General features: G+C 44.6%; 1 protein-coding gene and 1 pseudogene across 1 annotated transcript; both read left to right on the plus strand.

Moving 5' to 3' along the window:
• Positions 1 to 20,230: 20,230 nt before the first annotated feature.
• LOC125403546 (U6 spliceosomal RNA) lies at positions 20,231 to 20,331 on the plus strand (annotated as a pseudogene).
• A 3,388-nt stretch (positions 20,332 to 23,719) lies between these two features.
• Positions 23,720 to 103,818, plus strand: Gldc (glycine decarboxylase). The gene is made up of 25 exons (XM_085693779.2): positions 23,720 to 24,191; positions 24,688 to 24,766; positions 42,629 to 42,764; positions 49,747 to 49,911; positions 54,961 to 55,038; positions 56,419 to 56,566; positions 56,889 to 57,085; positions 58,526 to 58,622; positions 61,139 to 61,244; positions 63,464 to 63,603; positions 64,152 to 64,232; positions 67,496 to 67,593; positions 68,031 to 68,115; positions 68,276 to 68,317; positions 70,432 to 70,574; positions 77,998 to 78,073; positions 83,310 to 83,435; positions 85,349 to 85,498; positions 87,050 to 87,162; positions 88,465 to 88,606; positions 91,370 to 91,481; positions 98,469 to 98,564; positions 101,210 to 101,382; positions 102,409 to 102,489; positions 103,170 to 103,818. Exons 1-25 carry the CDS (start codon positions 23,931 to 23,933, stop codon positions 103,311 to 103,313), a joined length of 3,069 nt encoding a protein of 1,022 aa, XP_085549905.2. The 5' UTR covers positions 23,720 to 23,930; the 3' UTR covers positions 103,314 to 103,818.
• The last annotated feature ends 5,937 nt before the right edge of the window (positions 103,819 to 109,755 follow it).

Raw genomic sequence — 109,755 nt, forward strand, 5'->3', positions numbered from 1 at the left:
TGCCCAGAAGAAACAAGACTTGCCATGTGAAGGTACCACTGGGGACTTGCTCCTAGCCTCTTAGATGAGCATGGGATGTTACAGGGTTCAATTAAGGATGTCAGGAATGGCTAAAGAGGGGTTAAAGATTTGAGGGTAAAGAAGTCTACTCACAAGTTCCTTCTATCCATAAATCTTTATTCCTTTCTCTTCAATCCATCATTTCTCATTGTTCCTTCTTGCTCTCCCTTGTTCTACATTGTTCTTAGTTCTATATCATTCCCCCTTGTCCTCTTCATTACAAATGTTCCTGGTCATGTATACCCTTAAAACCAGCAATAACCCAGCCTTAGCAGGTTCCAGGACCAGAATTCTTTTGCCCCATAGAAAATCAGATAAGAGTTTTCACATACATGCAAAGATCCAAAGGAATGGCTAGAACATGTCTGGTGAGCTCCTTAATGGAGAAAGTTAGTTAAGAAAGGAAATAAATCATCAGGGGATTCTAGAGGGGAAGATTAGTGTGCTACACTACTTTTTTAGGTGGTTAGTAAGAGCTAAAAGGTTTATTTTCAGTAAAACTATGAATAGGGCACGGATTGAATTTTAAATCAGAACACACCGCTTTTTTTCTCCCAATATGCATAGAAGATACCAGGTAACTAGACAACAGTCAGGTAGAAACTGATGGCTCTTGATCAGATAACACATACACCAGATGCTGCAGTTCCTATGGACCTAGGTCTGGAGTTAGATTTACTGCTCTAAACAAAGAAGAGACCCAGCTCTCTAAATTATCAGTTCCGGGCTTTATCAGCTGTTCAAATCGTCTTTATCAGCCTTTCTGATTGTGGGGGTTGTGGATCTTCCTTTGAGTTGCAGTTAATTATCCCTTCTGCTGTCCTTGGGAGTCCTGAACTAAAATCATCAGTAAACTGAGGTGAAAGTGAGCATAAGGGGTTAGGAATCTGTTGAGTGGGGTAAAAGCAAAGCAGCAGCTTGGGCAGGTAGTCATTCTAGGTCCTTAGAGAAATGCGAATATCATAAATGAGATGTTTTTGCCTAAATTCTGACCAAATGCCTGCTGATAAACTTAACTGCAGGAAGGCAGATCTCTGTGCTCACCTAACCTAGGAGAGAGCAACAAGGCCTGGCCAGTTCTGGACTGTGTGAATACATTCCCAAATATGTAACAGAAAGGGAACTAGCTACAGTGAAAACTCTACAGCAAAAGACAGCCACTTTACTCACAAAGCAATAATGCTCCCAAAGACTTGCCTTTTGGTTTAGCCTTTACCAGATCTCTTGGCTCTGATAAGTTGCTTGTGAAAAAAGGGCTGGGAAATTACTGTATAATGTTGCGGCTTGTATCAGGTATGAGACTGCAATCAGGTTCACAACCATTCACTGATCAGCTTCTGAGTGACAGGTCTTGACAGACACTAGAGCCGGGAACTGTCAAGAGTGATGAGTATCCTTATGCTCAAAGAGATGACTGTAACAGAGTCCGGAGAAATCAGGAAGGCGAATGCATGTGAGGCAAGTTCCCATGACAACAGTTACATGAAACAGTGTCTGAGACAGTTTGTGGAGGTGTGTGGAGATGGGAACAGACTCTCCAAGCAAGTCACAACTGGCTAAAGAAATGTGGGTCGGGTCAGATGACCACCAGAACAGCAATGTTTTGGGTTGGTCCTGCCATGTGAACAAGGGTGACATTCCCAAAAGGCTCTTGGCAACCTTCCCTGTCTAGAGTCTAATAGCAAATGTTCTGGGTTCACATGCCCTCTGTCCACTACTTGACTCTGGCTTCCTTGTGAGACAGCCAAGGACAGCACATGCGTGACTGGGCATTGCCTGCTCCACTGAAACAACATCTGTGGACACTGAAATAGGAATTTCATACAAAGAGCTCCACCCTGATGACTCTATTCAACACTGCTTCCAAAACCCTAGCTAACACTGTCCAAAGACAAAGTAGCAATTACACTGGTGTTCAACCTGAAGAACCAATTGGTTTACTGGGATTCTTTACAGGAGTACGGCTGAGGCTTTACTACAGGAGCGTGGATGGCTCAAGGCAGCTGCGTCACTAAAGAGAGCACCCCTGGCATAGGTGGAGTGCTCTTCTTGCAGACTGCTGGCCAGGTCAGGGAGTCTCATCCCTCTCAGCAGTCCTTGCTGCTTATATGACCTGGGGGTAGGGACTTGTGGAGCTTGTAAGTTTTATGGACTTCCTGAAACCTGCCAGTTATTTATTTCCTGATCATAAGAGCCTCCCTCCTTGAAAGGTAATGTTTAAATTTAGAGTGCATTGCTACGCAGCCCATGTGCAGCTTGGTGCACAAGCTGCAGCATGCACACCCTGTCTGGGATGGTCAGATGGTGGGGGATAGCAAATTTTAAAGAAAGCAGCCAAAGACATGCCCAGAGAGGAACCCATGCTGTGAAACCAAAGATTCTGTGTCTCTATGAAGTGGCACCTGGAGTATCACAGCCCATGGTGATTCTGGGCTGTGGGTGACTCTCAGGGAGTTCTCTAGAAACTGAACTATGATCCGGCATCTGGGACTGCTTGCCCTTCTGCTCAGAAACTTGAGTGAATGCCTTCTCCTCTTTGGGCCATTGTTTTCTCCTTGGCAAAAGGAGACACTTGGGGAAATAATCTTCAACTCTCCCAGCTGTGGAGTATCGAGACAGGTTTCAACAGGCACCCCAGCAAGGGATCTGACTTTCAGCACCATGGACAGGATGTGGCATGCCCCCAGGGGAGTTCACCTGACTTGACTCAGCAGTCACAACTGGTCATCACTGAGAACACCCATATGTTCCCCCAATCCTGGGGCTCCCTGTGAGCCTGTAGAGACACTGCCTCTTAAGGACTCAGTGCTCCTGGCTTCTGAGGCATAGCTGGATGGGGCTTTCTTGGTTCACACCCTCTGCCCTTTCCTGTCACCTTTCACTGTCTATCAGTGTTTTTATTTCTATGCTGTTGGTACAAGCATTCACTTATTACAAGAGTACAGAGAGGCTAAATGTCCCTTGTCATCAATATGAAGACCCTATGGTTTACTGAGCCCCTATATGAGGTCAAGCCCTGTGCTCTGGGAAATCAGGGACCTAGAAGTGACAACTCAGTTACTGAGGTTATTTTTTACTTTCAAGTTAAGTCCTTTTCCAAGCAAGCAAATGTTTTCTTTCTAGAGTAGCTAATTTGAATGAATCTCTGGACCTATCAATATTTATACTGTATTACTATACGTTCTTTGTCTCTTGCCCTGCTGAGTCCTCAGATTCTTTCTTTTATTAAAAGTGAAAAAAGAGCGTGGTACATTCCTTTAGCCTTCACACTTGGGAAGTAGAGGCAGATGGATCCTCATGAGTTCAAAGCCAACTTTGTCTCTATAATATATTGAGATCAATCTGGACTAGTAAGATTCTGTCTCAAAAGAAAACGAAAGTTTTTTCTTCAGGCCCAGCTTTCCCAGGTGTCCTGTTGGAGAGCTCCCAGTGGTGGTTAGCCATCACTGAGATGACTTGCACAGGTCCGAAATGCCATCTTCCAGCTAGATTAATTACCCACCATGCAGCCGGCAGAGTCAGCCATTACAACACACAACTCCACATGATGAGTTTCCTGTTGTCATGATGGAGCAAGAAGAACAACAAATTGTTCCCTTTAACTCGGGATTGCATCGAGTCATCACCCACTAGGTGTGGGGAACTCACAGCAAATCCAGAGAGCTCTAGTTTCCATGTCAGGCTCTAACAGAGAAAAGCCAGAGTCAGTCTTGTTCCCCTTGGTTGTTGACTCCTCCAACTAACCACCAGCAATGCTAGATTAGGCATTGTGTCCAAACATTACATATAGCCTGATATTTAGAGGAGCAGTAAACATATGCCATACATGTTATTGAAAATAATACTGCATCAGGGCTGGAGAGATGGCTCAGTGTCTAACAGCACTGGCTGCTCTTCCTGAGGACTCAGGTTCAATTCCCAGCACCCATATGGAGGCTAACCACCACCTGTAATGACGGTTCCGGTGTCACTGTGTCAGCTTCCCTCATTTTTCTCTTTTCATTTCTTTCTCCTTTTTAGTTAGAAGACACTTGTATATGAAAGAATCACTCCTATTTGCTTTTCTTGCTCTCAGTACAGAACAGGGAGGAAGAAAAAATGTCATATTCTCTATACTCTATATTAGAGAGACTTAAAAATTGCAACTAATGGCCCAGAATGTTTCTTACAAAAACAAAACACTTAGCAATGGAAGAGAAGAGGAGAATGGAAAAAATCCACAGGGCTGTGTGTTATTAGCTTCCCTTTGAAGGCTGTTGTGTAGAAGCCCAGAAACGATGCTGAATGGCCCTGGCAGAATCACATCACTATTCCACTGATTTCCCTTCCACTTAAGATGCAGCCTCCAGTCCACTGGTAGAAGCAGATACAGTTGCTAGGCAACCTTCTCCTGGAGGTTGGGAATAGAGGCCGATGTTAGAGGAAACAGGGTAGAATATAACCTGTAACGCAGCGCAGTGTGACTGGGACAGACAACATTTGCAGGCTTCACACATGTATTTAATCCCTGACAAAAAGATTTGCATGTAACTGGGACTTATTTGCCAGCTTGACTACTGATGGGAGAAGATGAGGATGGCTGTGGAGGGCTGGGGTGGGGGAAGGGCAGACAGGCCTTTCAGAGTCCTTCTACTCCCACAATGAATAATTCATTCAATATCTTACACAGACAAAAATTGGGTTGGAGAAGTCAATGTAAGTGACTTACTGTAGAAAGGAGGGGCACAGGGGATGTGGTCAGCTTTAATAAGGACCAAAATATGGCCATTGCTTTTTACTTTTCTCTTTTGCTTTTAAAATGTTAGGTTTCTCAGATTTTATACCACTTCCCTGAAGACACATTCAGAGGAGAAATTGCAAAACAACGTTTGCAGTCAGTCAGGCCCCTTGAACCTGTCCCTTGTCACTTCCCAGCCTAGACTTCTCCAAGCTGTGAAGGGGAGACCGAGTACCAGGGCCTTAAGGTGAGCAGCACCGATGTTCCTGAATCTGTCACCTCTACTGGTTGGATCTTCATGGCTGCCGTGTAAGCACTGGCCAGATTCATCCCATGTGCTGTAACAGAATGTGCAGCAAAGCCTGGGAACACAAGAAAAAGAGAGAGAAAGAAAAATCACCAAGTATCTCAAATTAGAGAAAGCCTCCTAACATGCCAATGACACAAATTAGGTGCCACATGTTTTTACTGAAGCTGACACCCAGTGTCTTGAAATCTGCTATGTCAGTGCTGTTATTGCAAAACAATGTCCCAAAGAGGAGTTTCCATTTAAATCCCCAAATACTTTCCTAAAGATTGATGTGGGATTCCCCTCTGTATGCTGTGATTAACGTTAGTGGATAAAGAAACTGCTTTGGACCTATAGCGGGGAAAACTAAACTGAATGCTGGGAGGAAGAAGACAGAGTCAAGGAGAAGCCATGTAGCCCCGCCGGACACAGACGCTGGAACTTTACCCAGTAAGCTATAGCCTCATGGTGATGCACAAATTACTACAAATGGGTTGAATTAAGTTATGAGTTAGTCAATAAGAAGCTAGAGCTAATGGGTCAAGCAGAGATTTAATTAACACAGTTTCTGTGTGGTTATTTTGGGTCTGAGTGGTCTTAATATAACAAAAGATGTCAGAATGTCCTCCCCTATCCCAGAGCACTAACGACAGCCTGTGCCTCTTCTAGCCTTGTCTTAGATGTAGCGTATGGAAAGCATCTTTAGAAGCACAAGGCCAGAAGTTGAAGTCTAGGACTCCAGTGCATGCATCACAGCCTCAGGGATACTCCTGGCTGAACCAGGACAGACAGAAGACAATGACAGACACATCCCAGCGCTCCCCAGGTCAAGACAACTGTACCAACACTTGCTGGGATCACTGCTGTGAATGATTTAGTGAGGATCAAAAACTCCGGAAGGAAAATGATCAGCACCTGCCCTGTGCTCACATGGCTTGTAATGACCAATAGCATTAGCACACGGAGAAGCAAATTTCTAGTACCCACAGTACATAACTGACAAACTGGGACATGGCTTCAACTGAAGAAATCAAGGGGAAGAGTCTCAGGATTACAGACTACTCTGTAGTCTAAAGACCTATTGGATTTAGTTTGGGGAATTTCAGTGCTGGGTTGAACACAGGTCCTCGTACATGTTTGGCAGCTGCTCTATCACTGAACAACATACCCAGTCCCTGTATTAATTTTTTATTAGGGGAGGAAGGGGAGGTATAGAGCATCGAACCCAGGGCCTCATACATGCCAGGCCAGCACTCTCCCTCTGAATTGCAGCCCACGGGATTTTGAGGCGAGGTGGATGGACGATGCTGTGCTGCAAACCCAGCTCTTACCCCACTTCAGTGTCCTTAAATCTTAAATCGGGTATCCAAAAATAAAACGGTATTAAAATGATCCTTGCTGTGTATGTATGGTTTGGGAAAGTGAACACCAGATGGCAGCATTTAGGCAGGATGTTCTGGAATGCTCCCTCAGGTCACCGCATAGGCCCACAAACTCTCTGGTCATCGGGATTGCTTCAGTTGGAACCTCAATTGAGGGAAAGTATTTGTAAATGCAATTGCTAAATTATGAAAGAGAGGAGGGTAAAAATGAAACGTTTTTGGCATTTTTTTCTGTCCAACACTTACTGTTTTAAGCACTTCTTTTTCAAAGGCCAAATAAGGGCTTTGGGGACCCAATAGGACCCAGATGGACACACCTAGAAGTATCCTTATATAAATACTTACACATATACATACACATATGTATTTTAATGATAAAAGTAAACAAAATATGATTTTATCTTCACCGTAGGGAAAGGGTCATATACTTTTAAACTCATTTCTTTTCTGTTAATCTCATTTATGATGGCAACAACTACTTCTTTTTTTTAATTTTATTTTAGATTTATTTATATTATTGTATAGATGTGAGTTATTGTCTAAATGCATGTCTGTGACCTACCTGTGTGCCTGGTGCCCACAAGTCCAGCAGAGGATGTTGGATCCCTTGGGACTGGAGTTATAAATGGTTGTTAACAATTATATGGGGGTTGTGAATCAAACTCAGGTCCTCTGCAAAAGCAGCCAGTGATCTAAACTGCTGAGCCATATCTCCAAACCCCCCAAAACTAATTTTTTTCAAGGCAGGGTTTCTGTGGAGCCAGTACTGGAACTTGCTCTATAAACCAGGCTGGCCATGAACTCAGAGATCTGCCTGCCTCTGCCTCCCAAGTGTTGGGATTAAAGGTAAGCGCCACCACCACCCGGCTTTAACAACAATTTAAGTGACTATTTAAGTACGCTGTGGTCAAGGTGAGGTCAAGGTCAAGGTATTAAGTGTGGGTCACGTTGTCTCCAAACCAAAAACCAGTTCCAGCCAGAATATGGCTAATGTCCCTCATACTCTAAAAGCCCTTGCTGTTGTTTGAAGCAAGGAATGGAAAGTGAGGGAAAGGGGCTTGCTTAGGAGCCTGGGGACCTGAGTTTGATCCCTGGAATCCATATAATGGGAGGAGAGAATCAACTCCCACAAACTGTTCTCAGACCTGAATATAAACAGCCATATATGTCAGGGGATCTCAGTGAGTTCCACGCCAGCCTATGCTACATAGTGAGTTCCAGGCCAGCCAGGGCCACATAATGAGATCTTGTCTCAAAAGAAAACAAAAACAAAAGAAAAAGAAAAAGAAAAGAAAAGAGGGAGGAAAAGCGGAGGGGGAGGGAGGGAAGGAAGGAAAAATAACACAGCCAGGCACTATGATGTGGTCAGTGCCTGTAATTAATTTCAACTTCTCTAAAAGAAGACCATGAGTTTAAAACCAACCTGGGCAGTGTAGGGAGACCTCATCTTTTCTCCCTCAAGATAAAATAGATTTATTTTCCAGATAGACAATGTTATATGTGCATTACAATATGGTAGAGTTTTGTTTTTTTAAAAAAAAAAATCTCCTGAGCCAGATGTGGAAGCATGAGTCTGCACCTCCAGTACTCCACAGCTGAGACAGGATGCAGCAGTTCAAGGTTAGCCCGGGCTATGTTAGAGATACCGTCTCATAAGTAAACAAACAACAAAACATGCCTTTACAAATCTGAGATTATTGCATTTTAACCGAAAGCTTCCAACACAGAGACACGAAGCTCTGCCTCCAGGCTTGCCCTTGGCCTTGGGCAAAGCCTCTCTCACATCAAGAAGCAGCCTTTCACCTCTCCAGCTTTTCGGATGCTTCTTCACCCAGTGAATTGATCTTTTCATTCTGCCAAGACAGGTAGACCAAATCTCCCCCATAAGAAAAATCTTTGGGCCTCTTGTACTCAGCAGCTAACCGCAAGCTCTGCTTCTAAGACTGGGGTTCTCCAAGAAGTAAGGAGAGAATTTGGGATTACCTGCATAACTAAAATTCTGTCTCATTTTTGCTCATTTATCCCTCCCAGATCTATCTAATGGCATTTGACAACTTAAGTTACTGTTAACTTACTACTTCATCCATGACATTAAATAAGGTTTCCTGCTAAAATACAGACAGGTGTGCCTCTTTCACAGGACTAACAGGTTTCAGTTGTGTCTACAGAGGTTCAGAGTTTCCAGTTTCCTTTACCTTTGAACCTAAAGCCATAGCCTTTTGCTATGATACCAAGATGTAAATCTGTTCCAGTTTTCTTACAGGTTCCTGGAAAACTTCTACTGCTGTATCAAAATCAGGTCGGGTAAAACAAACAAGCAAACAAAAACTAACAGTCTCCAGAGCCTTTTGCTAACCCCAGCCAGTTTTAGGCATATTTTACAGGTTACTCCTGCTGCTTGGGCCAAGACCAACCTATAAAGTGCTCCCCAGACAACACCAAAAGACCTGCACCAGCTCCTGGGACTTCACCATTGGTACCAACTCTCCTGAATTAAGAACACCTGCCAACTAAAATCTGGTTTTAGAAGCCCAGGTTTATCTACTATTGCGTTCCATCCCATAGCTAGCCCCATTTCATAGGGTCAATAATTACAATATTTTTTTCTCCTAGCCACCTGCCTTCTCATACTCCAGGATGACATCAAACCAGGTGCCGCTCCAGCCACACCTCTCGCTGAGCGTGAGCCCAACTCCTAGCTCCCCCTACTCCCACATGGCCCCATGCCCACAGGAAGTAGCCAGACTAGAGCCGACGTTCTTATATCCAAGGACTCTGGAATGTTTGATTGAAAGTGAGACTCAAGCCCTCTAACACCCCTATATCCAAGGAGTCTGGAATGAATGATTGGAAGCATCACTCCAACCCTTGGCCTGGGAGCTATGTTGGTCTGGACTCCAACTCCCCACCTGCCAAGCACTGACCCCTCCCAAGGGAGGGTCAGGAACACTCCCACAGGCTATTTAGGCTCAAGCTGGAAAAAGAAACGGTGGGTCCCCAGGGTTTGCGTGGGCTCCTCTCCCTGCCATGCTGTCTCAGTCCACCCGAGAGAGTGCTGCATTGGCATTTTAATTTGGCCTAATCTGGCCTAATTAGAGTTATTTGTGTCGGCAGAGCGGCTTTTCTTCAGATGATTAAATCAAACATTGCCCTCACCAGGCTCAGTGAACTCTAGATGGCCTGCTAGTCACTTTCACTCAGACTAGAAGTAAAAGACTTGGTCTGATGAGCCTAAGAGCCTGTGGTGGGCACAAGAATAACTTCCATGTTACATGACGAACTCTGCCATGATGGATGCAAACAGTCCATCTTAGGTCTGTCGTGATAGGTGCATATGCCTAACCACATCCTCTCTGTCTCTCTGTCTATATCAATAAACTGTTTGGCTCATTAGCCAGTGTAGTATGGAGAGCGGGTCCTTTTGGTTCCGTCCCGCCCAGCTAGCTTATACCCCGAAATAACAACACACAAATTGTATTCATTTAAACGCTGCCTGGCCCATTAGTTCTAACCTCTTACTGGCTAACTCTTACATATTCATTTAACCCATCTCCACTAATGTGTATCTACCGGCATGAGTCTAACCAGCATCCATCTTGAGCAGGAGAAGCATGGCGTCTGCAACACTTCCCTTCTTCCCAGCATTCTGTTCTGTCTACTACGCCCACCTAAGGGCTGCCCTATCAAAAGGCCAAGGCAGTCTCTTTATTAACCAATGAAAGCAACCCAAATACAGAAGGACCTCCTACACCAAGCCAGCTAAAAGCTGGGAGAGTTAGCACACAAGTGTACCACCGCGGCTTGAGCAATGGAGACCCCTAGTCCCCAAGGCTTGAAGCTGTATGCTGTATTCTTTTTATAAAATTTTTATTCAAAAGATTTTTTTTTTCATTTTACATACCAACCACAGTTCCTCCTCCCACTCCCCCCACCTTACCCCCACCCAACTCCCCATCCATTCCAAGTGTCTGGCCCTTTCTTTGAAACTCTTTCTTGGTAGAACTGTTCCTGCATGCTAAAACTGCTGTAACTAAAAAAATAAAATAAAAAGCTTGCACTAGCACAAATTCCCAGAGCTGGCAGGAGTGGGGGGGCAGCTTTTCTGCCACACAGTGACTGCCATAGCAGCATCTCAGATTCCAATCCCCTGAAGGACACACTCCACCCTTAAGTCACCCTTTGAATTACAAACTGGTCCCATGGACCTCCCTACATGCCCCCAACAGTCTATCCACAACTTTCTTCATTGGAAAACATCACTGTTCACCAGAAGCAAGGCTGGAGCTAATGAAGGCAGATATTTGCATCTGTGCTCGAAGTGTGCCAGAATATAATATAGTATGTCCCTCTGGCGTGCAGATTCTTTAAGGCCACTGGGAACAAGCCATCCTGAAACAGTGAGTCAAACAAACACAGGAAAAAGCTTATTACCCTGTGACTCATTTAGGTTTGGGTTATATACACCGCCTTCTCAATAATACACTTGACGGTCTAGTTCCTTTCCCTAAACACACTAATACCCACATACGTCCCTCTCCAAAAACTACACTGACCACACATGCCTCTCCGAACAATGGGGTAAATTTCCCCTCTGAGGGTAATCAAGCTAAATAACTTCTATTCAAATACATTCCCAGTGTATCTAACCAAGCGGAATAGAAAAGCAGGTCTGGTCTGAACTAATTTAGGATACATGCACAGTAAGGCAAATTGCTCTCCAAGCAAACTTTCAAGAATTCCCCTGCCCATCATGTTATACCTATGCACAATCAGGCATGCGTAAAATCAGATGCATTATGGGGAGAGACATGTGCAGCAGGAAAAGTGGTTACATGGTTGATTCTGTCAATTAAAGCAGAGAACTACCCTCGTGATGCCCCTTAGTAACCAAACTCCTCCTTCTCTCAAACCCCATAAAAGGAAAACCCAAACAGTAATAGAATCCTTGACTATCCTCCTTATGTGGCCAGTTGTCAATCTGAAAAGCAAGTCCTCTAGTCAGTACTAGTGCGTCTTTTCCAACCTGGGTGAGCCTTTGTTTTCAATGCTTTGTATAAGAAGGGAAGAATCTGGAAACCCAGAGCACTGGTGACACCAAGGCTGAGGTTTTTCTTCTGTTATGAAGATTTATCTTTATAAATGAGATTAGCATTTGTAAAAGATATCTCAGGCTCCCTCTTAAGGCATGTCAGTAGGGAAGGCTGCAACTTAAACCTGCATCACAGACCTTTCTAAACAATCCCCTCCCCGACTTCCCAATTGCTTGCTTCCCCAGACCCCTTAGTTTTAGCACAGGATACTTGAGAAACCCGCAATTCATTACACCTGGGTCTTCCCAAGTGTTCCTGTGAGGGGCTGGTGTTATTGAACCAGTTTGTTGTTGCTGCCTTATGTGACTCCTGCTGAAGATCCTAAAACCAATGGAGGAAAAAATTGTTTCTCCTATAGTTGTCCTCAATCTTGGCTGTACCTAGCTTCCCCATCATTAAATTGAAAATTATCTGGGTTCCATGCCCACACGGGGTTGAACTGTCATCATCTTATAAAGAATTTAAATCCATGCCAGTGAGAAGGCTCAGCAGGAAAAGGCACTGGCCACCAAGGCTGCATTTGAGCCCCAGGGTCCACATGGTGATAGAGAACTGATTCTCTCACATTGTCCCCTGACTACTAAAAGCAAACTATAGCACGCACATGCGCGCACACACACACACACACACACACACACACATCCTAAAGCAACAGAACTTCTACTTTTATTTTTATAAAAATAAGATGAAGTCTCTAAATCCTATGTGCCTGAATTCTGAAACTTTGCAGAAGAGACCTGTGTGCTCTTCCAGAGGTCGTTTATGCGGAAATCATGGGCCGCCCTTGTGTTATTTGCTCTTTTCACAAGCTGGCCACAGAGTGACCTTTGGAGTTGACTCCCTGGGACCTGTTGGTGTGAAGCTCTGACCAGAGAGTACGGAATGAGTTATGTCACAGGTCAGCAGTAGCCAGGATACCTCATGTGGGGATGAGATGGGATAGAGAGGAGAAGTTAGGGGACATGGGAAGGGGCCCTCACTCCAGAGTTCTGATGAAGCCTCCCATACAGTTAACAAAATTTAACTCCATTGGTTCCGATTTGAGACTGCAACTAAAACGTGAGAGACCACTGTGTGGTGGTGGCACATGCCTTTAATTCCAACACTCAGGAGGAAGAGGCAGGCAGATCTCTGTGAGTTCAAAGCCAGCCTGGTCTGCAGAGCAAGTGCCAAGACAACCAGGGCTACACAAAGAAACTCTGTCCCAGGAAAAGAAGAAGGAGAAGGAGGAGGAAAAGGTTTGGAGGATGGAGAGATAGCTCTGGGCTTAAGGACACTTGCTGTTCTTGCAAGGACCCAAGTCCAATTCCCAGCACCCACAAGATGGCTCACAACCATCTGTAACGCCAGTGCCAGGGGCTTTGACACCCTCTTCTGGCAGGCACACATGTGGTATGGAGGCAAAAACCCATACATATGAGAGACCATCCACAAACTTGATTAGAGGTCGTCCATCTTTATCACAATGGAAAGCATGAGCAATAATCATGTTCCACCAACAAACTTCTGAGCTTTCCAATCTTCACCTCTTAAGACGCACACCTCTGTGCATCCGAAAAATCTGTTTCTCTGCACCAGTCACCCCAGGGTCCCAGCACACACTAAGTCCTAAAGTCCCTTCTTTCTTCCCTCCCTTCTATCCATCGTCTTGTCTTTTTCCTACAGTTTTTCCTTGTAGCACAGGCTAGCCTCACATTCAAGGTCCTTCTGCCTCAGGCTTCTGCAGATGTGAATGACAGACTTGTCCCACCATGCCTGGCTTTATACCTGCTTCTTATTCTGATTTTAAGGGATCTTAAAGTCTCAGCATCCTTCTCATTGGCCTGATTCTAAATATCCAGGCAGGGAGAAGAGGTTTCCATGACATGCAGATGTAGTTGTGCAATGTAGCCCTGACCAGGTCAGCCAAGACGCACCTATAGGTGACAGTTTAAATGTACGATTCCTCAGTTTCTTAACCCAAATCCTATATTTCCTTTTTTGTATTTGTATTTTATTTTTGCATTTCAAGTTATTAATAAAAATGTTTTAATACACATTTAAGCACAGGCATTGGAGAAGAGAGAGACCTTTTGGGGAAAGGACATTGTTAAATACTTTATATCATGTGTGGTCTTCTCAAGAAATGGAGTCTCATGGTTCCTGCATTTTTCCTGTTAATAAACAGAATAATTTCCCCTAAGGAGATATACATCACAACCATATTCTCAGCCTAAACCCACACCCAGGTAGAAGTTTTTTGTGGGCAACCTGCACCTACTCACCTCCATGAATTTTGTGGGATGGGTGTAACTAAGCAAGAGTCCTGAGGTACAGAAGCCTGGAGAGAGCAGTTACCAGGGCTGAAGGGAAGTGAAGAGCAAATACTCACTTCCCCTCTAGATTGATGTAATCATTTTAAAGCAAGATGGAGATACACAGTGTCGCGACATTACAGGCATGCTGGATGTAGCAAAATTGTTCTAAAATATTAAGGACTAATTTAAAAAGCTACATGCCAATGAAGTTTTTCATTCCTACACCCAGTATTTCTTCTTTCATTTTTGATTTCAAGATATTGACTGGCAAATGAACTGCCTCATTTCCGAGCCAAGAGAAAAGGAAAGATGTCATGAAAATGCTTTCATTATGTCCATGGAAGATAGGAAACACCTAAGTGAAGGAGATAGTCTTGACAGAAACAGAAGCTCACATGTATGGAACCTTTCAGCTCTTGAAACAGAATCCCCAGGTAGTGTTCTGGCTTACGCAGTTCTGAAAAGGAGAGTCAGCAAGCCACCCGGGGAAATGACTTCAGGGGTCACTTTCATTGATTTTCGCTATTGGCACTGTTCTGAACTGTTCCTCAGCCTCGAAGGGCGGGATGACTTCCAACAAAAGACCTTTCTTTTTTTTTAATGCAGGGTTTCTTGTGTAGCCCTGGCTGCCGTGGAACTCAGAGATCCACCTGCAGCTGCTTCCTGAGTGCTGGGATTAAAAGTATGACCCGATGCACCCTGGTCAAAAGCACATTTTTAAACAAATTTCTCCATGTCAAAAGGGAGGTCCAGATAGAGCTGGCATGTTGTCTTTTCTCCCCATAGCTGGCCCAGAACCCTAATCTCTGACACATCCAGAGTTGGGACACGCAGTAGAGCCTGTTAGAGACACAGAATCCACAGAAGTTAACAAACCGGATTAGTTTGCTTGGGTTTTGTTCATTTCTTAAACGAGGTTAGCGCTCTGACTTGTTCTTTTACGCTTCTATGGAGGGAGTAAAACAAGTTGAGTTCAAGCTAATATTTAAGTGCTTATTTACTCAGCGGATTAGGTAAGAGGGGCTTTGCTGCTGGCTCATCCTGCTGGTTCAAGTCCTAGGATTGGTGCCCAGGGCAGAACCACAGCAGTCCACTCCCATTTTGGATATTACAAGATGACTTTAGGGGGATTTTTACATCTTGTTTCATACTGAAATGACTAGCCATCAAATCCTCACTACAGTTGCCCTTCCATGAGCGGCAGTAATGAAAATATGCACTGGGGTTTGGAGGTCAGGAAAGTATTCAAGTGGCACCCATTATCCTGTACCTGACACTGCTCAGGCTTGCCATAGCCCCAGGTCTTTGGAATAACGTGACTTTCGCCATTCTGCATCCTGTGGTACTTATGGCAAGATCTGAGCCCAACAAATGAGGTCTTGTTCTAATTGCATCATGTTGAGCCACCCAAGTTAGGAAAGTGTGCTGAAAGTAAATAGAAATAGTAGCCTGTTCAAATATTTGGCATCATGAAGCTTAACGCGTTGGTAGTACAAGAAAAAGAAGGGTAATGAAAATTTATTTGTAACTCAATGTTATTCTTCAATTAGCATGTATTAATGATACATAGGTTTATTTGGATACTTTACTGTGTTGATGTATTTTGATAACATCCACCTCATTACTTTCTCTCATCCCCTCCCACTTGGTGGTTCTCCTCCTCTTTCCAACTAGTCTGTCTTCCACTTCCATGGTTTATTATTTATTTTGTGTGTGTGTGTGTGTGTGTGTGTGTGTATCAAGGGGTGGTACCCATGTCACAGCTCCTTATGGAGGCCAGAGGACAACTTTGTGCCCTCAGATCTTTTCCATTCACCTTCATGTAAGTTCCAGGGAATGAACTCGTCACTGGCTTTCATGGCAAGGATCTTTATGCAGGCTCATCTTGCTGACCCTTCACTTCCCCTTTTAAAGATCCACTGGGTTTAATTAAAATTGCTTGATTGAGTATGGGTGAGAAAACATGGGCTAGCTACCCCACTGAAGACGCTGTCTTCCCCTTCTCTCAGCAGGCCTCACCAATGGGTCTGCAGGGAGGAGTGGGGTCTCAGGAGTCCCTCTCTCGTCTGTGATATGAAGTGATGGATTCCATCTTGTGCGGGTAATCACAGCTCCTGTGAGCTCCTGGGTGCTGTGGGAGACGGTGTCCCACCTTCTTCCACCTTTCCTTCTCCGTCTTACACTCGTCTGTCCCCTCTTTGGCAATGTTCTCCTAGTGTAAGGCATCTACCAGAGAAAACCATTAGGACACGGGTTTAAGCCACCAGAAAGTCTTTATTACTGGGCCAGCGACTACACTGGGTGTTTAGGATCCCAGTGTAGCCCCAAGCTTTTCTTGGGGTGAGGTTTTTAGCACAGAACCCATTCTGGGTTGACACACTTCAGTTCACAAGAACACTTATCCAGAAGCAGAACTACAGAAGCAGGAAAGCCAGGTGAGTATATTTAGAGCCTGTCCCAGAGCTATGGACTTTGATGGACTGGGTCTTTGTTTTCATTTTGGCTAGCCGTGCTGTCTACATGCTGAGTTTTGCGTGTGTGCTGTGGGATTAGTGCGACAGTCAGAGGGTGACTCCTGGGAGTCAGCTCTCACTTGCCCCTCTATGGGGGGTCCCAGGGTTAGAAACTCAGGTTGTCAAGAACACATGCAAACACTTCTATCCGCAAAGCTATCTCACGGGCCACATGTATTTGATTTTTAAAAGTTACTGTTTCTGTGTGTATAGGTACTTTGTCTGCATGTATGTCTGCAGAACATGTGTGCCTCATGTCTGTGGAAGCTACAAGAGGGAACTTGATTCCCTGGAACAGAAGTCCCAGACAGTTGTGAGCTTCCCTGTGGGTGCTGGGAATCAAACCCAGGTCCTCTGGGAGGGTGGTCAGTGAGTGCTCTTAACCACTGAGCCATTGTTCCAATCCTGTATTCCATTTTTTTGTTTCTTTCACAACTGACTCCCCGAAAAGAATTTATTCTTAGTAGCAGGCTATGGATAATTCACATAATTCTGGAAATTGATGACAATTTTCAAATAGAGAAAAGCTGTTTTCAGCTGTTCAGACTGCCAGGTCAAGGTCAAGAGGGCGCCCTTGAGCAGAGGACATAGTCCAGCCCACGAGGTGTGTGGTGTGTGGTGGATCGAACGAGCCGGCCTCATTTGTGTGCTTGTCTGCCCATTAGTAGGAGTAGGTGTGGCCTTGCTGGAGGTGGTGTGTCGTCAGTGGGGGTGGGTTTTGGAGGAGGTGTGTCACTGGGGGCGGGTTTTAAGATTAACTTAGTTTTCTCTCTCTCTCTGCACAGCACTTGCAGAACAGAAGTAAACTCTCAACTACTGCTCCATCACCGAGCCTGTTTGGTGTCTTAAGAGCTGGGACTAAAGACACCAAAAATATATTTTTATAAAGGCACCTATTTATAACATATATGTACACATAGTGTTTTATATTTATATATCATACGCACTACACACGCATATGTCATACAAATATACACACGTGCTATTGCCTCCTGAGTGCTGGGACTAATGATGACAACGGAAGACAGAAACTGCCTGCTTATTTCAGGGTAAAAAGACCCCAAAGAAAAGTAACCAGTTTATCTCTAAACTACAGCTGGATATGTCTTTGGACCTCTTATTCTCGTGAATGCTTAATATATACATCATTAATATATTAATGTATATATACTAAGGACATATAAAAATCAGATTAAGAACTTATTTTCACTTTGCTGGGAAGTTAGGCTGTGTTTAATTTTCTATGGGTAAAGATGACAAGTGTCTCAATTTCTTCTAATGATCTTGTTTCTTTTTTTTAAATCTCCTTTGATATTCTGAAAGTTTTTTTCCAGAGAGTCTATCCAGAATATCCAACAGCTGCCATTATTGGAACCTTATTGGACTTGTGGTAATTTGGGGGGACAGTGAGCGTCCTATATGCTCTGATCATGTCGGTACCTTCACAGGCCTCGGTCTTGGGCTGTGACATGTTTCTGTGTGATACAACATCTCTACCCTCCTTTTCCTTTGTTGCCCGTTAATTTTTCCTAAGTTCTTACCCATGTTGATCGTGTCCTTTATTCTGCTATACCCGAAGAAGATTGGAAGAGGATTCCATTCCTTGATTTGAATAAAATTCCGGCAAGGTCCTTTCTTTGGGAGGGCAGACTTTAGTTCTGAAGAAAGCTCTAGGTAAACTGCATGTGGGGATGCAGGGCTGAGATTCTAGTGTCTGACCGCTGAGGCAGGAGGACCAGGAGTTCAAGGCTATTCTCAGGTACACACAAAATTTGAGGACAGCTTGGGTTACACGACAACCTATCCCAAAAGGACAAAAAGAAAGGGGGAGAGAAAGGGATAGGAAGGAAGAGGAGAGGAGAGAAGAAAGAATAGAAGGAAATATAAGAGAGAAGAGGGAAAAGAGGAAGTAGAGATGAAAAAGAGGGGAGGAGAGGAAAGGGAGGGAAAAGGAAGAGAGGAAAACGGAGTAGCGGGCCCATACATGTTTCACAGGTCCATGCCTGGTTCTCTTTCATTTTCTCCTATTTAACAGAGGGGTATTTCTCAAGTCTTAACCTGAAACCTGAAACTTGATGTGGTCCCTGGAAGTTAAGCCTTATAAATGTGGGAGTCTCCTCAACTCAAGAGCACTCCTTTCAAATCAGATCAGCAATTCAGCAAAAGTATCTTTTATGCATTTTTACATGTTTGTAGCTCCAAAAGTTTCTATTTCAGTTAAGTGGATCTTGCTGAGTTTCTTTGGATTGACCTTGTTTTTGTAGAAATTGAAGTGTATTTTTCTCTGGAATCTAAGTTTATGTATATATAAACTTATATATACATATGTATAATATAATAGTAATTTTATATATATATATATATATATATATATATATATATATATATATAAAATAGCAATTGGTTTTTTAGGCTACCATGATGCCTCATCCAGTAAAGTTACTTGCTGTGCAAGTCTGACAAATCAAGTTCCATCCCTGGAAGATGGAAGGAGAGAATTGTCTCCACAAGGTTGCCCTCTGACCTCCCAACACATGCTGTAACATCTGAGCACACACACAAATAGACTTTTTGAGACAGGTCATCATCACTATGTAGCCCTGGTTGGCTTGAAATTCACTGTGGAGACCAAGGAGGCCTGTAACTCACAGAGATCCCCCTGCCTCTGCCTCCTGAGTGCTGGAGCTAAATGGTGATGTCTGGAGGCAAACAAAGGCGGTGGTGGGTGGTGACACATCTTTAATCCCAGTACTCGGGGGCAAGGCAAGTGGGTCTCGGTGAGTTCAAAGCCAGCCTGGTCTGCAGAGTGAGTTCCAGGACAGCCAGGGCTACACAGAGAAATGCTGCCTTGAAAATCTTCCCCCATACCCCCCGCTCTCCCCAAGAATAAAGAAAAGGAAAAGAAAAAAGAAATTGGCTACTCAGATCAAAAAGACTCCAAAGAAAAGTAACAAGTTTTTTTCTAAGCTAAAGCCAGAAATATCTTTGGGCCCCTAGGCAGACTTATCTTTACCAGAGGCCAACAATGCCAAAAAATATTTGGGGGCTCTGACCTCTTAACTGATTCCTAAATGACTTTAGGGGGGGAAGGCTAGAGTAGAAAAACTTGTCACAAGAATGGTCTCTCTGGCCTGGGTGGAGAGCTAACATTCCAGTTGGTTGTGGGAAGGTGTACTCACTCACCTTAAGCCATGCTAAGGAGATAAGCAGAACCATTGCTCCTTTAATGATGTGCTGGACTTTTCTTTCCCAGAATCCCTACCGCCCTAATATAGTAGCTTGTGGACCACAGCCACAAAAAGTTGTGGCTTTCCTTTTCCTTCTTCCCCATCTCTAAGCAAGTTTTCCTTGGCATCTTGGTCTTTCTTGCTCTCTCCCTAAAGCATCCTACCTGCCAAGTGGTTGCTTTGTCAGTCCTGTGTCTGATCTCCATGCCAGCTTAGACTGTGTGGCTTTTCTTTCCTCTTCTCCATCCTCCTCCAGGCAGCTGCTGGGGTTTTATAGCTGCCTGACCTGAGGTTTTAAGCGCTAACAATACTTCCTTTTGTGCTTCCATTTGATTCATTCCTAAATTCTAAGAACCCTCTAAGAACCCCAAGGGGGGCACAAATTTTACTCACATAAAGATATGTGTCACCATACCAGGCAATTACTAAAACTTATTTTTATTTTATGTGTATGGGTGTTTTGCCTGCATGTATGTCTGTGTACCATGTGCATGCCTGGTGCCATGTGAGGCCAGAAAAGGGCACCAGCTCCCCTGTAACTGGAGTTATAGGTGATTGTGGGTGTTGGGAACCGAAGCTGGATCCTCTGGAAGAGCAGCCAGTGTTTTCGCTGCTAAGTCATATCTCCAGCCCACAATTAAAAAAAAATAAATATGTGCTCACATCAGGACATATACTAAAATTTGAAAGATAAAGAGGTTAGCATAGTCTCTGCACAAGGATGACACGCAAATTCACAAAACATTCCATATTTTGGGACCCACAAGTACTCCGACATCACAGGGTCTATGATGTTGTCCTATGCAGTCACCTTGGAGGTCAGCAATTACATCTCTGCTGCTGTCATTTCATAAAAACTAATTAATTAATTAACAGATTAAGAAAAAAAAGCATGCCTAGTCTTTTCTTATTGTAAGGATGAACATAATGACCTAATGCCCCTTATAAACTGGGATTAAAGCAGTAAGCCACCATCTCCATTGGTAAGCTGTCTTTCATAGCTCACTGTGGACTGTGGTCTGTTTCTGTAGATATTCAGGGCTTTGTATCATCCTAGAACCAGTTAATATAATCCACTCAGAGTCTAGATACTTTCGTTTCTTCAGTAAGGGGCCACAAGTCTGCTGGTGGAGAACAGGAGCCCGGTGTATAGTATATCTGTAGCAGAATGCTTTTATCCTTTTTCAATACCTCTTCACGAACAAAGCACCCATGAACTGGGTTGTAGTTCAAATGAGGACTCTTTGTTTTAGTGACTTTTCAAGTTTTAGTTTATCCGATCAAGTAAAATGTTAGCAGGTCGTCCAACCCTATAGACTACCTGGGTCTCTGCCTGGTAGACGTCCCCCACCTTTCTGGCAGCGAGAGTTGTCACTGGTTTCTACCACTCTGGGATCCCACAGTTGCTACTATAATACAGGAGCCTATTTCGTCAATGCCACCTTACAGCCTCAGCACACCTGCAGAGGACAGCAGGTACAACCCTTCCAACACCGCTGGTGCCCCTCTTCCCCATGGACGCCCCAAAGCTTTGGTGGAAGGACCATCTTCTGGAAGCCTGGGCTGTATATGAGACTTCTTCTGTTATGCTCCTTTAACAAGGCTTAGGATCCTTCCTTCTCAACTACACCAACCATTAGGTATGCTAGCCCAATTTACAGAGGAGATCATTGTGTTCCTCAGCTTAGCAGGCTGAGGGTCACTCCTGGTTGAGCTTATATACTGCCTTTTTATTCTTTCCTTGTTGCTGTCATGAAGTGCTCTGACAGGAGAAACGTAGGGGAGAAAGGGGTTCTCGGGCTCACAGTTCCAGGTTTCAGTGGTGGGAAAGTTAGGGAATCAAGAGTTTGAAGCAGTCGGTCACATCACGTCTACGGTCAGAAGAGAGCAACCAAACAGATGCAGGCTTGTGCTCCACTCGCTCACTTGCTCCATTTTATACAGTCCAGGACAACAGCCCTGGAAACAGGAGCGACTCACAGTAGAAGGATCGTCCCACCTCAATTAAACAAGATTCCCTGCCCCACAGTAGGCATGCCCAGTGATTCTAGATTTGGTTAAGCTGATCATTAATACTAACCATCACATAATTGAACACATAATCTATGGTGCTGCAAAAATAACAGCAATTTCCCTATTACCTCGATTTTCACTTGCCCCAGAGTTCAAGGTCAAGCGGAAACCCATCATGATAGTGCATATGAGCAACGTCTTGTGATTAGTTCCCTATGGAAGCTTCTGGCACCAGGTAGGTGTCTTACCTTCCTGGAGTACACAAAGAACTGACTTGGGGCTGGGATCTGGAAGCTAAGAGATGTGGATAGGTCCTTGTAGGGTTAATGTCTTTATGGTGAACTCAATATAGGATCTTCAAGAAAGGTATGGCCAATCTGCTATCAAAGAAGGAATTGGTCCAGCAAGCAAGAGAGACTCGGGGAAGAAAAAATTAGGTGAGGCAAGGCATCATAGAGGCTAGTCTGTGCACAAATCCCCTATATATCCAAGAATTTCCTTGAACTCCAAACCTTCTGCCTTCACCTCCCAAGTACTGTAGAATTTGCTGTTCAGGATAATCATATCCCAAACTACTGAGATGTCCTCCTTCCAATGTTCAGACAGAAGACCAAATAACGATATAAAGTCAGCTTGCGTGAAAATTTGGCAATCTACAGGATCAAATGTTAGCTTTAAATGATTTGTTAACTACTTTCTTCCTATAGCAACGGGAATAAAGATTCCTTCGGGGAACTGAAGTCTCTAGTTTCGGGACCTGTCATTGTAATCTACAACCTCTTCAGGGTGCTTAGCCCTCCCTACAGGTCTTTCCACTGGAAGGGTCTAATTTAGCAACTATCTGATCTATCAAAGACCTGTCCATAACAGGGACTTTAGTCACCCCTGATAGTTTAGGCAAGCCTGTTTCTTGTGTCTTTTCTAAGGCCCACCATTTTCTCTTTTCCCTGTAAATATAAAATGACCATCAAGTTTATATATAAAAGTCAGGTAGCCAGACCCAGGTTTCCGTCTTTGGGGGTCAGATGTTCTCATTTCAGTTATAGGCTTTTTCAGGAAAACAAAATATATTCAATATATCAACAGTATACTCAAATATTTCAAGTAAAGGCAAATTTAATTCAGGAATGGGTGCATATCAAACCATTGCAGAGGGGAGGAAGAGGGAAGGAGAATGGAGGGACCGAGAAAGATCCAGGATCCAGTTACCTAACAAAGATAGGTGCTGCGGGGTCGTTCAGTGTTAGAATCCTTGCTCGCACATTGGAGGCCCAGGGCTTGATTGCCATCATATCGTATCTCAAAGCGGGGTGGGGGTAGGCAGGAGAGATGGCTCGGTGGTTGAGGACACTTGTTGCTCTTACAGAAGATCCGTGTCCGCATAGCAGCGTACAACAGCCCGTAACTCTTCTTTTAGAAGACCCAATGCCCACTTGTGACTTCTGAAAGCACTAGCATATGAAGCGTATACATACAAACATACATGTGTTTGAGAGCGTGTATTTGTGTGTGTGTGTGTGTGTGTGGACACACGCAAACACATGCACATACACAAACAAATAAATAAAAATAAATCTTTAAGAAAAAAAGATTAAAGTGAGTCAGTATAATGTTTTAGAGGCTGTGCTCTTTGCCCGGAATTCGTAACTATTAAAAAAAAAAAAAAACTTCATTTTCCCATAATGGTTCTCATGAGATGTGACCTTAAAATCAATGAGTGGAGACCAGTTATTTGAGTCTTCCTTCATTGAAAAGACTACCTTCAATCTTCCTTTTGTCTTAGTGGATTGGTCCAGAAATTCCCGGACTTTAGGGTTGCCCTCACTGTCCGTGCCACAGTGGGCCCTCCACGCTTGCAAATTGGCCCACGGAGCATCCTGAATCCCACATCAGCATCCTGAACCCCATGTAAGAAGCGCGGCTTGGGACCTCTGACACCTTGCTCTCAGGCAGGGGACTCCACCCTGCTGCTGAAGAGCAGAGAGAAGTGGGAGGAGGTGGGCGGAGAGGAGGGGGAGAGAAAGGAAGGGGCCTGCCTCGCCCCCGCCCCGCAATCCACTCCCATTGGCTAAAGGCTTCCTGGCCCCATCCTACCGCCCGCCTTCGGGCGCCGCTTAAAGTGTGCGGAGCAGGTGCCTGCAGTGGAGGACGAACTTTGCGAGATTTAGTGCAGTTCGCTACACCCATTCATTGGCCGAAAGGTCCACCCTTTGGTCCGGCCCGCAGTCGTTGGGAAGAGGACCCAGGGACTGCAGCGGCCACTCGCGGGGCACTGGGGCCAGAGGACGGCCGAAGATTGCCGCTGACCCTAGTGGGCTGGGGAGGTGACGGCGGCTGCGTCCATGCAGCTGTGTGCCAGGGCATGGGGGCTGCGCCTGGGCCGCGGAGTCGGGGGCGGCCACCGCCTGGCTCGGGGCGCGGGCTTGAGTTGGGCGCCGCAGGGCCGGGGCAGCAGCGGCGGCGGCGGTGGCGGGGACAGCGGCGCGCCTGGGGCCTCGCGCCTCCTGGAGCGCCTCCTGCCCAGACACGACGACTTCGCTCGGAGACACATCGGCCCGGGAGACAAAGACCGGAGGGAGATGCTGCAAGCGTTGGGGCTGGCGGTAAGGCCCTCCACCCTCCATCCTGCCGGGGCTCAGCCCGCCGGGCCTCCGGACTCCCACCTTGCCTCTTGCGTCCCGGGCCCCAGCTTGAAAGCTCGCTCGCTCTTAATCTTGGTGTCTTCTTAACTTTTCTGCTGTTCCCGCTCTTCAAGAGTGTACTTTAAAAAATGTCCCCAATACCAGACGAACCCTAATTTTGCAGGGAAATGAGGAAGATCCCCTACTTAGAGTACATTAATCCGGTCAGTTTCAGTTACAGACTAAAATCGAACCCGGAGTGCCGGATTTACCGTCCGGCTCCCTCATTTTTTTCCTCCCCCCAAAATTTTGTGTTGTCTGAAGTTTCACTTTAAAAGAAATCCTTATTAGACTATTTAGGATGAGGTTCCTACCAGCCTTTGGAAATGAAAAACACCGAGATGGCTGGCTCCCTTAACTCTGGCATTCTAACTCCCTGCCCTGCTCACCAGCTTGCGTTTTGTTTTGTTAATTTTAGAGCATTGACGAACTCATCGAGAAGACAGTCCCCGCCAGCATCCGCTTGAACAGACCCTTAAAAATGGAAGATCCTGTTTGTAAGTGGCCGGGAAGACTCCCTGGGGCTCCGCTTGCTCTGGCTTCTTTGCCTTCTCTAATCCCTGGTGGTCCAGCTTTGGGATAGGGTTGCTCGGGACTGAAAATATGCAGTTCCTTAAAGGCCCCAACACAGTGGGCTTTTTCTTTCTGAGGAGAATCTATGCAGCCCCCTTTGTGGTCCTTATCCCTGGGCTGCGGGGGCAGCTACCTACAAGCTTCCCGCAGGAAGGCAATGCAAAACACACGTGGAGTCCTCTCCACTTCATTCAGCCTTCATTCAGCCCCACCGGAAGAAGGGCTTTAAGGTCTTTTGAGCTGGGAGTGTCTTTATCTCTATCAATCAGGTGAGACAGGAAAAAGGAATCACCTGAAGTCGTGCATTTGGAAGGAGATTTAAACTTGTCAAAGTTCTTTGCACTAGCGTTTCAAACTGTTCTGTCTCACATCTCCTCACCACAACCACCTGTCCCCGACACACGCACGTATACATCACGCGCCCCCCCACACCACAACCCTATTGAAAGAAAGCAGTGCTTTATAAATTCCGAATGATTTTTCTAGAAAAGCACACAAATATGGTTTAAGCTTAATTAAGGAATCTTGGGCTATATATAGACTTTACTTTTTTAATTTTTTAAAGATTTGTCTGTATTTATCTATGTGCACCACGTGGGGGGTCGGATCTTCTAGAAAGGAGTTCCAGACAGTTGTGGGGTGCAATGCAGGTGCTAGGGGCCAAACCTGGGTCCTCCAGAAGAGCAACGCGTGCTCTTAACTGCTGAGCCATCTCTCCAGCCTGCCTCAAAAGAAATGTTTTTAATGGTCTAAATATTGTTCTTTGGGGGTGGTATTTTAATATAGTATTGAGTTCCTCTAGTGGGAGAAGAATCTTGCCGTCAAGAGCGTGGTCAGAGCTGAAGAAGTCTTTAAGAAAGACAAAACCCCAAGCCCCCTCACCTAGTTCTTCACATCGTGGGGATATTTCTTTTACTACTGCAGCTGGGTTTTTTGTTTTGTTTTGTTTTGTTTTGTTTTGCTTTTGCTTGTTTGGTTTGGTTTCTGTGAGAGGGAATGTTAGATGCAATCCTGATTTTGTTTTAAAAGATGATGTGAGCCTTTTCTGGCTGCAGCTGAGGGATGCTGTGTCTCAATTCTGCCTAGAACAGTTGCCCTTATCACAGCCAGGTTCTGATGGCAGGGAGCTTGCTCACAAAGAAAACCACCTTCAGAGACCTAGCGATAGCCACAAGCTTCACCTATCTCAGTTTTCAGAAATCAGAATTCTGTGGCAAAAACAAAAAGAAGAAGAAGAAGAAGAGGTTGGCTTGCTTTTTTGAAACAAGGACTTTCTTCTCACACTTGAGATTCCCTGGTCTTAACTCATATGTGCACCACAATGTGGAACAACTGTATCTATTTATTTTTGAGCAAAGCAGTTTTGTAGGTGTAATTCTTTTCTGTCTTTTTTAAAGATAGGTCTCTCTATATTGGACTAGCTATGTATAGCAGCTGGGATTAAAGGAGTATATTAGTTGTGTATATTGTTTTGTTTTGTTTTTCGTGACAGGGTTTCTCTGTGTAACAGTTCTAGCTAGCCTAGAACTTGCTCATGCTGGCCTTGAACTCACATAGATCCGCCCGCCTCCCAGTGCAGGGATTAAAGGCGTGCACCACCACCACCCAGCCTAGCTGTGTACTTTTAAAGGAAACCGTAGGATATTTGTGCAAATAAATGCCTTCTGAGACTTTTAAAGTCCTAATGCCTAGACTGTACAAGTGTTGTCTCTTTTTCTTTTCTTTCTTTTTTCCCTTTTCTTTTTCTTTTTTCTTCCTTCCTTTCTTTCTTTTTTATCTTTTTCTTTTTCTTTTCTTTTCTTTTTTTTTTTTTTGAGATGGGTCTCCCTTCCTATCTCTAATTGTCCTGGAACTCACTTTGTAAACCAGGCTTATCTCAAATGCAGAGATCCACCTGCCTCTGCCTCTTGAGTGCTGGGAGAGCTGGGATTAAAGATCAACTTGTTTTGTTGATTAGTTCAGATGACTAATTTTTCCGTCAAGAGCTCCTTCCCTCCCCCCTTAGACCCTTGGAACAGGTTCCTAAGACTTTTCAACTTGAGTGTAGACCTAGTGGGGCTTCTGCAAGATTTTAGGTTGGTTCTCTCTGCTTACTCTGAAGTAATTTGGAGAAGATATTCTACAGTCATAATACCCACCTCTCCTTTTCTACAAAGCTTGCTTATTGGAATAAGAAGCGTGCATGGGTGTTGTGAGGGTTAGGAATGTCAAATTTGCAAGACTTGGCTGTTTCACTCTGTGGTGTAATGACTAATGATTGGTCTCTGAGGAAAGCGGGCTGGTTCTTGCTGCCTCCCATGGGAGCACTTTGGAGTGAAGCAGCCCTGCTTATAGCTTCCTCTGAGTACTGATGCTTTTGTGTACTCGGGGGAATTCTGCCACAAGGATTTGACAGCTGTGGTGGCCATAGGAGCAGGCAGTTTTTTTTAATGGCCTCATTGCAAGCAGTGAGATGCTTGGGTTAATTCTTAAGCATAACTAATTTTTTTTTTTTGAGACAGGGTTTCTCTGTAGTTTTTGGTGCCTTTCCTGGAACTAGCTCTTGTAGACCAGGTTGGCCTTGAACTCACAGAGATCCGCCTGTCTCTGCCTCCCAGGTCTCCCGAGTGCTGGGATTAAAGGCGTGGGCCACCACTGCCCGGCAATAATCTTCAACACTTATATAATACTTCCCATGGGCACTTCCAAAAAGTGCTCTCTGTGTATTGTTTGTTTAATCCTCATTACAACCCCGCAAACTGAGTCAGCCTTGCTCCTTCTCTCTCCTTTCTTTTGGAGACAATTATGTTGCCCAGGCTGATCACAAACTCTTGTGATCAGCCTTCTCTTATGTTCCCTTCCCAGGTACCTGGGACTAGAGCCCCCACTACCTGACATAGTCACTGTCCCCTTTAAAAGGGAAGAAACCATGGTATACAGAGGCCCAGGTCACAGCGAGACCTTTCTGTGGGAGCAGGATGCAAACTGAGGCCATCTGCCTCCACAGCCCTCTCCAATCATGGCATTGCTGTCTTCACGGAGGGAAAGCAGAAAACTCTAGCCCTGACTCTTCACAGATACACAAAGCTAGCCACACTAGAGTCACCCTTGCCGTGTACAAACTGCCCCAGCAGAAACGAGACGGCACGTTGAGGGTGAGGGCTGAGTGTAGTGGCTTTCAGGCCCATCACCAGGGTGAGGAAGTGTAGTCAGTACTGAGGGCCAGTTTTTGCAGGGATGAGACCTAACCCCTTGCTGGCAAGTCTGGAGGACATTGCTGCAGGGAGAGGGAGATGCAGGTGAGGACAAAGCATAGAGGGTCCCGTCAGTCTGGAAAGAGAGCCTTCCTTGCAGATATTTCAAGCAGTTCATCCCTCAGAAAGTCTTATTCAAAGAAGCAAGCAGTGCCACTGAGTTCAAAATCCTGCCTGCTTAGTTCCTCTCAAGTGAATTTCCCACCCCCAGCCACAACCTTGCACCTAAATAATAATACATAAATTAGTTTAAGAAATAATATTTTCACAAGAACATTGGTTTCCTGAATGGCACAAGCTGTCGTTTAATTATTTTGTATGTTTTTTGCAGTACTATCTCTTAATATCACAATTAATTAAAATTTACTTCAGAAGCCAAACGGATGCCTTTTTAGTTGTGCTCTGTTTTGCTGTGTAATCTTTACAGTCAGGTCATCGCCAAGGAGCCAGATTAAACTAGCCTGAACTAACCGGACAAACGGCACAGAGATTAAAGTTTACACAAAACCTCACACTACCTTTCCTGGGCATGCTTTGGGGGGAGAGAGAAGTGAACCCTCCAAGGCTCAACTTACTCAGCTGGAGCTGAACTATCAGGATAAGAGTTCCGATGGACTCCTGAGAACTGAGTGTTCTAAGGTGTGCTGGCAGAATGAATTTTTAGATAAATGTTTAATGGCAATGATCAAGTGGGGGGGGGGCATTGTGCAATGTGGATGAAAGGCTGACTTTATCACCGAGGAGGGTGATGTAGTCCCCGAGCAGATCTGGGCACTTAGAAGGGGGCAGCTATCCTTCCCAAATCAGTTTAGTGTCCTCAGTCCATCCTAAGGTTCTCTCTCTCAGCTATTTCTGGCTCCTCCTGTTCCCAACTGAGATAAATATACCTCATTTATAACTAGGATCATTTCAATTTTTTTTTAAATCTAATACCTGGGGACATAAATAAAGACAACCAAATGACAAAGTCAAGGTTATTTGTTAAGTACTTGTAGCAAGAATCAGACTTGAGTTTTGGGAATTTTTTTTTTTTTTAAAAAAAAAAAGCTTTCTAGTGTGGGGATGAGGGGGCTTCAGCAATGTTCCAGTGGGAGGCTGCTGGCTTCCAGGGCACTACATGCAGAAGGGCTAGTGGAAGGCACAGTGCCACGGCACAGCTTTAGAAGAGATGAGTTAAACATGCATATATGGTTTTCTCTGATTGTCCTTGATCTGACAGTGGTCTTTGCAATGCTACGAGTTGAACCCAGAGCCTCTGGACTGTTAGACACCCCCGAAATCCCAGTCTTTATAAAGTTTATTTTTAGCACTAAAGTAAGCATTAAAGTTCTCTTGGGTTTTGAAATATAAAACCACACTGACCACACTGCTGAGAAAAATACCTAAATATAATTTTTCTTAAAAAATAATGTGTGGGTGTGGGGTTGGGGTGTGCACATGAGTGTAGCTGCCCTTAGTATAAAGAGGCATGTTGGATTCCCTGGAACTAGAATTAACAATGGTTACGCGCTGCTTGACCTAGGAACCGGACATGTCTGAACCATCTCTAGCCTCCATTCTTCTAAAGGGCCACAGAAGCTATCCCGCACCGACAAAGATGTATCTATTTTTTTTTTAATTTGTGGGTTAGTGAGATGGCTCTGTGTGTAAGGGCACGTGCGGCCAAGGCTGGGTCATCCCAGGACCTACGTGTGTAAGGAGAGGATGACTGGCACAGGTTGCTCTCCGACAGCTCGTGTTCTCTGAGCACACCCAAAGTGCAAACTCGTCTTTTAACCATTGTTTTGCATAGGTAACATTCCTTAATGTTTTTTTTAAAGTGAAATGCTTGGAAAAACTGTAGGTGATCCATTGCTAGTTAGAGGTTATTGCCAAATTAATAGTTCCTCCAAAAGACTAAGCTGCAGTCCCTTTGAGCTGCCATGAGGTTCTACTGGGCCTGCTCAGCTTAACTTTTCCTCTTTCTTAGTTTTCAGTTGCCAAAAGGAATGTAGAGAGCCTAGAAAGATAGCTCAAAGGTTAAGGGCACTTGCTGTTTTGGGAGAGAAACAGGGTTTGGGTCCCAGCACCCACATGGCAGCTTACAGCCACCTGTGTAACTGCAGTTTCAAGGAACTTACCTGATGTCCTCTTCTGGCCTCTGGAAACCAGGCATGCCTGTGGATGGACATATGATGGGCAAAAACACTGTTACACATACATTTTAAAAAAATGTTTTAAAGATATTTGCAGAGACAGTTTTTTGATACAGATTTCCTGTGTATCTTCTGCCCTCCCTTCCCACCAGACTGGTCAATTTGACAATTAACAGACCTGTGTTTCCTTTCTTCCTCCCTTTCGTTCTTTATATCCCATGATATGATATGGCCTCATTCTTGGGATTGCCTTGTCTTAATCTCCTGCATGCTAGAATTGGTGTGCACCAACATGGGTGGATTCCTATCAACTCATGTTTGCCCATGGTCCATAGGTACCCATAGTTTTTACCCACAGGGCTAAACATAATTTCTTATGGAGCAACGGATAATGATATCTTATGTTCTAGGACTTTGGAGCTGTACCATGGCCTGTATTAATCATAGTATTCGACAGAAAAGCTCCATTGCTTTAAAATCTACACACAGTCCTGAAACTGCTGCATTTATCCTGATTTGTACCTATTTCCTATATAATACGTATACTGAATTTCATATAGCTTCAAAAATATCCAGTGCTACCAAAATCATCCATGATGCAGCATTGTAGACACAGTGTTATTCTTAGAGGTATAAAGGACCCTTTGTTCATACATGAAATTCCCAGGACTATCCAGCTTTTTGGGGTTTGAATTGGTGTTTCCTATGGCCTCTGTCATCAGTAAGTGATTGACTGCAGTTACCAGATCTGTTTCCATAGTTTCCTCCCTTAGCGTTCTGTCCTCATTTATCATGAGGCTTCTGTGGAAGGCACTACACAGGCACTGGTCGTGTAGAGCCAAGTGATAGTAAAGATAAGGTCCCTGACACGGAGGTCAATACTGGATATTCTGCAAATAGGATGAATACTGAGACTATGGCGAGGGCAGAGGTGAAAGTATAAAAACACGTTGACTATTTGAAGAACACTGGATAAACTAAAAAGACTAGAGACTGGGGAGTATGGGAAGCAAAGGATGAGATGCTGCTCTGGAGGATTCAGAGACAAAACCTTTACATGACATATGTTCAGTGTGAGATAGTTCTGCTCTACCCGGTAAGAGACATCAGGATGAAGTCCACAGGTCTTCAAGAAGATGGAAGCAGGGCACGACTGGAGCTTCAGACAACTGCAGGTCTGACCCTGGTAGAATGAACCAGATGTGACAGGAAGACTGAACAAAGAGACTCTCAGATGGCTGTACAAATCTGGAAAAGGTTGGAGTTGCAAGACATACAGAGCTCAAGAGCAAGATGTGAGGTGACACCGTAGACTTAAGAGTCTACAGTGACTTCTTGGGAATGAGTGGCTTCCCCAATGAATGAGGAGAAGAAAGAGGCAGACCGTGAGACAGTAGAGCATGTATTGGAGACCAAACAGCACAATTTCCCACAAGTCCAGGGGTCCCTGTGTTGAATGCTGGACCTTTTGTAGGTTCCAGAAGGAAGAAGAGTGGCCAGAGAATGAAGAGCACCTCCTAGGGTGGTAGGTGTTTGGAAGCTGCCTGCCTGGGGTTCTCTTTGCATGGAAAGCAGAAAGACTGAATTAGGCAAAAGTGGAGTTTCCAAAGAGTCAGCATGTCTGAGTAGGTGGTAGAAATGGAGGTCATCCCTCACAGAGAGCCTGCTGAGGTCAAATGGCATTGATTCTGCCATTTAGTGATCTGGGAGCAAGAACCAGGAGATGTGGTCACTGAGTTCAAATGAGGCTGAGGACTGGTATCATCAAGTGCCAAGTACTTCAAGGTCTACCAGTCAGCTCAGGTCACTGGGTTCGGAGAGAGATGGAAAGGCTCATCCACCTTGTACCTAGAGGTTCAACGACCAGCTTCATGAAACGGGTTGAGGGCATGAGCAGTGCACTGATTGTGAGATCAGAGAGAGGTTCTAGGCAAGGGCTAGATCGCAAGGTTGTATGCTGCTATCTCTCTCTCTATCTCTCTCTCTCTCTCTCTCTCTCTCTCTCTCTCTTTCTCTCAGGTTCTCACTTTTGTGTGTCTTCGGTGAACTGCCTTTTACCAGTAGCTGTGTGCCTTGGCTTTATGTGTGTTGTATGGTGGATGAAGACTTATATCCCTTTTTAAGGTTTATTTATGTTATGGCCAGATATAGTGGCACATACCTTTAATCCCAGCACTTGGGAGACAGAGGCAGGTAGATCTCAGTGAGTTTGAGGCCAGCATGGATCTACTCAGTGGGTTCCTGTCCAAAAAAAAGAAAAAAAGCCCAACAAGAAATTATTGTTTTATTTTTTATGTGTGCTTGTGTGTGCACTTAGAGGTCAGAAGGTGTTGGGTTCTCTGGAACTGGAGTCCTAGATGGTTGTAAGCTGCCCAGTGTGGGTGCTGGAAATTGATCTCCCATCCTCCTCAAGAGCAGTGAGTCCTAACTATGAGCCATCTCTAGCCCTTCAGATCTCATTTTCAGTGCTCAGACCTGTTTCGCTTATCAATCCTCAGATATTTTTACGGTATATAAACTGAGAGTTTTAGTAAGGATTCTCCATGCTGATTAAACTATGAAAAAAAGTGAAATCTCCGAAAATCTAAAGTTATTATAGACACTGATCGAACTTTGCCAATAGTGTCAAGTTGTCATTGATGAATGGTTTTCCAAAGCTTTTGTTTAAAGGAATGTAGTTGAGCCACATATGAAAACAGTTTTTGTAGTAGCCTACTGTGGATTCTGTAATAGGTAAGTTGGTAGGCGTGCTGAATGGGAGGCCTTAGCCTTGTGGCACACCACTATGCCATGCTCCTGTCTGCGAAGAGATCACAATTCATTGCGTGGTGAGTTTATCAATGAATCCACAGATCTCTCCATAGACTGTTCTTTTTATCTACAAAGAGTTGTCCTTTGCCTTTCCCTCAGGCAGGGAAAGTTGTTTGAGTTAAGCTCTTGGAACATATACTTCCCCTTCTGCTTCTGCTCCCCAGGACATAACAGTGTGCCCAGGGGGCAGAGAAGAGGAAAAACAAACACTCCAGACTCAAGCCATCTGGCCTGACTATGAATACATAGGTCATCTGGTGTTCTAGATAAACATTGTGAGTTGCAATGTTTCTCTATGTTAGCTTTAGAAGAAGAAGGAAAAGAAGCTAAATAGAGGGGCCGTGATGGAGGCCTCTCTGAGAAAGGAGAGATTTGAGTTTGAGGAAGAAAACAACAGATAGATTGTTCCGCATCGTCTCTCCACCACAGTTGAAACTGTGTGTCTTTCAACTGAGCAGGCCCCACTGCAGAGGACAACTCTGTCGTTTGCAGATGTGAAGGAAGGCGCCATCAGACGCACAGAGACAGGTGGTGGTGCACAGAGACAGGTGGTGGTGGTGTGAGGAGTTACAGATGATTGACAGATGGTTTGCAAATGGGAAGAGTCGAAGCAGATCAGGATAAGGGAAGCTGGAGGAGGGTACGAGGAGGTCAGACCTAAGTGTTGCTCCTGTTGTCTGGCCACATAGTAACTGTGACTTTTCATGTTAATTGTCACTTTGACATTGTCTAGACTCTTGATTACATTAGTAGGGAGTAGGAAGACCCACCCACGATTGGTGACACCATTGCTCAGCAGGGGCTTCTGTATTAAGAGTGCGAATGATGAACGGACCCTGGCATGCAGACTTTTGTTTTAGGGCTCTCTGTGCTTGACTGTTGTTAAGAAGAGCGAGTCCCTCCAGCCCCTGCTGCGTTGGCTACCCCACGGTGACTGCAGCTGGAAGTGGAGGCCCGATTTACTTTCTCCCTAAAGCTACATTTAAAGCGCAGAGTATTTTTTTTTTATCCATGTGCCAAGAAGTAGAACTAAGACAGCAATCCTCGGCCTGTAGCTAAGGGCCTTCTCTTCGAGTTTCTACTCTACAGGGAATCTAGTGTGGTTTGACTTTCTGTAATAAAAAAAACTTCTGTGACTGAACAGATTTGGTCATGAAATCCTCCAGTACCCAGAGAGGAAACTTGTTACCAATAGGTGCATGAGTACAGTTATGTAGGCTTAAGCCATGTGGCTATGGGTAAGGTAAAAAGGGTGTTGTGGATGTCTAGGTGATAGGGGAAAAAGGCTACATTTTTTCAGCAGAATTTGAATATTCATTCTTCTACTCAGAAAATCGTAAAATGCACAGTCGCTCATGAAACATTTATCATATTGATACCTGCACACACACACATACCCCATGGTTTCCACACGACAGTGGAGCCAGGGATATGCATGCTGGCAAGGAAAAAATCTGCCAAGGCACTCTCCACCCTCACAGTCTGTCCCCAGCTTTTCCCTTCAGCCTCTGGCAAAGAAAGACCTTTCTCATACTGGTGACATTGTCTGGGCAAACTCGAATATGAGTGCTTTGGTCTTCAGTGTTGATGATTTCCTTGGAGCCCTTCTGTGTGTCTTGCCAAGTGTAGGAGGGTGACCTCGGGAGGAGGCTGAATCTGCCCGCTGCCTGCTCTGTGCAGAGGCTGCTTGCGGGGCTGCCCAGGAGGTGCTGTCCCTCACAGAGCTCTTTCCCAAAGACTACTGCATTCCAGGAGTGATGTCATCACTTCATTTGTATCACAAATAAGTTTGTGCAAAACTCAGAAGCGTAAGATTTTCAAGGGATCTTGAGACTCCACGCTACCTCGAACCCCAACTTTCGGTCCGTCATCTCAGAGATGTTCTCAGTGCAAACACCTGTATGTTTACTTTTCGTTGTCACGTCTATCTGCACACTCACTTCGTGTGTGGAGGTCTGAGGACAGTTTGCAAGGGTGGGTAGCACTTGGTTCTCTCCTCCCACTGTGTGTGACCCAGGGATTAGAACCCCAGCAGGCTATCGGACTTGGCAGCAAGCACCTTTGCTGGCTGAGCCACCTTACCAGCCCTATTGTTTTCTTTCCTTGAGACTCTTGTTAGTTGAGGTTGGCCCTGACATCAGGGCAGCCTTCCTGGCTCAGCTTTTTAAGTGCTGGGGTTATAGTCATGTATCACCACGCTCATCTATTTATTCTTTAAAAAGGTGGATGATAAAAGTTTAGACATAGTTCAAGGTAGGATGCTTTATGCTTAGCATAAAGTTTAATGCCTCATACCACACCAAAGGGAGACAGAATGATCATGATCTGAACAGTGTGTACGAACACTGTATAGGACCACAGGAATGGGGGCAAAGCAAAGCACGGATACTTCTTCCTATATAATTAAGGCCAAAAAAATAGGGTTTTGTCATGGGTTACATGGAGAACATGTGTTCAGGTAGCCTTGTGCTTAGGCAGCAACACACAGCTCGACTCAACATTGCCTGCCTGCCTGTCCATTTCAGGCCATTTCTTGTACAGATCCATTTTTATCTGAAAAATCTCCACAGCCATAACAATAGGTCAAGTGTATAAGACCTACGAGGTTCTAAAACATTTATTTGAACCAGGTGTGGTAGCACACACCTTTTATCCCAGCACTAGAAGGCAGAAGCAGGCATATCTTCAAATTTGAGGCCAGCCTGGTCTATTTAGCAAGAGTTCCAGGCCAGCCAGAGCTCCATAGTGAGACCCACTCTCAAAATGAAAAGAAATAAATTCATTGGGTGCAAAGTTCTGGATCTTTTAGGCACACAAAGCAAGGAAGCTGCTATTAGGAAGTTGTTCTCATGCAGAATTCCAGAAGGAGGAAGGTGTACTCAGTGAATTCCAGGAAGACGCTGCAGTCCCTACCTGGAGGCTCCTGGGAAGCCCTGAACTCTGTCCTCTGGCCATCAGCACCAGGGCATTATGCAACGCTCTGAGGCAGGGGCACAAACAGGTCAGAAGCAGGTGTTTGCTCCACAAGTAAAAAACTTGCTGCTCAGAGGCAAGAAAGATTGCCTAAGCTCCTGCCCAGTGGGGAGTGCGGGTTGGGAGGTTGGGAGTGCACGTGGTCCAGCGGCCCTGCAGGGCTGAAGGCAATGAAAATGACAGCTTGTCTCCAAGTGGTTCTTTGTGTGTATGTGTGTGTGTGTGTGTGTGTGTGAGAGAGAGAGAGAGAGAGAGAGAGAGAGAGAGAGAGAGAGAGAGAGAGAGAGAGATATTTTACTGTGCAGCTCAGGCTGGCCTCTGACGCACTGTGTACCCCAAATTGGCCTTAAACTCATGGCAATCCTGTGTCAGTCTCCCAAGTGCTAGGATTAACGGCCTGAAGCGCAGTGCCTGGCCTCCTAGTGGCTTTTAAGATGTTCCCTTCCTCATTCTATCTCATTCTTAGTTACGTGAATTGTGCTCCATACTCAAGAGTCAGTGCCTGGGGACTCCTGTGCCTAGGAACGTGATCTTTGGGAAGAAATGTGCACCTTCTTGAGTGGAGCTCTGGTGTGAAAGCAGGGGATCTGCTCCCCCCCCCCCCTTTTTTTGGTTTGGTTTTGTTTTGTTTACACAGCTTCCTGGGGTTGAGCTGCCCAGGAATTGGATGGCACTATCTATCTCCTGGGTGGGGGCTTCTCTTACTAGGTAGGAGGCAAAGGCTGCCACTTTGGGATTAGAGATCTCATGTTTTCTGTAGAAAGGGAGGCACTTCTCAGTCAGGCGGTGGTGGCCCACACCTTTAATCCCAGCACTCGGGAGGCAGAGGCAGTCAGATCTTTGTGAGTTCGAGACCAGCCTGGTCTACAAGCTAGTTCCAGGACAGGTTCCAAAACTACAGAGAAACCCTGTCTCGAAAAAAGAAAAAGAAAAAGAAAGAAAGAAAAAGAAAGAGAAAGGGAGGCGCTTCTCAAGGCAGGCAAGAAGGGACAGTGATGGGAATTGTGTTCTTTCAATGGAAATTGTATTTAGATTTGATTATGGTTCAAATCTTAGACTTTGAGACATGGTTCTGCTGGTCCAGACTCAGCAAATACATACATCTCTGTGAGCTTTCCCCTTTTCTCTCATTTTCTTTCCTTTTATTACTGTGTGGCCATGTCATGATGACAGCTAACTCTGGGCTTCTAAATACATTGGGTTGCCTCTTCTGCGTATATACTCAAGTGCCATTTGTCTGAAAGGGTGTGAGAAATAACAGCCAGTGAGCAAACCTGTGAAGCTATTCGCACACTACGCTCTGTGTTCAGAGAATGGTTTTTCTTATGTACAGGTGAGGAAGCCTGAGGTCTTAGATGTTATCATAGCAGTGTCCTGGCTTCTGGTTGGGGAGTTCAGTTATGATAGGCAATGGATGAGTAAATGAGAACAGCTCCTCACAGCCTTCACCCTTTCGGAAGCGTGACCAAGAACGGACCGTTTTAGATTAGCTTCCAGTTGCTGTGATAAATAGTCTGACCAAATAACTTACAGGGAGAAGGAATTTATTTGACTCAAATTCTAGGCTGCATAAGTCAAAGCAGCAGGAACGTGAAGAAGCCCAGGCACATTGAATCGACTGTCAAAAGCAGAGAGTGGTCCGTTAGTGCTTTGTTAGTGCTCCTTCCCAGAGGATTCAAGACTGTGCTGGGTTACCAGTACCCTGTGATGGGGGTAGAACCCAGGACCTGTGTATTGTTGACTATTGAGCTCCAACCCCGGCCCTTTGCTTTTTAAAGGCAGGGTCTTAACCTGTGGTATAGGTTAGCCTCAAAGTCAAGAACCCCTGCCTCCATCTTTGGAGAGCTAGCAATTACAAGCCACACCATGGCTGACTTACTATCCTATCTATGGTTCGGTGTCTATTATCTTGGTGGACAGGGCATAACTCATTCTATTACCGCCCTTTGTTTTTAACAGAAAGAAAAAGAGAGTGTAAAGTTGAGGCTACCATAAGTTCCCATAGAGAAGAATTTATATCGATCCTAGCTAGGTAGAAGCAGAATCAACGTGAACTTGGTAAGTTTGGCTCTTCCTATAGGTAGGTGGAAGGATACAGAAGGAAGAGAGAAGAGAACTAGACTCTGTCAACCTGAGTTTAGTGTTCCCCATCACATCCTGAAGTAGTAATGGTTTGATTTTCTTGTACTAGGAAGATTCAGGCTCCTTCACTATTCTAGTTTAAAGAGTCTGAAGTTTCCAGAAATGTCAGCATCTCCCATGGTGGTGTTCATGCTTTTCCACTTGAGAGTTTTAAAAATGTGTTTGTTTTTACAGTGATCTCACTATGTAGCCCTTGCTGGTCTGGAATTTGCTTTGTAGGCTAGGCTGCCCTTGAATTCACAGAGATCTTCCTGCCTCTGTGTCCTAAATGCTGGGATTAAAGGCGTGTACCACCATATGCAGCTCGAAAAGCATTTTTATGCTTCTGAGTATAATCTCTTTGTTCCTCATTTATGCTGAATTGGCCTACTAAAAATCACACAAACATTTTAGGAGCTTCTTCACATTCAGATCTCTGCCCCCTTTTGAGTGTCAGGTACCATCTTAGTTCCTATGTCAGTGGAAAAGCCAGCCCTGCCATTTATTCCCGGTAAGACTGTCATTGGATTTCGACTTAACTGGTCTTGAGAGTCGGGTCTTATTTGGGCTACTTTTAGGGAGTGGGGCGATATCTCCCTCCAGGGTTCCTAGACTACTCCCCTTGGGGACACTGGCCCCACCTATCTTCCTGGTCCTTGGGAGGGTCCTCCATTGCAGATCTATAATAGAAACTGTCTTTCATATCGTTGGTAATGAGCACACACAGCAGTCACCATCATAGGTCTAGAGAATGACACCTTATGAAAATGGAAATAGAAAATGAGAGAATACAGAGTAGATTACTGAGGGTCTGATGGCAGAAATCCAAACAGCACAGTGGAACTTCTTCTTCCAGGAAGGACAGTAGTGTTCTGGGGAAGAGAGCAGGTGGGCTGTGTCATCTACAGGGGAAGAGGTCGGTGGGTTGATTGAGGTTCGGCAGCCTTCCTGGATCCTAGCACTGAGCTCTGGAGCTCCTGTCACTTTCCTGACCTGCTTCTAAGTCTCTGAGTTTTAAAAGCACATTTTTGAGATGCAGCAAGATGGCCCAGTGAGTGAGGACGCTTGCCACGTAAACCTGGAGACCTGGATTTGATCCCAAGAAGCCTTGTAAAGGTAGAAAGGGAGGACTGAGTCCTTGGAGATGTCCTCTAACCTCCACACATGGGTTGTGGTCAGCACATGCTTGCACGCATACATGCACACACACGCGCACATGCTCACGCACACACAAGCACAATGAGCACATTTCTCAGATAATTTGACTTAATGAGAAAGGTGGGCCCATAATTGTGGATCTTGGCACAGTGATCATTTCCCTATCTGTGAGGCTTGTGTTTCTGCAGATCACCCCTTTCCTGCATGGTAAGGAGTCCCCTGCACCGAAAAGATTGTGTTGGTAGTCTGAGTAAACGTCAAAATCTAGAAATTTTCCTGAAGTTGAAACCGTACTGGTCAAATTTGAAACTTTATTTGTTGCAGTTTATTTCTGCTCTAGTTCTTTCAAGACTCTTCAGAGAAAACTAAAACGTGCCGGTTTCCCCAGTTCTTTGACGATGGTGTCAAAAACCTAATTTATCGTGGGTGGGGTGGGAAGAGAGGGTTCACTAGGCCAGCATCTTGTGTGTGAGTGAAGGCGCATGCCTGCCATGGCACATGTGTGATGGCCAAAGGACAACTTTCCACAGATCAGTTTCTTCCTTCTACTATGGATTCTGGGGATCAAACTCAGGCCTTCAGGCTTGTGTGACAAATACTTTTACCTATGGATCCAACTTGTCCATCTTACCATAGTTATCTCTAACCAAGTGACTTAACATTATATCATTCTTGCCAGGCATGGAGCCCGTTAGAGCCGAATTGCTTATCCCAGTTCAGCTGTTTATGGAACATGGCTTCAAGATTCTCCCCAGCATTAGACTGTGAAGATGAATAAGCAATGCCCAGGACAGATCTTTTCGTTTGATTATTTGTTTTGAGACAGGGTCTCCTACGTAGCCTTGGTTATCTGGGAACTTACTATGCAGACCAGGGTGGCCTCAAACTCAGAGGTCCTTCTGCTTCTGCTTCTGCCTCCAAGTGTAAGATTAAGGATGTGCCACTATGTGGACTTGGGGATAGATCTTTGGGCTGAATAATTGACTGCGACATTTCCCGAGTCTCCTGGAGGCAGTGTGGAAAGATTCTGCCTCTGCCTTCACTGGATGGGTCTTGGTTTTTGTTTCCTTTTCTGTTGATACAGGGTCTCCCTGTGCCACCTGGGTTGGCTTTAAAGTCTAATCCTCTTGCCTCCCCAAGTGTGTGCTGCCTTGCTTTTGGTTTTTAATATATTCAGAAACATAGTACCAAGCATAGATAGTGCCAGTAGATAAACATCGTTTAGACCATCTGGACTGGTTACTTTGGGTGGTAGAGACTTCAGAATGTATGGATATTTTTTGTCTGCCGAAGACCTGGAGACCACTCTGGCCTGTGGGTGTGTTTCAAGTGTCCAGAAAGGCCCAACTATGCCATAGCCTCTCTAGAAAATGTCTGATCAGATGCCTGTATTGTTCTGCTAGAGTTGCTGAAATGTTACACTGCAATCTGGATGACTCCAGCAAAAAGTATTTGTCCTCTCTTAGGCTGAGTTAAATTTCAAGGTATTGGCAGGATGGTTCTGAGTTGATGCTCTGAGGAAGGATCTCTTCCATTTCTCTCTCTAACTTCTAGTCACTGCTGGCATTCCTTGGCTTATCAATATATGACCACAGTCTCTATGTCAAATGGCATTCTCTTTGAGTAAATGTCAAATGTGCCCAAATTGCCGTGTTCTTCTAAGAACAGCAGTTATTGGATGGAAGAGGCCCCTGATCCAGTACGACCTTGTTTTAATTTGATTCTATCTGTGAAGTCTGAATTTCCAAGCAAGATTACATTCAAAGAGAGCGAGGATTGTTGCTTCAGCGTGTTGTTTTAGGAGGCACGGTTTGGTTGACGGTATTCTTCTCATCCGTTGTTCCTGCTGAACTGTGTTTCCCTATGGCCAGATTTTCTCTTGTGGACTCTACACACCTCATATAGAATGATCTTCCCATAATACAGAGTGATAGTCTCCCAATAGGAAACACCCAACAGCAGCTAAGGGTTAAACTCTGGATTTGACCAGCAGATCCTTTCAGACTGCTCTCATTTGAGAGCTGGATCTTTGTCCAGATGGCACAATGTGGTACAGGGACCTGTCCATCTTGCACAGGATCTTAATTGAAGCTGGGCTGGCCTGCCAGGCACTGCTAATTAATTTCCTCTCCTACTGGGCTCTTGAATCAATCACTTTGCCCCTAAGAAGATTGTTTGGGAAGTGATTGGATTTCCTGCACTCAAGAATTTTATAATTCTTGCTAACTAGGTCCCTTCATGGGAACACTAGTTGAGAGTTGGTGTGAGTTTTTCATTGTGCTTGTTATTTTAGGTTCGGGGGTACTAGGTTGCTTTGTTTTTGTTTTGTTTTCTTTTTTTAAATAGCTTTCAGATGACAGAGAGAAAATATTCAGTTCAGTAGAACAATCAGAAACAAAATTTAATTCATGTATTATATAAGGTTATGACCTTGCCTGCTTCCAGAGACTATAAGACAACTGAAAAAAAAAATAAAAGAAAGGAAGAAAGAAAGAAGGACTAAGAGGTGACTCAGTAACTAGGAACTCCGACTGCTGCTACAGAGGACCTAAAGTTTGTTTCCCAGCACCCACAATGGGCAGCCCACAACTGCTTGTAACTCCAGCTCCAAAGGGTCAACAACTTCTTCCGGCTTCTGAGAATACTTTTATACATGCACACATACACACATAAACACACACATACATACATACTTACATACACACACAAATAAAGAAAAACTGATAACAGAAGAAATATAATATTACTATGAGAAGACACTTTATTTAGAGGAAATAGAGCAGAAATTAAAAAGAGATCAAAGAAACATGGAATTCGGCAACTGTTCAAAAGTTGAATAAAGGAGTCCCAAGGATCTGAGAATGGCTTGGCGGGTAAAGTGCTTGCCACAGAAGCATGAGGACCTGTGGGTCCCTAGCACCCATATAAAAGCTAAGCATGACAGAGCATGCTTGTAATTCCTGTGCCCTTGAGGCTGAGACAGGCAGATCCCTGCGACTTGCTGGCCAGGAATCTAGCTGAATCTGTGAGTTCTGGGTTCAGTAAGAGACCAAAAGCAAGCTGGAGGATGATCAAGAAAAACATCATCCTCTGACTTCTGTGCACACAGCTAAACATGTGCACACATGTGTACACATAAATGTGCATGCATACAGGTGAAAGAATGATGAGGGACTAAGGTTGAGAAACCAAGTCCCATCTGGGGATCCTCCCACCATGTTTCCTTGTATAGTTTAATGATGGTTGCATGAATGATTGTGTTTTCTGTACAGCTGTTCTGATACGAATAACCAGACAACATTTAAACTATAAGTGGGGCATTTTCTCTAGTAACTTTTCTTTTTCCCACGATCAGGTGAAAATGAAATCCTTGAAACTCTGCATGCCATTGCAAGCAAAAACCAGATCTGGAGATCGTATATTGGCATGGGCTATTATAACTGCTCGGTGCCCCAGACCATTTTGCGGAACTTACTGGAGAATTCTGGATGGTAAGGTATCGCTTCACTAGAGACCAGGAATATGAGGCTCATGGTCCCTGCGTCTCAGAAACTGCCCCTTTCTTCTCTCTGAGCTCCATGAACCCACCTGGCTTCTCTGGCTGGGAAATTCCTTGCAGGGTGTTGAAGTGGATTCTTTTCTCTTTCATTTCCATAAAGTCCAGGTCCGATGATCTCTTCCGTGACAACTTGAATCTCTTTGCTGCTTTTGAACAAGACTTCATTCCTCTTTGGTGAGACCCTGGAGCACTTTAGGTTGTATCGGAACTTAATCACACAGTATTGTAGCCTGGGAAAGAATCTTGGGCATCTGTCTTTTGCCAGAATTTCTGAAGGACGAGACTCATGTTCCTCTTCTCCCCACATTTCTTGGTCCCTAACCAACAGAGATGACGTGACACGGTATGAGAAGAATGAAGACCGTAACATCAGCTTTATTGACGGTACTTTATTGGGAAAGTGAACATATGTCTGTGGACAGATATGTGCTTGCATGGTCAGCTTCTTGTTCTCACCTCGCCTTGCCAATCATAAAATTTCTTACCACCCCTGGGAGTCATGTGTGTCAGAATATGACCCTCAGGAGTCAGTTCCCTTCTGCCATGGGATCTGGGGATGGGGCTCAGGTCGGCAAGTTTGTCTGGGAAGCTCTATCCCGCCGAGCCACCCTGCTGATTTTATCCCATCTTTAAAGGAATCAGGTCTGATGCACCCTCATGCCTGCCCTCCACTCCTGTGCGGAGGAGAGTCTCACTGCAATATTCCCTACTTGCTTATTAATGTGAGAACGGAAGAGCAGGCCCATCGACAGAACGAGTTTCAGTCTCTTGGTGCATGAATGTGCTTTCTAGTGTGCTTGCATTGCTAAGGCTTGTTTTTCACTGTGGCTCTGAGGAAAGTTTGCATGGCAATCTCTGAGGTTGATTTCGGAGACAAATGGCCTTACTCTCCCCACTTAAAAAACAAAGCCTGCTGCTACCCCTAAAAGGACGGGGCAGCATTGCGTTCTCTGCCTGAGCTCTGGCCTGAGGCCTTCGCTCTTAGTGACCATACAGAATATCTGCCATATTTCTCTCTGGCTGTGAGCTGGTATGCTAATTAACTAGGGGGTAGCCAGTGTTTTGAGAGGGAGACAATACTCTGTTTTTCCAGCCTCTAGCTTTGGGCGCATTTTAAATATTGCTGCTTTGCATTACGCCAAAGCTGCTCTGCGCCCTGCCGTGCTGATAGGGAGGGCCGTGAGCACGTGGGTGGGAGATTGTTCACATTATACTTCTGAATGGTTTCCATAGTGATGGAGCCAACAAATTCCGGTGACGTGAGGTGAAAATAAATGGGCCACAAGACTCGAAAGAATACAAGCGTTTGGGCTCTATAAAAGAAACTGTAAAGCTGGGCTAGAATTTGTTTTCTGTGGTCCACTAACCCAAAGTCTCAGTCGCTGATAACATTAATAACGAATACCAACATTTTCCTTGTGGCTTTCTGGTTTTTATAGTCTTGGCTGGCAGTAAGATTAACACAGCCTTTTATGAATTTTATGAACTCTCCTCGAAGCCCCCCTCCTACATTTTCCCAGTTCTAAAAGAAAATCATAACCAAAATGATAGAGGAAGCTGGTTATTTTGGGATAAATGCCAATATCATATTGAGTATATTACCAAGTAACCTATTTCAGAACTGTAAGTCTGCTTAGAAAGGGAGATGCTTTTAAAACGCATGTAGAAAAAAAGAAGCCATTTGAATTAATGTCAATTTAGGCATATCCACAGATCACAGATACCATTCTTTCCTCTTTTAATTCTTCCTGGTGCCTGAGACTGAACGCAGGCCCTCACACATGCCACTGTTAGGGACCACTGCTCTGCACTTCCTCAGATAGGTGTTTTTAAATGCATTTTCTTTCCTATCTGTATGACGGCAGCCCTTTGGTGGCATCTTTTAAAATCTTTTTTTTCAATATGTTACAAAAATTTTATTTTAATTGTATGCATTCTGGGTGCTTTGCCTGAATGTGCCGCTCTGATCCACATGCTTATGTGGTGCCCACAGAAGCCACAAGGGGGCGTAAGATCCTTATGGAACTGGAGTTACCACTTAAGTATAGAGACTTAAACCCCGGTCCTCTGGAAGAGCAGCCAGCGAGTGCTCTTAACTGCTGAATTGTCTCTCCAGATGCCCTTTGATAGCTTGCTTGTTTGTTTGAGACAGGGTCTCACTATAACCCTGGCTGTCCTGGAATTCGCTGTGCAGACCAGGCTGAGCTGGAACTCTCAGAAATGCACCTACCTCTGCCTCTCTAGTGTTGGGAATAAGTGAGTGCCACCATGGCTGGTTTGGTAACATTTTTAGCCATGACATGCGGGTTATTCTTTACTTCCTCTCATAGGTCGTTGCTAAGAAGAGCTTTTATGCCTGTTTTATTCCCACAGTGATTAAAAAACGAAACCAAAAACCCGCAAATATTTTAAAAGTCTGAAGTAAAAGAAATGACTTTCAAAGCAGTGGTGGCTACCTTAACTCAACGTTATGTTATGTAAAGGGTTAACGATGGGAAGGTTGGTCATGAAAAAGAAAACTACTAAATCTCACCAGCAGAGGTCAGAGTGTCATTGCAGTCTCACATATGAACACCCGTGCCCTTCTCCTGTGGGTAGTGGGAAGCCAGCAGAGATACCTGGGTTTTATTTATTCACTGCGCACGTGTGTGTTTATGGGTATGGATGTGTTATGTTTCACGTGGGGAGCTCAGAGGATAGCCACGTAAGTTCCCCTACCCAGTAAGCCATCTTGCCAGCCTTGTCAAAGATACTTGAACTGGGGGTCAACATGTGCACGTTTGCATCTCCAGGATTTGGCAGTTTCGTAGTTTAAGCCCTGCCAGATGAGCAAGGCAGTGGAGAAGGGGTGGCCAGGTACAGATCCCATGGGATGATCCTTATTTGGATCTGAATTTTATGTGATTCCATTTTATGCTCTTATGAAAGAGGGTTTCAAGCAGTCCAGGCTAACCTCAAACTCACTATGTCACCGAGGGTGACTTTGAAATTCCGCCCTCCCTACCTTCCTGTCTCCCACACCCGGAGCTGGAATTAAAGGAGGCACCACCATACCTGGTCATTTTTTCTTATTCTTTTCAAACTGATGAGAAATGTAAGGGTCTACTGTTTTTATTTGTGGGTGTGGGTGACAGGTACATGTGTGTATACCGCACAGAGACCAAAGAGCGAAGGGCATTACATCCTCTGGAATGGCAGTTATAAGTGGTTATGTCATGGCCTACTGACTTTAGATTTTTGTTAGTTTTTATCACACACACACACACACACACATACTGTCTCTCTGTCTCTGTTTCTCTGTCTCTCTCTCTCATTGTGTGTCTATGCGTGTATGTATGTGTTCCTTTTCCTTCCTTTTTTTCTCTCTCGAGACAAGGTTCTTGCTGTCTTGTCAAGGTAGCCTCTAACTTTTAATCTTCCTGCCTCAGCCTCCCAAGAGCTGTGACTACAGCGTGTGCCCTCACACGTAGCTTTTACGGCCCTAGCTGACGTGCAACTTGCTATGGCAGTGACAGCTGTTGCCCAGTGTTGCTCAAGAAAAACACCTGTAAGGGAGGACTGCTTTTGAATTAAAAAGAATATTTTAGTAGCTATTACTTTTTTTCTTTAACTCAGAGATTTGCATGTGTTTGTATTTGTATGTGTAGGCCTCATGCAGCCTGCTGCTAATCTTGACAATGTGTCCAATCCCATTACCATTACATCTGCTCCAGATAATAACTGTCTTGCCTCCTTAAAAGAATTAGGCTTGGTAGTGGTGCACACCTTTAATCCCAGCACTCAGGAAGCAGAGGCAAGTGGATCTCTGAGTTTGAGGCCAGTCTGTGTCTACAGAGTGAGTTCCAGGACAGTTAGGGCTACACAGCGAGACCTTTCTGAAAACAAACAACAAACAAACAAGAAAACAGGGATTGTGCGGAGAAGACTAGCCTGGTGCCTGTGCAATGGCACAGATTGGTGAGGTGTTTCATATTTTTAAATAACGCGGGCTTGGGCTTTTTGACTACACCTCTTTAGTTAATGGTCAATAACAAACTCAGCTGTTGTTGGTATGATAGGGTGGGGAAAAGAAAAAAATCATGCAGAAGAAAATCCCTGTTTACATTTTGATTCAATGGCTTGCTTTTATAAACTTACAGGAATGAGATATTTTATACTTTGCTTTTCAGGGTCTTTTATTCCTGTTATTTATTTGAGTGAATGCTCTCCACTTTAAAATTAATATATTGTGAACATCGTCTCATGTCAGGAATATTGAGAGCATCGTTTTCAATGACAGTAAGCTCTAGGCACGCCGTTTAATTTATCTCACCGTTCTCTTTAGCAGCCACACAGTTTGCTACTCGTTTTCTTCTATAGTATTCATTACCGTGCCAAAATCTTTTGAAATATTTCTCTCTCCTCATGTGTTCTCTTCCTGAGAATATATTCAGTCTTTCCTATTCATCAGTTGAGGTAGCTGGCATATGCATATATTTCTCTGTGGGAATGTGTATGTCCGAATACCTGTCTAAATCTCAAAGAATGGCTCTGAAAACAATAGAAGTGCCCTGTTGGGCAGTCGGTCTGAGCATATGGCAGGAACAGTGTCACATCTGTCTTCCTGGTAGCAAGCTGTATGTGATGGTCTTGTCTGGTTGGAGATCACCACTGCCCATTGTCTGAGCTCGCATGTGACCTCAATTCTTTCGCGTTCCCTTTCAACTGCCTGCCCTTTGTGTTGTGATGTATGAGCCATTCATTCCAGTTCTCCACTCACTGAGAGATTGTCTTTATAGTTGCAAATCCAAGCTGCTCAAGAAAAGAACTGAGGTAACAATGTGTTCTGCTGTACACATATATACTCAGTTGCACCAGTGAAAGATTCAGAAAATGATTTCAAAGTGCTGGTGCAATACTGTGTGCTAAGATTGTCTTCAAAGATAAGCCGTGTTAAATAAAGCCAACATAACAATGCTTTCAATGCCTGCGTATAATTACCAGAACAGGAGAGAGAGAGAGAAAAAAAGAAAAGGATATAAAAATCAAATCAAAGCCAAAAATAAATCACTTAGAACTTTTGGGTTGGCATTTTAGTTGATTGTTTATTGCTGTGATAAGACACCATGACCAGGGCAACATATAGACGAAAGAGTTTGTTTGTTTATTTATTTATTTGTTGGTTTTTCGAGACAGGGTTTCACTGTAGTTTTAGAGCCTGTCCTGGAACTAGCTCTTGTAGACCAGGCTGGCCTCGAACTCACAGAGATCTGCCTGCCTCTGCCTCCCAAGTGCTGGGATTAAAGGCGTGCACACCACCGCCCGACCAGGCTGGGTTTTAAGAGCCAGATTATAATAAAACACACGTGGATGCCCTAGGGAAAGAGCTCTGTCAAGTGTTTGCTGAGGAGCAGATCCCCGGCACCGGTGAGTGCTAAAAGCGTCTGCAATCCCTCTACTGAGGAAGAGGAGGTAGCTGGATCGCTGGAGCTCATGGATCCGAGCTGACTCTGTGAACTTCAGTTTCAGAGAGTTTCTGCCTCCAAAGATAAGCTGGGGAACAACCGGGGAAGATGCCCAGCATTAACCTCTGCCCTCCACATGCCCCTGCAACACACGTAAGGAATACATGTGTATGATAATTAAAATAGCAATGCAACAATAAAATACTGCAAAGAGCTGGGGGTGGTGGTACGCCTATAATCCTAGAACTTGAGAAGGAAGGAGAACCTGGGCCAGTTTAAGGACAATCTGGAACCGAGTGGATGTCAGGTAGCCTGAGCTACGCAGCAAGATTATGTGTATAAATATAATAATAAAACAAAATGTCAGGGGGCTGAAGAGGTGGCCCAGGAGTTAGGAGCACTTGTCACTCTTGCAGAGGACCCAGATTTGGTTGCCAGCACCTACACGGTGGTTCACAATTATCTGTAATTTTAGTTCCAAGGGATTTGATAACCTCTTCTGACCTCCATGGACACTAGACACATGTGATACACATACACACATGCAGGCAGAGCACTAGGACATGTAAAAGTAAGACATGTAAAAAAAATACAGAGGGAAAATAAGTACTGGTTGTGCCCAAAGAATATTGTCTCTATGACAGTTCTGTTCTTCCCCATAGAAACCTAAAGAGAACGTGCCATTAATTGACGTTTCATTGCTATAACCAAATCCTCAGCATAAGTAATTTAGGGATGAATGATTTCTTTTGACTCAGGGCTTTTATTTATTTGGGGGGGGGGGCTGTGCTCCCTGGGGACCTCTGCCAGAGCATACCCAGTCAGTCTCAAGGACTGAGCTCAGGTTGTCAGGTTTAGTGGCAAACACCTTTACCTGCTGAGCTCTCACCTGTCCAGGTTCATCCCAGAGGTCTGTCTGTCATCACGGGGGCGGGGCGGGGGCAGAGCAGTTTGTGTCCTGGCAGCTAGGAACCCGCCTTCTTTTTCAATCCAATAGTCTTCCAAACTATTGGATGGTGCTCTTCACTTCCATTGAGTCTGTGCCCACATTCTGGCTGGGTCTTCTACCCCAGTTAACCCTTTCTGGAAACTTCCACACACACACACCCAGAAGTGTACTTCATTGATTCTTCTAAGCAATTTTAAGTCCAATCAAACTGATCATCTTAGGATCTTTTTTTTTGGTTTTTCGAGACAGAGTTTCTCTGTAGCTTTGGTGCCTGTCCTGGAACTAGCTCTTGTAGACCAGGCTGGCCTCGAACTCACAAAGATCCACCTGCCTCTGCCTCCCAAGTGCTGGGATTAAAGGTGTGCGCCACCACCGCCCGGCTTCATCTTAGGATCTTACTGATAGATGTGTGGCATAATTCTCAAGAGATTTAGGGATTGAATTTGAAAGCAAAGGAATTTCATGAGCTTTTCTGGATAGGAGAGGCACAGTTTGGACGTGGTCTTCTGTTTCCCCCTCAGGGTCACCCAATACACTCCATATCAGCCAGAAGTGTCTCAGGGGAGACTGGAGAGTTTACTCAACTTCCAGACCATGGTGTCTGACATCACAGGTTTGGACATGGCCAACGCCTCCCTGCTGGATGAGGCAACCGCAGCTGCAGAGGCAATGCAACTGTGCCACAGGTGAGAGACTCAGGGACGAGTTCCTCCACGGCAGGGATGTCCCCTAGTCCCCAGCAACCTCTGGTGGGATTTCATAGAGGAATCTAGAGTCTCCCCCAGGAAAAAAAATGGCAACGGTTAAAAAAATATTCTGAATGTGGGGCCATCAACGATTTAAAATGAAATACTAATGAAGTCGAGGTCTTTCAGGCAGAATGCGCACCTGACTTCATTGCAGCTTTGGTCCTCAATACACAAACCATGTGTGCACTTTGAGCCTCATGTGCCTCATGTCACACACCACCCGCAAATGCTACCTGAAACCTCTCAGCTCTGGTTCAAGATTGCTGTATGTTCTGAATTACAGCAGTGGGGTTTTTGCTTTTGTTTTTGTTTGTTTTTGGTCAGGCCTAAAGCACCCCAGGCTGGATGCTTGTCTGAAGATGACCTTGAACTCCTGATTTCCCTGCCTCTACCTTCTGAGTGCCAAGTATAGGGTTATGGGTCTGAGTCACCATGTCCAGCTGAACTATGGTGCTTCTTACTGTACATAGAGAGTCTTCTGTTCTCATAGAAACATGATAATTTCACCTTTCTTAATATTTTTCTGCCATAATTCCTCAGCATGTACATGTCAAATGAGCATATCTTTGGGTTATATTAATGCTTGATTTCAAAAGTTTCCTGTTTCATTTACTGATGAATTTCAGAAAAAATTGCTAGATGGATGTTGACTTAGGGTAAAGACAGAATTCCTAATTGGCTCTGGATGTACTTCTGCCATATTGTGATTGTGTGTGTGTGTGTGTGTGTATGTATTGTATATATTTGCATCAAGGAATATCTTACCATTGATAGTCATAAAGTCAAAGTGGCCATTAACTTTAGAAACACTAACGATATTCTACATTTTCTATGATCAAACATTCAGCCAAGGTTTAATTATTTTTATTTATTCATTTAATTAATTTTATTTTATGGACATTGGTGTGAGGGTTTCAAATTCCCTGAAACTGGAGTTACAGACAGTTGTGAGCTGCCTTGTGGGTTCTGGGAATTGAACCCAGCTCCTCTGGAAGAGCAGACAGTTTTCTTAACCGCTGAGCCCTCTCTCCAGCCCCAAGATTTAATTCTTTAAAAATAAGCACATCTATCTCATTAATATGCAAATTTGCTGTAACAACTGGGCCAGGTATCCCAACACAAAAATAATTAAATAGATAAATTTGTTTTTGTTTTTTAATAGTTGATATCTATCTATCTATCTATCTATCTATCTATCTATAATCTAGATATCAGGGTTGTTCCAAAATAAATTTCTTTATGTTTTATTGTCAGCAAATCTTGATTTGGATGTGTATGTTATATATCTATATGCCTTCTCTTGTGAAAAGATTCATCTGATAAAAATGAGTCATGAGTTGATCATGAGTTGAGAAAGTCTAAGAATAAGAAGTCCTGGTCTTAGACTCCTTCTTGCTGTACTCTTGAAGAGGTTTACCATTTCTCTCTCGTTCCCACCCCTCTCTCTCACACACACATATATGTTGTGGACATTTGTGTGCACAATACACTTTTATATATAATATATGTGTGTGTGTATATATACATACATATATATATGTGTGTGTGTGTGTGTGTGTGTGGTAAAGATAATATTATCAGTTAATAAAAATAGTCTGTTCCAATAGGGTTTTTTTTTTTAAGCTTTCTAATAGTTTGACAGAAAAACATTGTTTTTCTTGCGTAAGTCCCAAGGTGACTTATTGGACAACTCCGAGATGTTATCAAGGACAGGCGTCCCTGTATAACTGCCATCTTAAGCATACATTTCATCCTCCTGTGTCAGCAGATGATGGTTAGACCTCTAACCATGAGATGACATCTGCCCTCAGGAAGAAGTGAAGGGCGGGACCTAGGAGTGCTTCTAGCCAATCAGAGGCCTCTTTACAGAGATGTCACTCAACGGTTTTCACTTATATTTCCTGACCACACTTCCTTCATGTGACCTGAAGAAATCAGTTCTGTGTGGGCCTGTTTCTGCCCTTGTTCCTCCGGAGTCTAGGGAAGGGTGGGTATTGTGTAATGAAGCACAGTCAGCACAATTCTTCGGAAGAATTTGCCTTGTTCTCATGATTTTTTTTTTCTATTCTCCCTACAACCACTCCCCACTCCTTGTGCTGTCTAAACCCAGGGTCTTGGATATATACTCCTCGTCCTTGGTTTTTCAAGGTCATGAGGACTTGAACTTGGGATCCTACCTCTCCTCTCGGTGCCCTCTCCTCCTGTCTTTGTTTCCTATTTACAATGTATTTTGAACACCTCATTCTTTCTTACCTTTCTAGAATAGGACTTTGAGATTTTTCTTAGTTTGTTTTGCATGCATGTGTTTGTACATGTGTGCACGCAAGTGTGTGTGTGCGTGTGTGTGTGCCACATGTGTTCAGGTGCCTATATAAGTCAGAAAGTATCAGGTCCCCTTGGAGCCACCTGAACCTGGGTCCTCTGGAAGAGCAGTAAGTGCTCTTAATCACTGAGTCATCATCTCTCCAGACCCAAGAATTAGAGTTCTTGGTGTCTGTGCCCTGAAGGTGCCACGATTATTTAACCTCACATCTGCTGTTACACATTTCATTTATTTTCACCATTTTCTGTTACTAAAAATATACCATGCGCAGCCCTAAAATAAAGCTTTCTCGGAAATTCTAATTGTTTCCTGAGGATCCATTTCCAGAAGTTATTGGGTCACAGGGCACAGTTAACAATGGCTCTACAGTTCCCCTTCCTCCACTCCGTCTTGGAAGACTATTAGAACACACCTTCTGGAAGAATTCTCACATAGGTTGGGAAATCTGCCCATATTCAGGGTGTCTGCCAAGGTTTGGTGCCTCTGTCCTTGAGTGCCCATATGAGTTACATTACTTGGCTCCCACATACGTGGGCTATGGGGTGCAAACAGGTACAGACTCGCACAAGGTGGGAAAATCCTTGTGGTGAAGCCGACCTGGGGCCTCTCCGCTTCATCAGCAGCGTTGAGAGTAAGTTCAGCTTCTTCCTGAAAGACACACACAGAGTCAATTACGTATCTTTTTTGTCATTATTCTCAGCTTTGTATTGTTTTTCAGTAATTTTTGTTCCCTCCTTCTAAATCTTAAAGTTATTTTTTTTTCTTATCCTTTCAGGCAGAATCTCGTAGTCCAGGCTGGCCTAGAACTCACTGTATAGCTGAGGATGACCTTGAACTTCTGATGTGCTTGTTTTCATCTCCAAGTGGTAGAATTAGAGCCATTCACCACCACCCCCATTTTACTTCACACTGAGTGGAACCCAGGCTCTCAACACATGCTAGGCAAAGCGGTCTGTCGTCTTCGCCACATCCTGGTTCCGGTGACAGCTTTTAGCTCACACTCACAGACAGGAAGGTGTCTGGTCTTTGCTGACGTGATGGATTGGGCTGAGGGTTTCCTACCTGCCCTGCATGGCTCACCTTGAGCTGCTCCATGGAGGTGGACTACTCCCCCTCAGTAAATGTTTGCTTCTTCCCTCCTTTCTCCTTGGATCTGCATTTAGATTAGCTTCGTAAAGCAACCTGGAGAGTTAAGTGGTACGCTTTTCAGTTTTCACCTAGTCATTGTAAAGTAGGGTTGTCTCCGTTCATTGAGTCTCTGCTAGCAATTTTCTCCAGTTTGTTTTGATTCAAACTGTGGGAAGTATTTCACACTAGGTGACTATTTTTTTAATTTCCCCTACTTAACATATTCCTTAAGTTGATATCTGTGCCAAATAAATCTTGCTGTGAGTTCAAGGCCAGTGTGGGCTGAGATCCTATCTCAAAATAGCAGCAAAACAAAACAAAAATTGAAACAAATTATATATAAATTACAAAACTAATTATCTGTATTTAATGAAAAAATCTATCAAACTGAGTAGAATATAATTCAAAGTAAATCATGCTATTTACTACTTCAAGTCTCCAGTGGCACTGTTGTGTATTTCCTGGGAAATTAATAGCGTAGCATGACGCACAAGGACACACACTCCATGCCCTTTTTTCCTTGTCCAGAGATGCACTTGGTACCTGAATTGTTGTCTGTTCACAAGGGTCTTGTTTCCTGAAGCCATAGAGAGGGAAGTCTCCCAGCACCGGCACCCTAGAGCCCACCCAGCTCAACTCAAGGTGTTTGGCTTAGATCATCTCTAAGTGTGCCTCTTTCTAGAATTCTTTTTTGCTTATGTGTGTGGATGAGTAAGGGTATATGTGAGTGTGTGTGTGTGTATGAATGTGTGAGTATGTGTGTGTGTGTGAGTGTATATGTGAGTGCATGTGTATATGTGAGTGCGTGTGGGTGTGTGTGGGAGAGTGTGCACACGCACGCCTGTGCATTTCTGAGGCTCAGAGACAATCTCTGGAGTCATTTCCCCTTCCACTCTATGGATACAGGAATCCGTCTTGTTTTACCCAGCGGAGACTAGGCTGAAGCACCCCATGTGGCAAAATTCTAAGATGTAACACGTTAGAAGACTTTTTGGGGGTAGTCATTTCAATTTCCTTTTATACCTAATATTTCTAATAGTCTTGATTTTTGCTAAGTTAGAACAGAGTTGAATTTCCTGGGCTGCAATCAGGAGCTCCCAGTTCTATTTACGCCATGCTAGATTTTCCCTCCTGCTTTGCCTCCTTAGGAACTCTGAGCTTAGTGCTGGCAAAGTGGTTCGATTGGTAGAGAACATGACCAGGAGTAACTCCAGCAATACCTGTACTAGGCTATGTGACACATACCTGGAATCTCATCTCAGCACGGTGGAGACAGGAGAATCAGAAGTGGCTCAGTTGATAGAGAACATGGCCAGGATTAACCCCAGCAATACCTATGCTAGGCTTAGTGACACACGCCTGGAATCTCATCTCAGCACTGTGGAGGCGAGAGGACCATAAGTTTAGTGAAGGCCTAAGACCCTGCCTCAACAAAGACAAAGCAAACAGAAGCAAATAAGAAAGCAAACAAAAACTGGTATTCGGAACCTCCTTTGGAAATGTTCAAGGTTGAATGTGCTTTTTCTTTTCAACAGACACAACAAGAGGAAGAAATTTTTTGTTGATCCTCGTTGCCACCCACAGACAATAGCCGTTGTCCAGACTCGAGCCAAGTAATTGATTTAATTTGTGCTTTGAACCAAGGGTAATATTATCTTCCCTCTACCTCACCTCTCTTTCCCACTGCCAGTCTGATGGGATGTGAACCTGTTTTCCGTTGAGTTTGCTGAATTGTCTTTTTCTCCTGCTTTCGTCCACGGATGTCTCTGCTAAGTACCTTGTCGGGTCTGGGGGTACACACACAGCGAGTGTAGCTGTCTTTGCACTGTAGGAAGTTACCATGCTATTCTGTCATCGTGTGGTAAAACTGAAAACATTCAAATCGGCTTGTGGCAGGAGGATTTCAAGTCTGAGGCAAAAGTGAGTCATGCAGTAAAAACCTTTCGCAACTAGTCATTAGGGCTATAGCTCAGTAGTAGGGCACTTGCCTCACATGGGTGAGACCCTGGGATCATTGACCCTGGCTCAATCCCTGGGATCATGAAGGAAAAAGTCAGAGGACTGACTGATCTCACAGTGGGTAAATACACACACACACACACACACCGAAATGAAGTAACTTCAGCTGTTTCAGACAGTTGGAGAATCAGAACTCAGACAGAACTGCTATGGTTTTGTGTATACGTGTGTGCAGATGTAGCTTCTAAAGGATCCTCCTAACCCCTAGAAGAGCTGTGCCAGCAGCTCTAGTGCCTTGGCCTCGGCTTAATCCTGTGAGCCACTGAAGCATCCCCAGCTTAACCGCCACTGCATTTCCTTTCTGCTCTGGAAATACGGACTATTTTTCTGCCCCACACACCCCTCCAGCAGGGATTTTAAGTCATGATTAGACAGTTTCCAGAATCTTCCTTAGTCCTTCCTGTTGTCAGGATGTTTTTCATTTTTATCATAGCTGGCCCGGAGTACATGTCACAGTGATGGCTCGGTTGCTGTAGGTATTGGATCTCTAGCTCTAGGAGGTAACATTCCTCGCAGGAGCAGGTTGGAGTGTTGAAGAGGGGAGTGGGGAGGACAGAAGGAAGGAACAGAGCATAGCGAGGCATGCGTGTGAGTTGGTGGGGAGCACGGTTACCAAGGAAGGGCCAAGTCTGAAATGAGGGGGGGCCTGGGAGTGGGACCCTGAGAGAAAGCACAGGAAATGAATACAGTCTCTCTGGAAATAACCTGGTGTTCGTTACATTTTCTGGGCTGGCAGGATGGATCAGCTGGCCTAGCAGCCTGAGTTCTATCACCAGAACCCATGGTAGAGAAAGCTCACTCTCAAATGTTGTCCTCTGACCTCTTCACATGTGCCTAGGCATGTGAGAATCTGCACTCACAAACATATTACACCTGTGCACACCTGTACACACACACACACATATACATGCACTCACAAACACATCACACACGCACTAATAATAATAAAGAAAAAAATTTCCCTTTATTTACAGATATAGGGGGGTGCTTGTCGAGCTGAAGTTACCACATGAAATGGATTTCAGTGGCAAAGATGTCAGTGGGGTGCTGTTCCAGTACCCAGACACTGAGGGGAAGGTGGAGGACTTCACAGACCTTGTAGAAAGAGCCCATCAGACTGGGGTAGGTAACCCCCTTGTTGAAGCCCAGGAAGGTATGTCCTACTTTCCATGTGTCTGCCTTCTGGTGTATTTTAATTCCTTTACAGTTACCACACGGAATGGTGAAATTCCCTTGCACTGCCCCTGCCTGTTCGCGAGTGTCATTCACTAATCCGTGATGCTCAGCAGCATCCAGTAAATCTTTGTTGCGTGGATGAATGCACAAGCAAATGGAATTCCCGAAATGCACCCTCCCTGCCAGTGTGTCTGTGGTAGAAACAACTCCTGGGGCTTCCCAGCGCAGGAGACGGTAATAACCTTGACCGCGTCTCCGTTCCCTCCAGAGTCTGACCTGCTGTGCCACTGACCTCTTAGCTCTGTGCATCCTGAGGCCACCTGGAGAGTTTGGCGTGGACATTGCCCTGGGCAACTCCCAGAGGTTTGGAGTGCCGCTGGGCTATGGGGGACCACATGCCGCCTTTTTTGCTGTCAAAGAAAGCCTGGTGAGGATGATGCCTGGAAGGATGGTGGGGGTGACAAGGTAAAGTGTCACAGCCCTCATTGTGATTCTGACCTTCCCTGTTCTTTCTCTTTCCTATTTATTAAAGATTTATTTTCATTGTGTGTGCGCGTGTGTGTGTGTATATATGTATATGACTATATGCCATGTGTGTGTAGGAAACCAGAAGAGGACATTGGGTCCTCTGAAGCTGGAGTATAGGCAGCTCTGAGTTGCCCAGTGTGGATGCTAGGAAACAAATCAGGATGTATTCAACAGCAGAGCCACCTCTCCACCCACCCCTTCCTCTCCCTGTTCTTTTTCTCTGATTTCTCTCCAAATTTAATTAGCCCCTGCCAAGTAGATTAAAGACAAGTACAACACCAACTAAGAAGAGGGAATCCATTTTGGGTGTGCACCGGTACTTCTGCACACTGTAATTCAGACAATATGAAAAGTGTCTGTATCCTCTGTAACGTATGAGTATAGCCATGTACGGGGAATCTCGGTTGACAGAGGTCTGGGGAGATCCGCACATGTTAAGTGCTTTGTGTCTAACCAGATAGCTCTTGTATATCTTATTGTGGAAGGAAGAACTCACTTATGCAAGTTGTCCTTCACACACACACACACACACACACACACACACACACACACGTCCGTACGTTCGTACACACTCGCACACCAAAAACAAGTGCAGAGAGGAATTAAAAGCACACACTGAGTGTGATTCATTTGGTGTCTGGAGGTTCCTGCCATGTGACTCTGAGTCTTCATGGCTTCTCCCTGATGGTGCTTCCTTCTTAGTTTAAGATTTGTGCTGGGGAAATCTGAGTTTTACCATAGTCCACCCAAAACTATCTATCTATCTATCTATCTATCTATCTATCTATCTATCTATCTATCCATCCGCCTATCTATCTCTATTTATCTATCTACGCACCTGTAATCTATCATCTAATATTTATATCTATCTTTATCTATCTTCATCTATATACATATCATCTATATATATCTATCTGTCTATATCCATTTATATATTACATAAGAAGGGAAGTCTTTATGAGGTAAGTAATGAGACTGCTCACATTCCTTTTCTGTTTTCTTAATAAGCATTCAGTCTCTTCAAACCTCTAGTGGAGAAATTCTGTTTTCTCAGTTTATCACCATTTCCCCTCTATCAGTCATGGAGACTGAGTAACATACTCCCTGGTCCTATCACCCTGTTAGACAGAGTAGTTCCTGACAAATTTGCTCCAGGCTTTATTGTACATGCCTCGGTGCCTCGAAGTTCAAATTGCAAGCCTATAGATAGCCCTATTGAGAATGTGGACATCTGGAAGTTGGTTTTTGTTTTTCTTTTTTTTTGAACTTGCACCAACACCAATATACTGAATCCCCTTCAGCTGGGAAAGCAAGTGCATCTCGGACAGCCCCGGGCTGTGATTACCTGTACTGAGTGCATGTGTTGTCTTGACTCAGGGATGCCACAGGGAAAGAAGTGTATCGCCTTGCTCTTCAGACCAGAGAACAGCACATCCGGAGAGACAAAGCCACCAGCAACATCTGCACTGCACAGGTAAGTGTCGTATCCAACCTGACTGCTGCGTTCATTCTCCAGCGGCTGAACCGCATGTACACCAGTGATGGGAGATCTTGTGGCCGGAGAAGCCTGGTCCTGCATCCAGCGGCTGAACCGCATGTACACCAGTGATGGGAGATCTTGTGGCCGGAGAAGCCTGGTCCTGCATCCGACTGCCGTCCTGAGTCATACATTTCCTGTGCATTCATTTCATCGTGATTAACAATACAATAAAAAGTGCTCTTAGGCTCTTGGGGCCCGAGAGATGGCTCAGGGGTTAAGGGTACTAGCTGCTTCTCTAGAGGATCCAAGTCGGGTTCCCAGAACCCATGAGGTCCAGCTCCAGGGAATCCAAAGCCCTCCTCTGGCCTCTGAGCACACCTGAACACACGTCATATGTATTCACAAAGACATGCACATGTACCCAAACACATCTACAGAGAAATAAAAATAAATCTTAATAAAAGATATCATTACTTGTCAGTGGTGGTGCACCTTTAATCCCAGCACTCAGGAGGCAGAGGCTGGTGGATCTCTGTGAGTTCGAGGCCAGTCTGGTCTACAAGAGCTAGTTCCAGGACAGACTCCAAAGCTGCCCTTTAATCCCCATGTGCTTTGAGTGTATTTATTATGAAGTACTGGGCTCATGGTGTCTTGATTTCTTAGCCATGGGGTAGTCCATATAGGTGGAACTGTATCACTATCTCTTTGAGCTACAATGGAAGATCTCCATGAAGGAGGCAAGGAGGGCAGAGGTGACGTGATAGAGGGGAAGGTCCAGACGGGCATCTTCTGGTAGTCATAGAACATTCTTTTGGGGGTCATGAAAAGGGTTCTTGAAATTGACAGGAGAAAGGTAGTTATTTGTGGGCTTCTGACCTCCTTGAAGTTGCTTCAGGACTTGAGTCAATTTTAGAAACTCAGTGGAGGCCCAGTGTGAGCAGTACACACACAAACACCACACCACCACCACCACAAGTAGGCACAGCTATCTTGGTACACATCTTTAATCCTAGCACTCAGAATGCAGGGGCAGGCAGCTCTCTCTGGTCTTCTGGAAGAATACCCAGTGCTCTTAACTGCTGAACCACCTCTCCAACACCTATTTTTTTAAATCTGATTTAATGTATATATTCATGTGAGCACGTGGGGGAGGTAGGTGCATATGTGCCATGGCACACTTGTGGAGGTCAGAGGACAACTTGCATGAACCAGTTCTCCCCGTCCACCGTAGAATCTGGAAACCAAACTCACGTCATTGGGCTTGCATGGCAGTTCTTTTACCTACCGAGCCATCTTACCGGTCCTTCGCTTCAAAGTTTGAAAATCATCTACTGGGCTGTCTACAACAATCAAAGCTATGTGGCTGCTTCCTCTTCATTTTCTTTAGTTTGTATACAGCTCATGTCATCGTTTTTCTGTCTATTTTCAGCAGTTATGAAAATGGTGTTTATGAAAGAAAATCATAATCATTTTGCGGATGGCCGTAGTCTGTCTTCCCCAATTATTGTCTTTACATTTTGCTGTCTTTTTCATTTCAGTGTTCCTTTTCCTGACCTGTTCTATGAGCGCTCACGACATGCCAGTGTCTTTACAAGCCTGCAATTGCTCTTATGCAAGGTGTGGCTGGTCTTTCCTGAGCTTTCCCCTCTGCTCTCTTTGTATATCGTCTACTGCTGCTGTATCATCTGTTGCTTTTCTTAGTCCTGCATTTTCCCAGTTAGCATCATGTGCTCCACCCTGAATTTCTCTCAGATCTCCATCATTGATGGAGCATGGCTATTTTTTTAAACTCTGAAAGTCTGTTAATGTGTTATATTTTAAACCTTTCTAGAAACTTGTGGCCTGACCGATATAAAAATTCTCACCATCTTTTGTGCCTCACCCCAGCTTCTCTTACTTTTCTTTGAAACAGGGGACACCCCTGTGGTCAGGTGTTGCCCTTCTGTGTCTGTTTTCGTGTGGATTCTAGGGATCTAAACACAGGCTCTTTTATTTGGTGTAAGTGCTTTACCCCTTGAGTTATCTCCCCTCACTGATCCGTTGATTACTGAAGGTAATTACTATTTAGCTTCAGAAGAATTCTTTTCTTGGAGATTTTGAGTGTTTGAAAATTGCTTGTTGTTTTGATTCCTGAAGAAATATTTAATTGTGCATAAAACCCCCAAATCTCACATTTTCCTCCCTGAGGTCATTATGACTCGACTGTCTCCCAACAGTAGATACTTCCTGGCGGTGCTGACGGCAGTCTGCTTTCCCCTCATGACTGACATGGTCCTGTTGTGCCAGTGAGACCCCTTACTGAGGGTTAGGATGATGACGTCAACACTGTTTTCCCCCAGGCTCTCCAATGGTCCTCGGCTGTCACAGAGAATGCAGGATATTAAGTCATTTGGGCTCGTTTTTCTTTATTTTGGACATCCTACATTAGTCATTCCTCCCTCCCACCACCCGTCTTCCGATGCCTTGTTGTGGAACATTGTTGATTCCGTAAATGCTCTTTCTTGTTTCAGGCCCTCTTAGCCAACATGGCTGCCATGTTTGCCATTTACCATGGTTCCCATGGGCTGAAGCACATCGCTAAAAGGGTTCATAATGCCACGCTGATTTTGTCTGAAGGTGAGTTGGTTGTGTTCCCAGCGTAACAAGATTGATACTTGTGATAAGTGCATGAAAACAGGGGTATGTCCAACACCAAATACAAACAAAGACCAGATAAGGAGGAGGACAATATCTTTAATGTCTATGACAGGATGATATACTCTTTTTCTTTTCTTTTTCTTAGACAGGGTCTCACTGTGTAGCCCTGGCTGGCCTGCAATTCACCACATAAACCAAACAGGCCTTGAATCATGGTGATCCCTCTGTCTCTGCCTCCTGAGTACTCGTGTGTCACCGCACTCAGTGAGTGTTGATATTTGTAATAGATCAAGTTCTTTATTTTTCTCGTCCAAAATACAAGGACACAATGAACATTTTTCTATGAGAAACTGAACAAAAGTCATTATACAATTTAAAAATAGATAAGTATACAAATAAGTGGCCAATGGTCTCATATAATTTCAACCTGATTATTAATCCAGGAACTCTTTTATCTTTTTGTTGTGTTCTTGACAAAGACTTGTGTAGGTCAGACAGCCTCAAACTTATGATGTAGCTGAAGATAACCTTCGAACTCATGATCCCCTGCTTGTGCCTCGCATGTGCAGACATGTGCCATCCATGCATCCTGTTTTATTATTTTTAATTTTTTGTTTTTGTATGGTTCTAGGGATGAAGTTCAGAACCCTAGACATGTTTACCACTGAGTTAGACACTCAGCTCTTGTCCCTTTGCGTTGGTAGTAATTAAGAAATGTTAATACCCTATTGGTGTGGCTTTTTATGGATGACAGTCCAGCACTGTATCAAAAAGTTTTAAGATGTAGGGAAGAAGGCTTCACAAACACAAGGCCTTGAATTTGTGGGGAACCTCGAAATTGGCTCAAGACATCCCCAAGATCAAGTTCTCAGACCAAGTTCTCAGCACAAAGGGGATTATTTGCCCTAGAGGGACAAAGGACCAAGACAGGGAATGAGGAAGAGAGAGAAAGGGAAAGGGAAAAGGGGAAAGGGGGCAGGAGTTTTCCCAGAGGACAAAGGACTGCCTCTGGATAGAGAGGAGACAGACGCGGCACATAGGAAATTGGCAGTTTATAAAGGTAAAAGGGGGAACATCCCATTAAGATGAAGTGGACATGTTAATTTTAATTGGACATGTTAATTAGGTGAGCCAAAGAGGACTTCTGATTGCTGGACTTTAATACTTTGATAGCTGGACCTTGGTAGTCGGCCTCAGGAGGAGGAATTGGCCAAATAAGGGAATAGACCTTGGGGAGTAGCTTTAGGAATGCAGTATGATAGTTTTTAGCAAGGAATAGGGGATCAGGGAGAAGGGCAAGGCCTGCCAGAGCCACATGCTCCAGTAGGCTAGTGTCCCTTCATAGGTCAAATCCTCAGACCCCTCTTTAAAAGCTGGGGTGTGGTTCAGATTATGCCATAATCCTCCTAGCAGTGGAGAAATATTGACTAATGATACTTGATATTTATTAGCCTACTAGTTTAACTGAAGTGATGTGCTTCAGATTGAGTTAGACCCTGTGTCAAAAACAACAGCCACAACAACAACCACAAAAAAAAGGGTAGAAAGGAACTGAAGAAGACAGTGTTGACCTCTGACCGCCACGTGCACACATTGCACACATGCACAGACATGCACTTGACTAACGACTTTTAACTGCCAAAACAACAGCCAAAAATCAACTTAAAAATTGTGCCTACAATATGATCCAGCTACACTACTATTAGAAATTCATCTAAAGGAAGTAATCAGATATGTGTGAAAATATTGTCCCTTGAAACCTTGTTTTCAATAAATTGTCCAGTCTTGGAAACAGATTAAATGCTCGATACACATAATTCCATAATGTTGCATCCATATATTTGACTACTTACTAGATAGTTACTGAAAATAATTATATGGGGAACTGTTCTATAGACAAACAAACACACACTCTCTATTTCTCTCTCTCACACACACATATTACAACCATTTCTAATATGACATCAAGACTTATTTCTAGCTGATTGGCTGGTAATTTTTCTTCCCTTGTTTGATATGTGTTTCATGATTTTCTATAACACACTAATAAATTCATTCAATACCCTTTTAAAACAGCCACCAATATCCTGGCCAGGAGAGGAACAACCTACAGTAGGGGTCACCTCCTGATGTCTGTGATGTTAGTGGCTGCGACTCAGAGCTCTGTTAGAGATGAGTGTGTTCCCTGTCTTGTCTAGGTCTCAAACGAGCCGGACATCAGCTCCAGCACGACCTGTTCTTTGACACCGTAAAGGTTCAGTGCGGCTGTTCAGTGCAGGAGGTATTGGGCAGGGCAGCTCAGAGGCAGATCAACTTCCGACTGTTTGAAGATGGCACAGTGAGTGAAATACTTAGTATGTTTAACCGGTTCTGTGTGCTTTCGTGGATTCTCCCATGACACACCTTCTATTTTGTTTAAAAAAAAAACATTGGGATTTGGAGTCTATTTTTTGTAATGTTTTAAATGTCCAACTTGTTGTACTGTGACTTTTTCAAAGAATCAATTGTCCTCAGCTTTTCTCAAGAATGGTTCTGTGTTTGGGACTGTTCATAAATAAGGCTCTAAGTTAGATAACAAAATGAAAGAAAGGATGAAAAACTTCCCACATTTAGTTCCTATGGGAGCATCCTAAAGTCATCAGACTGTTAGTGTCTACAGGTAGCTTGCCAAATTCCAAATCTTATCAAGTTGGAGACTGGTCTCGTCCCTTTCCCTTAAAGATCAGCATGGTCGTAACGGTTCCCTGGTGTTCTAGAGTGCATGAGGTGTTTGACTAGGACATTTTCCCGTCTTGTCCTCCCGTCTCGTGTCGTTGTACCCCCGACCCTCCCGTCGTGGTCTGGAGGTTGGAGGGGATGATTTCCTTTTGCTGTTTGTTTCTGTAGCTTGGCATCTCTCTGGATGAAACAGTCACCGAGAAGGATCTGGACGATTTACTGTGGATCTTTGGCTGTGAGTCATCCGCAGTAAGTAAAGACGTGGTGTCAAGGAGGGCTCAGCTCTGCCTTCTGTGGGCCTGAATCTGAGTGAGAACAGGCTCAGGGGTGGCAGTGGCCAGTCTGCTGTTCAGATTATGGCACTGCTTGTCCCCTCTTTCCCTATGACTACTGATAGCTAAAAGTCACTGTAAACAGACTCTAAATGCCAGTGCATTCAGGCTAGGTGGGTTATTAGCGATGCAGCACCCTGACTTCAGTACAAAGATTTGTGACATTGTATTCTGGGAAATTTACTATACTTACTCATTTAATGAGTAATTTTCAAGGGTGTAATATATGCCAGGCATTATGCTATGTCCTGCGATTATTATGGTGGCAATTGGACATGGTCTCTGCCTCTAATAAGTGTATAGACCATTGAGGAGCCAGGCATAGAAACCCAGCCTGGCCTGTGAGGAAACTGAGCAGAATGGATCAGTTTCTCACCAGAGCTTGGATAAGTTTCCTACACTAAGATCTGAAAGAGGAAGGTGTGTCCAGATGTCCTCTCTCTCCTGGGGAAGAAGTCATAAAGGGCCAGGGGGAGAGACAGTCCTGCAGCACCGAGTCACTTCTGCACGGCTGAGTAGGTTCCACAGCGTGAACTATCAGGGGTGAGCAAGGTGCAGGGTTACCCTCCCATAGGCTTGAAGTGAGAGAAGTCAGTGGCTCCCTAGACCTCTGATGAGATCTACTCAGAGCACTCTATACTCTTTCTCCATGGTTTGTCGCATGGCTGTGACTTTAGTCAGTATCTGTTGAATGAGCCAATGGAAGGAAGCTTTTATTACAGAAGCTTGAGATGCCTCCCCCAGCGCATTAGTCAGCCCCAGATAGCGATGATAAACTACCAAGAAGCTTCACAATGCTCCCCCAATGTTAGATTTTATAAATTGAATAGGACCACCTTATAGTAACACCTTCCCCTGTAGAGCCCTGGACTGATTTTCCTTAAGGTTGTTGATCTGTGTGCATTTGAGGGATGTTTCTGGAGTCGTTAATACAAGACTCGAGATAACTGTATGCTTCCATTTGTTTCCTGTTGCTCTGATAGTGTTCTCTGACCAAATACCACGTAGGGGCAGAAAGGCATGGTACATCATGCGGAGGAGTCAGGAGGGAACACAGGTGGAAACCATGAAGGAAGGCTGCTTACTGGCTCGCTTTCTCACACAATCCAGGCCCTCTTGCCCAGTGTGGTGACCTTCATAGTGGGCCAGACCCTCTCCCATCAATCCTCAATCAAGAAAGTGTTCCTACAGGCCAGTCTGATGGAAGGAATTCTTCAGCTGAGATTCCTTCTTCCAAGTGACTTTAGTTTGGGCCAAGTCAACAAAAACAAACCGGCACCTATCCTATTAGCAAAGAGGGAAGAGGAACAGGCCACACATTTAATTAGCTGTTATAGATATAAAATCCTTTGATTTGCCTACATTTTCTCCCGTTATTTGAGCAGCTTCTTGGCTCTCTGGATAATATCACTGATGAAAAAAAATGTTGTTGTTTTTTTTTTTTTATTTTCGCTTATTTCTTTCATTGTGCTAGTGATCGAACTCAGGACCTCACACACACTGGACAAGTAAGGACTTAACTACTGAGCTAGAGCCCTTAATTTACAGCTCTTAATTGCTGTTCTTTTGGTGGAACGTACTAGGTTTTTAACTTGGGCCTTGCTTTTGCAAGGCAAGTGATCAGGTCCTGAGCAATACCCACAATGCAAGTGTTCTTATTTACTTATTTTAATTTGTTGTCATTTTTTGTTGAGACAAGTTCTAGTGGAACCAACCACTGAACAACTTTGTTTTAGATTTATTTAGTTTTATTTTACATGCATGAGTACTTTGCCTATATGAATATATGTAGTCAGAAGAAGGTGTCAGATTCCCTGGAATTGGAGCGACAGAGAATTGCGAGCCACCATGTGGTTGCTGGGAACTGAACCCAGGTCCTCTGGGAAAGCAATTAGTGCTCCTAACCACTGAGCCATCTCTCCCTCTTCATAAAGATTGATCTGCTCCTCTTCTTGTCCCTGCCTCCCTTGCACTAGGATTATGGGTGTGTGCCACACGTCCAGTGTGTGCTGTGCTGTGGATCAAATGCTGATCTCATGCACACTTCAGGAACATTCTACCAATTTAGCTACGAACTCAGCCTCTCAAATGTTTTTAATTTTAATGAAATACTGATCTGCAATGATCTCGGTGACCTTCATGCCAGCAGAGAGATGAGCTGAGGGAGGCAGGAAGCTGCTTTGACTCAACACAACTCAGCTCTTGCCAGTTTGATTCAAACTTTGGGAGGTCTGACCCCGAGTAGTTTATTTTAGGAGCATTAAGGCAACACAACTCAGCTCTTGCCAGTTTGATTCAAACTTTGGGAGGTCTGACTCCGAGTAGTTTATTTTAGGAGCATTAAGGCACAGCACAATTTGGTGAAAATTATTCTGGTGATGATTAACTCAATCCTGAGTATACAACAAAGCATACATAAATTTCCTTGAGAAACACATTGAGCTAAATACAAATTACATGTAACTATATAGAAACTCTTTATAAAGTCCATAAGAGTGTTTCTAGAGTTTGGCTGAGAAAACCCAATTTGTTTATGGTTGATTGAGAAAAATGAATTCACAATAAGGATCCAGAAGAGAGTCCAGGGATGGAAAAGTCTCCAGCTATAAAGATATTGAAGATAGCACACGAAAGTCACCAGGACCCAAAGCCGATCTGACCTAGCTTTCCTAGCAGAAAACAGGTTTTGTCTCCCTTCCCCGAAGGAGCAACTCTGTGTACTTCTTCTAGTACATACTTGTGAGCACAAAGACCTAGGTGTCCCCTACGTGATGCGAGTTACCATTTTTTTTTTTCTTTTTCTACTCATGCTTTGGTATAGTGCTTAAGAAATCATCATTAAGGCTAGACATAGTGGCGCAATGCATACCTTTAATCCCAGCATTTGGGAGGTAGAGCAGGTGGACCTCTGTGAGTTCAGGGATAGCATATTTACATAGCAAGTTCCAGGCCAGCCAGGACTACACAATGAGGCCTTGTCTCAGATTAATAATAACAAAGAACAAGAAACTATTGCTACATCATATATCCTGTATATCTGTCCCATTATTTTCTTCTAAGTGTTCAATTAGTTTGGTTTTTACGTGACTATCTTGATACATTTGTCTTTTGAATTTTTAATCTAGCCTGGAAGCTTCCAGCCTTGCCCCTGTCCTTCAGTTTCCTTGATCTCTTTTGTAGGAATTGGTAGCTGAAAGCATGGGAGAGGAGAGGAGAGGGATCCTAGGGTCTTCATTCATGAGAAGCAGCCCGTTTCTCACACATCAGGTGTTCAACAGGTTTGTGTGGCTTCCACTGATTCTGCATGTTGTGTCTTGGCAATGAACCAAGGGGCTTGGGAAAGCTGACCTTTATAGGTCCTGAGTTTTTATTGCCACTCAGCCAGGCTCACTAGTACCAGACATAGCCCATCTCTGACGTGAGTCAAGTTTACCTTGTCTTCTGGCAGTTCTACTGTCCTGGGGTGGGGAGGGGAATCTGCAGATGTCCTTGTTAGGCTGAAGCTCATCTCAGGAACTCTGTCTTCTTCCCAGTGTTCTCGCCTTCTTCACGGTAGCTTCTTGTATCAGGTATGCACTAAGGTCCACCAGAATCTCTGTCCTTCCCTCTGACATGCAATTAACATGGCTTTGGAGTGAGGACTCCTTTCTTATTGTGTATGAGGATCAGCAGGACTCTAATTCAATGGCTCTGACCTTGTGTTTTATATTCACAGCTATCACTCGGAAACCAATCTTGTCCGGTACATGAAGAAACTAGAGAACAAAGACATCTCCCTTGTTCACAGCATGATTCCATTGGTAGCTATTTGTGGCCTTTCTTCTCACTTCCTCCTATACATCGTAGTATCTAATACAATGCAAGGGGGGAAGAAGCAGTACCTGGTGGGGAGGTGGGAGGGTTGATAGATGGGCTGTAGAAAATCATTAATGTGATGCTTCTTGGATCTGCTTCTTCAAGGGGTCCTGCACGATGAAGCTCAATAGCTCCTCCGAACTCACAGTAAGTAGGTCTTGTCTACAACGCGGGTACTTAGGGGCAAAGTCACAGTAAGTAGGTCTTGTCTGCAAAGCGGGTACTTAGGGGCAAACTCACAGTAAGTAGGTCTTGTCTATGAAGTGGGTACTAAGGGGTAAACTCACAATAAGCAGGTCTCACCTATGAAGTGGTATTTTTCCAGTTTGTACAGAAGTGGATGAAAAAAAAAAAAGCCTACCTGTAACAGGAAGGCCGCTTGTTTGTTCCAACTGCCCAGAACCAAAATAATCACACAGAAACCACATTCATTAAAACACTGCTTGGCCCATTAGCTTTAGCTTCTTATTGGCTAACTCTTATATTAATTTAACCCATTTTTATTAATCTGTATATCATCATGAGTTCATGGCCTATCAGCAAAGTTCCAACACATCTATCTTTGGCAGCAGCAGCTCCATAGCATCTCTCTCTAACTCTGCCTTCTTCCTCTCAGAATTCCATTTAGTTTTCCCCACCTAGGTCTGTTCTCTTAGAACAGAGGCCCAAAGCAGTTGCTATGGCCCAAAGCAGTTCCTTTATTAACCAATGAAAGCAACACATAGACAGAAGGACCTCCTACACCATCTACTTGAACTGTGACTGTGTGCTTTAAAGATCCTTTACTTTGCCATTCTGTGATTGGCAGAGACCCTGATATTTATTTCTCACAACTTTATCAGTTAAATTTGTGGATAAAGCCAGGTATGATGGTACATGCCCTTAATCCCAGCACTCAGGGGGCAGAGGCATGCAGATCTCTGAGTTGAGGGCTAACCTGGTCTAAAAATTGAGTTTCAGGACAGAGAAATTCTGCCTCAAAAAACAAAACAACCAAAAAATTTATGGATAAAATGTATTCTTATCATCAAAGTTTTACCTCGAGATAGTTTTAAAGCCATTGATTAAAGCAGTGGTCCCAGATCAGTGTCCCAAGTGTCTGGATCTACAAACATGTCTACCATGCCCAGCTGTATAAAATTATTATTACTGTTATTATTTTTTATGGGTTTGTTTATTGTGTGAGTACTTGCATATGAAAGCCACAGTGCACAATGGTTCTCTCCTTCACTGGGTGGGTTCCAGGGATCAAAGTCAGGTCATCAGGCAACTTCATCACTGAGTTGTCTTGCACATTAAAGTTGTCTTTTAAATTAAAATAGGTAACTAGTTTTTGTTTGTTTGTTTGTTTGTTTTGTTTTCTAAATCTGGCCCTTTAAAATCTTCTGTTTTTTTTTTCAGTTTGTAGCTAGCCTCAGAGGTAGACTTAAGAATGTTAGTATGGGCTGGAGATTGGCTCAGTGGTAGAACACTTGCCAGGTATCCATCGGCTGTGGTTTGCTTCTTAGTTACAACAACAGAAAAAAAAAATTAAAAGGCTAAAGTAAATTTTTGTCAGTTGCATGCCTGTAATCCCAGAACTTGGAAAGCAAAGGCAAGACCTTGAATTCACATGTCAAAAACCAAACACACACACACACACACACACACACACACACACACACACACACAATACCTCTCTCTAGAAATCTACTCACAATGTCAGAAGGGTGAGATCTGAGGTTTAAGTTTATTTGATTAACATGATGTTATGAGTGATGCTCATCTATACAAGGCCAAGATTTTTCCAGTAGAGTTAGTGTATTTTTTTATTTCTTGGATTATTCTGATGTTGCAAATTATTTTACACAAAGGAACTGATTTCAGGTTGTGTTAGGAAGGGCCTTTCCTGTTAGCATTTCTGTCCATAACTGGTTCTGCTCAGTAAAAAGGCAATAACATGTATGCATGTGTGCACATGTAATGGTTTGACTAAACTCACTGCTTTCATGGATGTAAGTCTGTTCTGGGACCTTTCTGCTCCTGGAGAGGTAGAATAGTGTTTCTGTCTGAGCTTTCTTTGTGTCCTCTGTGTCACACTTGTACACTGTAGATAGTAATAGTTCTTCTTTCATTAAGTTGTGCAGAGAAACCAAATGCACATTCTCAGTGCCTTGACAGTCCCTGGCTGCTTGGTGCTCTTCTTGGTTTGGCCATCATCATCATTTATATCGTTACTTTTACAGAGTACACATGTTTATGTTCCTCTTCTTGCTCTTCAGCCCATCACATGGAAAGAATTTGCTAACATCCACCCCTTTGTGCCTCTGGACCAAGCCCAGGGATACCAGCAGCTTTTCCAAGAACTTGAGAAGGACCTCTGTGAGCTCACAGGTTATGACCAAGTCTCCTTCCAACCTAACAGGTAAGGTGCTTTGTTCCCTCTTGTTAGCAACTCTATCATGCCCACCTCCAAAAGCAAATTGCAGTTTCTATGTATCCTAGTTATCATTTGTTACTATGTATCATGCTAAGTTGCCTGGGCACATAGACTCTCCTGCAGGGGTATGCCCAGAAGTCCAAGGTGCCCTCATTTACACAGCTAGAAATTTGGTGACCATTTGTGGTCTGGACCTTGGTTTTTCCACCATATGAACCTTTCCCAGCTGCTCCTTGGGCTTCCTTAGGGAGGAGTGCCTCTCCTGAACTCAGGTTCCTAAGTTCAAAGGAGAATGTTTCAGGTGAAACTATGCAAAAATTATAAGTGTTTCAAGCCAAGCCTCCCAATTACACAGGATGCTCTGAAAGTGAAACATGGTGCTTCAATTTAGATGTTTTTATTTTATATCAGAACTATCCACAGAAGCCATGTGTGAGCAGAATAATCATAAATTTTGACATGAAAACTTTGCTTAATTTAACAAAGTCACCACTGGTCTTTCTACTTCCTAGATGCTAAATGTAAAATAGTCAAGAAGTTTATCCCTGCTGGGCATGGTGGCATGCACCTGTAATCATAGCATTCAAGAGGTAGAGTTTGATGGAGCTCTGTGAGTTTAAGACCAGCATGGTTCTATATAGTGAATTACAGGCCAGCGAAGGCTACATAGTGTTTTTTATCCTGTTTGTTTGTTTAATCCCTGTTTTTTCCATTATATTTCCTTAAAGTATAAACCCAGGGGACATTTATAGCCTGGCCGAGAAAAGTCTAATGATATTTAATTACCTTTCCATTTCCCATTGAGTCCAGCATGGCTTGCTTCAACTTGTTCCCAGAACTCGTTGCCATTCTTAAAATCACCATAGAAACCTATGGTTCAGAATTATGATGCAGTATTCAAAGGCAAACAGAAATAAGAAGTGTATTTCCCAGGGACACAAAGAGAAAGACAAGCTGAAATTATTGTTAGTGTGTTTGACTTCTAAAGTTGAGGAAATGTACTGACGAGTTTAATTTGACCTAAGGCATAGTCATCAACAGAGGAGGAAGCCTTTGTTGAGAAAATGCCTCCATAAATCAGGCTATAGGCAGGCCAGTAAGGCATTTTCTTAATTAGTAATTGATGGGGAAGGCTCAGCCCATTATGGGTGGGACCACCTCTGGGCTTGGTGGTCCTGAGATCTATAATCAAACCGGCTGAGTAAGCCATGAAGAAAAAGCCAGTAAGCAGCACCCACCCCTCCATGGCCTCTGTATCAGCTCCTGCCTCCAGATTCCTGCCCTATTTGAGAACCTTGTCCTGATTTCCTTCAATGAAGAACAATGGCATGGAAGTGTAAGCCAAGCAAATTCTGTCGTCCCCGATTTGTTTTTGGTTGGGGTGTTTCGTCACAGCAATAATAACCCCAGTTACGACAGTTGCTTTTGAAAAGAGAAAGTGCAAATGACTTGGAGATGGCTCAGTGCATTAAAGCGCCTGTTGAGCAAGCCTGAGTATGTGGTAGCTGCCCAGGGCTCCTACCGCGAGATGGGAGGCAGAGCCCTCAGAATCTGTTACGTTTGTTGTTGTTTTGCTTTGGTTTTATTTTGTTTTTTTTGTCTGTTTGTTTTTAAATCTAGACAAGGTCTTACTCTGTAGCTGATGCTGACCTTAAATTCATAGTAGTTCTCCCAACTCAATCTCTCAAATGCTGAGATTATAGTCCTGAGCCACCAAGCCAGCTTCAGCTTTTTAACTGTTATAGTCATATAACCTTTTCCTTTAGGGAATATCTTAAAGTTTGCAATTAATTAATTAGTTAATTAATTAAGATAAGATCTCACTATGTAGTCCTGGCGGGTCTGGAGACTTAATAGGTAGACTAGGCTGGCCTCAAATTCATAAAGATCCATCCGCCTCTGCCTCCTGAGTGTTAGGATTAAAGCTGTGTGATACACTACCTGTCTTATTCTCATTTTTGGTGTTGACTTTGACTGAGATCCTCATGTACTCTGAGTATGCAGTCTACCACTGCAGTACTTGTTGATCCATAAGACCTTTTGACTTATACAAAATACAACATCCTGAGTTGGATGCATGGTGGTGCATTCCCATGACACCGGCATTGGGAGATAGAGGTAGGAGTTCAAAGCCAGGCTAGACAACAGGAGACCCAGTGGGAGATCTGTGGTGTAGGCAGATGTTTCTTTCCTGCCCACTAGTTCCCAAATACCTGACATGGAGACTCAATATTAATTACAAATGGTTAGCCAATAGCTCAGGCTTATTATTAATTAGCTCTTACAACTTAAATTATCCCATTTCTATTCATCTACATTCTGGTAAATGTCGTTGCCTCTTTCATCTTGCACCCCCATATCTCACTGGCATTCCTGACTCTGACCTTCTTTTTCCCAGTGTCCTTAGTCTGGTTCTCCTGCCTAACTTTATCCTGTCCAGGTATTATCCAGTCAGTTTCTTTAGTAAACCAATCACAGAGTAATTTACACAGTGTACAGAAGGATTATTACAGCACTGGGGACAGCTGAAGTTTAGTGTGTTCTCCACTCCTGAGCTCCATGTTGCTTTGTGAGTGTGCGTGTATAAAATATGTAGAAATATTTTTCATAAAAATATTGGCTATAGTGATGCCTTTCTCCAAACATTCCAAAGCAACTTTCATTTGAGAACTTTCTATGGTGTCTATGAGATTAAACCCCACGTTGTTCTTTAGACACAAGGAAGGACTAGATGTTGAAACCTGGCTAAAACTAAGCTAAGTATGTGGCAGCCACTTCTAAATCCAGGCTTTTCACCAGGATCCCCAGCAAGAGGTCTCTAATTTAAAAAAAAAATCATTGAGCTTTATATATCCTTAAATTTTTGTTCTGCTCCTAGGAAAGGAAATTTTATCTGTTACGAACTATTTCCCTGTCTCTGTGTACAATTTGTTATATTTCTATGAGTTTTTCCTTGATTCACATCGACTAGCTTGCCAGTCTTGTACACCAGCATCCATTCACCTGGACAGTGAGGCTTTAGTCAGCCCTAGAACAGTGGGGTCTTCTCAGACTCGAGCCTTTGCTAGCTCTTTGATTCTTGACTAGTTATTCCAGTTTCTTCTAGCATATTGAATTTTCTTAGGGATCCTTTGAAGAATAGGTGCTAGTTAGACAAAATCGTCCATGGGTTTCCTTTCATTCTGCATTAAACAGTGAACTCCACAGCCACCCCCTCCTCTGCCTGAGTGACCGCAGAAGCAGTTCAAGCCTCGATTCACTCAGCACGTGTGGGTCTGAGGCTCACCACCCCAGCGCTGCCTCCCTGCAGCCTACCACGCAGCTCCAGGCCATCAGCCTTCATTGAAAACAGATGTTAAAGCCGCTGTCTTAAGCTCCCCTCTACATGAGATACTTTTCTGATGGTCTCTGCCTGGTTTATACAGACAAGCATTTTTCATAATACTTCATCACCAAAAGGTGGCACTCATAGCCTTGTTTAACGATCCCTCTGTCGTAAGCTTCATATGGCATTGAAACATAGTGCGGTATTTAGATGAGACAGCTGATGGCAAGAGTGTCTAAGACAACAACTCTGTAGCAGTTCCAACCTTTCACATAGTGTTCTCCTTTTGGATTGCTGGCTCTTAGGTCCAAACAGTGTCTTCTTTAAAAATAAACAAACAAACGTATACTTATTTACTTTATTGTGTGGGAGAAAATGTGGACACGTGTACTACAGCATTCATGTGTTTGGAGAACAATCCACAGAACAATCTTCCCATCATGTGGGTCCTGGGGATCAAACTCAGGTCATCAGGCTTGGCCGCGAGCCCCTTTAGTTCACATCCCATCCGCCAACTGTCAGTATCTTCTTTCAGTTCTCATCTTTACCTTGATTGCCAGCCACAAAACAAGATGAGTGGATGGTATGAGAAAAAACTAGGGGCAGATATAAAATACAGTTTAAAAAAGTTTATTTTTTAAAAATTAAAATATCTACATCATCCCCGCACACTTTTCCCTCCAACTCCTTCTACCCTTTCTTGCCCCCTTTCAAATTCATGGCCTCTTTTTTCTTTAATTGTTTTACAAACACACACACACACACACACACACACACACACACACACACCCCTGTTGTTTGGTGTGTATATGACTTCAAGACTGACCACTCTGCATTAAACAATTAACGAGGGGGCTCATCCCTAGGGAAGACTACTTGCCTGTAATTTTCTGTCTAGGGGTGGAGTCCCATGAGAAATTTTTATCTTCCACGTTAGCAAGTCTATTGGTGTTATCTTTGTCCATCTCGTGTTTAGGGAGCCATGCTGTTGAGGTGTCATGGGTGTGGCTCTCCTGTCATTTCTATGAGGCATGATCTCACTGCAGTACTCTGATTTCCCCTTGAAGTCTTTCTGCCCATCCTCCTCAATGTTCCCAGCCTCAGGATCAGGGGTTGGGTTGTAATGTGTTCACTGGGGCTGGGCATCCGTGATCTTGTTCTCCGCGTGTTGACAAGTTGTGCTTTCTTTGGTGGTCTCCATCTGTCACAAACAGATACTTCTTTGTGTCGGGGTGAAAGTTACCTATACCTGGGCTATAAGGATATTGTTCAGAATGTACTCAGGGATTGTGCTGGTTTAGTAAATAGTAGTTATAAATTCTCCAAGTCTATGACTTCACTAGCCTAGTTTCTAGTGTCAGGTGTGATTTCCTTCCTGTTGGGCAGTCAGCAAGACCAATTACACAGCTCTTGCTCACCTCAAGGCTATGAATGCCCAAGGATATCAAAGTCCCTTTCTACCGGGGAAAGGATGAATTGTATGTGAATCGCTTGGGCTGAAGGCTAGACTTCTATTTGGAACAAATCCCCTGAGCATTTATTACAGAGTCACTTCATAAAGATCCAGTTCTATAGATTTCTTATGGGGGGATGCACAGGTCTCCAAATCCAGATCCGGCTGTCAAGGATCTGGCTTAGCTGAGATAAGGCAGGCACACGGTGTGAACACTGCAGTAACACTCCATGAACAGTAGGTGTACAGGCTTACCTAAGGCATGTGAGCATGTGAAATAAGATGAAATTGGTGTTTTTTAAGGATGGGTGTGTGTGTGTGTGTGTGTGTGTGTGTGTGTGTGTACCCAAGGAAGTCAGAAGACGGCGTCAGACCCCCAGAGTTGGTGTGTTTCAGACAATTTTAAGCTGTTGAGTGTGAGTGCTGGGACTTGAATCATCCCCTGGAAGGAGCAGAAATGCCTTTAATGGCTGAACCCTCTCTCTAGCCCCTGTGGTAAGAGTTTGCTGGAGAAGATCATTCATTCATCGGTCAGCGTTATCGATCACCCTTTTCCTTTTCATCAGTGTGCTTGGCACAGAAAATAAAGTTCAGAACAAAATGAACACGCACTTTGCTTTCAGGGGTAGCCTTTGGGGGCCTTTATGTTGAAAAGAACTCCGTTGTGTCAGGACGTGGAGACGATGTCCGTCACAGGACCGTGTGTGGAAATGCCCAGCATGAGAATTGGCTTGATGTGTTTCCAGGGTGACCTGGGCAGATGGAGAGTAGTAGAGGAAATGGTATGAAGGTCACAGGGCTGCAGCTAGGATGGTCCGGACAAAGAGTCGGATGAATCAAAGAGTGCCCAGGACTGGGATGACTCACTCTTTGTGTCACTTCTCTCGCTCAATAGTAATCTCCATTAACAGATGACAGGGCAGCCCAGGAGGACCACCGTCATCAGTGGGGACAGCGATGTTCTAAGCATGACATTCACTATCTTGCTCCGGAAATAAAAGGCGTCAGCCAGGCAGTGGTGGTGCATACCTTTAATCCCTGCACTTAGGAGGCAGAGAAGGGTAGATCTCTGAGTTCAAGGTCAGCATGGTCTACAGAGTGAGTTCCAGGACAGCTAGGGCTACACAGAGAAACCCTCTTTGAAAAAAAATAAAATAGCAACAACAACAATAATAAAAGGCATTAAGTGGGGCTGGAGAGATGGCTCAGGGGTTAAGAGTACTGACTGCTCTTCCAGAGGACCTGGGTTCAATTCCCAGCGCCCCCATGGTGGTTCACAACTGTCTGTAACTCCAGTTCCAGGGAACCTGACACCCATGGCAAAGTGCATGTAAAACAAACAAATCAAACAAATAAAAAGGTTTGCTTTCAGAAGTCCATGAGTAGCCTTTTTGCCTATGGAAAAAGCAGAGAGGGGTAACGCTGACTCCGTGTCAGGGAACAGCTGCTAGGTGTCTTGGCTCTTGTCAGACATGTCCCTTCATTTTGTTGCATTTAACTAAAGCCCCCGTTTAGCCAGTCAGTGTCTGTATCCCCCACCCCACCTGCCTCCGTCACCGATGATTGAACCTAGGGCCTCAAACTTGCTAGGTTTTACTGGTTTCTACCCCAGTCTATGCCCCCATCCCAAGAGTTTGCTCTTGTGACTCAGTCCTGGCGACACAAACACACTCAAAGAGCAGTTCTGTTTGCAGAGGAAACAAATCTGTGGCTCTTTGACACCGTCGACACCGTTCCAAACTACTCATCAGCCACTGTTAGCCCACTGGGCAGGTGATGCTCTACCCTCCGCTTCAGCTGTAAAATCAGGGAGTGGTGGGCTGTATCTCAAGGGGTGTAGACTGGAGGTCAAAGCCTTGTGAACGAGGCAGAGAGACCTATGCTCACCTCCCACTCCTTGCTTCACACAATACCAGGACGTTGACCCATGTGCAGTTGACTCAGCGTTGCTCACAGGAACGTGAGTCATTCAGTATGGTCTCCAAGTGGTGCCTGCAAGATAGAGTCAGAGCTGCTAGCGGCTGTATCGATTCAGGGCAGGAAGGATGCTGTGACAACAGCCGAAAGTTTCTGTGGAGATAGTGTGGCCTTTGACTCAGTATTTGATTTATTAGTAAACATGTTATTATTCTAGGTGTGATCATTTTGTGCGGTTATAATTTTAAAATATCTTTTGCTTTGAAATATACATATTGACTGGATCTGATAAACCGTGAACATGAGGTTAGTTCATAATTGCTTAATTATGCATAAGAGGGTTTGTTAAGTGACGCATGTGTTGAGAAATGAGACTCACCATAAACTAACCCTTATAATTTCTTATAATTTCAAAATTTTTCCCTCATTAAAGTTAGCAATGGGTTTTTTATATTTTCTCACATTTTTTTTTAAACCAGTCTTATTCCCTTAGTAAAATCATGTATGTTTGGTCCTGAACTGATAAGTAAGGCCCACCTTTGGTTGTTCCTGTAAAGATCCTAGATAAACTAGGACCCTGAGTGGTTAATGTGTGGTTAGTGTCTAGTAAATACTGAATGAAACCTAGGACCATGACTGCTTAACGTGTGATTATGTCTGATAAATGAACAAATGAAAGTCACAGCCCTGACTCTCTCGTCTTGTCTTTGCAGTGGAGCCCAGGGCGAGTATGCTGGACTGGCCACTATCAGAGCATACTTAGACCAGAAAGGAGAGAGGCACAGAACGGTGAGCATGGGCAGGCAGCTGGCTCTGCTGTGGGTGGTTGCAGGCTCAGATCACAGGGTCCCCTTGGTTCTGTGGGATCTGCCTTTCCAGTCTTCTTGGAAGTGGACAGGGAACCATATATCAAGAAACACATATCTGTGAAGTGACCATCATGATTCTTGCTTCCAAGACATCCCATGTAATCATCGTGAGGGGAAGCATCTAGAGATGAAAGGCTTTTGTGCAAACCCAGCATCTGGAGTCAGCCAGCTGGCCAGTGAAATGGTCTCTAGGGAGTAGAAGGCGGTGGGCAGCAGGATTGCTGCCATTCCCGCCCTCCTCTTTGGCGCAACCCTAGCTCTGGGCCTAAGACCAGAGCAATTTTAAGCCTAAGTATGGTCTGGGTTATATGTATCCTCAAAAGATGCCCATAAATATGTTCCCCCGTGGGGTTGTTCTCAGCTCTGACCAGTGCATTTCTGCTCCAATCTTTGCTTTGGGCATGGGAGTCAAGTTTGCAAAAGTGACACCTCTCAGATTTCCTGGGGACCAGCTGGTGCTACCGGACACTACTCAGGCCCCAGAAAGTTGTGGTGTGATCTAACCAAAGTCTCTAGTTATGGCCAAAAGAGTCCTGGTCCCTCCATTTTGAAGGTCAACTCTGTGCTAGGGTTTCCACTAAGCTGTGGAGATGGAATTTTTAGAGGGATCTTAGAGTAGGTGTCAGGAGACGGACAAAGGCCCTGACAGTTCCAGGAGAATTCCAGAAGGTTCTTTCCTAAGTGGGCAATATCAGTGAGTCATAGTCTAAACTCAGGTCCTTTCTGAGTTTATTGAAGTTGAAAGGGTTTTCTGGCTAGGCTGGATTTTGCAATGAAGAATTTTGAAACTTTCACTTTCTCTTTGGAAAAAAAGCAGACGGAACATTGTCTCCCTGTGTCTTCCCAATGGGAATAGAGTTTTCTTTAAATCCATCTGTCTATCTACCTATCTACCTACCTATCTCTGTATTGTGGTGATGGTGATTGAACCCGGGCCTTTCCCACGCTGGGGCAACACTGGACACCTGAGCCACATCATCGACAGTTTTTGTTTGCTTACTGTCATTATCACCTATATATAGCCCAGACTGTCCTCATATTCTCTGTCCTGCTGAGAAAGCCTTGAGCTCCTCATTCATCACCTGAGCCCATGCCCAGCTGCTTTTGCTATTTTGATTTGTTCCTATGTTAGCTGAGGTAGGGTCTCAGTACGTAGTTCAGGCTGGCCTTGTACTTGCCAATGTTTTGCTTCAGTTTCCCTAAGTGCCAGGCTCACAGTTGTGTTCTATCGTGCCTGTCATTGGACTGATATTTTTAACAATCATTGAAGCAAGTCATTTATGAATTCAGAAATTACTGGCCACCCTGGGCATGCACAGGGACAGTGTGGTGGCCTGAGATCTGGTGATGCGGTAGACAGGCATTTGAATTTGGATTTGCTCACTCAGCTTTCTTGGGGTCATCATCTCCTAGCTCTATGGTGGTCTTGAGACCTCAGCGACTCACAGAATCAGAAAGGGAACTATGGAGCTGAAATGTCCAGTTGAGGGAACACCAGATAATCCACCCCTGGTTCCTTCATGGTTCCCAAATCCCCGTAAGCCTTGGAACTCCATGTCATTGACTTTTTTACTGTTTTATGTTTGGGTCTCACAGGTCTTCCTGTGAGACCATCCACACTGCACAGCCATTGCTTGACAAGGAAGCCATCAGACCAGTGGTCCTCAACCTTCCAGATGCTGTGACTCTTTAATGCAGTTCCTCATGTTGCGGCGACCTCCAACCAGAAAGCTGTTTTGTAGCTACTCCATCACTGTAATTTTGCAACTGTTATGAACAGTAATGTAAATACTTTTAGAGCTAGAGGTTTGCCAAAGAGGTCTTGAGCCACAGGTTAAGAACCACTGCACCAAATCCACTCTGGCAGCGTCTGCGGAAGGCCCACGACTGAGCCATGATAAAGGGCCAGCCAGAATTCAGATTCTTTCCATTCTCTGGTATTTCCCAAGCCTGTGTTTACCTAACTCTGCATTCTGGCACTTGGAAACAGTTGCTTTGATATGGGAGTTGGGGATCAAGCCAGAAACTCCTAATGAGAGATTTTCCAAATTGGGTAGACTTCCATCTTTGGTGATTGGCTGTCTGTGGCTCTCGCTCCCTCTCTCAGCATCCCAGTTCTCCTCCGCTCCCCATGCCCTGGATGTGATATCCTCCCTGGCACTGGTGTGTGTACACTGCTATCACAGAAGCTGAGGGGCCATTCTGTTGACGAGTGCAGGATTATCACTTCTGGACAGTAAGAGGAGAAAGCAGGGAAGCCCCCCAGCCACTGAGCTCAGAAACACGACAGTGCTCACCAGTCTGGAAACATTGGCATCCTTCTGGACACACATTTAATTTAAGTCCCTTTTTTTAGAAAAGAAAAGAATGACTTATTATTCAAATCGCCAAGGAAGATTTTCCACATTAGTGACGTCAAGGCAGCTGCTCCCACACAATAGGCTCTAATGGAGTTCAGTTAAACATACCCTTTGCTTTTGAAAAGGAGTTGGAGACGTTGTGTGTTATAAAACTGCCCAGGTCCTGACGGTTCTCTGCCTTCAAGCTGTGTTGGGGAGTTATTTCACAGTTGCTCTTTGGTCAAGTCCCAGAGACTCCTGAAATAGAATGCCCAAGTTCATGATTCGTAGTTTAATTTGGGAAAATGAATTATTTAGCAAACATATTTAGCAATCACCATGTGCCAGACACAGAACATTTCCCAGCTCGTCTCTCCCTTTGCTGGTCAAATCTCAACTCAAGTCTTCCGACCAGAGACTAAGTTTCCTATAGAAAGGGGAAACACTGACCTTTCATGTGTACACATGTATACTTTATTAATATGATTATTAAATTTTGAGAACTGTTTTTCTTCCTGAATGCCTGTCATAGCCTTTAAAACAGAGAAGTTTCTAACTCATCACATGTTCAGCCATTCTTTGAGGAGGAAATCTGTAGCTCTGCACCAACCAGGCTTTCTAGAAGTTAGGACCTAGCATCCCCCTAAAGGATATAAGCATACCATGGTTGGATTCACCTTGGACTCTAAGGCTTAGAGAGAAACCAAAACTTCAACTCTGGCTCCTAATACTTCTGTGGCCAGCACAACCCTGTGATTTTAAAGTGAGAGGAAAAGTAACTCTGTGAAAGTAACTTAAGGTCCTTAGACTCCACAGAACACAGGCGTGTCTACCGTGAAAGTAACTTAAGGTCCTTAGATCTCCCCTGAACACACCTGTGTCTACAGTGCCTCTCTTTATTGTTCCAGGGATTGATTTTCCATGGCTGCTCTAGCAAATGACTGTAAACTCAGGGACTGACTTATAGCTAGAGACCAAAACTGTCTTCATGGTGTTGGTAGGGTGCTAGGGAGGACCTGTTGCCTTTCCTAGTTTCTGCAGGCCATGTGTGGTGGGGGCATATGCAGGTGCCCACAGAATTGAGCTATCTGATCCTTGGACCTAGGAAGGGAACTGGAACTCAGACCCTCTTCAAGAGCAGTACACACTCTTAACTGCTGAGCCCTCTATCCAGCCCCTCCCCAATCTTATGTGAGTGCATTTGTGTATGTGAGTGTATGTTTATGTCTATCTGTGTGTGTTTGTATATGAGTTTGTGTGTGTAATTGTGTTGTTTGTACAACCACTGCTTTAGAGGAATCAGCTGGAAGCCACAGTTTTCCTCCAGAAGCCCATTGTTATAACCCCTCTCCAGAGGAGTTGCCACACTGGGTCTGTGATTTTCCAAGCAGGCTCGCTCTCCACTTGAGTTCCGTTGGAGAACTTCAGCCCTGTCCCGTCTTGTCATGGTTCTGCCTGAGACCTGCAAACTGCAAGGTTTCTGTATTCACGCCATGATGTGGAGGATGGGAGATAGGAACCCCGGTTTGCGGCACTACACCCACCACTCCCCCAACCCCCATCAAAATCCTTTGTGGGGTGCGGCTCAGTGGCAGACCGCTTGACTTGCCTGCGTGCATGAGACCCTGGGTTCAATGCTCTGTGGCTACTCCCCTGACCCCAGCAAAAACATCCAATAGAGGGACTAGGGATGCAGTTCAGTGGTAGAGAGCAGTTGGAAAACATGCAGCACTGAAATCCAAAACCAAAATCCAACAGATCTTTTGGTTTAGTTGATGCGGGAGAATTGTCTGTATTCTGTCAATCATATTTTAATAAAACGCTGATTGGCCAGGCAGGCAGTATAGGTGGGAAAACCAGACAGGAAGTAGAGGTGATGCAATGAAAACAGGAAAATTCTGGGAAGCAGAGAGGTTCCTCCGCCACTCCTGTGCAGACCACTAAAGAGGCAACATGTAACCTGCCCTGCTGAGAAAGGTACGGAGCCATGTGCTAACATAGATAAGGATAATGGGGTAACATAAGTTATAAGAGTTAACAAGAAGCCTAACCTAATGGGCCAATCAGTTTATAATCTTATGGAGTCTTGTGCGTGATTTTCTTTGGGACCTGCCGGCTGTGGAGTACTAGGTGAGACAGATACCCCAACAAGCTGGCCCCTGCCATGTTACATTTAGTGTCAGCTGTACTCTTGAGACAGTGTCCCTTCATTTCTTCCACCGAAGTCATGTCCCATCAGCAGTTACCTATTGTACTGTGGATAGAAGGCATTTATTTCATGAATGAGTCGTGTGAGCACAGGGCAGGTGTTGATCCTCACACAAGTCGTTCACAGCAGAGTAAGCACCCAGTAGGTGCTGGCACAGCACGGTTATGTTGACCTAGGGAGGCCCCTGGGGTGTATCTGTCTTGGTTCAGCCAGGAGCATCCCTGAGGCTATGATGAGGGCAGTGGCATCCTAGGCTTCAACTTCTGACCTTGTACTCCTAAAGATGCTTCCCATCCGCTACATCTAAGACAAGGTTAGAAGAGGCACAGGCCGCTGTTAGTGCTCTGGGATAAGGGAGGACATTCTGACATCTTTAGGAAAGTATTTGGGGATTCAAATGGAAACGCCCCTTCTGGTCATTGTTTCGCAATAACAGCACTGACGGCAGCAGATTTCAAGGCACTAGGGGTCAGCTTCAGTAAAAACATGTGGCGCCTAATTTTGTGTCATCGGCATGTTAGGAGACTTTCTCTAACTTGAGATACCCGGTGATTTTTTTTTTCTTTCTTTCTTTCTCCTTTTCTGCTTCCTTTCTTTGTGTTCCCAAGGTTTGCCTTATTCCTAAGTCAGCACACGGAACGAATCCGGCAAGTGCCCACATGGCGGGCATGACGATCCAGCCCGTGGAGGTGGACAGATATGGGAACATCGATGTGGCTCACCTCAAGGCCCTGGTACTCACTCTCCTCTTCACGGATTGGGGGGATCTGGGTTGGGAAGACACGGGATGGTGATGTGTAGGGGAGTAGATGGATGGGGTAAACATTGTCTTCTCTTATATTCTAATGAAAAACAACGATTCCTCTTCTGAATGGGTCTGTAGGGAAAGAATACAAAATCCAAAACAACCCTAACAATCTTTAAGGGAAAGAGAAAAATAAAAAGCAATTGTAACTTGGTTCCCCAGTTAAAAGAAGCCACGTCTTCTTTCCCCCTCCCTCCCTCACAGAGAAAGGGTCCTTTTCAGTCCCCTCCACACCCCGATTCTTCCAGTTGAAAGGTAATGAATGAGGTATTCAATGTGCTGTCACAGTAAGACAGCTCTGCAGGGCCTGCTTCCCTGTCTGTCCTCAGAGATCTCCATTCACTGCCACACAGTCAGTCATGGTTGTTTCGAGAATTAAAGAATGCACGACGCATTCGGATTTTGCAGACGTCCCAGCCATGCTGTGCTGGATTCCAGGCAACATTCTACCCTGTTTCCTCCACACCAACCCCCACTCTCAGTCTCCCAACCTCCAGGAAGAGGTTGCTTAGCAACCGTATCTGTTTTCCACCAGTGGACTGGAGGCTGCATCTTAAGTGGTAGGAAAATTGGTGGAACAGCGATGTGATTCTGTCAGGGTGATTAGGCATGGGTCCTGAGGACCGACGTCAAAGCCTTCACAAGGACACTGAAAATGCACAGCCCTGTTCCTCTTTTCCATCCTCCCCTTCCATTGCCATCTTTATTTTTTTGGCCATAAATATCCTGCGTCATTAACTGTAATTACTAAGTCTGTCCAGTATAGAATATATGCAATATGACTTGATTTTCCATTGCCTTCCTTTGGCTTGATAGCCAAAAAAAAAAAACCTAGAAATTATCCTTTATTTATACAATTGTTTTCTTGGGGAAAAAAAAGTGAAAGAAGTAGGTATAGCTATATACAGTGGTTCTCAACCTGTGGGTCTAACCCTTAGAGAGGGTCAAGCAGCCCTTTCACAAGGGTCACCTGAGATCACTGGAACACAGGTGTTTACATTATGTTGTTAACAGCAGCAAAACTACAGTGATAAAGTAGCAATGAAAATAATTTTACCACGGGGGGGGGAGCTCACCTAACATGAGGAACTGTAATAAAGGGTCACAACATCAGGAAGGTTGAGAACTGCTGGCCCAGTGGCACAACCTCGTCACCCCAATACTTCAAAGGGAAGTCACAAGTCCAAGGCTAGCCTTGGCTACATAGTAAGTTAGAAACCAGTCTGAGCTTCTCAAGAGTCTGTGGGAAGGAAAGTAGAAAAGTGTTAACCAAAATATAAGCAGAAAGGCTAGCTGGAAAATTAGCCATGTACAGAGATGCCTCCCCCACCTTCCCAATAGCCCAGGGTAAATTTTGAGGTGGTTTGAACCAAAGCAGAATCATTTTGTAGAACTGGACCCAACATATCCAAAAATCTTCTGAATAGCTTCTTGCTTTTTGTTTTAATTTTGTCGCATGTAACCCAGGCTAGCCTCGGAGTTGCTGTGTAGCCAAGGATGCCCCTGCTTCCCCAATGGCATGGTTATATGAGTGTTCCACTATGCCTAGTTTTTGATTTGGTGCAGGGAGCAAGCTTAGGGCTTTGTGCGTATGAGGTAAACCCTAGATCAGTTGAATCACACCCGAAGCTTGGTTGCTTTCTCTGGACCACAGAGTCCCGAGAGGACTTGCTCTTACCTTAGGGTGAAGGAGCAATTGGCTGTGCAATTAGCCACTGTTGTAGACAGAGACATTGTCAAGAATTCTAATACCAAGGCTTCGCCTTCCCTGGTTCTTTAAAACGAAAAGCAAAGCCTTGGCTGAGAACGGATCACTTCTTCGTGTCACTCTTCTCCCCACAGGTGGATAAACACAAGGAGAACCTGGCCGCCATCATGATCACGTATCCATCGACCAACGGCGTGTTCGAAGAGAATATCAGTGATGTGTGCGCCCTTATTCACCAACATGGAGGACAGGTCTACCTCGACGGGGCAAATATGAATGCCCAGGTGCAAACAATTAGGGCCCACTGAGAAAATGAATAAGGACATGTTATTTATTTTTAATTTTGGAAGGATTGACTGATTTTATGAGTATAAGTGTCTTGCCTGAATGTATGTGTGTACACCAGTGCTCACGGAAGTCAAAATAGGACCTCAGATCCCTGGAACTGGAGTTTACCTGGTAGTGAAGCCCCATGTGGGTGCTTAGGTCCTATGCAAGAGCAGTAAGGTTTTTTTTTTACACTGCTGAGTCATCATTCTTGCCCAGTTTTGTTTTGATTTTTTTTTTTAAGCGATGAAGACTACTATTTTATGTGCTCTGGTGTTTTGCCTGCGTTTATGTCTGTGTGAGGGTGTCAGATCCTCTGGAATTGGAGTCACAGACAGTTATGAGCTGCCATGTGGGGGTACTGGGAATTGAACCCAGGTCCTCTGGGATAGCACCGAATGCTCTTAACCACCAGGCCACCTCTCTAGCCGCTTGTTTTCAGTAGGGCCCCAAGGGATTCAATCCTGCCTACCCGGGTTGCAGGAGTGACTGTGGGTCTATGTAATGTGTTCACCTGCCTATCTCTCTCCTTCTTTAGTCTGATTCCATTCATAGGTATAGTCCAGGGATTGCCTTCTGCTTTGGCAGCCTAAAGCAGACATTGCTGTCTATAGTCAAAGTGGCAGGATTACCAGTTGAGTAATGTAGCTGAGTAAGTGGATTGTCTCAGGAAGACTGGCAGCCTCACTTCCGCATCCTCAGCTCAGCATCCTGTGGGTCACAACCTTTCGGAGCTAAACAAACTTTTCACAGGGGAGCAAATCAGATATTTCCACTAAAATTCATAATAGTGGCAAAATTACAGTTGTGAAGTGGCAATGAAAATCAGTGTTATGGTTGGGGTCACCACAGCATGAGGAACTGTATTAAAGGCTCCCAGCATTAGGAAGGTTGAGAACCACTACTCTAGGCTCTTGCCAGGAAAGGGCCGTCCAGCCATGCACATGATAAATACCCAGCCTTGAACTGGCCAGGGAATGTGGTTCTGATACTGTAAAAGCTGCCCGCTCAGTAGAATGAACAGGCTGTCACTTTAGGGCTAGTGGCACTTCTCCTCTTCCCTCTTAAGGCAGACATTTAGGTGCAGACTGCCCAAGTGTGTATTTTAAGTCTGAATGGGGTTAAACAGTCAGTTGCCATCTCCATAGAAACCACAGTCACTTTGCCTGTGAGGTGCCAGGTTGACTGCAGAACGTTTAGGAATCGTTTCCTCATTGATATTTGGAAATTACATCGTGTGTGTGAGCACCTGTGGAGGTCAAAGGGTGACTTGGAGGAACAGGAGTCAGGTCCCTTCCTGTTCACTCATTATGCCTGTCCTATGTCGGATTGTCAAACAGCTTTACTGAGCCGTCCCACTCTCCCTGGGAAGCTTTTTCTGTAACCATTAGGGATGTGGCTCTGCCTGCCTCCTGGGGAGACACAGCCCAGAACAGCACGCCCTTCCCTCATCTGGAGGAGCCTTGCCAAGCTCCGATGTTTACTTCTGTTCTTTTCCTTTGGGGTAGGTGGGAATCTGCCGTCCTGGAGACTTTGGGTCTGATGTCTCTCACCTAAATCTTCACAAGACCTTCTGCATTCCCCACGGAGGAGGTGGCCCTGGCATGGGGCCCATTGGAGTGTGAGTCGTGGGCTGCTGACTTCGGGGTCGCTTTGGAAGCAGGATGGCTCAAGCCCTCTCATTCTTCCCATCCTGGTCTTCAAGTGTCAAGAAGGCCTTAATATCTAGTGCGCGCCTAGCAGGTGGCTGCAGGGCTGGGCAAGGAGTGTTGGGAGAGTGTCCAAACAGAAGCGTCCTTTAGTAACCGCAGTGACCTGGCCACATTGAGCTCCAGAGCAAGCTTGTTAGCAGTCGAGCAGGGGACTTTTTTAAAGCATCGGGGGTCAGAACTGGAATGTGGGCTCCTGTAAATGATTTGCCCCAAGAATTCCAAGAGCATTTTATTTTACTCATTTGCTAGAACACATACAGTCAGTGATAATATTGAGAGTGAATTGGGTCGAAAGGCACCTAACTTCTTACAGCTTTAATTTTTATTACATCTGTGATAAGAAAGGAGGAAACAAACTTTATTACTAGAGATAATCGGATGAAGTCACTGTTTACTGAGGGAATATTTCTTAGCAATTGATAGCTTTCTCTGTGTAGTAAGAACAGCCTTATCCAGAGCTTCTGAAGTTTTCTTTATTCCCTTTCCCTCCCTCCCTCCCTCTGTCCATCTGTCTGTCTCTTTCCAGACAGGGTTTCTCAGTGTAACAGCCCTGGCTGTCCTGGAACTCACTCTGTAGACCAGGTTGGCCTCGAACTCACAGAGATCTGCCTACTTCTGCCTCCCGAGTGTTGGATTAAATACATGTGCCACCACCGCCTGGCTCTTCTGGAGTTTTCAAAATGTGTGGTGGTTGGTGGTCAGGGAAGGGCAGTGTTCAGGGTTGCTGGGATCCTGGCTTTCTTGTTTTTCCTCTTGATTTGTATTATGTGTAGTGAATGAGTGTCCTAGGTGGTTCAGAAGGTGTGTAATGGGGCAGTGTTAACCCGTGAACCTCCAAGTGGACTGCCCAGGGCATCTCTTCAGCAGTCTTCTGTATCTGGTATACAGCTTAGAAGGATGTGGGGGTCCTCATGAGACGCCTCCATGGGCTGCCTCTGCCGAGTCCTACACCACAGTTCTTGGAAGCTGTTGGGTGGTAGAAAAGAGAGGGAGAGAGGGAGGGAGGGAGGGAAGAGATCTCACTTTAGTTGTTTCCTTGTTGTCTGCCCCCTCTCCCCCAGGAGTGTCAGGTCCCGTCCCTACCATCGTCAGCGTGCCCTTACTAAACAAAGAGTTCCTGGAGAACCTGCCCATTTAGTTCAATTGTATCTTTTTGTATCCTTTCAATGTGTCCTTTAAACCTTTCAATGTGTCCTTTAAAACCACCGCAGGAAGAAGCATCTCGCTCCCTTTCTGCCCAATCATCCCATTGTTTCCGTCAAACCAAATGAAGACACCTGGCCCGTAGGGACTGTCAGCGCAGCCCCGTGGGGCTCCAGTTCCATCTTGCCTATTTCATGGGCTTATATTAAGGTGAGGCCTGTGAACACGTGTCGCAATGGAGCCGTGGGACTTGAGACTTTCTCGAAGGGGTTGAAGATGAAGGCGTCTGGGCCTGGAGAGTGGGAGTCAGCGAACATAGCCAGTGACTGGGGTCGCTGCCAGTGCTGGGGTGGAAGAAATCGTCTCCAAGCCAGCTAAAATTATTTCATCTGTTCCTTTGGGTTCTCATGATGGGTTTACATTTTTCCAGACACGGTTAAGTTGCATGAGTCATGTGAATGGTCTGGCCACATCATGTGGTTTCCTGTCGGATTCAGACAGCGCCACATAAGCGGAAAGCCGTGCACAGAGTCATCGTGACACTTTGCTGAGACCCTGGAGTACACAGTAGGGTGTACTCACATTGTGTATCTTGTCGGCTTCGAGATAAGATGAGAAGCCGCAGAGATTTGTTTGGTGGTGATGGCCCGGGGAACTGTGTTTTCAGTGATAATTGGGTTTTGTCAGAGAACAGGCTTACCCCCACCCCCACCCCTACCCCCTTTGTCTTTCTCCACAGAAACACTCAAGCCAGAATTGATTCTCTGCAGCTTGTTAAGACTGGCCTGTCCACCTTCTAGAATGTCAAGTCTGTGGCTAGGCAGTCTTGCTCAGTTGCTAATTAGAGCAGCTCTTTCAAGCCCGTGGCCTTTGTTAAAGGAAGGGTGGCCCCTAGTGAGACAAAACCCCAAACTCAGCTGTACAAACCGTGCTCGGTAACTGCCCAGCTGGCTGGCTATTAGTGAATGCGGTGGCATTTGTGATTCTTTTTCGTTTTTAAACAAGCCTATTTTGTGAGACACGGTCCAGTCTGGGCACAAGCGCGTGATTCTCCCGCATCAGCCTCCCAAGTATGGGACTATAGGCATGAGTGGGTCGCCGTGGCTGGCGGGTATTTATGATTCCTTTTTAAATGATATTTCGAGACATGGCTTATTGTATGTGTATGGGTGATGTCTGCGTGTATATCTGTGCACCATATCTATGTAGCGCCTGTTGGGTACATCAGATCCTCTGGGGTTGGAATTGCAGATAGGTATTAATCACCATGTCAATGTGGGTCCTGGGAATTGAACTTGGGTCCTTCAGAAGAGCTGCCAATGCTCTTAACTGCTGAGCCATCTCTCTGGCTCTGTGATTCTTTTTTGTTTCATTTTTGAGACAGGGTCACGTGGATAGGGGCTGTCTTTGAGCTCCTGATCCAGCCGTCTTTATCGCCCAAGTGCGGCTTTACGGGCATGTGTTTCCCTGCATGGCCAGCTTCATTTATGATTCTTAATGAGCGGTGTCTTGGAAGGAAGAGCAACAGTTGTGTGCCTCGGAGCTTTGAAGCTGCTTTTAAAACGCCATGCAAGTTGTTTGCAAACTACAGGAACAAGAACAATGAGAAAGAAAATCTGCTCCTTTGCAAATAGTCAAATCCCCAGTTCCCTTTGATCCATGGGATCTGTAAATATGGGTTATTTGTGCAAACGTATTTGGGCCGGAGATCTTCTTACATATAGAAAAGGAAGGCCCCTAGGGCTGTTTTGGTCGTATGCCTAGAATACCAAACAGATCATGAGTTTTAGAACTAAAGAAGTGGTGTTTATTTGAGCCTTGTTTCGGGCTGTTTCTTCTCCCATAGATGCTAGCTAGAGCCTCCTCCTTCCCTCTGCAATCCACCGTGGACACTCGCTAAGGACAGTCTCTCCCTGATGCCCACTTGCCCCTCCTGACTTCCTACCACCTTTACTGTGTGCTCTCACCACCGTGTACCTTGGGTCCATCCCAATAAGAATAAAATCCAGCTGATGTGGATTCGTGCTTAGAGCTGCAGCATTTATAGAATGATGCTCAGTAACTGACGTGTAGCAAGAGAGGCAGCAGTTGGCTGCACCAAGTCCATGGCAACGCAAAGGCTTAGAACCTGAGGTCCCCGTCCATGTTGCTGCGGTGACATCCAGATGATCGTCTCGGCCTTCCCTACACTTGAGCTGCTGTTGGTCCACTCTCTCATTTGGCATGTTTCCCTTTTCCTTTTAGAAATCCAACCTCCACTCATGGACTCGTCAAGTTCATGGGAAAGTTGCTTCCTCCTTAGAAAGCCTCCTTTGACTAACCTGGGGCCGCTCTGTCCTCTTTTCCCCGTGGTCTTTATACCACTGTTTTGATTCAGTTATGATGTGAGGTTCCTCGGTCATGAACACTGCTATAATCTTGATTTTTAAACGCCCTGCTCTTGGTGACTTTTATCCTGTATGGCAGCAGGGACTCAGCCTCTAGAATAAGAAAGATTGAATCTGGCAGTTGGCAAATGTGCACGGGAAGAATATTTATGTTCCCCACTGTGGACAATGGAAAGGCAAACCACACACAATTGATGTGATGGACTTTGACCAGGATCTCATCATATTCCTCAGAATTCTCATTACCTCTCAAATTCATACATAGTAAACAAAAAATAAACACTGCATCACTTGTAACCTAAGGGACAGTTCTTAGATAGCAGAGGTGTGCAGGCTGCTACCTGCTGTGGAGCTTTGTTATTATGACCCCCACTGCAACCTCCCCCCCAAAAAAAATTAGTGTTTGGTTAAGCATGGAGGAGACTGACGGGTCTCTTTCCTGGAATTTTCCCATTCATTTTCAATCTGCAGTGATGCCGAGCCGATGAGCCCTTTGGGATGAATTTAACTGGGGGCATCTGCTTAGTGCCTTGACCACTCACCTCTCCCGTCCAATGGCTGATGTCTCTTTTTCTCTTTGTTGCAGATGATGGGAGGAAAGGGCCTCAAAGAGGCCACGGAAATTGCTATTTTAAATGCCAACTACATGGCCAAGCGATTAGAAAAACACTACAGAGTCCTTTTTAGGGGTGCAAGAGGCAAGTATCCACTCTTTGATTTTCTTTCGCTTTCTTTCTATTTTTATTTTTCTTCCTTTAGACAAACTATGCTTGATGTAGATGTGATTTTGCAAGGTGGGGGGGGGAGGCTGCTATTTCCTAGAATATACAAAGGAAAGTGTACCGTGCTTGGAAATATAGCCAACTTCCTCATTACTATGTGCAAGCTATCCCTGCCTAGTCTACACAGCCTAGTTCAGTAAGGGGCCTAAACCACGAGAGAGGTGTTCACATAGACACCATGAGCTGAGCTGACTCACAGAGACTTGTAGAGGTGTCTAAAGAGCGGAGCCCCTTAGACCAGGCAGTCAGGGTGAAGCAGTTTGATAAATGAAACTGCAATTTATTATGTGCAAACATACAGGAGCCAGCCAGGTAAGGAGGAGCTCCTGTGCGTGATTTGAAGTGGGATAAGAAGAGAAGGGTCTAATGGGATGAGGTTAAAAAGACAGCTTGGCACCTTGAAGGTCTTTGAAGAATCTAGACTTAGAACTCTTGAGTCAGACCATAACCATTAATGATTTCCCAGCTTGAGGAAATCGTGATTAGATTCATTCAAAGGCTGAAAGTTGTCAAGGCAGTGAAATGAGGGAGTTCTTGGAAGCACACCCAGTCGGACATAGTTACTCATTAAATGCAGTGTGTTAGGTAAACATCTCGAGTTACGTCAGAGGTCCTAAGGGGTAGGAGAACAAAGACAATCTAGAAGCGGTTAGTGGTGGAAGTAAAAGCCAGGTAGGGGGCTAGAGAAATGGCTCAGCAGTTAACCTGAGCCGTGTTCCAGCACCCTGTTAGGCAGTTCACAGCCACCTGTAATTCCAGTTCCAGGTGATCCAGTGTCCTCTTCTGGCCTCTGAGGACACCTGTATAGACGTGGCGCGCACACACACACACACACACACACACACACACACACACACAAATGTGTATAAAAAAATGAAAAGAACCAGGTAGATGTTTAGAGATGTGGCTGTCTAGTTGTGGAAGGGGAAACAAGGAAAGAACATTGAGAAAGGAGAGCAAAGCGCCTCTAGCAGAGAGTGACATCAAGGATGATCGATGGTGCCGGCCTGGTTCTTGGCTCCTCCAGTGCAGACAGTGTGTACATCTACACTGTTCATAATCTCTACTTTAAAGGCTGCTCTGGCCTTATAAGTACGAATTCAAAGGAGGCCCTCAGGAGCTGGAAAACAAAAAGAAGTGAATAACCGGAAGCCCTGGGTAGGTGCTCTCCAGAGAGCAGAGAAGAAGGGTGTGAGGAATATGTCTCCAAGCAACACAACAAAATGCTCCTGCAGCTACTAATTAATTCAAACATAGCTTCTGTACTGTGGAATCTGTCCTGGTGTGTATTTGTTTAATGAGCAGCTTCAACATTTATTTTGTCTGGTCATATATGTGATATGCATTGTTTAATTCAGAAGTTTGGGGATATAAAAAAGCATGGGGAGGAAATTTAAACACTTGCATCCACCAGCCAGATAAAGCCTCCATTTAATGCTTCTTGGTTGTATCCCTTCCTCCTTACCCTTATACTTTAAGCTAACATCACAAATCCGATTTGTGGGACTTTTATGTCTGCGTGTGGGAGAGTTGACAGGAAGGTGTGTTCTCCCTGTTATGAGCACATGTGGAAGTCAGAGGTTGTCATAGAGATGCCTTCCTCAGTAGCTCTTCCACCTTAGGTTTTGAGATGGTTTCTCACTGGACCTGGAGTTCACAATCTCAGCTATCAGCTGGGTTGGTTGCCCAGCAAGCTTCTGGGATCTGCCCAGCGTGTTCTCTCTCTCTCTCTCTCTCTCTCACACACACACACACACACACACACACACACACACATACACAAACACACACAAACACATACCACTACCATGATCACCCAATGTCTTTATATGTGGTTGCCCAGATTACAAACATATTCTCTTTCTCTCTCTCTCTCTCTCTTCCTCTCTCCATACACACTCCACCATCACCACCATTACCACCACCACCACCCAATGCTCAGACTTCAAACATTCTCTCTCTTTCTTTCTCACACACACATCCATGCACACGCCACCATTCGGTGTCTTTTCATATGGTTGCTTGGTCCTTATACTTGGTACAGTAAGCATTTACACTGAGATGTCTACACAGCCCCACAAAACAGTATTCATTTATCTATTCTATTTTTGTGAGCGTTTTCCTATTACACTTACGATTACATATTCTTTGCCCCTGAAGGGTGAATGACATTGTGTGGATGCCCTGTGAGTCTCAGTTGTCTGTACTGTAACACCGCTGCAAGAACAGCCCTGCCCGCGGTGTTTGTTGGCTTTTAAGAAAAAAATATGTGATTATTTCTTTAGGAAACTCACAGAAAAGCGTATGGATCCTTTAAGCTTTTTAGACACGTGTCCTCAATTACTTTCCCAGAGACTTTATGTCAACTGTTTTATGCTTGTAGCATTGAGAGTGACCGCACCAAGAGTTTAGTGAGAATAGACTGAAAAGCAACAAAAGCTTAAAAAAAAACTTATTCAATTTCATGAATAAATGATATTATTGTTTTAATTTACAGTACTTAAGTTTTTTCTTTGATTTCTTTATTAATTTAATTATTGGTGGCAGTACTAGGTTCTGAACCTAGGGCTTCATGCTTGCTAGCTGTCCCAGCCCTTAATTTTTTAAATATTCTATTCCACTTTGGCACCGTTACTGAGATATAATTAACATACTTTTTCATACAACTTGCTCATTGAAGTCGAACAACTCAGCAGTTTTTAATATGTTCTCTGTTTGCAAAGTCTAGTTTTAAAAACAGGAATTAATGTGACTTTAACTGATGGGGGTGGTTGTCACCCATGAGAGAAGGTCAGATGTCACCACGTACTTAGCATTTCTATAGTGGCTTTGGGCACAGAGCCCCACCCCATCCTGTGCGACTTAAAGTACAAAAAGATGGATGGAATTTCCATTTGTTTTGACATTTTACCCCAGAATTAAATGGCAAGTAGCATTTCTCATCCCAAACTGAAATGAATTGGTGATTATAGATTATAGACTTGATTTCTCAATCCCAAAGTTCGTCAAACTAAACATTGGCTCATGTTGGCCTGCTAAGCACATTTGTTACACAATTTGAAAATCTCATAGTTTGGAGCCTGAGAAATTAATACCATTGTACCTTCTGGTGATTCAAAATAGCAATGTTTTTAATAATCACATTGTGTTCTAACGTGTCCAACGGCACTATTAGAAGACCGAGGTTCATCTTAATCATATTTACTAGCACCAAACCAGATGCTGAAATTACAGATGCCCATGAGGCAATCATTTTAATGAACTCCAGGCTTGCCAGCACCAGCTTGTTCTCCGAGATTTTAATGTTAACTAAACTGTCCAGGCTAGTGGTTCTGTAGCAAACAAGGGTACGATAGGCAGAAGTTAGGTGAAGAGGCTGCAGAAGTGGTTATTCTGCCACAGTGCAGAGAAAAAGGAACGACGTTAGCTAGGATTATTGTTTTATTGGTGGTGTTGTCAGTCTCTTTTGGGAGATGTTTTTGTAGGGTGTTTTTGTTTGTATGTTTCATTTCTTTGCTTTCATATGGGATCTCACTGTGTAGCTCAAGAAGACTTGACCTTGTGATTGCCCCGTCTTACGGTTCCCCAGTGTTGGGATTACTGGCGTGTGCCACACCTCCAGAAAGGATGGTACTGAAGAGAAGGAATGGCCAAGCTGATCAGGTGCCTCATCTGCTAGGCTAAGTTCACGATGTGCTCTGGAAGGCATTTCTGACAGCGTTTTGCTAATGTTTCTGTCTGCTTTTCATCCTGGGCAAACCTAGTGCTGCAGACTCCTGTTCCCAAAGAGGTTTCCAGGTGGCCCTTCCCTTGGAAGTGAGCAGTAGCTTCACTGGCTGACTGGTACATGTGACCAGGGACCCAGAGTTCCGTACCTCATTTCCAGGAAAAAGCTGTGACGTTTTTATTTTTGCCTCAGGTTACCACCAAAGAACTAGGAGGCTGTTGACTGCCCACTGAAGCTTTACAGAAGCTACTTAGTTCCAGCATGCGGAGGCAGCCTCTGTGGGGATGTTGGAGATATAGCCCAGGCTGTATTCTCAGGGGGAGCATGGAGAATCCTATTCTCTGTAACACATCCTCATGTTGTTCTGAAGACAGTTACACATGAGCCAGGCCACTTCCTTCTCCTTTTCCTATTGTCCCACCCACCAAGTCTGGGTCCTTTTTTTCCCCTCTATGCCCTCCCCCACCAACTTAACAAGTCCATTTTATGCATAGGTGTGATGCTACCCAGTGTAACATGGCCCACCTACCCCAGGGGCCACATCTTCAGAGGCTCTGGACTGAGAGTGGCTCCTGAGCTAGGAATTTTGGCCACCATGTTCTTTTGCAGGCCTTGTACAGGCATCCACAGCCTCTGTGAGTTCTCGATGGTCTGTCATATTGAGAAGACACTGTTGTTCCACAGTCCACAGCTAGTGACTCTCCAGATCTTTCCACACACACACCCTTCCCGGTTCACGTTCCTCTGACCTGGTGTCTTTCACGCTCTTAGATACTGTCCTGGTTAGGCCTAGAGGAAACAGCTGCTGTCTTAGATTGCCCCAACCTACCGTATGCCACAGTAGAAATGTACATCTTTCTCATTAGTCTGCAGAGAGAGAAGAACATCTTGGGATCCAGCCCCTGATAGCCACCAAGTTTAATGCTGTCTTAGAGGGCCCTTGGTGGGGGGGATGCTTTTGGATTTAAAGAAAAGCATCTGAACCTCATTTTGGAACAGCGCTTCTCCCAAACCACTTGTCTGTGGCGATGGGGCCTGCAGATGGAATCTTGGCTTTCGCAGCGCTGGGGTGGGTTGACTTGCTCAGATGGACTTTCAGCTATTACCACTCAACCTCTGTTTGCAAGATTCTCCTCTGGGCCTGCCAGCAAATGACTCCTCTGCTGCTGACGCACCTTCCCAGCCTCGTGCTAGCCACATGCCGTGCAGAACAGTAAACATTGCTAGCCGTCTTCCTGCCGCTGTTGTGGAGCCCGGGGTAGCGGCCTGAAGACAAGGGCTGACACTGAGATCTAGAATCCTGAAATTAGGGGCTGAGAAAGTCTCAGAGATTTTTGTGATTTTTTTTTCCCTCTTCAAAATTTCTAATGGTTATTCCATCAGTCACTTTTTTCTAAATAGACCTTTCTAGTTTTGAGTCTTATTCTAACCAATTTCTTTCTTATCATGGTTAGAAACCAGATTTTAAAAACAGGCAGCTTTAGTGTGTTCATCCTCTTGCTTTCAGACTAAAACAACATTCATGTGTAAATTCCTTAGTAAAGAAACAGAGTGGTTCAGACTGCCATCTGGGACGGTTAGGGACTGGGATTTGTCAGTGGACTCACTGCTGACTGCGAGCTGGTAAAACAGGTTATTGGGTTGGGTTTGCTGTGCATGGTTCTGAAATGTGCATAGATGCTGTGTGCATGTGAGTGGGGGCGTGGTAAGTGTGCACATGCACAGGAAAGCCAGAGCAGACTGGGCACTTTTCTTTGTCCTTCTCTGCCTTACGGCCTTGAGGTGGTATCTCATTGCTAGAAGCTCACTGTTTGAGCTAGGCTGGCTGGCCTGGGTGTTCTTGGCTACTACCCATCTCCACCCCCACTCCACCCCCTGCCCCCCCACTACTCGCCTCCACATTATCACCCCCACCTCCACCCCCACCGCTGCCCCTGCTAGAAGATACAGGCATACAGTTTGTGCCCAGATTTTACACGGGTGCTGGGGATTTGAATCCAGATCCTCCTATAGGAAGTCTGGTCTGTCTTCCTAGGCTGGTAAAACCAACTAAGAAAACTTATCAACAGGTGGGCCGTAGATTTTGGAAAACTCCCAGGAATGCTGGTTGGTTATTAAAGCTGACTTACTTTCACTGTTTATTCTTTTAAAGATTTTATGTATGTTACTTTTAGTTATGTAGATGTGTGTATGTCTGGGTGTGGTTTGCAGATTGCAGCAATGGATTGTCTGGAGCAGGAATTACAGAGAGCTGTGAGCTGCCTCACATGGGTGCTGCAAAACAAGCTCTGGAAGAACTGGAAATACTCTTGATGGCTTAGCCACCTCCCCAACCCCATCACTTGTTTATTCTTGGTGGTTGGGTCCCCAGTAGCTCCTGATGGGCCTAGAAGAGCAGGCTGTTTATAAACCAGATTGAAGCGAACTGACCCCCATAGATTTCAGTCTCGTTGATTCTTGTTGATTGACAGTGTGCCCCACCCCCTTTCTTTCTTTCTTTCTTTCTTTCTTTCTTTCTTTCTTTCTTTCTTTCTTTCTTTCTTTCTCTTGTTTCTATTTCTTTTTGGGTTGTGTTTTAAGGTAAAGTCTTGATCTACAGCCTCAAATGTGTGATCCTCCTGCCTCTGCTTAATGCTAGGATTACTGGTGGGTACCATCTCATCTGGTTAGCAGGGCTTATATCTAATTCTTGGTCTGCAGCCTGAAATCCAAACCTTAGACACTCCTTTGAAGAACCACATGGCACTATGCACGTGTCCTGTGACCACATGTGTACTGATGTACTTACAGATGAAGTTATTTAACCTTGACAGTAAAGCTGCCAAATTCATGAATCTTTGGTTCTAGAAAAAAAAATTGTATGCAAAGGATCAGGATTGTATTTAACCGTTTCAAGAAGGTCTTAAGTCTTCAAAATAGGAATTCCAGATAGCTCCTCTGAGTGTTCTAGCAATGCCCCATCTCCCTTCTCCCATTGTCAGGCTCACTGGTGTGTGGCGAACTGAAATGAGACATACGAGTGAGAGAGTAAATGAACTCTTTATTGCCAACTGTAACCTTCCCAAGTTCTCTTAGACTCTTGGTCCCCGCGGGTCTACACCAAGCGCTGAATTGTCCGGTTGTTACTTGAGTGAAACAACAAACTGAGACTCAACTGACGTCATGTTCTTCAACAGGGTATGTGGCTCATGAATTTATTTTGGACACAAGACCCTTCAAAAAGTCTGCCAATATTGAGGCTGTGGATGTTGCCAAAAGGCTCCAGGATTATGGTAAGTGCTTTTGACATTCACACAATGTTCCTACAGGCTATGGACCATGTTCTTGGAGCACAAATGGAGGTACAGACACCTAGTAAATTAACCCTCGTGTAAGTGGGGGGCTTGGACTTACTGAGAACCTTCAAAATCACAATGGAATACTGACTCCCCCTGTGGTCACACACTCCTGCTCTTCAAAAGATCTAAATGTGCATCTTGCAGACCCTCAAGCAGTCAAGATGCCTTGCTAAAATTTAGATCCCAACCAGGCGGTGGTGGTGCACACCTTTAACCCCAGCAGGTCTCTGAGTTCAAGGCCAGCCTGGTCTACAGAGTGAGTTTCAGGACAGCCACGCTACACAGAGAAACCTGGTCTCGAAAAAAGAAAAAAAAATTAAAACTCAAAGAAAATGATTGCTATTGCTCTTTGTCTGATAACTCCTCGCTCCTCTCCTGGACCTGGTAAACAGAACTACTTTACCAATTGAACCATAAGTCAATGGTTCCAGCCCCTTTGTCTTTGGATAGATGTGGAATGCTATCTGAAGTTAATGACTTCCCCCGCCATGTGTTTGCGTTTTATCTAAATGTATGTAAATACAGAACACATGTGCCTCGGCCAGGGTCAGAAGAGGGTATCAGCTCACCTGGTACTGAAGCTGTAAGTCACCATGTGGGTACTGCATGCTGGGAATTGAACCCGGTTCTCTGCAAGGGCGGGAAGTACTTTTAATTATTGAGGCATCTTTCCAGCTTCTTAATGACCTGTCCTAAAGAGCAGTGTGCATTTTGAAATTTTAAACAATTTTACTGATGCATCTTGATGAGAGGCCCACACATGACTCCCCATAAATGGATGATCCTATTGTGCAGAATTACACACAATAGATGGGAGTATCAGAGAAAATGATTATAATGAAATTAACAGTTCCTCGCTGTTTCTTCTTGGCACCCCTGCAAGCTGACAACAGCAGCCCCTCCCCCATTCCACCCCTCTGTTCATCTCCTGGCCAGGGGCTAAGTAATGGCCAGTTGGGACCAGCACTTACAGTTCTTGGATATGTTGTGGAGTCATGCACCTAACCGCAGCATGGTCCCAGCGAGAGGAGCGGCTAGGAAAAGTGGCCATTTAAATTACTACCCACATTTTCAAGTCCCACGTCTCTTGACCTTGACATAATTCTGATGTTTGATGAAAGGGTTTCCACACTTGTCCAAAGCCAAGAATTATCCTGGTTCCTAGCATACTACATGTGTGACATTGAATCAATAGCCATGGACGCTGCAAAGCTGACAACTCAGACTCTCAGGAGAGGCTCTGTCACCTGCACACTTAGGAAGCACACTGTGCAGCCGCTGTTACAGCATTTGGGGAAATCGTATCTTGGGACCACATTTCAAAGTTATCCTAATCTGCCAGGAGTTTTTTAAGGCTCAGGCTTTTTACCTTGGGTACCTCCCTTCCTGAGTTAGGGTCAAGATCCAGGGATCTGTTTCTACTTAATACATGGATGGTTCCAGATGTGGGAGCCGCTAAAGCAGACTGTGTATTAAATTTTCTCACAAAAGGATTTTGAGAACAGATTTTAATGGGTAATGAAATCAGTTAATGCTTTAAGGAACGAAACAACTCTGTGAACTACGTAAGAAATAAGATGGGGCTGGCAATATTGCTCAATGGGCAGAGCCTTATGCTGCTAAGCCTGGGGACCCATATGGTAGAATGAGAGCAAATTCCCAAAAGGCACGTGAGCATATGCGTGTGCGCGCGCACACACACACACACACACACACACACACACTAAATACACATAAATTTTAAAAATATCATTGAAGCATCTATAGAGGCTGGCTATGTAGATACCTCAATATAGTGCTTTCAAATTACCCGTGTACTTGAATATTTTTATAAAATAGTGTTGGGAAGCTGGTTGGCTAAGGCATGGAGGCATGACAGTAGCACCCCGTGAAATGGTAAGACCTGCCAGAACTTGGGAACGTCTGTTCTCTGGAGCAAGATTCACTGGGAGGTGCATCAACACGGGAGATTGTGCTTCATCTCAAAGTAGTTTCGGAGCTGGGATAGGAAATCTACACGAGCATGGATAATGCCCTGCGTCCAGTCGCGAGTACTGCACACCACAACAGGGCCACGGATTTGTCTGTGAAATGAGGAAAAGCTGTTTTCTTTGCTTTTGCTGAGAAAAATCTCTCTTATTTCTCACTCCATCTTACAAAAGAAAACCGACACAGGAACTTCAGGTGTGTTTATACTGTGTTCGGGAAGAGGCAGAAATCTTACACATACTGACCCAGTCTTAGTTTCTCCGCGTGGCAGATGGAGACAGTGAGGTTTGCTTGCCTTCTCTTTGGTAGTTTCTCTTCATTCGAACAAACCATCATAAAAGGGTGGTTTTCTGCTGCTTCTCCTGAGGTGCTGTGAATTGAAGGCCTGGGGCTAAGACATGTTCTGCAGCTGGGTGTTAACTTCACTCTAGAAGAGTCTAAAACACCAACTGAAATGAAGGTCCCGCTCTGATTTTCTCATGATTGCCTGTCAGTACCTCGATTCTTGTCCTCGCAAAATGCCGTATTAAGAAAAAAATATAAATGTGTGTACTTCGACTTACACACATCCCTCTGGTCTCCCTTTGCAGGATTTCATGCCCCTACCATGTCCTGGCCTGTGGCAGGGACTCTCATGATTGAGCCCACTGAGTCAGAAGACAAGGCGGAACTGGACAGATTCTGCGACGCTATGATCAGCATCCGGCAAGAAATCGCCGACATAGAGGAGGGCCGCATTGACCCGAGGGTCAACCCCCTGAAGGTACACGAGTGCTAATAATTTAGTCAAAGCATCCCACAGAACTGAAAGTGGTACCTGAAGAGTGTGCTGACCCTTCACAAACTCTCTGTGAAGATGAGATGCTTGCCTAGAAGAAGACAATTGTGAGAAATGCAGTTAGCGGTGGTGGGTCCTTGGGAGCGGTAGTTCCTCAGGTGCGGTGGTTACTCGGCCGACCTTGGTTGTAGGAGCTGTAGACTCCACCTGTATCCAACTGATTGTGAAAGGAGGAGATGGAGGAAGGAGGAGGCTCCCTAGTTGGAGAATTATTACTGTTTGATACAGTGTAGTCAGAGTGTATCTTAGCCTTTGCTCACGTCCCTGAGCGCTTGATAGGAGTAATTTTTGTATTGGCATAGCAACCTGAGAACAAATTAATTGGTGTTTGGTTCAACCTGGGAGTTTTGCAGTGCTTATGGCCCATGTGGAGGAAAAGCTCATGATTTCCCCAACCACCTCTTCCAAAACACAAGACTTTTAGAGTCCCACGTTTCTAGTTCAGTGTACAGATTGATCAGGAGGAGACACGGACAGCAGTGGCATCTTTACAGCACTACACAGAAGAGTCCTCATAGGATGCTACATTGTAGCTGTATCAGTTCATGCTCCCCCTCACAGTGTGCAGAGCAGAAAAACAATGGGACTGGTAGCCACCAGATTCAGAATTAATGGTCATCATGGGCGGAGATGGGGATGGGGAGGCAGAGTGAGTATGAGGATAGCATCACCTGTGCCCGCTGTTTTACTTTAAAAGGCAAAGCAAATGTGATTTTTAGGAGGGGAAAAGCTCATTTGCTCTTACTGGGTGGCAGATATGCTCCATAGATTATCCAACTTTTCCATTGGACATATTTCTTCACAAAAATTTTATCAACACCTCCACCCACTCCTAGTTCAACCAAAACAGAAGCTTCCTCTCTGTGGGCTTCTACCAGCTCTGTGGTTGGGGTGAGGTGCGGGAGAAGGCAGCACATTGTTGACCTGACCCTCTGCCACATCTCTGTCCAGATGTCTCCACATCCCCTGACCTGTGTGACGTCCTCCCACTGGGATCGGCCATATTCTAGAGAGGTAGCAGCATTTCCACTGGTAAGTTCCCTGAGCTGAACTTGGCCAATCAGGGTGTTGTTATAGCCCCCTTGCCCCGAGGCGTTCCCTTCTACAACAGTTTTATTATAAAAAGCGTCTTTGGGACGGCCAATGAAATGTGAACTGTACTTGACCTTTGAGGGTTGTCTGAGCTCCCTTGGGGCATGAGTCACAGGCCTAGGACCCCACAGGAGCAGGGGATTAACACTGAGCGGCAGTCCTGATCAGTGTGCTCGCTCTCACGTCCAGCAGGGAGGTGGACTCACACATATTTAAGAGGAAAAATGTGTGTGTGTGTGTGTGTGCGCGTGCGTGTACCGTGTGTGCAGAAGCTCATGAAGATGAGAAAAGGATATCAGACTCCCTGGAGCTTGAATATCAGGTGGCGGTGAGCTGCTGTGTGGGTCCTGGGAGTCGAACCCAGGTCCTCTTCAGGAGCAGTCATTGCTCCTAACCAGCGGGCCATCTCTCCAGCCCCTGCCTTTCCTTTGGGATTCTTCTGTGGAAAGGACATCTAGTCCTAGAGGCAAGATCCCAACGTTGAAATTCAGAAAAATGTGGATTTTAGCACTTGTTAGGCCAGTGGTGCCTTGGGCTGTGGGACCATCAATTGCTATAGCCTCCTTTCGCCTCAAAGGAAGACTCGGAACATCCCAGAACTTCCATCTTTTCCTTTGCAGCCCTTTGTGAAACCAGAGAGCAAATTCTGGCCGACCATTGCTCGGATCGATGACATCTACGGAGATCAGCACCTGGTTTGCACCTGTCCTCCCATGGGGGCCTATGAATCTCCATTTTCCGAGCAGAAAAGGGCCTCGTCTTAGTCCTTCCTCCCTGAGTTCAGAGGACTGATTTGATGCCTCTTTCTGGAGCATTTGACAAGCAAGGATATTCCTTCCCTGCCCATGGCTCACGCAGGCTTATATGCTGTATATTTGGTAATTGTTCAAGCTAATGTAAACACAGTGAGCAGGGCGAGCGGTGGCTACCCACTGTGAGGCAGTTGCTGTTCGTGTTGCCTTGATTGGAAGCCATTTAGTTTTATGAGTAGAAAATCTGGGGTGTGCTAGCAGTTTTAACTTTTTAATTCAAGAAGTTTGAAGAGCCTATGCTGGGAATTCGATAGACATTCTTTTTGTTCCAAAAAAGTCCTTGTGGACTGTGCCCTCTGGGAAATCCCAGGGCAAATGTTTACATTTTGTACACACTGAAGAATTCTTCCTCACTAATGTGCCTGATCTGTCACAGCATTTGAGTGTTTTCCTTTCACTGTCTGGATTTTTTTTTTATCTGCTTCATTAGTGTTCTAATAAAACTGAATTTGAATAATGCCTCACCATTTTGTTTTCATACCCACGATGCCCCAGACTGACAGGGAACTGAGGGGCAGGGAGAGCACTCGATCCAACAACTACATTTACATTGTTATTCTTGCTTTTGACTGGCTAAAGACAGTCTGTACAGTCCATTTACCAGAGAAGACCACGCTGGTTTTTTCATTACTGGCCATCGGTAACTTAACCTTAACTTACAGAGTAAGTTCAAGTAGCAGTTTCTTTGAGTATATAGCAGTAAGTCCGGAGACAGTAAGCCAAGGGCTGGTGGTTCTTTGTGAAGAGGGGAAGAAGCCTTGGGTGAAGGTGGAAGGAGTGGATGAAGTCCTAAGCAAATGGGTATTATTGACAAGGACCTGTGCTCCGGGCTGACAGAAACTGGCAAAGCCTTATCCATGCCGAGCTCAGGAAATTAGAGTTCCTTGTCTGTGCAGAAACTAGAGATCACACCTTCCTCCTCCTGGATGACTGCAATCTGAGACTGTCCCCACACACATCTATTGAGACAACTAGCTCCTTCTCATGCTGTACGTAATGAACCTCCTAAAGCTCTAGGTTGTTATGCAGTGGGTGACATTCAACAGAATAAGCACGGCCCACCCGATCTCGGCATTTCTGTACATCTGTCTGTATATCTGTCCTTTCTTCATAATCTTGTCAACTCAGGTTTCCAGGGCCAAAGTGTTTTGGATGCAGCGACGCTTCAGTCATGCTCTCCTGCATCTTTTGCATCCAGTCCACATCTTATGACCTCAAGATGGTTGCTCTATATCCAGGCATCACATAGGCCAGCTAGATGAGAATGGCAAAAAACAAAAAGGAAAGGCAGATCCCTTCTTTCCAAACAGTTCCATCCAATAACTCTGCTTACGTTTTAACAATAACCTAACTGCTTGCTACAAGGGAGCACGGAAAGTTTTATTTGGGCATGCTGATGCCCAAGATGAAATGTTTATTAAGAAAAGGGAAGGATGAGTTTGTGGTGGGCAGCTAGCCTACCTGCCACAAATAAGCTGCCCCCGAAGTAGCAATCACTTGTGATGCTTACCTGATAGCTACGGAGCATTGCTGTGAAGCTTTCTATCTGCCTCTTTGCTGGTAGCTCACCCCAGCAATTACTCATCACTGAGCTTCATTTAGTGATTTGAACAGGTTTGTGTGCTCTTACGAATTCTCCACTAGAGTCCACATCATCTCACACATAAAGCATACAGGACAACATTTTTAGCATAACAAAAGCAGGACCAAACAATGGAGTCCCTGGTTCCCTTTCCCTCCACTAACAAATGACAGCTGTAGAGCACTTCTCAGGTCCTAGGTATCTGAGCGTCACATTTGACCCTCACAAAATATGCCGAGATCCCAGAGGTCACACTTGATAAGAGGGAGAGACAGAATTTGAACCTAGCTCCAGTGCCTGTCAGCCAAGCAGGAGTCCACACTGCCATGGCAATAGCTAACTTGAAGACAGCTTTTCCCAAGCAGGAAACCACTCTCTGAGCATAGGAGGGCACCTGAGCACTGTGGTCCTTTCTCTGGAAGTACCAGCACATGGAAAGTAGATGGAGTCAACAACACTGTCCCCCCTCGCTAAACTGCTTGCGGTTGGTTGCTAAGGCTGTTTCCCCAGCTGGCCATCCATTACTTGTCTTCAGAATGTAACACAGGTAGCCACTTGTCCTACATTATCGCACCTCTTATGTGTTTAACTCCTGCTTTGCTGGGCCTCTCCCACCTCTGGGTCTTGATCTGCGGGCGAGTTTCCACCTGGAGCACTATCCCCTCAAGCCCCATCCCCACACTTGGTGTGGCTCTGTTCCCCCAGTACCTCATAAAGATTTTCCTTTAATCCCCGAGAAATGGGCAACTTTTCTCGGCAGTTTGTTCCCTCTTTAAAAAAAAAAATATTTTTGTTGATTATTCAGTTTTTTGTCTGTCTCATAGACGAAGTGCCATGAGAAGAGGACCGAATCTGTCTTCACTGGATTCTTAGCATTGAGGGCTTCCTATGTTGTGTTCAATTAGAACTAATACCTCGTGAATAAAGGAATGTGATCCTAAGTCTTAGTGCACAAAACTAGTACTTGCAACGTCTGCTGTGAGTTTTTATGTGCAAAAAAAAAAAAAAAACAAAAACAAAGAAACCAAGCCTTGAAGACAGCCTCTGGCTTCATATAGAATGCACTCCTAATAAAAAAAGTTTTTGTTTATCCTGGTAGAACACACATCTTAAAGTTTGGCCCTCCAGTTGTTCTGTATTAAGTACAAAGTTGTGTAGATGTGTCTCCGAGCAGTTTTAGACTAGAAGTCTGAGAATAGTCTGTGCCTGTGTCATATGAACTGGGCATTCATCTGTCTCACGATCCCCATTTTATAGGACACAAAGACCAGGGAGGGCCCTGGCTCATCATGGAAACAATGAACTCCATATGCTTGGAAATGTTCCCAATTCACTGTGCAGCCCAATGCTCTGCAGACCACCCAAAAAGTTGGCATTCCTATTTCCAAACTTCTTGTCTCGGGTAAATTTTTCACCCAGAAAGGGCCACTTAAATATCCTACACAGCCAAAAAAACTGTTTTGTCATTGAATATACTATGCTCCTCCTCTAGGTAAGAGTGCATTTCACATTTTCTTTTTTTTTGCTTATACTTTAGAGATCTTTCTAGAACGTAGGTCTTCAATAGATGAGTCTTCAGAGGCAGGATTTTTGTCAGTCTTGTGTCAGTTTGAGGGGTGGGTTCGGCTGGGCCAGGAGAGTTCTGGGAATCTAGCAGAAAGTGTTCCTTGCCGTTTTGGGCAAGCCCTCTACTTCTGAGCTACATCCCCAATCCTTTAAGAAGATACCCTTTTGGCTTGACTGAGACATCCATTGCTGCTCCCAAATGAGGTATCAACACTCACTGTGCACTCTAATCTGCTAGGCTCAGTCCTGTCTGAACCATGTCAAGGAGATAGCACCACCACCAGGTTTCCTATCTCCAACCATGTAATGCAATTGGAAGGACACTATGCAACAGCCCAAACCTGAGGCCCCCGCTAGGGAAGCTGGGGAATGAAGGTCAAAAGGCCTTCAATTTTAAAACTAAATCCGGAGAACAGTGATCCCAGAGCAGAGTTGGTAACAGGGGTCCCAGGATTGTCATAGAAATTTTGAGTGGCAGGTGGAGGGGGATAGAGGGCCAATTGTTCAATGCTAGCTAAGTAGTAGAATACCCTAAGATTTATGTTCACGTGATTTTTCCTCCCTGGTGCCTCTTTCTTTCTTGTTAATAACGTGATTTCTGTTTGGCTTCATTGGTTGCTTCGCTTCACACTTTATTACTCGTTATGTTAATCTTGACTGAATCTGGAAATCAACTTACTAGACACTTGTCCTTGAGAGCATTTCCAGAAGGAGTAAGGGCATCACCTTCGACCAGCAGCCCCTATGTGAAGCTGTCCTCCTCTGCCTGCTCTCATCTTTGCTCCTTCATGTGATTCTACCTACTCAGTAGCTGTGGCTGCCGCTATCCATCTCTTCTTCCAGCCTTCCATTAGGTGCACTGAAGACCAGTGGTTCTCTGGGAACCCTCCAGGACTTCGGCAACTGCTGGGTTCTTAGCCTTTCCAGTGCACAGCCATTGTTGAGACTATCCAGCCCCGCCTGTGTATGCTGGTATAATAAATCCCTTTTCATGATTCTGTTCCATTCCTGAAGATCCTGATACACATACTTAGTCCCTATTCAAGTGTCTCCCAGATGGTATCACATGCATCTTCAGCAGCATGTACCCTGAAGAATCTTCCACCTCTGAGGGCAAAAAAAAAAAAAATCTCTATTATAGAATTAGATTTCTCTAATGACCCAAACAAAGGTATGCTTAGAAAATGTGGCAGGTGGCAGAATCTGCTGCCAAGAACTGGCAAAGGTTTTCCATAAAAGCAGTGCTTTTTAAATGATACCGTGGTGACTTTGATAGGCAACCCAACGCTCTCCTCTTCATTGTTGCTAAGGGATTATTTGTACAACCCATTAAACATTATTTCAATTTACTCCCCGTCAAATATGCCTTGCTTTTCTGTTAAAAACTAACTTCTAAAATATAAGATGTTGGACTGGCCATGTAGCTCAGTGCCAGAGCCTTTACCCAGCATGTATGAGGGCTTGGGTGTAATCTCTAGCACCACAAAGCAAAACATGCAAACTTAAGTAAGCAAATTGAATGAACATTGGCTAGAACTTATCTAAAGTAGATGGGCCTTACTGCTATGGATTTTAGGGATAACAGTGAACCAGTATTCGTTCCTCCACTGGAATCAACATACAACTAACGGTATTAAAAGCAGCAGGATTGGAGGGCAAGGCAGGGAGCCAGCTACAGGGAGCTCAGGGCTACTTTTTGCTCAGTTCTGAAAACCCAAGAAACTGAAGTCTATTTAAAAAGCAATCTGTGCACTAAGAATCCCATTTCCTTATTTCCTAAAGACATGTACCTACTTTCTGAGGTTCCTATCAACGTACCACGGACACACACGGCTGAGGAGTCTCTGTGACACTGACCATACAGAGACAGACTATCAACACTTACCTTGCTTGCCTGGCTCAATGCATCACTAATAGTTACTGTGTCAGGTTTAATCCATATGAATTGCAAAGATTAATTTGATATGCACAAGCCTGGGTAGCAAAGGATCCAGATGAAATTTATAATTATTAATGAATAATAACTAATAATATTCAAAATCTTGTGCCATCCTGTATACCCTTTGGTGTACGTTCAGCCTGCCTGTCACATAACTAAAAGATCTGCTTTCACAACCTGCATCACTTTTACTGTTTGTACTTGTTGGTCTGGGTGTGGGTCTGTGCATATGTGGAGGATAAAGGCAGAAGTCATGGATCTTTCCTTTATGGTTTTCCATCTTTATTTTTTGAGATGGTTTCTCACCTAACTTGGAGTTCAGCAATTCAGTTAAGTTGAGCTAGCCAGCCCATAAGCCACTTGTTTCCTCCCATGTGCCACGCTGGCCCTTTGCATTGGTTTTACAGTACTTGGGTCCTCATGCCGCTTGTCAGGAACTTAACCAGTCGAGCCCTCACCCCAGCCCACACACCCTTATTCAGCACCTTGGTCTGTATTTGACCCATCTGACCTCTTGCCTTTCGTGGGAATAATCCAAGGCCATTTCTAAGAGTAGGGAAGCTGTGCTGTGGTCAACAGGAATAAAGGTTGGACCAAGTACACAGAAAGAATGGCAGGAACAGGAGAGTTCTGAGCAGACAAGGGAGGGAGTAGCCAGCATGCTCTGGAAGGAGGCAGGTGAAGACAGCCTGGAGGGATGTGATGTCTTTCCATGGACGCAAACAATCTTCACATTTAAAGAGCTTTTTAATGGAACTGCATGACAGGAATCAACTGGGTGCATTCACAGGCCTCGTGCTTTTCCAGCGGACTGAGAAGCTCCAGGGTGGCTTCAGCCTTGTGCACTGAACTTCCATCACACTAGTTAAAGCAATGTGTACATCTGAGTGTGGCAGTTTTATTTCCTACACAATGTCCTGAACTCCTGGAGAACAGGTTGGGATGCACAGGCCCAGAAGTGGTCAGTCATCCTTAGGAAAACACAGACATCCCCAGTGGTGGTTTTAGCCCACACAGATGCCTGTTTTCTGAGCAGCCACAGGGCCAGGTGCACGCATTCTTTTTAAGTCTGGCATAAAGACAGGGTAACGGTAAAGTCAACATGCTTCTCTGCACAGAAACTACATGGAATATTAAAGGCCCCCCCCCGACAGAAAAATCTAGACATTTTAATTGATTAAAATAGGCTATTTCAAAAGACAATGAGGAAAATACTCTCCATAAGAGACAGATGGACAGACTATTCAATCTGCCAATAAAAAGGACAACAGGCTAGTCATTTTGGAACAGGGAACCTCACTTGAAAA

This window comes from Myodes glareolus, chromosome 7, assembly GCF_982192425.1.
Source record: "Myodes glareolus chromosome 7, mMyoGla1.1, whole genome shotgun sequence".
Classification (NCBI taxonomy): domain Eukaryota; kingdom Metazoa; phylum Chordata; class Mammalia; order Rodentia; family Cricetidae; genus Myodes; species Myodes glareolus.

What these genes read in the sequence shown, in the direction of transcription:
- Gldc (XM_085693779.2), top strand. Translation starts at nt 23,931, where the DNA reads ATGCAGCTGTGTGCCAGGGCATGGGGGCTGCGCCTGGGCCGCGGAGTC. An exon ending in TTACTGGAGAATTCTGGATG is followed by an intron (nt 42,765 to 49,746) that starts GTAAGGTATCGC and finishes TTTCCCCCTCAG; the next exon opens with GGTCACCCAATACACTCCAT. An exon ending in GACTGTTTGAAGATGGCACA is followed by an intron (nt 63,604 to 64,151) that starts GTGAGTGAAATA and finishes TTGTTTCTGTAG; the next exon opens with CTTGGCATCTCTCTGGATGA.